The 144,179-nt window shown below is 33.7% G+C and overlaps 7 protein-coding genes and 2 long non-coding RNA genes across 10 annotated transcripts; 7 read left to right on the forward strand and 2 right to left on the reverse strand.

The window, feature by feature from the left end:
• The first annotated feature begins 52,282 nt into the window (after positions 1–52,282).
• LOC108465457 (cytochrome b561, DM13 and DOMON domain-containing protein At5g54830) lies at positions 52,283–55,777 on the forward strand. The gene has a single exon (XM_017765779.2). The coding sequence runs from the start codon at positions 52,631–52,633 to the stop codon at positions 55,298–55,300; it is 2,670 nt and encodes an 889-aa protein (XP_017621268.1). The 5' UTR covers positions 52,283–52,630; the 3' UTR covers positions 55,301–55,777.
• An 8,491-nt stretch (positions 55,778–64,268) lies between these two features.
• On the reverse strand, positions 64,269–65,381 carry LOC128293097 (uncharacterized). The gene is made up of 2 exons (XR_008283155.1): positions 65,343–65,381; positions 64,269–64,648 (listed from the first exon to the last, which is right to left on the reverse strand). It is a non-coding gene; the product is annotated as an uncharacterized LOC128293097 (long non-coding RNA).
• A 3,831-nt stretch (positions 65,382–69,212) lies between these two features.
• LOC108465456 (uncharacterized) lies at positions 69,213–72,651 on the forward strand. 2 transcript variants are annotated; one of them, XM_017765777.2, is made up of 7 exons: positions 69,213–69,479; positions 69,768–69,836; positions 69,922–70,089; positions 70,248–70,418; positions 70,618–70,827; positions 71,328–71,434; positions 71,652–72,651. In XM_017765777.2, the coding sequence occupies exons 1-7, from the start codon at positions 69,395–69,397 to the stop codon at positions 72,297–72,299; spliced, it is 1,458 nt and encodes a 485-aa protein (XP_017621266.1). In that variant the 5' UTR covers positions 69,213–69,394; the 3' UTR covers positions 72,300–72,651. The 2 variants fall into 2 exon arrangements, with proteins under 2 accessions (XP_017621266.1, XP_017621267.1); XM_017765778.2 differs by having other exon boundaries at positions 71,346–71,434.
• Positions 72,652–74,253: 1,602 nt separating this feature from the next.
• On the forward strand, positions 74,254–76,230 carry LOC108465461 (pentatricopeptide repeat-containing protein At1g62914, mitochondrial-like). The gene is made up of 2 exons (XM_053028482.1): positions 74,254–74,380; positions 74,760–76,230. The coding sequence occupies exons 1-2, from the start codon at positions 74,377–74,379 to the stop codon at positions 75,182–75,184; spliced, it is 429 nt and encodes a 142-aa protein (XP_052884442.1). The 5' UTR covers positions 74,254–74,376; the 3' UTR covers positions 75,185–76,230.
• On the forward strand, positions 75,081–76,317 carry LOC128293098 (pentatricopeptide repeat-containing protein At1g12300, mitochondrial-like). The gene is made up of 2 exons (XM_053028481.1): positions 75,081–75,466; positions 75,680–76,317. The coding sequence occupies exons 1-2, from the start codon at positions 75,190–75,192 to the stop codon at positions 75,889–75,891; spliced, it is 489 nt and encodes a 162-aa protein (XP_052884441.1). The 5' UTR covers positions 75,081–75,189; the 3' UTR covers positions 75,892–76,317.
• Positions 76,318–89,906: 13,589 nt separating this feature from the next.
• On the forward strand, positions 89,907–93,218 carry LOC128293099 (uncharacterized). The gene is made up of 3 exons (XR_008283156.1): positions 89,907–90,263; positions 90,695–90,779; positions 93,038–93,218. It is a non-coding gene; the product is annotated as an uncharacterized LOC128293099 (long non-coding RNA).
• Positions 93,219–94,542: 1,324 nt separating this feature from the next.
• On the forward strand, positions 94,543–97,159 carry LOC108465460 (uncharacterized). Its single transcript, XM_017765781.2, has 4 exons — positions 94,543–94,919; positions 95,651–95,773; positions 96,702–96,824; positions 96,935–97,159. The coding sequence occupies exons 1-4, from the start codon at positions 94,883–94,885 to the stop codon at positions 96,997–96,999; spliced, it is 348 nt and encodes a 115-aa protein (XP_017621270.1). The 5' UTR covers positions 94,543–94,882; the 3' UTR covers positions 97,000–97,159.
• Positions 97,160–97,494: 335 nt separating this feature from the next.
• LOC108465459 (uncharacterized) lies at positions 97,495–101,664 on the reverse strand. Its single transcript, XM_017765780.2, has 8 exons — positions 101,499–101,664; positions 100,775–100,830; positions 100,533–100,657; positions 100,130–100,289; positions 99,303–99,727; positions 98,589–99,083; positions 98,092–98,212; positions 97,495–97,776 (listed from the first exon to the last, which is right to left on the reverse strand). The coding sequence occupies exons 1-8, from the start codon at positions 101,565–101,567 to the stop codon at positions 97,638–97,640; spliced, it is 1,590 nt and encodes a 529-aa protein (XP_017621269.1). The 5' UTR covers positions 101,568–101,664; the 3' UTR covers positions 97,495–97,637.
• A 15,891-nt stretch (positions 101,665–117,555) lies between these two features.
• On the forward strand, positions 117,556–118,288 carry LOC108486003 (uncharacterized). Its single transcript, XM_017789833.2, has 2 exons — positions 117,556–117,722; positions 117,853–118,288. The coding sequence occupies exons 1-2, from the start codon at positions 117,649–117,651 to the stop codon at positions 118,085–118,087; spliced, it is 309 nt and encodes a 102-aa protein (XP_017645322.1). The 5' UTR covers positions 117,556–117,648; the 3' UTR covers positions 118,088–118,288.
• Positions 118,289–144,179: the final 25,891 nt, after the last annotated feature.

Raw genomic sequence — 144,179 nt, forward strand, 5'->3', positions numbered from 1 at the left:
GAGCTTCTGGATGATCCACAAGACACGTTTCACAAGTTAACAATCTACAAGGAAAGGGAAAAATAATGGGGTAAGCATTTTGAATGCTTAGTAAATCCATATGAAATTAACTCAACTTACCTTGACATTACAACTAGTTTAAGTAATTGAAATACAACTGTACAAAACATTGCATTCCTTTGGCATCCTTATGCATACATATACAGCTTCATAAAATAACCAATAGGTTAGTTCATTAATACAACAAGATCATAGTACTCACTTCATGTACAAGTACAACAATGCCATTTTGTATCATGTTATTCAACTTTGCTCATTTTCTAAAATATCAATTGAATTCATATTCAATCTTATCTTCCATTTCATTTTCGTTTAATTCACATTTTTTTATTTGAGCTACTCACACAAGCTTCAGATAAGGTTATTGTTGTAATACCCTCTACCCGTATTCATTGCTTGAATAGGTGCGAGGTATTCTTGAGTTCTGATTTTTTATATTCAATATAGCCCTTTATAAATATCTAACCTTCCTGCAATATTAAATCGAGACCAATCCACTTCAACCAAACCAATTCAACATATTTTCAAGATAAATTCATGCATATTTATAAGATAACATCATCACATACCCAAAACCAGGTTTGTTAACCATACTAATGGCTAACTTTATATTCATTTCACGTTAACATTTACTTTATTAGCTTATACATGCCATTGATTTCCAAAATAAAGTTTCTTTATATAACGAAATCCTGAGGTTGATAGTGTGATGTGTCTCCAACCAAATCCGACCTCCGAGCTCTTAACACTACAAAATAGGGAAAAAGCAAATGGGGTAAGCACTTCGTGCTTAGTAAGCTCATGTAACAAGAATTATACTTACCTAATATTTTCAATACAATACAATAAACATTCATATATCCATTCAATGCATTATTACCCTAATATGCACAAACTCAACGTTCAAGTTAGTATAATAATTTCCATGTACCAATAATATATACTATGATTGATGAGCTCATCAATACCATGGTTTCCATTTCCTTGTTATTTTTCCATATCTATCCCGTTGAATTTCTTGGAATTTCGATGGATTTTCAGAGGTACACTTTTAGTGTACAATTCCAGGTCCGTCAATTCATATTCATGTGCGCACATTTCCATTTCAGAGAGCACACTCATGAACCTCAACCTTGCAAATGGATTACCATCGAGCTAAATCACGCAATATAAACTCATAGAGTATTGTCGGGATTACCACCCAAAGCTAAATCCTACAACGACAATTACTCTAATGAGCTTGGATCTGAATTACCAGTCGAGCTAAATTCAAACCCGATTCGGATTACCCGTCCGGCTAAATCCATTTTACACATATTCTTCGAGAGGGCTATATCAAGAAAGGGTCACCCGTCCAGGCTAGATCCTTTTTACCGTAAATTCCTTTTCAGAGATCCATCAAAATTTCCTTTCATTCAACCGGGATTTCTTCCCATTTTATCAAATATATCAATGTTTCATCAATTTTCATACAATGAACATTCAAATCATATTCACATCAATAACATACAATCTCAAGCATTTAAGAATATAATTCAAGTTACGAACTTACCTTGATACTTGTTTGTAAAAAAATCTACTAATCACGAACTTTTCCTTTCCTCGATCTAGCTTCAGATTTGAATCTTCTGGATCTAAATAAATAAATTTAATTATCAATTTAATACATTTCATGTTCATATGCAACATTCTCTATAATTCAACTATTATTATTTATAGTTTATTCAAAGCTGTCTATTTGAGTCATAGTCACTTAATTATTTATAGCTCGAGCTATGAAACTCCAAATTAAGATCTGTTAATTTTCCCTGAGACTAGACTCATATATCTTCTTACCATAAAATTTTAAGAATTTTTTGTTTAGCCAATAAGTACAGTTTATTCTTTAAAGTTACCCCTGTTCTGCTGTCTGACAGTTCTGACCCTTCTTCACTAAAAATTAATTATCTCTTCATACAGGATTCAAATGACGTTCTTGTTTGTTTCTCTTAAAAATAGACTCATTTAGGATTCTATACATATAAATTTAAGCCCATAATTATTTTTATTAAATTTTTTATGATTTTTCAAAGTCAGAACAGGGGAACCCGAATTCATTCTGACATTGTCTCACAAAATTCATTATATCTCAAAATTTACAAATCCATTGCTTACACTATTTCTTCTATGAGAAACTAGACTCAATAAGATTTAATTCCATATTTTTTTCATCTTCTAATTCGATTTTTAAAATTTATGGTGATTTTTCAAAGTTAGTCTACTGCTGCTGTCCAAACTGTTTTTGTGCAAGCTGTTTATTACCATTTTTCCCTTAAGCTTTTAATAAATGATAATTTCGTCCCTACTCAATTAGCCTCTCAATTGAGCTGATTTTTCTCAATTAACATTTTATTCTATCACCTTAAACTAGTTTACGACCTTTAGGAATCAGAATTTCAGCAATAGACTTTAATTCCAAGCATTTTCACAATTAGGTCCTAAAAATCAATTTCTATTGAAATTACCTAATAAAATCATCTCATAAACAAATTAAAGCTTTAATTTCATTCTATTTCATCATAAACTTACAGCACTCAACCATGGTGACTTTCAATTTCATCCATGAAATCAAAAACTAATGAATTTAATAGTAGGACCTAGTTGTAAAAGTCTTAGAAACACAAAAATTACAGGAAAAAGGCAAGGATTAACTCACTTGGTGCAAAAATTATGAAATACCAGCTTAGAGAACCCTCCTATAGCATTTTATTTTGGGTCTAATTTCTTTTTAAATCCTTTCTCATTAGACTCTTAAGCTATTTAATCATTCTAGTAACTTTTACACCTATTACAATTTAGTCTTTTTCATTTAATTGACTACCCAAACATTAAAATTTCCTAACGAAATTTTAATACCACATTACTAACATTTCATAAATATTTATAAAATTATTTTCGACTCGGTTTTACGAGATAGAGGTCCCGATACCTTGTTTTTACCCAATTTCTTCAATAATTTCTTTTTCTAACTAACCACTAAATCGATAAAATTTTTCTATCAATATTTTCATACGATTTTCCTATCATATCAATTTTCATGCAAAAATATTGAAATAAATTTCTCTTTAAATTAGATTTGTGGTTACGAAACCACTGTTTCGATAACTTTGAATTTAATCCATTACAATTGTACAAGCTTTAGAGAATGCGCAACAAGTGTTGAATCTCAAACCATTGGTAATGTAACACCCCTAACCCATCTCCATCACCGAATTAGGGTTACGGAGCATTACTGTACAAATCAAAACAATTAATTTCAAAATAGATCAATAATGCCATTTAAACTTTATTACCAAAAATTCATTAAAGACCCAGCCAATATACACATTTGGGCCTTAAATCAAGCTTTCGAAAAACATTTCAGGAACAATCCGGGACTAATTTAAAACAAATCAAAAAAGTTGAATAAAGGTTAAAAATTTTGAAAACATGGGTCACACTATTGTGTGACATAACTCAAGTTGTATAGGTATTCAAAGTTTGGTCACACGGTCGTGTCGTCAGGCCGTGTAACTCACTATGACCATGTGATTCATCCTGCATCTAGAATTTGATAAACACACGGCCGTGTGGGTTGGCCGTGTGTGGCACATAGTCATGTGATAGCCAGTGTCCCAAGCCGTGTGCACCAAAATTAACCCTTAAAACAAACCATTTCAATACCATCCTTGTCCAACAAGATACATCATTTACACATGCATTCATTTGTCCAAAACACTCTTTAAACACTCATTCATTAAGCCTTATACATGCCAAAACGCACATCACAGATTCACCATTTAGTTACTTTATTCTCAAATTATACCACTTACTCACATTCCTTCACAAGACAAACATAAGAGACCAAACTCACCTATTAACACAAGCATATACCAACTAATTTCAAAACATATATATACACGCAAGTATGTTAAGCATAGGCTCAAAACATAACAAATTAACATACAATCTTATACATGTCATTTATAATCATTAGCCTAAATTATTCAAAAAATACCAAAATAGTCAATGGATAATGTGATTGTGCTCTGACGAAGATTCCAACCAATTAAGCTTTTCGATGATCTACAAAACAAATAAAACAACTATATAAGCAACTAATGCTTAGTAAGCTCGTATAAAGGAAACTTAAACTTACCAAACATATTAAATTAAACAACCAAACATACTTTCATCATGTCATATGCCAAACTTCCTTTCCTATACACATCACCTCATAAGGTTAATAAATATAACATTACATGTAAGTTCCAAGTAAATCATGACATATACATTATAAGCTTTTAGGCTTTATATATCATCCATCGCATATATATATATATATCCATTACACATTCTTCTCATTTGCATCCACATAGTTAGTAGATAATAAGTAAACTTAAAATCTATTAAACATAGCATATATTAATAAATGAATTCCATGCATATTTCATCCATCACTTGATAAATTCTCATCCTTTTATTTCATTTATGCCTATCTATCTTTTCATTTCATATGAACATTAGTAACATTAAATTTAATACATGTCTTTCCATTAATCTTTACTTACCAATTGAACCATATAGAATTACATAGGATACTTGAAATAATATTTTTTGTACAAATTACCTAATACGATACATTGACACGAAGTCTGCTAGGCTTAAGGCCTGATATAATACACCGACACGAAGCCTGCTAAACTCATGGCCTAATACAATATACCAGCATGAAGCCTGCTAGGCTCAAGGCCTGATACAATACACCAGCACGAAGCTTGCTAGGCTCAAGGCCTGTTATGGTACACCGGCTCGAAGCCTGCTAGGCTTAAGACCCGGTACAATATCTCTAATATAACTCAATTGCATTATTAATTTCCATCAACCAACATTATATAATTACAAACAACTTAACTAATAGAGTAAAACAAATCAAGGAATTTAATATAAAAATATATATAATACAAACTTACTTGTACCAAAACGATGTGCTAACATGATCCAACGACTAATCCGCTACTTTGATTTTTCTGCGATTTGTGTCCGTTCGGGTCATTTCTTAATCTAGATAATAAAGTTTATTCAATTAATCTCATTTCAGCATTTAAAATAATTAATTTAACTTAGAACCCTTAATAATGAAAATTTATAAAATTACCCTCAAAGTTTATCCTTTTTTCAATTTAGGCCCTAAACTCGAAACTTGCAATTTGACCACTTTTAATTAAAATTCATGATAGCCAATTATTACCTAGCCTTATAATAGCCCATATTTATCATCAATTTACAATATTTTCCTTAAATTTTACCAATTTCATAAATAAGTCCCTAAACCTTAAAATCATCAAAAATTACCTAACAAAATATGTTTATTTAACAGTCAAGCTTAACAATCTATCATAAAGCTTCAAAATATATCAAATTCATCCATGGCATAATCTATAACATTTAAAAAATTTACAAACTGACCCCCGAGTTAGCTAGATTAAGCTAATACAAACTCAAAAGCATAAAATTTACGAAAAACATGTGAAAATTAAACTCACATGCAAATAACCATGCTTGGTGAAGCTTATGAAGCCAACAATAGAGTTTTCCATTTTCCTATTCAGTGATGAAGATAGAAAAATGAAGAAGACACATGCTTTATTTTATTTTATTTTAGGTTTATTTATTAAATTACTAAATTAACCAAAATAAACAACTAAAATTCCATATTTAAAACCCATGAACCGTCTACTATGGTCTAAAAAGGTATAATTAACACATAAAGCCCTTAATTCATGCTTTTATATCCATTTAATACAAATAAAGCTATAGCGATTAATTTTTACATATTTTACAATTTAGCTCTTTTCAATTAATTAACTATCTAAACATTAAATTTTCTTAATCAAATTTTAATATGACCCTAATAACACTCCAAATATTTACGAGCTCAGTTTATAGAAACGAGATCCTGAAACCTTATTTTCTAAAACCACTTAACTTTAAGGACTTACCACTTGAACCTAATTATTCATTCAAATAACATAATTTATCAAATCAAGATTTATTATAATACTATATTGGAGTCATAATTATTAAATAGTCATATTTACGGATTCACTCGTCAGATTTGTAGCCCTGAAACCTCTATTTTTGACACCACTGAAAAACGGATTGTTACAAGTAAAGAATAATTTGATGTTGCTCACACAAGCTTTAGAGAATTTGCATCAAGTGTTGGATCTCAAGCTATTGATAATCAATGATTCGATGTTGCTCACACAAGCTTCAGAGAATCTGTAACACATGCTGGATCTCAAGCCATTGATCATGATACCCCTGATCAAACACCCAATTCTCTTTTAAACCTTAAAACATTTACTAAGCTTTCATGATTACCATTATTGTTTTCGTACCATTTCAAACTTTATAACATCAACACATATGTATCATTCAATCATACCACATTTTACATCCATATAGTTCCATATACTTATTTGTATTTGTCACACAACACTATTACCACATACAATTCATTCAAGTATATAAGCATTCATCCAATACATCATATCCATTCATAATAATAATAATTTTCGTACTTTACGTTTTAGTCCTTAAATGCCAAAATCATCAAATTATATTTAACTTATACTAAAAGACATTATAATTTAGGTCAAACATAACATAAATAATATAGATAGTTTCATATGAACTTACCCTACAAAAACAAAGAATAGACAATGTGTCATAGACTAATATGCAATTTTTCTTTTTTCCACGATTATCCTTTAATTGGTTTAAATCTCAATCTATATGATAATTCAACTCAATTTATCAATCTAAAATACCTTATAACATCTAATTATAATCATATGGCATTTTTGTTGAAACCATTTTTTAAAGGGATGTTTGAAAAATGGGGATCGACTTTTTGAAAAACAAAAACGGGAGTCTCCACCAACCTTTTTAAGTGTGATTGGATCACCTTATAAAATGTTTTGGTCTACGAAAATTAAGAAAATAGGTTCGGGAGTCGGCTACGTACAAGGAAGGATTAGCACCCTCGCAACGCCCAAAATTGGTACCAAATTGAATAGTTTTCTGTCTTAATGTCAAAAATTTGAAAGGATTTAAAAATAGGATCCTTTTTTAAAACCGGAATTATTTTAAGTTGAAAAATTGATATTCCTTAGCTCGAAAGAATACAAACATCACATCCAAAGATGATAGGACACGATATTCTTAAACTCTAAATGAATCGAAATCATCTCGTGATTTACAAAATCTATTTAGAATGATACTTTAGGCATTTAGACTAACGAAAATCGCAACTCCAAAGCATGTTAGGGCACTATTTCCTAATTCCTAAATATGAAAAACATTGCCTCATTTTAGAAAAACTTTTGGATAAAATATGACAATTAAATGAAATATATTTTTTTAAAAATAATGATTTGAATAAAATTTTAAAAAAAATAATTTACTAAGAGTAATACTAAAAAAAATTATTAAAAAATGAAAGAGTTTGATATGATACTAAAATTATTTTTAAAAAATTAAAATATATAAAAAAAATCAAGGAAACATGGATTAAATCAAAATAAAAAGGGTTGAAAAACGAAGATGAACAAAGAATAAAATAAGAACAAACCGTAGAAAATAAGAACGTAAGAGGGAGAGAAATTTGAGTGAAAGCTCTCAAAAATTTTTATTGTTTCCCAAAACTCCAGTGTGTTTACAATGAAGGGAGAGGCCTCTATTTATAGTTGAACCTCCTCAAATCTAATGGTACAGATCAATTACATCAACGGTTAAGATTAAAAGGTATCTACAAATTAAATCTCTAAGATTACAAAATCATATCTTCTAAGATTGCATATCGTATCTAAGATTGCAATCATATCTAAGATTATATCATATCTAAGATTGCATATCATTGAAGATTATATTTCCATATGAGTCAAGCTTGTAGATGGACCTTAAATCTTTTCAAGTAATGGGCCATTCCGATCGGGCCAAATTATATTTGTAGTTCTAGACTGAACTTGGACTTTGTTTTTTTTAGGGGTTTATTATTTTTGTTTTTGGACTTATTTGTAGGCCCGGGCAAAATTGAGTGTCTACAGCTGCCCCTCTTTGCTCATTGCTGTGTAACAGGAATAGAGCAAAGACTATAAAACGACCAATTTTGCTTGGGCTCGCCAAGTCTTGAGTTCTTGATCCTTGATCTTTTTTAAATGGCCTCTTGACGGCTTTAATCTGCTTCACTGCAACTCAGGAAGGCGATATCTGCTATTTTCGATCTGCTCCCCGTCTAATACAGAGACGCCAAATCTATTTCTTCAATCTGCTCCCCGTCTAATACAGAGATGCCAAATCTGTTATCTCCGATTTTGTAACACTCCTAACCTGTATCCGTTGCCGGAATAAGGTTATGAGGTATTACTTGACTGAACAAAACTTCTATAAGATCAACAATACTCACTATCAAAACATAACCGAATATCTAATAACAAATTAACTACTGTCAAGTTATAACTAAAGCATTTCACCATATTAGTTCAATTATAAGGCTTCTCTAAACAAAATGAGCAAGCCATCTTCGTATGGCTATAATGTATACAAAGTCGAAATATCATTCTACCTATAGTCTATCCTATACATGCCTTAAACCATGATGATATACAATCCTCTCAACTCACATAATGACTCGATAGTGTGATGATATCTCCGGCCCTTCCAATTCGAGCTAAAGTATAAACCTATAAGAAATGGAAAAGAGAACACGGAGTAAGCTTCAATGTTTAGTAAGTTTTAAGCAATGCAAACAATTAATTTACTTATAGATCGATTATTTCAAATTTTCAAGAAATCATTCCTAGATAATTGCCATTTTGGCCAAGTATCCATGAACATAATGCATATTTAGCAAATTCACCTCACTTGAATCTGAACTCAATTAAAACCAAATATTGAAATCACAAATAAGATCATAAGGACTCGAAAATCATCTCATTAACAAGTTTTAACCATGTTTGCAACAAAATCACAAATTCACTACAAGCTGTCTTCCTGAGCAACAGTCACTAAATTATTTATAACTGGAGATAAGAAACTCCAAATCAAGTGCCATTAATCTTCCCTGAAATTAGACTTATATATATTCCATCCATCAAATTTTCAGAATTTTTGGTTTGACCGATCAATACCAGATTTTTATTGAAGTTTCCCTTGTTTCACTATTTGACTATTCTGACCACTCTTCACTACGAATCAATTTTCTCATTATAAATAATTCAAAATATGTTATCGTTTATTTCATTTGAAACTATACTCATTAAGGAGTCTAAGGATATAAATTTTATCTTATAACCATTTTTGTACCATTTATAATGATTTTCTGAAAACAGAACAGGGGACCTCGAAGTCATTTTGACTCTATTCCATGCCACTTCAAATATCTCATTATTGGCAATTCTTTTGCTCACACGGTTTCTTTTATAAGAAACTAGACTCATTAAGATTTCATGACATGATTTATTCAGCTTCTAACTCAACTTACACAATTTATGGTGATTTTTCAAAATCACATTACTGCTGCTGTCCTAAGCAGATTTATTACCCATTCTTGCATTCATATTATTTAACATGTATATCACCAAATCAATCTCATATAACCTTTCACCATAACCGAATACACATATGAGATTTTCCCATATACTTCTCATTTCTCAATCACGATTCAATTCCGATCAATCTAACTGTAACGCCCCAATTTTCGGGAATCCTGTGAATGTTGGCATAGGTTTAATTATGTTAGTGGGCCTCTAGAAAGCCCAAGCTTAAGATAGAACCCGACAATTTTAGTTAATTTTTGTTCCATAAGAAAAAGGGGGTGAAATTATGAAATGGGACCTATGTGTAAATGTTTGAAAATGCTATAGGCTAAATTGAAGTGGCCAAATAAATAGGAGTGCAAAATAGGAGGATTTACGTGACAAACCTCCCATTTTACATGAAGTGGCCAGCCATCATGTTGTTGTAGACAAAATGTACACTTGATATCCATAATTTATGGTACAAATTGATACAATGATAATAGGTTAGGTAAATGTTCCATGATAATGGGTTAGGTAAATGTTTCATGATAATGGGTTAGGTAAATGTTTCATGATAAGAATTTCATGTCTTTTGTATTAAAGAATTAAATGGGTGAAATATGAAGTTTTATTAAAAGAAATAGGGGTGAAAAGAACAAAGTTTTGTCCATCTTTGTTCATCATAGCTGAAAGTTAGAGAAGAGAAAGGAGAGGAGAAAGCTCTTGAGTATTAGGTCATTAGGAGGAGGAAAATTGAAGGTAAGTTCTTGGTACCTTGCTTCTATTTTGAGGTTCATGAGTTCTTCTTGATTCTACCTTAACTCTTGAAGTATATTTTGATTTTTAGTTGTGTTGTGAGCATTTAGTCATGAATTAAAATGAAGGAAATGGTTGTTGTTTCATGTTCTTTTGATGAAAAATGGAAGATAGGTGAAGTTGAGCCAAACAAATGAGCATGCATGTGCCTTAGATGTTAAAGGAAAAATCAGCTAACATGTTGTGCTTTAAAATGATGAAATGGAGATTATACTTAAGTAAAATCATAGATATGTGATGATTGATTGGTGATATACATGTTTAAATAACAAGCATGCAAGTTAGGTGTGAAAGAGTGATTTGGTAATAAATCTGCTTGGGACAGCAGCAGTAATGTGACTTTGGAAAATCACCATAAATTGTGGGAGAAGAATTAGAAGCTGAATAAATTATGTAATTAAATCTTATTGAGTCTAGTTTCAAATGGAATAAACTAGAACATATTTTGAATTCTGTAGAATGAGAAATTTGATTCGTAATGAAGAGTGGTCAGATTAGTCAAACAGTGAAACATGAGAAACTTTGAGAAAAATATGGTATTGATTGGCTAAACCAAAAATTCTGAAAATTTTATGGATAGAATATATATGGGTCTATTTTCAAGGAAAATTAACGGAACTTGATTTGGAGTTTCGTAGCTCCAGTTATAAATGATTTAGTGACTGTTTCTTAGGAAGACAGCTTGCAGTGAAATTATGATTATGTGGTAAACATTGACAAAAATTTGTTAATGAGTTGCTTATTGATTTCTTATAAGCTTACTATGATCTGTAGGTGTGGTTGGCCGAATATTTTAAGGGGTTAATACGTAGTTTGTATTTGAATAGTTAGATTAACGTGTTAGTAATCCAATTGTAGGCGGTTCGTGTGAGGATCTCGTCAGCATATCGTCGCAAACAGGTGTGTAACTAACACCCTCTTTCTTAGTCTGGATTGGCAAAAGCCGAAAAGCCGAAATGCCGAAAAGTCGGTATTTTGGGAATTTGTGAGTGTGCGAATGCTCGTAAGATAGTTGGGTTTGTATATTTGGTAATCTAAAGTAATAAACTGTAGTACGCGCAATTTCATACATTTTGATAATTTGGGCTTAATGGGCCAAAGATCGGGTTCATGGGCCAACGGGCCCAATTCGGTAAGTATGCGTGGTAAGTGTTCTGATAGTACGTAAATAGTTAGGATATTAATGAAAACCCTGAAAGTAGCTAAATTACTATAATACCCTATGTATGGAAAATTATCATTATACCCCTAGGTGCAAAATTACCGTTATACCCGTAGGGTTAATTTTGACCGAAAAGCATAGCGATCGATTACGTATGATGTATGCCATGATTATATATCATTGCATGGGGACATGGGTTATATTATGGAGGAAGCGTTACGGTGGCTATGCCACAAATATCTGATCGGTGGCTCGCCACATATATCTGATACGGTGGCTCGCCACGATTATCAGATCTGGTGACTCTGTCACATTATCTGCTGCGACCATGCTACAAATTCGTGGTGTGTAGCGGTTGGGTGGGTCGAGTTGTCTCCCCACACGGTGTAAGGTTGGTACGGGGTGTATACGGTTGGATATGGTTGGGTTTCGCATAAACATGTAATATCTTACGTTACATTATGGGCCTATGGGCTTTATTCAGATGCATTACGGCTAAGGCGACTTATTCTATTTCGTGGTTTGAGCTGATATAGGCTATGGTTGGGTTAATTTACACACGAGTTTCCCCAAACTCACCCTTTTATTTTCATCCACGCAAGTAATCCCCAACCATAGTGGGCTTGGAGTCGTGAGGGAATTGGAGTGGCCACCCGCTCGAAAGTTTGATTTTCTTCCGGTGAACTGGACATCCTTTTATTTACGTTTGAAGTTTTGGGTTTTTAAATGTAATAAGGCCGCTTATTTATTTTTGATGGTTTTAATATGTATTACTAAGATAGGTAATACTTATTTTAACTGTTGAAATTGGATAGCTTTAGGGCGTGTTTTCAAAAACAACAGTTGATTTCAAAATAACACGACAACAAGCAAAGCTTCCGCAATAAAAGTATTTTCCAAAATTAATCACTTTTCCTAAAATGACTTAATCAAATCGGTTTCCTAGAAATATCCATGACGTTAAGGTGTGGCAATGGCGATGCATGTCTAGGATTGGATCCGAAGGAGCTTGGTATTAGCGGTCGATGGACTCACCACCTCTTTCCGGTTTCCTACCCGGTGCATGACTTCCATTCACTTTAACATTTAATGAATTAATCTTTTGAACATCAAGTACGATTTTCTGGACTTAGAATGGAAATTTTTTTTTAACGTTTTTGATGTAGCATGCTGGATCCGGCCATAACTTCTGAGCCGGGTTTGGGATGCTACATTCAGTGGTATCAGAGCCTAGGTTGCAACAACTCGGTTGTGGAATGGGTTTACAAAAACAAAGATTTTCAAAAGCGAAAATTTTATAAAGAATGCAAAAAACTCGATTTTCAAAATTTAGATATTTAGAAGGTGGCATTCCGAATCTCCGGCCCAAGCCTGTAAGTATTACTTTGAACTCTTCTGAATATTTTTCTGTCTTATCTGTCTGTACTGAAACCCTAGATAGGATGATACTGAAACCATAGGAAAATCTAATAAGAGACTGAAACTGTAGCTAGACTTCGATTATGCGAAAACAAACTCTGAACTACTGTCTGATTCATAAAACATCTGTAATAAACACTGGAATATTAATTGATGCATAAAAATTCATAATCAAGATAATACGATATGAGTACAAGAGGCCGTGGACGGAGCCGAGGAAGTGCTCGAGCGAGATCTTCGTCTTCGAGACATATGCCGGCAGTGGATGCACCGGTACCACCAGCACAAAAGGTAGAGTCTCATGACCGCGGTGCCGAGGATGATGCCCTGTCACAGGCAATGCTTCGTGTTCTGGAAAGGGTTATCGGGGCAAGTACGGGCAATGGAGTTCGGGGATCTATTTCTGAAAGACTTCGGGCTAACGGACCAGAGATCTTTAGGGGCGTGTCTGGTATAGCCCCGAATGTGGCGGAATATTGGTTGGAGGCCACAGAACGGATTATGGACCACTTGGACTGCTCTGAGGAGATTGTGAGTGGGGTATCTGTACTAAGTCCCTTAGGTCACTCGGTTAGGGTAGACAAACTGTATAGGAATGTACCCTTAGAAACTCAAGGCAAGGTTTTTCCTGGAGATCTGATGAAGTTACCGTTCGGAGAGTTTGACCTCATTCTAGGAATGGATTGGCTTGTTAAGCATAAGGCGACTCTGGATTGTGCTGCTAAATGAATGGTGTTAAGAACTACAAAGGATGAGGAGGTTATGGTGATAGGTGAGAGAAGGGATTATTTGTCCAATGTGGTGTCGGCATTAAGAGCCGAAAAGTGGATTCGGAAAAGTTGTGAGGCCTAATTGGTATTTGTAAGTCAGTCGAAAGAGGAGGGACTGACATGGATAAGGTTAGGACCGTAAAAGAGTTCCAAGATGATTTTCCAGATGAGCTTCCAAGATTGCCTCCGAATCGAGAAGTTGAGTTTGGAATAGACTTGTTGCCTAGAATGGCGCCTGTGTCTATCGCACCGTATAGGATGGCACCGAAGGATTTAGTAGAGTTAAATGCTGAAATTCAAGAGTTGTTGGATAGGGCTTCATTAGGCCAAGCATGTCTCCATGGGGAGCACCAGTACTATTCGTGAAAAAAAAGGATGGTACGATGCGGATGTGCATTGATTATCGCCAGTTGAACAAACTGACGATTAAAAATAAGTATCCGCTGCCAAGGATTGATGATTTATTTGACCAACTTAGAGGAGCTTGGTATTTTCCAAGATTGACCTTCGATCCGGATATCATCGATTAAGGGTCAAGGAGGCGATATCCAAAAGACGGCATTCAAGACTCGGTATGGTCATTACAAGTTTTTGGTTATGCCATTTGGACCATTTAACACTCTGCAGCATTTATGGATCTGATGAATCAGGTGTTTCAACCATTCTTGGATTGATTCGTAGTCGTCTTCATTGATGATATCCTGGTATATTCTAAAACTGAAGCGAAACATGATGAGCATCTCCGTATAGTGCTGCGAGTGTTAAGAGAGAAGGAACTCTTTGCGAAGTTCAGCAAGTGTGAATTTTGGTTGAGGGAGGTAACCTTCTTAGGACATGTGGTCTCTGCTGAGGGGATTAAGGTGCACCCTCGGAAAATTGAAGCGATTTTGGAGTGGAAGCCGCCTAGGTCAGTGTCAGAAATACGGAGTTTTCTAGGACTGGCATGATACTACAGAAGGTTTATGGAAGGTTTTTCTGTGATGGCAATGTGACAGCCCAAAATTGACCCTAGTCGGAAGGTGGTCTCGGGACCACAAAACCGAGGCATAAAAATAATTAAAAATTTATTTTGATGCCTATAATATGTGTGTGCTCATGTATGACATTTTATGATGATTGATTTAGTGTTATAAGGGTGAATTCCACAAGAAAGGACTTAGTAATGAACTTTGAAAGTATGATAGGGAAATGTGTGATGACTAATTAAAGCATGCATGCAAAATAATGGACTTGCATGTCAAATTCCCCTTTATAGGTGGTGGCCGGCCATGACAAGGAGGATGGGCTAAACATGTCATGAAACATGTTTTGTTGGTGCATTAGGGTGAAATAATAAACAAAGGTGTATGGGTGATAAAAAATGAAAAAAAATGTGTGTGAGTGTGGTAATCCCCCATTGCCGTGAGTTGTAGAGAAGGAAAGAAAAAATTTTGTTCATCCTTTCTTTGAGCCAAAACTAAGGAAGAAGGAGGATTTTTGCTTCATGCTTGGTTTGGAAGAGATCTAGAAGGAGATTTGGCTAAGTTTGCATCAAGATTAAGGTATGTATGAGGTTGTGTTAGGAGTTTCATGCATGTTTTGGTTACTAACTTGATGTGCATGTTAGCCATGGCTCAAATCTTTGTTAAGCCATGGAAATGGTATTTGGCCAAAGTTGTTATGGTGATAAAGCCATTGCATGCTAAGTGTGAAGCTTGATGATGATGCATGCAATGATGGATTGTCTACTCTTGAGTAAGATTTTGAGCTTTCTTTTGTTTTATCATGATTGAAGTTGAAAAGGAGCATGATTGTCATATTCGCCATGATGCATTCATGAGCATGGTTCATGCTTCTTGCATGTTAGTTAAAATTTGTGTTTTGGATGGCTATGGACACCTTGAAATTCGCCATGCTCATATATGTATATATATGTTTGCACATGATGTTTTGGTTATGAAGGAAGTGATGAATAAGTTTGTTTAAAGAAGAAGATGTTGAAGAATAATTGTGAAATTGTAAGCACATTCGGCCTAGCACACATATGAGTGCTTGATGTTTGTATTGTAAGTTTTGAGCTACAATATGCAAAGCATTAACTAGTGAAATGCATGCTGTTTTTGTGTGGTATTAAGTGCATAATTGGCCTCAACATGGACAAGTATATTCGGCCTTGGGTAGCCTATTGAAGGCCTTAGCTTTTCCTTGATGCTCGAATAAATTGTATTGAATTGCTTGATGTAGTATAAAATGTGCATGACCATTGTGTATTCAAGCTAAAGGGTGGCCATATGACCATTTAAATTCCTTGTCATATTCGCCATAAGCTAGCACAATGAGGTTTTGATAAATTGAATTTGTTTGAATTAGCTCAAGAGCTAAGAGGGCCACAATTGGACAAGGGGAAGGAAAAAGTAATCGAATAGCCGTAAAAGCCGTTCGACAACATCCGAGGTAAGTCCTCAAGAAGTGACCTTACTTGAATTATGTGAGATGAAATATGGATGTGTATGATTATTGATTATGTGTGTATGAGTATTTGAATTCCACCCGGCTAAGTCCCAAGGCGAATATGCTAATGATTATAATTGTGTTTGAGCCTTAGTAACGAAAATGAAATATGTATGTCCAATGATTATTGATGTATGTGTGCATGAGAAATTGAATGATATCCGGCTAAGCCCGAAGACAATTATGCTGGAAATTATAACCGGGTTAAGACCGAAGGCAATTGTGCTAGTGGCTACATCCGGCTAAGACCAAGGCATTCGTGCGAGTCATTCTATCCGGCTAAGACCAAGGCATTTGTGCAAATCGTGATATCCGGGTTAAGTCCGTGAGGCCTTGGTGCGGGTTACCATAACCGGCTATGTCCCAAGGCGATTGATCGAGTAGCGACATCCGGTTAAACTCCGAAGGTATGTGATTTGAAAATTATAAGCTTGCTGGAAAATTTCAGCTAATGCACTTGTAAAATTTCCCAATGACAAGGTAAGTGCGGTGTGTGCTTTGCGCTAGGAGTAAGAGCGTGTGAATATCCGCTCCTATGATGGAACGAGTTATCGGCCTTAATGAAGCCGTTAATTGTGTATGAACATAAGAGTTGGGATGGTGAAGTAAGTATGATTATGTGAATGCGCATTAATGAAATGATGCATTTAACTATGTGAATGTATTGCTGTAATTAGAGTTGATTATATTCCTTGAGACTTACTAAGCATAAAATGCTTACTCCGCCGCTTTGGCTCTCGCTTTTCTAGATTTCGCCGATAGCAATCGGATTCGGGATCGTTGAAGTCGAAGCCATCCACACTATCAAGCCCCCATTTTGGTATAAATTCTTGGTTGAACTTGAAATGGCATGTATAGGACTACCCTTGTTGGTTTAAATATGTTATGATGTATATGTGTACGGCCATGCGAAAATGGCTCGTAATAGTGAAGTATCAACTTAAACTATTTGCGGTTTGTATATATATATGGTGTCATGATGTGGCTATGGCTTGGAAATGGGAATGTTGGTCATATGATCAGCCATTGGCATGGTTAAAATGATCATATATGAACCTATGTATGGCAAGACTAGTTGAATCATGGAGACTACCAAATAGGTAAGTCCTACCTTAAAAACAGATGCTGCCAGCTGCAGTGGCGTGAATGTGAAAAATCACCAAAATTCATAGGAATGGAATTAAATAGTGAATAAGCTATGTAAATGAACCTTGATGAGTCTATTTTCATATGGAAGAAACGAAATGGTCATAGGAGTTACAGGTTAAGAGATATTAAAGCTATTGTGAGACAGGGCCAGAATGGTTTCTGGGTTCCCTGTCGCAACTTTAAAAATTCACTATAAATTATCCAAAAGAATTAGGAGACATACCTTATATGTACAGATTCAATTTTGAGTCTAGTTTCATTAGAAACAAACGACACCAGAATTAAAGCCCTGTACAGAGAGATATTTAAGTTATACCGCGCGAAGGTCAGAGCAGTCGATCCCTGTAACATGGGTGACTTTAACTAATAAACTGTACCAATTGGCCCGACCAAAATTCTAGAAATAAATCCATGGATGGATATATGAGTCTAAATTCAGGAAAATTTACGAAACCAGTTTCCGAGTTTTGAAACTCGAGATATGATTTTAAAGGCGACAGTGACGCAGTTTTTCCAGCCTGACTGGAAATGTCCAATGGATGGGCAAAACAAGTGAACTTGGCTTGCTAACCCTCGTGTCCGACACGGCGATGGTCTCGGGTTCGGGTGTTACAATTTTATTGGTATCGAGCCACGGTTTAGTCGATTCTAGGACTACCGTGAGGTGTTTGGGGTCTAGCTATACATGCCATTAAATGATGAATCGATAGTGTGGTGATTTCTGACAATTTGACTTTGAGTTTGTTTATAGCAATGGATCCCGATCCCAACCGAGCAATAGCTGATGATGTGGAGAGTGTGGCGCCTGCTCCCGCACAAGGGACAGCGCCGCGGACTCTCAACCTATGGCCAACAATCCGAATGATGAGGCTAGGCAAGCCTTTTATAGTGTGATGAACGAATGGTTTAATCAATACATTCGAACTAACACGGCTGTCCCACAACCTCCATTCCCGACAAATGCAACCCCCGCACCTACAATACCTCCGTGAATCGACCAAATAAGGTCAAGTAAGCCCCAGTCGATAGGATTCAAAACATGGGGCCACTGAATTTAAAGCTACGGATGATGATGATGCCGAACGAGCTGAATTTTGGTTGGACAACACTATCCGGTGCTCGATGAGCTATCTTGTACACCGATGAGTGCTTAAAGTGTACCATCTCCTTGCTACGTGATTCCACCTACTATTGGTGGAGTACTCGACTTCGTGGTACCTAGAGAGCAAGTGACTTGGGAATTCTTTCAAACCAAGTTTCAAAAAAAAAGTATATCGATCGAGATTCATCGACCAAAAGCGAAGGAATTTCTTGATCTTAAGCAAGGTTCTATGTGGGTTACCGACTATGAACGAAAATTTGTGAGGCTTAGCCGATACACGCGAGAATGCATTTCGTCCGGCTATTATGTGTAAACGCTTGAGGATGGGCTGAATGATGATATAAGGATGTTCGTTGGCATTCTCGAAATACGAGAGATCGTAGTACTTGTTGAGCGAGCTTGTAAAGTCGAAGAGCTTAGAAAGGAGAAACAAAAGCTGATATGGGAACCGGAGAATTCGAAGAGGTCCTCGGAAAGTCTCTTCAACAGCAATCAAGAGATTTCGAGATGATGTGAACCGGTCTAGAGGCGCTTTGGGCTTTTCTAGACGAGGATGCGATCGACCCCCTGTGACCACACGAGTCACTTCGATCGCCAGTGGTGGAAATGATCGCCGAGAGAGGCGGAGTGTCAACATTGTGGCAAATGGCATTCGGGAGCTGTTGGTTTCGTGATCGCTCTGCTATAAGTGTGGATCGGCCGACCACTTTAGGAAGGATTGCCCGAGGATGCTTGAATGTAATGTGAGTCGAGTGGAAACTCGGGTGCTACCATCGCCGAGGTAGGCCACCTAGAAATATGGGCAATGTCGATGGCGGTCGAGAGGATCTAGAGATACTACCATCGATTTGAGGCTCGTGCTCTGCGAGGACTTATGCCATCGCGACGCGAGGATGCTTTGCCTCTCCGGATGTCATTACGGTGCTTTCACTCTTTTCAATACTAATGTGATTGCTTTGATTGACCTGGTTCTACTCAATCTTATATATGTGAAACCTTAGCATCCAATAAGACTTTTCCTATTGAGTCTCATCGAGTTTGTAATTCGGTGTCAAACCCTTGGGTCATTACGTGCTTGTCAACAAAGTGTGCAAGAAAAGTCCCCTAGTGTTCCGAGGTTCTTGTTTCCGGTGGACTTGATGCTTTTGCCGTTCGATGAATTCGACGTTATTCTTGGTTTGGATGGGTTGACCATGCACGATGCGGTCGTAAATTGCAAAAGCAAGACTATCGATTTGAGGTGCGAATAACGAGATAATTCGGGTTAACTCTACGGACTTAAAGGGTTGCCACCGTAATATCGCAATGTTGGCCCGAAAATATGTAAGAAAAGAGTGCGCAAGCGTACCTTGCGTCGTGCTCGATGACAAGGAATCGTAAAAGAAACCCGAATCGTGCGCGTGGTTTGTGAATACCGGATGTTTTCCAAGAATTGCGGGTTTACCACCGCTCGGAAATAGAATTTGGCATCGAATTGGTACCGGTACCACTCCAATTTCGATAGCTCCGTATCGTATGGCACCAACGAATTAAAGGAGTTGGAAGCTCGGTTGCAAGAATTGGTGGATAGAGGTTTTGCTCACCCGAGTTTTTCGCCTTGGGGTGCGCCGGTGTTGTTCGTGAAAAGAAGGATGGAACCATGCGGTACATGCATCGATTATCGTCGACTTAATAAAGCGACAATAAAGAACAAATATCCGCTGCCACGTATCGATGACTTGTTCGATCAACTAAAGGAGCCTCGGTGTTCTCGAAAATAGATTTGAGATCGGGCTATTATCAATTGCGAATCCGAGATTCGGACGTACCCAAGACCGCCTTGAGCGAGATATGGTCACTATGAGTTCCTAGTGATGCCGTTTGGGCTCACTAATGCCCTCGCGGTATTTATGGATTTAATGAATCGGATCTTTAGACCATATTTGGATCGATTCGTAGTCGTGTTCATTGATGACATCTTGGTCTATTCAAGAAATGAGACCGAACATCTTGAACACCTGCGGTTAGTGCTTTGCAAATTTTACGGGATAAGCAATTATATGCTAAGTTCAAAAAGTTTGAGTTACGGTTAAGAGAGGTTAGCTTCTTGGGTCATGTCAGATCTGCATCGGGTATTCGAGTCGACCCGAATAAAATTTCAGCCATACTTAATTGGAAGCCTCGAGAAATATTATTGAGGTTCGAGCTTTTTGGGGCTTGCTTAGGTTATTACCGACGATTTGTAAAGGCTTCTCAACGATAGCCACGCCGATGACGGCTACTCCAAAAGGATGTTAAGTTCGAATGGATTTGAGAAATGCCAAAAAGTTTCGATCAATCAAAAACTTATTTGATGAAGCCCCAATTCTAGTGCAACCCGAGTCCCAAGCAAAGAGCTTGTCATCTATAGCGACGCCTCTCTACTTGGGTTAGGTTGCGTATTAATGCAAGAAGGTCGAGTTGTGGCCTATCGTCGAGGCAATTAAAGCCACATGAGAAAAATTATCCGACTCATGATCTCGAATTGGCGCCATCGTATTCGCTTTAAAGATTTGGCGACATTACTTATTTGGTGAAAGGTGCCATGTATACTCGGATCACAAAAGTCTCAAATATTTGATGATCCAAAGAGACTTAAATCTGCAACAAAGACGTTGGCTCGAGTTGTTAAAGGATTACGAGCTGGTCATTGACTATCACCCGGGAAAGGCGAATGTGGTTGCGGATGCCTTGAGTCGTAAATCATTATTCGCTTCTGAGCGATGAACATGCACTTGTCTGCTTCGATCCGATAGTGTGTTAGTAGTGAATTGAAAGCCAAACCACTATTGATACATCAAATTCGAGAAGCTCGAGAAAAGTCGACGACGAGTTGGTCGCAAAACGGGCCGAGTGTGTTCCAAACAAGGATTGAGTTTCAAATCGATGGTGACGATTGTTTGAGGTTCAAAAGTCGTCTGTGTGTTCCAAAGAATTGAACTCATTTCGATAATTCTGAATGAAGCCCATTGTAGCCGAATGGCAATCCACCCGGGAGTACGAAGATGTACAATGATTTGAAACGCGTCGGTTTTGGTGGCATGGTATGAAGCGAGACATCTCCGACTTTGTTTCGAGATGTTTAATATGTCAACAAGTGAAAGCGGAACATCGGTGCCTTCGAGATTACTTCACCAATCACGATACCCGAGTGGAAATGGGATCGAGTCACAATGGACTTTGTATCCGGACCGCCATTGTCGACAAGTAAGAAGGATGCGGTTTGGGTCGTGGTAGATCGATTGACTAAGTCGGCCCACTTTGTCCCCGACGTCTGGATTTTTCAATTGACAAATTAGTTGAATTGTACGTTTCTCAGTTGTGAGATTACACGGGTGCCTATTTCCATCGTGTCGGATAGAGATCCGAGATTTACCTCGCGATTTTGGAAAAAGTTGCAAGAAGCTTTGGGTACCAAGTTGCATTTCAAAGACCGCCTTTCACCCCCAAACCGATGGTCAATCCGAGCGGATAATTCGGATACTTGAGGATATGTTAAGATGTTGCGTCCTCGAGTTTAGTGGTTTATGGGAACGGTATTTGCCGTTGATTGAATTCGCTTACAACAACGACTTTCAATCAAGTATTAAGATGGCACCCTACGAGGCCTTGTACGGTCGTAAATGCCGTACACCATTGTTTTGGACCGAGCTCGGTGAAAGCAAGATTTTCGGTGGATTTGATTAGGGATGCTTTGAATGAAAGTGAAAGTAATCCGTGAAAGTCTCAAGATAGCCTCCGATCGTCGAAGTCGTGACGCGGACTGAAGCGTAAGGATATCGAGTATCGTGGGTGATAAAGTGTTTCTCAAGGTATCGCCTTGGAAAAAGATACTCGATTCTACCGTAAGGGCAAGTTGAGCCCGAGGTTCGTTGGGCCATATGAGATATCCGAAGCGAGTCGATCCAGTGGCATATCGTTTGATTTTGCCCCGAACTCGAAAAGGTTCACGATGTCTTTCACGCTTCGATGCTTCGACGCTATAGATCCGATCCATCGCACGTGATTAGTCCATCAGAAATTGAAATTCAAGCTAATATGAGTTATGAGGAAGAACCGATTCGTATCCTATCACGAGAAGTGAAAGAGTTGTGAAACAAGTGGGTTCCGCTAGTAAAAGTGTTATGGCTCAAGCACGGGATAGAAGAAGCTACTTGGGAGACCGAGAACTCTATGAAAGAGCGATATCCAAACCTATTTACCGGTAAGATTTTCGGGGACGAAAATTTCTTAAGTGGGGGAGAGTTGTGACAGCCCAAAATTGACCCTAGTCGGAAGGTGGTGTCGGCATTAAGAGCCGAAAAGTGGATTCGGAAAAGTTGTGAGGCATAATTGGTATTTGTAAGTCAGTCGAAAGAGGAGGGACTGACATGGATAAGGTTAGGACCGTAAAAGAGTTCCAAGATGATTTTCCAGATGAGCTTCCAAGATTGCCTCCGAATCGAGAAGTTGAGTTTGGAATAGACTTGTTGCCTAGAATGGCGCCTGTGTCTATCGCACCGTATAGGATGGCACCGAAGGATTTAGTAGAGTTAAATGCTGAAATTCAAGAGTTGTTGGATAGGGCTTCATTAGGCCAAGCATGTCTCCATGGGGAGCACCAGTACTATTCGTGAAAAAAAAGGATGGTACGATGCGGATGTGCATTGATTATCGCCAGTTGAACAAACTGACGATTAAAAATAAGTATCCGCTGCCAAGGATTGATGATTTATTTGACCAACTTAGAGGAGCTTCGGTATTTTCCAAGATTGACCTTCGATCTGGATATCATCAGTTAAGGGTCAAGGAGGCAGATATCCAAAAGACGGCATTCAAGACTCGGTATGGTCATTACAAGTTTTTGGTTATGCCATTTGGACTGACGAACACTCCTGCAGCATTTATGGATCTGATGAATCAGGTGTTTCAACCATTCTTGGATTGATTCGTAGTCGTCTTCATTGATGATATCCTGGTATATTCTAAAACTGAAGCGAAACATGATGAGCATCTCCGTATAGTGCTGCGAGTGTTAAGAGAGAAGGAACTCTTTGCGAAGTTCAAGAAGTGTGAATTTTGGTTGAGGAGGTAACCTTCTTAGGACATGTGGTCTCTGCTGAGGGATTAAGGTGCACCCTCGGAAAATTGAAGCGATTTTGGAGTGGAAGCCGCCTAGGTCGAAGGTCGTAAATACTGAGTTTTCTAGGACCGGCATGATACTCTGAAGGTTTATGGAAGGTTTTTCGTGATGGCAATGTGATGCCCAAAATTGACCCTAGTCGGAAGGTGGTCTCGGGACCACAAAACCGAGGCATAAAAATAATTAAAAATTTATTTTGATGCCTATAATATGTGTGTGCTCATGTATGACATTTTATGATGATTGATTTAGTGTTATAAGGGTGAATTCCACAAGAAAGGACTTAGTAATGAACTTTGAAAGTATGATAGGAAATGTGTGATGACTAATTAAAGCATGCATGCAAAATAATGGACTTGCATGTCAAATTCCCCTTTTATAGGTGGTGGCCGGCCATGACAAGGAGGATGGGCTAAACATGTCATGAAACATGTTTTGTTGGTGCATTAGGGTGAAATAATAAACAAAGGTGTATGGGTGATAAAAAATGAAAAAAAATGTGTGTGAGTGTGGTAATCCCCCATTGCCGTGAGTTGTAGAGAAGGAAAGAAAAAATTTTGTTCATCCTTTCTTTGAGCCAAAACTAAGGAAGAAGGAGGATTTTGCTTCATGCTTGGTTTGGAAGAGATCTAGAAGGAGATTTGGCTAAGTTTGCATCAAGATTAAGGTATGTATGAGGTTGTGTTAGGAGTTTCATGCATGTTTTGGTTACTAACTTGATGTGCATGTTAGCCATGGCTCAAATCTTTGTTAAGCCATGGAAATGGTATTTGGCCAAAGTTGTTATGGTGATAAAGCCATTGCATGCTAAGTGTGAAGCTTGATGATGATGCATGCAATGATGGATTGTCTACTCTTGAGTAAGATTTTGAGCTTTCTTTTTGTTTTATCATGATTGAAGTTGAAAAGGAGCATGATTGTCATATTCGCCATGATGCATTCATGAGCATGGTTCATGCTTCTTGCATGTTAGTTAAAATTTGTGTTTTGGATGGCTATGGACACCTTGAAATTGCCATGCTCATATATGTATATATATGTTTGCACATGATGTTTTGGTTATGAAGGAAGTGATGAATAAGTTTGTTTAAAGAAGAAGATGTTGAAGAATAATTGTGAAATTGTAAGCACATTCACCTAGCACACATATGAGTGCTTGATGTCTGTATTGTAAGTTTTGAGCTACAATATGCAAAGCATTAACTAGTGAAATGCATGCTGTTTTGTGTGGTATTAAGTGCATAATTGGCCTCAACATGGACAAGTATATTCGCCTTGGGTAGCCTATTGAAGGCCTTAGCTTTTCCTTGATGCTCGAATAAATTGTATTGAATTGCTTGATGTAGTATAAAATGTGCATGACCATTGTGTATTCAAGCTAAAGGGTGGCCATATGACCATTTAAATTCCTTGTCATATTCGCCATAAGCTAGCACAATGAGGTTTTGATAAATTGAATTTGTTTGAATTAGCTCAAGAGCTAAGAGGGCCACAATTGGACAAGGGAAGGAAAAAGTAATCGAATAGCCGTAAAAGCCGCTTCGACAACATCCGAGGTAAGTCCTCAAGAAGTGACCTTACTTGAATTATGTGAGATGAAATATGGATGTGTATGATTATTGATTATGTGTGTATGAGTATTTGAATTCCACCGGGCTAAGTCCCAAGGCGAATATGCTAATGATTATAATTGTGTTTGAGCCTTAGTAACGAAAATGAAATATGTATGTCCAATGATTATTGATGTATGTGTGCATGAGAAATTGAATGATATCCGGCTAAGCCCCAAGACAATTATGCTGGAAATTATAACCGGTTAAGACCAAGGCAATTGTGCTAGTGGCTACATCCGGCTAAGACCAAGGCATTCGTGCGAAGTCATTCTATCCGGCTAAGACCAAGGCATTTGTGCAAATCGTGATATCCGGGTTAAGTCCGTGAGGCCTTGGTGCGGGTTACCATAACCGGGCTATGTCCCAAGGCGATTGATCGAGTAGCGACATCCGGTTAAACTCGAAGGTATGTGATTTGAAAATTATAAGCTTGCTGGAAAATTTCAGCTAATGCACTTGTAAAATTTCCCAATGACAAGGTAAGTGCGGTGTGTGCTTTGCGCTAGGAGTAAGAGCGTGTGAATATCCGCTCCTATGATGGAACGAGTTATCGGCCTTAATGAAGCCGTTAATTGTGTATGAACATAAGAGTTGGGATGGTGAAGTAAGTATGATTATGTGAATGCGCATTAATGAAATGATGCATTTAACTATGTGAATGTATTGCTGTAATTAGAGTTGATTATATTCCTTGAGACTTACTAAGCATAAAATGCTTACTCCGCCGCTTTGGCTCTCGGTTTTCTAGATTTCGCCGATAGCAATCGGATTCGGGATCGTTGAAGTCGAAGCCATCCACACTATCAAGCCCCCATTTTGGTATAAATTCTTGGTTGAACTTGAAATGGCATGTATAGGACTACCCTTGTTGGTTTAAATATGTTATGATGTATATGTGTATGCGGCCATGCGAAAATGGCTCGTAATAGTGAAGTATCAACTTAAACTATTTGCGGTTTGTATATATATATGGTGTCATGATGTGGCTATGGCTTGGAAATGGGAATGTTGGTCATATGATCAGCCATTGGCATGGTTAAAATGATCATATATGAACCTATGTATGGCAAGACTAGTTGAATCATGGAGACTACCAAATAGGTAAGTCCTACCTTAAAACAGATGCTGCCAGCTGCAGTGGCGTGAATGTGAAAAATCACCAAAATTCATAGGAATGGAATTAAATAGTGAATAAGCTATGTAAATGAACCTTGATGAGTCTATTTTCATATGGAAGAAACGAAATGGTCATAGGAGTTACAGGTTAAGAGATATTAAAGCTATTGTGAGACAGGGCCAGAATGGTTTCTGGGTTCCCTGTCGCAACTTTAAAATTCACTATAAATTATCCAAAAAGAATTAGGAGACATACCTTATATTTACAGATTCAATTTTGAGTCTAGTTTCATTAGAAACAAACGACACCAGAATTAAAGCCCTGTACAGAGAGATATTTAAGTTATACCGCGCGAAGGTCAGAGCAGTCGATCCCTGTAACATGGGTGACTTTAACTAATAAACTGTACCAATTGGCCCGACCAAAATTCTAGAAATAAATCCATGGATGGATATATGAGTCTAAATTCAGGGAAAATTTACGAAACCAGTTTCCGAGTTTTGAAACTCGAGATATGATTTTTAAGGCGACAGTGACGCAGTTTTTCCAGCCTGACTGGAAATGTCCAATGGATGGGCAAAACAAGTGAACTTGGCTTGCTAACCCCTCGTGTCCGACACCGGCGATGGTCTCGGGTTCGGGGTGTTACAGGCAACACCTCTGACAAAACTCATAAGGAAAGGAGTACCGTTTGTATGGACTAAGAAGCAGCAGGAAGCTTTTGAGAAGTTGAAGAAAGTTCTGACTGAAGCACTTGTGTTAATTCAGCCGGAGTTTGGGAATGATTTTATTGTGTACAGTGACGCATCACACGTAGGTTTGGGCTGCGTGTTAATGCAAGAGGGTAAGGTTGTTGCATATGCATCACGATAGCTTAAGCCTCATGAGGGAAACTATTTGACTCATGATTTAGAGTTGGCAGCAGTGATATTTGCACTTAAGATTTGGAGACATTACTTGTACGGAGAAAGGTGTATTATATACACTGACCATAAGAGTCTTAAGTATTTGTTGACTCAGAAGGAGCTGAACCTTAGGCAAAGGAGATGGATTGAGTTGCTTAAGGATTATGACTGTTCGATCGAGTATCACCCAAGCAAGGCTAATGTGGTAGCCGATGCTCTAAGTCGTAGAGTTGTATCTGATCTGAGAGCAATGTTTGCTCGTCTGAGTCTGTATGATGATGGAAGTCTGTTGGCTGAGTTGCAAGTGAGGCCAACCTGGGTGGATCAGATTAAGGAAAAACAGTTGAACGATGAGTCTTTGGTCGCTCGTTTTCAACAAGTTAAGGAAGGGGAAACTTCTGAGTTTGGGAGCCAGAAGAGACGTTGCAACAGTAATACCCTCATCTGTTTGGATTAGGTAAATTTCGAGGACGAAATTTCTTTAAGGAGGGTAGAGTTGTAACGCCCCAATTTTTGGGAATCCTGTGAATGTTGGCATAGGTTTAATTATGTTAGTGGGCCTCTAGAAAGCCCAAGCTTAAGATAGAACCCGGCAATTTTAGTTAATTTTTGTTCCATAAGAAAAAGGGGGTGAAATTATGAAATAGGACCTATGTGTAAATGTTTGAAAATGCTATAGCCTAAATTGAAGTGGCCAAATAAATAGGAGTGCAAAATAGGAGGATTTGCATGACAAACCTCCCATTTTACATGAAGTGGCCAGCCATCATGTTGTTGTAGACAAAATGTACACTTGATATCCATAATTTATGGTACAAATTGATACAATGATAATAGGTTAGGTAAATGTTCCATGATAATGGGTTAGGTAAATGTTTCATGATAATGGGTTAGGTAAATGTTTCATGATAAGAATTTCATGTCTTTTGTATTAAAGAATTAAATGGATGAAATATGAAGTTTTATTAAAAGAAAAAGGGGTGAAAAGAACAAAGTTTTGTCCATCTTTGTTCATCATAGCTGAAAGTTAGAGAAGAGAAAGGAGAGGAGAAAGCTCTTGAGTATTCGGTCATTAGGAGGAGGAAAATTGAAGGTAAGTTCTTGGTACCTTGCTTCTATTTTGAGGTTCATGAGTTCTTCTTGATTCTACCTTAACTCTTGAAGTATATTTTGATTTTTAGTTGTGTTGTGAGCATTTAGTCATGAATTAAAATGAAGGAAATGGTTGTTGTTTCATGTTCTTTTGATGAAAAATGGAAGATAGGTGAAGTTGAGCCAAACAAATGAGCATGCATGTGCCTTAGATGTTAAAGGGAAAAATCAGCTAACATGTTGTGCTTTAAAATGATGAAATGGAGATTATACTTAAGTAAAATCATAGATATGTGATGATTGATTGGTGATATACATGTTTAAATAACAAGCATGCAAGTTAGGTGTGAAAGAGTGATTTGGTAATAAATCTGCTTGGGACAGCAGCAGTAATGTGACTTTGGAAAATCACCATAAATTGTGGGAGAAGAATTAGAAGCTGAATAACTTATGTAATTAAAGCTTATTGAGTCTAGTTTCAAATGGAATAAACTAGAACATATTTTTAATTCTGTAGAATGAGAAATTTGATTCGTAATGAAGAGTGGTCAGATTAGTCAAACAGTGAAACATGGGAAACTTTGAGAAAAATCTGGTATTGATTGGATAAACCAAAAATTCTGAAAATTTTATGGATAGAATATATATGAGTCTATTTTCAAGGAAAATTAACGGAACTTGATTTGGAGTTTCGTAGCTCCAGTTATAAATGATTTAGTGACTGTTGCTTAGGAAGACAGCTTGCAGTGAAATTATGATTATGTGGTAAACATTGACAAAAATTTGTTAATGAGTTGCTTATTGATTTCTTATAAGCTTACTATGATCTGTAGGTGTGGTTGGCCGAATATTTTAAGGGGTTAATACATAGTTTGTATTTGAATAGTTAGATTAACGTGTTAGTAATCCAATTGTAGGCGGTTCGTGTGAGGATCTCACAAGATATCGTCATAAAAAGTGTGTAATCGACACCCTCTCATAGACTAGATTGGCAAAAGCGAAAAGCCGAAATGTCGAAAAGTCGGTATTTTGGGAATTTTCGAGTGTGCGAATGCTCGTAAGATAGTTGGGTTTGTATATTTGGTAATCTAAAGTAATAAACCGCAGATGCAATTTCGCATTTTGATAATTTGGGCTTAATGGGCCAAAGATCGGGTTCATGGGCCAACGGCCCAATTCGTAAGTATGCGATAAGTGTTCGATAGTACGTAAATAGTTAGGATATGCATGAAAACCCGAAAGTAGCTAAATTACTATAATACCCTATGTATGGAAAATTATCATTATACCCCTAGGTGCAAAATTACCGTTATACCCGTAGGGTTAATTTTGACCGAAAAGCATAGCGATCGATTCGTATGATGTATGCCATGATTATATATCTATTGCATGGGGACATGGGTTATATTATGGAGGAAGCGTTACGGTGGCTATGCCACAAATATCTCGATCCGGTGGCTCGCCACATATATCGATTCCGGTGGCTCGCCACGATTATCTCAGATCTGTGAATCATCACATTATTCGCTTACGCAGCCATGCTGCAAATTCGTGGTGTGTAGCGGTTGGGTGGGTCGAGTTGTCTCCCCACACGTGTAAGGTTGGTACGGGGTGTATACGGTTGGATATGGTTGGGTTTCGCATAAACATGTAATATCTGCTCGTTACATTATGGGCCTATGGGCTTTATTCTCAATTGCTCGGCTAAGGCCAACTTATTCTATTTCGTGGTTTGAGCTGATATAGGCTATGGTTGGGTTAATTTACACATGAGTTTCCCCAAACTCACCCCTTTTATTTTCATCCACGCAGTAATCCCCAACCATAGTGGGCTTGGAGTCGTGAGGGAATTCGAGTGGCCACCGCTCAAAGTTTGATTTTCTTCGTGAACTGGACATCCTTTTATTTACGTTTGAAGTTTTGGGTTTTAAATGTAATAAGGCCGCTTAATTATTTTTGATGGTTTTAATATGTATTACTAAGATAGGTAATACTTATTTTAACTGTTGAAATTGGATAGCTTTAGGGCGCGTTTTCAAAAATAACAGTTGATTTCAAAATAACACGACAACAAGCAAAGCTTCCGCAATGAAAGTATTTTCCAAAATTAATCACTTTTCCTAAAATGACTTAATCAAATCGGTTTCCTAGAAATATCCATGACGTTAAGGTGTGGCAATGGCGTATGCATGTCTAGGATTGGATCCGAAGGAGCTTGGTACTTAAGCAATCGATGGACTCACCACCTCTTTCCGGTTTCCTACCTGGTGCACAGCTTCCATTCACTTTAACCTTTAATGAATTAATCTTTTGAACATCAAGTACGATTTTCTTGACTGAGAATGGAAATTTTTTTTAATGTTTTTGATGTAGCATGCCGGATCCGGCCATAACTTCTGGGCCGGGTTTGGGGTGCTACACTAACATATAAAAGTATATAATACATACCTGATCAACTTAATGTATTTGACATATTCAATGGTAGTTTACTACGAACATTCGAAATCATAATCTTACTCCAGTCATCGGTATTAAGTCTGCTAGGTTTAAAACCCAAATCCAATCACCACCACAAAGCATGCGGGACTTTAAGCCCGAATATAATACCAGCACAAATGCCTTCGGGGCTTAGCCCGGATATAACACCAGCACGAATGCCTTCGGGACTTAGCCCCTTCGGGGATTAGCCCGGATATAACACCAACACGAATGCCTTTGGGGCTTAGCCCGGATATAACACCAGCACGAATGCCTTCAGGGCTTAGCCCGGATATAACACCAAATCATATAATAAAATCAAATACCAACATCTAAGACTTTCTTTCTTTTTCACGATATACTATGTTATTAAATAAATACAACACTTAATAAATCACTTAAAACTTATAAAAGAATCAACCCCAAGTCCTAAAAAAAAAACTTACCTCAAAAGTGGTTGAACGATTATATACGGCTATTCGAGTACTTTCATTTTCCCCCTATCCGAATTTGGTGTCCTTGGTTCTCGAGCTAATAGAAGAAAACAAAGTTTACCATTCAATGATCTACTCCCAAAACTACAAGTTCATCATTTAACTAAATTTATTCACAACTGAATCTATATATAATTTATACATTAATATCATATGCATTTAGCCAAATATGTTTTCTTTTCATGTTCACATACAAATTTCGTTTTCAAAATCATGAACTTGTAAGTTATATTCGAACACACAACTACACATTAACTTAGCTATTAAATCAAACTTTGTAATCATTTAATTTCATTAGCCGATTATTTGGTATATTTAAAATTACACATATAAAACCATTTTGCCAACTCAACCTTATCTTTCTAATACTTCCAATTGCAACATCAAAAACACCAACTAATGCATTTCTCTCATGATCGAACATAAATATAAACTCATAACCAAATCTTTATATAAATCATTTATATACCAATTTACTGTATGCTCATAGCTTATATACTAATTCAATTGAATCATTTCTTGACTAAAATACCACATTGCCATAGTACATATAACCTAAATGGTTGAATCCACTTGGTTACTACTATCACATAGCACATTCGTCACTACCATAATAATCTACTTGGAACTTTCAACTAAATTTTTACTATACCAAGATTACATAGAAACAAAATAAATTCATTTCAACCATTTAGTACATTCGGTATTTGCTCACATGAATACAAAGATTTAGCATTAATTTTACTTAACTAAATTCTCCAATCTATATTCGGCAATTATGTTAAAATACTTAAGCACACTAGCTGATTCTAGCCTATCATCTACTTCACCTTCATTTGTCTTCTTTTACAACACATACACAATTTATTAACTAAAGAGGGTCATTCGGCATCTATCCAGTATATATTAATAATTTAAAACACAACATCACCAAGCTATTACTCACATTCACATTCAGCAAGGACCAATTAATAAACCTTAAATTCAAAATAACTTCCATCTTATGATTTTACAATTATCTTATACTTTCACATATAACTTATTTATGGCTGCATATATATATATATTATCAAAGTATCTTTCGGTTCCAAAACTCAATCATTAAAACACGTGCATGTACACACATAAACATATACTTATGAATTAAAATATAATTTCTTATGCATAAGCATAGCAATGACCATATAAACACTCATATATATATATATATATATATATACAATAGATGCATTAACAATTTATCATTCAATGACTAAGCCAAAACATCTTTATCATATCATTTACACTTTTGCTTACAAGTATATACTCTTAAATCAAGGTATAACAATCACACGTGTATATTTTTATAAGTATGTATAATCACGTTCATACAAGTATACACATAATTCACAATTTAGTTTCGTATGCATATATCACTTGAAGCATCAAACCCAATTCATTAATACCTAATTTAACAAGTTCAAAACTCATTTTGACAATGAGGTTCTTGATTTAGAACAAGGATAATCCCTCTATTCACTATCCATAATCAAATTCGGCAACCATATACACTGAAATTTAACATTTGTTCTTTCCCTTAAAATTCAAATTCATAATTCATTTCTTGCCAATTGTCGAACATCAATAGCCATTTAGGACAAATATACCTCATACAAGCATTATTTTAACCCACTATGTACTATTCATGCATTTTAACCCTTATAGCCAATTACTATCTATCTAACTAGCCACAACTAACCTTATTCATCAAGATATAAAATCAAACATACCTCAAATTGCCTTCACAATGGCCGAACACCATAGAGCCTAATTGTTTCTTTGTTCTTTAAGCTACGGCAATTGAAGGAAAGTAAAGCGTGAAAACTTTGTTTTCACCACCCACTTTCTTATTAATTCCCAATTTCCAACATTGTTTCACATTTTAAAGCATCAAACACAAGAATTCTTATCAAAGCATCCATGGCCGAAACATGCTTAACAATTATAAACAAGAATTGGACCATGAGTTAGCTAGACAACTTAACAATAACCTCAATAATCAAGTTTCCATCAAAATTTTCAAGAGAGCTTACCTAATAGAAGAAAACAAAGTGCCAAATGCCTTAGGAATTTTTCTCCTCCCCTTCTCACAAGTTCGGCTAGGTGAGAAGACGAACCCCCCCACGAAAACATTGTTTTTATCACTATTGTTATAATATTAATATTCCTTTAATATTATAATATTCATTTCATATTATAAAACAATTTAACTTATAAAATAAAAAATAATAAAATCATATTTTATTCATGATTCATCATCATTACGCCCATTACACTTAAAGATGGGCTATTTGACATGCAAGGACTCCTTTTTTGTAACTACAACTATTCAGCCACTTTTTAATTTTGCCTAGCAAGATTTCAATGTTTAACAACTAAGCCCTTTTTGAATAATTCACATCAAATGACAAAAATCAAAGCATTCAAGGATTCACACATGGATTTTCACATATTTTAGACATAGAATATAGTATTTAATTATTTTCGTGTCTCGATTTTGTGGTCCCGAAACCACTTTCCGACTAGGGTCAAATTAGGGCTATCACAGATTTTCTCCCCGTCTAGTACAGAGATGCCAAATCTGTCATCTTGGATCTGCTTCGATGTAAACACATGAAGGTCAGATCTACTATGTCTTCGATCTGCTCCCTATCTAATACAGAGATGCCAAATCATCTTGGATCTGCTTCAATGAAGGTCCAATCTGTTATGTCTTCGATCTGCTCCTCGTCTAATATAGAGATGCCAAATCATCTTGGATCTGCTTCAATGAAGGTCAGATCTGCTGTGTCTTCGATCTGCTCCCCGTCTAATACAGAGATGCCAAATCATCTTGGATATGCTTCAATGAAGGTCAGATCTGTTATGTCTTCTATCTGCTCCCCGTCAAATATGGATATGCGAAATCTGTTTCTTCGATTTGTTCTCTGACAGTACAGAGATGCCAAATCATCTTAGATCTGCTTCAGCGTAAACACGTGAAAGCTAAATCTGCTATATCTTCGATCTGCTCCTTGTCAACGTAAGGATGCCAAATAATCTTGGATCTACTTCGATGTGAAGACATCCGAAGGTTAGATCTGCTATGTCTTCGATCTGCTCTAGGTCAAATATGGAGATGCCAAATCTATTTCTTCGATTTGTTCTCTGACAGTACAGAGATGCCAAATCATCTTAGATCTGCTTCAGCGTAAACACGTGAAAGCCAAATCTGCTATGTCTTCGATCTGCTCCTTGTCAACGCAAGGATGCCAAATCATCTTGGATCTACTTCGATGTGAAGATATCCGAAGGTTAGATCTGCTATGCCTTCGATCTGCTCTCCATCGAATATGGAGATGCCAAATCTGTTTCTTCGATTTGTTCTCTGACAATACAGAGATGTTAAATCATCTTGGATCCGCTTCAACGTAAACACCTGAAGGTCAAATCTGCTATGCTTTAGCCTGTTACCCTACCGCTTAGGGGTTAAGGCGATCAATCTTCATTGTCCTTGAAGGACATAACTTGTATAATGTGTATGAGTTCATGCCTAATGATTAGGATGCTATGATCGAAGTGAGTCAAATGCTCCTAATTAAACACTCATTATAATGTAAAATGTTTATGAATATGACCCTATTCCGGATGTCACCACTCATTCTTTCGTCAAGTTTATCCTTATTTCTCTCAAGTATCATTCCTACTCACTGTGGGTTTGTACCATTCTTCAAATGCTATGACCTACCAAAAATGTCTATAAGATGATCCTCTGTTAGGATCGAATCGTTTGATTTGTCCAATCATCATTTTGGACTAAAGAAAGAATTTCCTCGAGTTCTTTCAAACCTCACTTACGTGAATTCTTGAACAATTGTTCTTTTAGTTCCTTGTATTATCTAGAAATTTCCGAGTAATGAGCAAAACTTCATTTGTGAAAATTATTTAGTTCATCTATCATTATTTTAATGCAACATACTTTAAGAATAATGGAAGATGAATTTAATCTTGAGAATAATTAGATTTGAATAAATTTGTCAAAAATACAAAGGAAATTAATCTGAAAGCCTATCTTTGAGAAGAAAAAGAATCTAAAGATAGCAAACAGGACAAAAGTTAGATGCCCTAGATATCACCGCTTGAGCGTTTATATGCCAGCTCCATGAAGACTTTCTTGAATTTAACATGTGTTTAAAAGATCCAAAGTACTTTGTTGATGCCCCAATATGCAACGTGCTACACTCTTTGTTGAATCAGATATAGCAAGATTACCGTGTGCTCTTCAAAATTTGAGCTGCCCTTTCGGGTTTTCAGCTCAAAACCCCTTTGGTCACAAGGCGCCCTTTGCGGGTTTTCACCTTGGCCTCTCTATTTTTTTTTTTTGAAAACTCAAGGCGCTCTTTGTGGTTTTTCACCCTGAATTCTTCTCTCCTTTAGACAAAGTACTTTTTGACTGAGTCTGAATTCACTGGATTGGGCAAACTCTTCCCATCCATTTTCGTTAAGATCAATGCACCCCTAGAGAAGGCCTTCTTTACGACATACGGCCCTTCCCAATTCGGCATCCATTTTCCCTAAAGTCCTTTTGAATGGGAAGGATCTTTTTCAGCACAAGATCCCCCTTTTGGAATTCTCTTGGTCGCACTTTCTTGTCGTAAGCTCTCATCATTTGCTTCTGATACATCTGACCATGACGAATGACCCTTAGCCTCTTTTCCTCAATCAAGTTCAATTGATCATATCGCGATTGTATCCATTCAGCCTCATCCAACTTTATCTCTGACAAGACTTGGAGAGATGGTATTTCTACTTCTATGGGTAACAGTGCTTCCATCCCATAAACCAACGAGAAAGGAGTTGCCCCAGTAGAGGTTCTGACGAACGTTCGGTAGGCTAAGAGTGCAAATGGTAATTTCTCATACCAATCTCTATAGGTTTCAGTCATTTTCCCCACTATCTTCTTGATGTTTTTGTTAGCAGCTTCTACTGCCCCATTCATCTTTGGGCGATATGGAGATGAATTATGATGCTTAATCCTGGACTGACTGCAAACTTCTACTATCGTTTTGTTGTTCAAGTTCAGTTCAGGGGGACACATTTCCCTATGGCCATACGGAGATGAAAATCTCATGAAGACATAGGTACAGTATCCCGGAAGCAATCCACTAGCTCATACGAAGGTGAAAACCTTGCGAAAGCGTAGCTTCTCACTCCCACTTAAGGGTGTGACCACAACGGTCATGCAAATACAATGTACAGCAATAAGGTAACAAACATATGCAGCAAGCACATGTAAAAAGGATCCAATTTTAAATTTTCCAAACTTCCGACATTAAGACAGAAAATACTCAATTTCTTGGCTTGACTCTCTTAAATCCCCAGTGGAGTCGCCAAGCTGTCGAAACCATTTTTTAAAGGGATGTTTGAAAAATGGGGATCGACTTTTTGAAAAACGAAAATGGGAGTCGCCACCAACCTTTTTAGGTGTGATTGGATCACATTATAAAACGTTTTGGTCAACGAAAATTAAGAAAACAAGTTCGGGAGTCGGTTACGCACAAGGAAGGATTAGCACCCTCGCAATGCCCAAAATTGGTACCAAATTGAATAGTTTTCTATCTTAATGTCAAAAATTTGAAAGGATTTAAAAATAGGATCCCTTTTTTAAAACTAAAATTATTTAAGTTGAAAAATTGAGATTCCTTAGCTCCGAAAGAATACAAACATCACATCCAGCATGATAGGACACGATATTCTTAAACTCTCATAACTGAAATCATCTCGTGATTTACAAAATCTATTTAGAAGGGTACTTTAGGCATTTAGACTAACGAGAAATCGCAACCCAGCATGTTAGGGCACTATTTCCTAAATTCCTAAATACGAAAAACATTGCCTCATTTTAGAAAAACTTTTGGATAAAACATGACAATTAAATGAAATATATTTTTTTTAAAATAATGATTTGAATAAAATTTAAAAAATAATTTACTAAGAGTAATACTAAAAAATTATTAAAAAATGAAAGAGTTTGATATGATACTAAAATTATTTAAAAAATTAAAATATATAAAAAATCAAGGAAACATGGATTAAATCAAAATAAAAGGGTTGAAAACGAAGATGAACAAAGAATAAAATAAGAACAAACCGTAGAAAATAAGAACGTAAGAGGAGAGAAATTTGAGTGAAAGCTCTCAAAAATTTTATTGTTTCCCAAAACTCCAGTGTGTTTATAATGAAGGGAGAGACCTCTATTTATAGTTGAACCTCCTCAAATCCAACGGTACAGATCAATTACATCAACGGTTAAGATTAAAAGGTATCTAAAAATTAAATCTCTAATATTACAAAATCATATCTTCTAATATTGCATATCATATCTAAGATTATATCATATCTAAGATTGCATATCATATCTAAGATTGCATATCATTGAAGATTATATTTCCATATGAGTCAAGCTTGTAGATGGACCGTAAATCTTTTCAAGTAATGAGCCATTCCGATCGGGCCAAATTATATTTGTAGTTCTGGACTGAACTTGGACTTCGTTTTTTTTTGGGGGTTTATTATTTTTTTTGGACTTATTTCTGGGCTCGGGCAAAATTGAATGTCTACATTTTAATTTTCATTTTACAAAAGTTTCTTAAATTTTCACATTTTATTCAATTTAGTCCCTAAACCAAAATTGTCATAGTTGAGCTTCGATTTCGAAATCAATCTCGACTTCATCATTCTACAACCCTCTAATATATATATATAATTACAAAATTTTCATACCAATTTTGAAATATTTACATTTTAGTCACTATGTTCAAAACTAACAGTTTTCACTTTACAAACTAACCAAATAACATCAATTTCATCAAGTATTCATCAATGACAAGTTTTGAAAACTTTAATAGTTTTGAAAAATAATACATGGGTTAACTAAACTGAGTTACCACAGTCTCAAAATTATGAAATTTACAAATATATATATATACTTCTAAATGCTTACCATGCAAATGTTCAAACCTTTGGAGGTTAGAAAAATGGCTTCTTGACTTTTTTTTGTTCTTACAAACGATGGGGAATAAGGAAATAAGAGTTGATAGTCTTGTTTTATTATTTTTAACATAAAATAATAATTTAATTAAAAACAAATCTTAATATTTTTAAAAAGAAACATCCATTAAACCGTCCACTATATAGCTTAATGGTCAAATTGTCATTTCAACCCTTAATTTAATTATTAATTTAGTCCTTGAGCATTTACAAATCTATAGTGACATAATTTTATCATTTTACAATTTAGTCATTATATCACAATTAACTAATCCAAATGTCAAAATTAAAGAACCAAACTTTAATTAAACTTTATAATAACCTTGTAAATATTAAATAATTATATTTATAGACTTGACCATTAAAAATAGGGTTCCAAATACATTGTTTTCGACACCATAGAAAAATGAATTGTTACATAGTCGTTAAATTTCAAATATTCTCATTAAACTCGAGACCGTAGCTCCTGAGGTGCTACGATCCTTTAGTGTCATTACCTTCATTCCAGGTGAGTGCTGAAAACTAAGCATTTATATTGAACTCGACACTCGTGGTTATCAAGATATTGCTAAAAAAAGTATTTTAGAAATTAACTTTCTTATTTACCCATTTCAATATACTAAAGAAATTAACTTTCTTATTTACCTATTTCAATATACTAACTTCTAATGTCACATGTGTTGCTTGTGATTTTATACATTTAATATCATATTCAACATACAACATAGTTTTACTTCATGTAATTAATGCAAAGTAATATTATTCACAACAATAGCTTATTAACATAATTAACTCTAATACATTAATTAGGTGATAATTAAGATGCTTAGAATTCTATTCAAGTAAAAACTCTATTTTAAAACTAGCACAACATTTTTTATCTAATAATTGTAAATTAAATTATAATGTTTTTAAATGTGTAATAATTATCACAAATTCTATCAAATTATAATTATTTTAAATATATAATTATCACAACTTTTATTTTACTTCAAATTTTTTATTTTAAAATATGAATTTAATAATATGATGAAAAATAAATGACATTTTTATAAATTAGACTCGTACTTTTATATATATTATTGATAAAATATAAAACTATAGTATCCTAGTAAAAGTATAAGAAAGGAAATTAATAAATTTCGATACAAAATAAATTATGTTTTTAATAATATCTATACCTTGTTATGGCATTGCAAAAGAAGAGGAAGGAATTGTTAAGAATAGGAGTAAAAGGGATGATGTGGAGTTATACGATTGGAACGGATTACAAGTAGTCCTGATCATGGGTCGGGCCACCCAGTCCGACCCGAAGGCTTACCCGAAATGTGGGAGGGTTTGAGTAAAAATATAGGCCCAAAAAATCGGCTTTGACAAAAAATAAGACCCGTTTAAAAAATGGGTCAGGCCTCGGGTAAGGCATTTTTGGCTCGGGCCTGGCCCGGCCCAACCCGAATTCACTAAAGGATAAAAAAATTAGTTTTTTTAATATTATTTTCTTACTGTTTCCTCTCTATTTTATTACTATTTTACTATTATGTTACTACTATTTTATTGTTATTGTTTAGATATTTATAAAGCTTATTTTATTGTTAATTTTGTTATTATTTTAAAGACATTTGTGAACTTTCTTATTATTTTAGAGATATTTGCTTGTTAAGTTGCATTTATCTTATTGTTATTTAAATATACATATTTTTTAAAATTTATTTTCAATTTTTTGGAAAATATTTAGTTTGATGTTTTTAGTATTTTGATGTATTATATATATTTTAAAATTATATAAAAATTAATATAAAAATTAATATGGTCGGGTTGAGTCGGACCCGGGTTTTAGCATTTTTATCTGGGTCAGGCTTGGACAAAATTTTAAGCCCATTTTTCGGGTTGGGCTGAGCCTAGTAAACGGGCCTAAAATTTTAGTTGAGTACGGGCCGGCATGACCATGCACACCTTTAATTACAAGTGATTTGAAAGAAACCAACAAAAAAGATGAGATCCAAGTATTCGACTTGTCATTTTATTGAATTTTGTTTGTTTTTCTTTTGGTTCCTACGAGGAAAAAGAGGTTGATGGATGACAATTACTACTTTTGTGATTTTATCATCTCTTTTATTTCAACATCTTTGTTAGGAATCGACCCGATTAAGCAATGAACAAGAAAATAGCGGAATAAATTGAGAAATTGAACACACAAATTTAACGTGGAAAAACCCCTCCAAAGAGGATAAAAAAGCACGGGCAAAGATAATTTTACTATAATGGGAAAAGAACGAAGAGTACAAAAGATGGAGATTAAGACTAAACCCCGAAATCCGAAAACAAAGAACCCTCAAAACGTAAACACAAAATTCTCTAAATGTGTTATGAGTTCTAATCTCTAATGGGTGTATTTTTCTAAGGTTGTAAAAGAGCCTATTTATAGGCTAAATTCGTAGGTCAAATAATAATAAAATAATCTAAAATAATCAATGTTTGATTGAAACAAGTAAACAGAGTTTAACTGGAAGATTATTTCTCAAATTTGACTGAAAATAGGAGTCATATTTAACAAATCTCCACCTTGACTCAAATTTTCACAACGCCATCTTTGCCAAAGCCCGCCATGAGCCTATCTTGAACTATCAGGGAATTAACTGAGTCAAATTTTTGCTTAGAAACTGAAAGACTTCTATCCTTCGACTTGTACACTGCCAAATCAAATCTAACCCGGGTTTGATTTTCACGAACACAGTGCTCTAACTTTTCAAAACTTGCATTCAAAAGAGAACCTCTTTTCAACGAAACGGTCATACATTTTTTCTCCTATGGCTAAGTTTCCTCCACTCCAAACAAGTTGACTTCAACTCCGTAACAAACGAGGGACGTCTGATTTCACCGGTCACTGTATAACCTTCCAAAATATAAAGACTGTCGGTTCTTTTACCTTTTAACAAAATGAGAGCTCCACGAGATACTTTAATGCCGCTCGACTCGATATTGATTTTGTATCCTTTCAAGTCTAAAATACTTAAGGAGATGAGATTCTTTCGTGAATCAGGTACATACCTGACATCTAAGAGTGTCCTAATCGTCCCATCGTGCATCTTAATTTTAACAGTACCAATACCAATTACCTTACTAGATGAATCATTTCCCATGCGCACAACTCCACCTTCAACTGAACTGTATGTGGAGAACCATTCTCTACTGGGACACATGTGGAAAGAACATCTTGAATCTAGGATCCACTCGGACATGAGCTTGGTGTTACCCCTTGTTGACACTAACAAGAAATCATCACCATTTTCATCGGCCAAATTAGCATCAGCTACATCTTTCTCGCTACTCTCAGCAGCTCTTTTATTTCGCAGTTTATAACAATCTGCTTTGACGTGACCTAACTTTTTACAATAGAGACACCTTTTATCTCGTTTCTTTGATGCTACCAAAACGGAAGCTTGCATATCTATCTTGCTATCCAAATGAAGCTCATTGTCGAGTTTGTCTCTACTCAACAAATGACCCTTCACATCTTCGAACGAGAGTTTGTCTCTGCCATAAATCAAGGTCTCCCTGAAAGACTTGTATGAAGGGGGTAAAGAGCACAATAATACCATAGCCTGATCTTCATCGTCAATATGAACCTAACATTCTTTAAATCATTTAAAAGAGTAATAAATTGACTGATGTGATCTCTAAGAGGCTCACCTTCGTTCATGTGAAACGTAAATAAGCGTTGTTTCAACACTAAACGATTAGCCAGAGACGTAGTCGCATAAAGAGTTTTTAACCTTTTCCACAAGGCGGATGAGGTCTTCTCCATTAATACCTCCTGCAATACCGTATTCGCGAGGCACAACTGGATTGCAGATAAAGCCTTTTCATCAAGCTCTTCCAATTCTGTTTTATTTAGATTCTCAGGCTTTTTCCCAGTAACAACCTTTTTCAAACCGGATTAAACTAAAATTGCCATCATCCGAACTTACCACAGATTGAAATTTGTCTCACCATCGAACTTTTCAATTTCAAATATTGTTGCTGCCATCTCTGAACGAGCTGATCTATGAAAATTGAACTAGCTCTGATACCACTTGTTAGGAATCGACCCGATTAAGCAACGAACAAAAAAATAGCGGAATAAATTGAGAAATTGAAAACACAAATTTAACGTGGAAAAACCCCTCCAAAGAGGATAAAAAAATCACGGGCAAAGATAATTTTACTATAATGGCAAAAGAACGAAGAGTGCAAAAGATGGAGATTAAGACTAAACCCCGAAAACCCAAAAACAAAGAACCCTCAAAACGTAAACACAAAATTCTCTAAATGTGTTATGAATTCCAACCTCTAATGGGTGTATTTTTGTAAGGTTGTAAAAGAGTCTATTTATAGGCTAAATTCATAGGTCAAATAATAATAAAATAATCTAAACTAATCAGTGTTTGATTGAAACAAGTAAACAGAGTTTAACTGAAAGACTATTTCTTAAATTTGACTGAAATTAAAAGTCATATTTAACAATCTTAATTTTTAAAATATATATTTAAAATGCTTTATATTACTTTATATCTTAAACTTCACTTGGTTGAGATTAAATTGTAAATTTTAAAGAGTTAAATTGTAATTTTATCATTTTATTACTAATAAGTCTATAATTTTTAAGCCGAAAGAATAATTTTATCAAATTAAGAGGGCCAAAACCTGTAAGTGTCCCTTAAGATGGACCTTAATTTATATCTAGTCAATACTTAAACATTTTTAGACTTATTTAATAGTTAAACCTAAAACCATTAACCATGATAGTTTTTGTTCGTACAGGGTTGATCACGGTAGATTTTGGGTTGCCACCCTCCCAAATTGCACCACATGTCTTCAGAAATTAAAAATAATAATAATAATAAGTAATATTAATTTTTAAAATAGTTTTTTTATTTTATTTTAAAATTTTAAATAAAATAAAAAGGCTAAAATTCCTTTCAAGCCCCTGAACTTTGCTAAAAAAAAATCAAATAAGCTCCTATACGTTTTACGCACTTAGCTGAGTCATTGAACGTTAAAATTTTCAATTAATTAAGTTATTTAGTTATTAAAGTTAACGTTCAACCATTAAAGAACAACGTCAATCACTTTGGGGATGTTTTCGTCACATGGCACACTAGAATATGCCACGTGATGAATTTAGTGTTTTATGCTTAAAATTGTTTAAAATCATAAAGAATTATAAAAATCATACAAAAACATAATATATATATATATAGAAAATTATATAAAACTATAATATTATAAATATAAAAATATTAAAATTTACAAAAATATATAAAGTGAAATGTTTTAATTATTATAAATGAAAAATATATAAATTGTAAAATTTATTAAAGCATTGCAAAAAACATTAAAAATTATTAAAATAAAATATATATATATATACATTATGAAATAATTAAACATAAAAGTGTTAAAAGAAATATCAAAATTTTAACAATGAAAAAAAAACTTGAATTAGTGACATTGCGCGGCGAATACATCTTTTCTTTCACTTAATCGAAGTACAGCAGTTTAAAGAACTGCAGCAAAACAAGGCAAAGCTATTAGAACAAAATAGTCCCAGCAAAAAACCAAAAACCAAACACAGACCACAAAAAACAAACACAGACAAAATCCAACAAACAAACCACAAAAACCCCACTGAACACCATTAGTAAAACAGACCACAAAGCATAAATAAATCAACACAATTCGACCCAGAAACCACCACACAACCTGCAAATATTACAGCAAGCACCTAACCACTAAACCCCTTAAGTCTCCACCATGCCTTAAACAAGTCCTGCCTTTTCACACCAGCAACCGCCAGCGCAAAAGCTAACTTATTCCCACTCTTGTCCGTTAACAAAAAGGTTACAATTCCTATTAACGACAACCTTAAATCGACTTCTTTAAAGAGAGAAAAAAATAAGCACGGTCTCACACCTTTATTCTCCAACCAATTTAGCACCTTCATTGAACCAACCTCAATAAATAAAGTGCATTTACCTTTCCATCCCAACTCTAAAAACATATCCAAGGCAATGTTAATCACCCCCACCTCTGCTGCAAGGGAGTCTTTCGCTTTAAATGGACCAGAAAATAAAACCCTTGCCACTCCATCCGAACATCTTAACACCCCACCACACCCGCCTTCATCCTCACACGCTACACCACAAACATAGAATTTAACCCCCAGCATAACACGGAGGACACCAAAACTTTCCACTCAAACCAACTTCTTTAAAATTACACAAACTTCGATATGGACAAACCCACCAAATTCTCTCATCTACTTACAATTCTTCTTACACAGACCTAATCCACATCAAAGCCCAAGTCTTTGAAAGAAAAACTAAGCTGGACAATTGGCCACTTTCAATCGAACACCAGCTCATTCCTTGCTAACCACACCGACCAACAAGTCGCTGACATCGATATCATCCATAAACTTTTAACCACACCATAGTCTTCGGTTCTTTATAGCACCAAGGACACCCATCCCCCAATTGGTCAAGCTTCACACCTCTTCAAATGAGAAATACATCTTATAACCTAATGGATGCTTATTCTGAGGTAGATTACGACACAACTGACCCTGGTTTTATGCATTATCACCCCCAACATCATTGGATTCAATTTCCATTCGAAATAAACCTAACTGCATGCATAGTTGCCATATTGAAAATAAATGATACAGGGAATTCAAGGGTAGTCAGGCCCGGTTCTAGGGTTGTCTGGAGGTGCGGCCGTCCAAAGCTGAAGAGATCCAAAATATTGTTTTTCAATTTTTAAGGGTTCAAAAAAAATTTTAACTTTTAAAAGTAAAAAAAATTACCAACTTTTAAAGGCCCAAAAAAATTTAGCTTTTAAGGGTCCAAAATTCTTTTAACTAACTTTTAACAGACCTAAAATTTTTTTCCCAACTTTTAAAGAACTTAAAACCCCATTTTATTATTTTGTCTAGAGTCCCAAAAATGTCAAGAACGGGTTTGAGGGTAGTATGAGCTTGGACTAATCTAATTAAAAAGTTGTGCAAACTTTTAATTCACCAAAGTCGTTTCCATTGTCAGCGTCATAATTGGTGATGAAGGGATGTATGCATGACTCGATCATTCGCTTACATGATGATATAATGATACAACAAGACGGTAGCTTGAAAAGGTAAAAGGGCCAAAATGTCGTATCAATGGCTCCTTGTCTAGTTTGACTAGTTGGGATGCACAGGAATGACATTGCTGATGTGATCATTGATGACTAGATGCCACGCATTGTTCTTGTACTATTGAATAATGTTCTAGTGGATACAACTTTCCATGGCCCATCTTATGGAACCATTGCATATAGGACTCCGAGTCTTGGAAAATTCCATCCAAGACAACTTTCCCACATATGCTCTGTGAAGCTCAGACTTCCCATAGTTTTACCCACTATGCATGCTTAGTCAGCCAAAATCAATCATGTCATCTCTTAGAGCTATACCCCATATACGGTTGATACATCATGTAACATCCCAAACCCGACTTAGAAGTTATGACCAGATATTGATAAAGTACATCAACTTGTTCAAAGCTTTTGTTTTAATCCAACTCGGTGCATGTTTCAAAACTATAAAATTTTGGCAAAACTCACATAGATGTTTAGAAAAAAAAAAACCAAAGTCCAAAAACATTTATTTAAAACCCAGAATTCTAATTCAGAGTCGCGTGTTTTGAAAGTACTAACGTTGGCAGATCATTTCCAGTACTAAAACAAACATTCGTTAAAACCATATATTTATTACAGAAAACACTTAAGTGATTACTTAATCTTTGCAACGGAAATTTATAGAGTTTTAATTTTGAAAATTGAACTTTTGGCTTGGTAAACCATACGATTTTGCAGTTATAAAATACCAAAATCCAACAAATAGCATAAAAACCAAATATCAAAGCCAAAAACAAATTTCAGTCCCAAAAGTCCAAAAAAATTACTAATGCAAATCACCATATTTAATTAGCTAAAAAACTAATCCGAGCTCCCACACACCGTCTGGTCCTAAGTTTGAAGACTGCCTAAAGTATTAAACAAACGAGTGAGCTAAAAGCCTAGTGTGTAACACATGCCAAGCAACAAATCAGTAACATATACATAAACAGATACATATTCAGATATAGATTCAAACATGTCCTCATATACAGAATCAGATGTATTTTCATAATCAAATATAGTTACGGACACAATTTTAGTTAGAGATGCAGACACAAATTCAGATATAGATGAAAACAAAGATCCTATCCCCATCCGCCACACACCAATTCCGTCCAACCAATCACACAAATTAGGACTACAAGAGTCCAACCATCCAATCACATAGGGTCATGGTGGTATGCCACTCATATAAGTCTAGTTGAGCTACCATACAAAAATGTTGAGGTAACCCGTCAGAATCAAATATATGGTTGAGCCACTGTAATTGCAGTCAAGCTGCCAGAACAAATATTGCAGATACACCGCCAGAAGGTGCAATAATATTTCTAGAATCACACTTCCTCCATCACATATCACATCCTACCCCAATGTACATGCAAATACTAATGGACATTAGATGCACATATGTCATACATGTTTTTCACATCTGATCATGCTAACAGAATTATCTGATCACAGGTCATATATGAATTTCACATTTAAGACATTCTTGTAGTTGATACACATACAACATCCCTATTACAAACAATAGCAAAACATCATATTCCATAACGAAGCATAACTTATAACATATCATATCACATTATTATACTTATCAGAACTTACTTAACACGCTTCCTACATATACCTACATGTCTACACTGAAACTTACAATTTTCTATGCCTACATAATGCTTACGGACCTAATTTTTTATTCCCCTAATCGACCCCTAATTGTCCTCAAAATTGGCCTAAAAGTCCTACACGGTTTACCAATCCAGGCCGTGTAATCACACACAGCTGTGTGCTACACACGGCCTACCACACGGCCGTGTATGTGTTGGGCAATTTTAAAAATAGCCCTGTTTCGCAATTTTCTCGAGTTCTGAGTGATGTTTGGAGTTAGTTTCACACACCTGATTACTGGTACAACAAACCATGCATCTGGAACTCACAAAACCTATATACGGCGTCAAAATGTATCGATTAACAAACACGAACTAACTCAGAATTTCACTTTAAATCCACTCCTTCTCCAAAAGAAAATAGTCCCTTAAATGATATACTAGCACTTACCCCAAAAATAGTGACTTAATAACACCCATTAGCCATGCCTAACACGCCAGAGAGACGTTGTACGCATCACCCTCTCCTCCTATAAAAAATCAAAATGATTAATAGTTGAATATTTACAAAACACCACCCACAGTTAACAAGCAGAAACTTACCATTGAAGAACAAAGTTGCAAGACTTATCCGTCACAAAATCAATGAAAAAGGAATGGTAAAATAGAAAATGAAGAACAACGTCAAAGAAAATTTTAACAAACCAAAATTTTCTAAAAAAGAAAGAAAAAGAGAATGAGAGAAATGTGACTGAGATATAGAGAGAGTGGAAGAGGTTTTTGGGTTAAACCAAAACTACCCACATCCCACTAAATCCACTAGCTAACTACCAATCAGATTCCCTCAGAGTTCAAAAACAATTTTCACTTTACATTCACAAGGATTCAAACACAAGACCAAAGACTAAGTTGAAGCCTTACTACTAAACCAACAAGCTTATTCTTGTCATAGTTGAGCAAAAATAATTTATAAATCAAATGTTCAAATATATGGGTTTAGGCAAAAATAACAAAAATTCAAGGGAAAATATTTGAACCCAGAACCTTCCACTCACAAGCGCAACACTTAACCACCAAACCAAATTATTTTACTTGATATAATTTTCACAACCTTAATTCAAAACAGGACATGACCTCTTTTGGTTTCTCCAACCCAATTTCTTCTAACCCAATTTTCTGGGTGTGACACATCGTATTTTGATACAACGAATGAAGCTCTTTTCGAATTTGAAGAGCTTATTTTCAAGTAATTGGTTTAGTCTTTTTATCTTTTTTCAATACTTATGTTAGACTTTATTATAATTTGAAAATTTTAGTTTGTTTATGTTTTCCTAAATAAAATGACAATTACATGTCTTTATAAACTTAATGGTGGCTAAAGATGTTTCAGGGACTTAATTTAGAAGAGGGATGAGGCAAGTAAATAGATAGCTGCAATGTTGCAACTTTGAGAAATAAATGTTGCAACTTAGTCTTTTGTGCCTAAAGTCGCAACATCATACATGAATGCCGTAACATTATCTATTTTTTACCACCCAATGAGCTACCCTCAATCTAGCATAAAGTTGAACATTCCAGCCTTCAAAGTTGCAATATGAAGCACCCTGTTGTTAAGTTCGCAACATTGACCTTGTAATGTCGTGACGTTGACCTTGAACTTGAACAGGAAAAAGCCAAGCAAAGTCACGACATCTACCTACCAAGGCCATGGCATGAGCCCGCTGAGTTGAATGTCACGACATTGGTCTTTCAATGTCGCAACATTGGGCCCAACACAACCACTTTTAAAAAGGCAACCGAAAGTGATTATGGATCAAAGTTGCCTAGTATGAGTTAATTGTTTGGGATATTTATGTAATTGAGGAATTAAAATAGCTTTTCTTATAAAATACTACATTATTTAGATTTTGTAAATGAGTAAAAAGTTAGGATTTTTTAGTTTTATTTTTAAGTTAGTTCATTTTGTTGTTGGTAATTTTAGGCTTAGATTAGAAAAGAGATTATTTCTAGGTTAGCTTAGTTCTACAACTTTCCTTGCAATTACTTTATTTTTATTGTTCAATTGAAGAATTTTCTATTTGGTCTTTCAATTATTTGCAAATTGAAGCATTCTCTTCATTGAATCAAGAAATTTCTTACAAATCTTAAGTACTTTGTAAGTTTTGCAATTTCATCCTTATGCTTTGTTGTTATTTCTTGAAATTGAATTATTTGATTAATTGCATAATGGGTTGGTGCTAAATTGCTTGGGTGATGGTTGATTAAAATGCTAGCATGTGAATTTTATGTTCAAAGACTAAATTGCAAATTTAGAATAAATTGAATAAATTGTAAAACTTAGAATTGACAAATCTAAGGGAAAATTTAGAAAGCTAAAACTGAGAGGAGAACCTATTAAGTAAGAATTAATTTTATTCAGTTTAACTGAGTAAAGCCGAGATGACAATTCAATCAAATTTCTTATTTAGATTAAATTGAGACCGAGAGGAGATTTTATTAAATGAGAAAATTGGCAATTGAGCTACTTTGAACATAAATTCACTGAAATGGACTGATCATTATTGTTTCCTAATTGTGATTTTCATTAATTGAATATTGGCATGTTTAATCTCCTTTTTTTTATTATCGTAATAATTGGTTGTTCCTGTAGCTTGGTAGTCTTCCCCTTGCATGTTATTTTATTCTTAGCATTTCCATTACTAGATCTCTCTAGAGTTTGATCATTGGAATACTTAATGTTCCATTATAACATAAATATTACAGCTAAACTTGTCACACTTGCATAAACACCGCACTTCATTTCATTTAGATCTATTTTCGCATGTCTCAATGCACGTACAATAAGGCGGCCAATGGTCGAGGTCTTGGGCCGGCTTTGAGATTTGTTGAACAAGCCTGAATTGTCGTGTCATTGGATTAGGTTGTTGGTGTTGGATCTGGTGCCCTAAGTCTAGTATATTTATTTGTACAATTGTAATTTTTTCGAACAAATTGGTTAAAAAATTATTCATGAATTACATTAATACCCTTTGTATATTGTCCTCGTGTGTTTTTAGCATGTAAAGCAAAATAGAAGCAAATATTAGCTCAATGTTTGTCTAATGTTTAGCTAATATTAAGCTGTATTACGTGGTCGGATTGTAATACAGAAAGACAACTTATATTAGTAAACGAACGTAAACATGTCCTTAGTCTAATCATGAATGAGCAAATCGATTGAAAGACCGACATACTATCTATCAAGTTCAATTGGGGAGATGCTTTGTCTTGGAAAAAAGATCCATTGACTTCATAGCCTGCCCATGACATCATCAGGAAAACGGGAGAAAGGGGAAAATGCACCGTGGGAAGGAAAAGATAAGCAAAGCATCAACCAAAAGACTTGGAAATGGTTAGGGAAAAAGCTTTGAGGAGGAAACAAGTCGCGTTAGGAAGCCCAACAAAGAACTAAGGTAAGAGAACAAAATGAGAGAAGAAACTCTTTGGGAAAACAAAGAAGAACACTAACAATAGTATAGATAGGTCTAATTCAAGTCTGTATTAGTTATAATGAGATCAATCTTGAAATTACAAATGAAATTTTGACTAACTATATAATATAAACTTCGATTTGATACATATATATTTTTGGTTGGATTGATTTGATACATATGGAATTTTATTTTGATTCAATTATATATATGAAATTTGATTTTGATCAAATTATACATATTCAAAAAATAAATAAATCTACTTTTTTTTTCTTAATGGGCAAATATAATTATTTTTATGTATAAAAAAGGGATAAACTACACTAGTAGTCACCCAACTATTAGTAAATTTCTTTGTTGGCCACTCAATAATGAAAAGTTACAAAACTGTTATCCAACTATTTGATTTTTTTTCCTTTTTTTGGTTATCGGTTGTTAAATGACTAACGAAAAAATGATGTATAAGCTTTTAAAATTAACATAATAGCAATTTTAACCCTTTAACATTCACACTTTATATTAATTTAGCCTTATCTTAAAAGAAAATAGCTCTCAATGTTTGCTCATTGCCTAATTTTGTACTATTTTTAACATGAAAATATAATGCAATAGACAATGTGTAAATTAGAAACAAAGAAAAAATAATTTTAAAAATCTTGTTTATTATTAAACTAAATAATCCCCAAATACATTGCTTTCCTTGTACTTCAAATGGTTGAAACTTATTATCTCTCAATAATAAATAACTCATTTTTTGTTTAGACATAAAATTGGGTTGAATTAATGAAGTGGCTATTTTTTTATTTTCAATTAATTAAATTGACTATTTTAAAAATTTTGGGTCATTTTGTTTCTTCTTATTGTTCTTCATTTTTCCATTGAGTTAGATGCAAGAATGACGTCTCAAAGGGACAAAATGGTAGTACTCTAATCGCTCCTATTTACCATCGAAATCCGTCATTTATTGTCAGCTCCAGTGTCCAATAATATAAGTTCATTCATGTCTCTTTTTGAACTCTTGAGTCCCAAGCCATTGATCTTATCCATTCTTCATGCTTGGCTAAGCGATGATTTTAAAGGCATTTTCATTTTTCTTTTAATAGTGGATTAATTAAACGAGTGGTGAGGCTCTCTATATTCACTGGAGAAAGTAATAATGACAACAACGACTATAATAAAATAGCTCAAACGAAGCAATGTTGAATAATTAAAGTGTAAATCTTATGAAACTGATGAACAGTGAACAACGAAAACTAGATCATCTCGATTGTCAGTGTTCAATTCACTAATGGAGAATTAGAGTAACAAAAGAAAATAATGAGAAAAAGGGAAAATTATGATTGAGTTTTTGGGCGTTTCTATTTTTATATTTTTCTTTTATTTATTTTAGTTGATATTTTTTTAACTTTTTAGGTGGAATAGCTATAAAGAAAAGTAAAATTAAAAAAAAATTAAACTATATATAAATGATAATTAATTTTTTAGAATAAAGACTAAATAAATAAATAAAGTTGGGGTAATTTTTGAGGTTTTAACAAGAAAAAAGAATCCAAGTATTGTTTAACGAATAATCTAAATTGAGCATAAGAATGTCAGCACTGACGTGATTCGGCGATTGTTTCAAATACGCCTAATAAAATCACGAAATTGCCATTTACCTCTCTTGGCCTTCCCCTCTTCCCCCAAAAGAAAAACCCCAGAGGACTTTTAAAAAACCACGAACAAACCAACAAAATTGACGAGTTGACCACTCACGTCTCCACCGAGCCACCACCGCCCCATTACTCGCTCCTCCTTTTTTCTTGCTTTCTTTTTAAACATCTATTTCTCTTTAAACATAAGTTTTGGGTTCTTTCTAATCACTTGCCATTCGATCCGAATGTACAATTCCAAATCATCCCTTTTACTCCTACTCTTTCTCATCAATTCCTTCATCTTCTTCTGCAATGCGGATTCCGGTACGAAATGCTCCAACACGAGCTCCCTAATCGGCTTCGAATCCAATTTCACCATGGTCCAACACCAACTGAGAGGCCATTTCAAAATCCTCGATGATTGTTCTTTCCAAGTATCCAGATTTGACATGTTATCCGGTTCTTCCGACGTCGTTTTCTGGGGGGCGGTCGCCGTCGATTTCTCTAACATCACCCGTGGGTTCCCGATTTCCGATCATCGCCTCAACCAAACAACTTACAAAAACGCGTCGTTTTCGATCCAATTACTCCCCAACGTCACCTGGGACCAGATCAAAGTTCTCTCCGTCTGGGACGTCACCACCTTATCGGACTTTGGCCACCTCACCCTCCCCACCAACGGGTCGGATTTGTATCCAGGCAGGGTACATACAATGTTCGATAACTGCAAGAACTTGTCGGGTAATTATAGGGTTCGGTGGAGCTTGAATGTGGAGGACAATTGGATCGAGATCGGGCTCGAAGCGGCGACCAAGACGATGAATTACATGGCGTTTGGGTGGGCGAATCCGAATAGAACCAAGGAGCTGATGTTAGGAGCAGACATCGCGGTGGCGGCTTTTACGGAGGAAGGTAGGCCCTTTGTTGATGATTTTTACATTACGAGTTATAGTGAGTGTATGTTGCATGGTAAAGATGGTTCAGCCGTAGGTGTTTGTCCTGATGTAGTTTATGAGAATACCACCAACGGCATGACGCTAAATAATACTAAGTTGGTTTATGGACATAGGAGAGATGGGGTTTCCTTTATTAGGTTTAGGAAACCATTGAATTCGTCGGATGGTAAATACGATTTGCCTGTGAATCCTACCGAGGAAATGACGGTTATTTGGGCATTAGGGTTGATGAAACCGCCTGATACTATCCGGCCATATTATTTGCCCCAAAATCACGGGGGTCCAATGATGGTTGCATATGGACATTTGAGGCTTAATGTTTCAGAGAATGTGGATGATTGTTTCGGGCCATTGGATGCTGATGATAAGCAGGACCAAGATTTGATTATTGCCAGTGCAAAAGTTCCGCTTGTTGTTACGACTGGGGAGGCGTTGCATTATCCAAATCCACCAAATCCATCAAAGGTTTTGTATATTAATAAGAAGGAGGCTCCAGTTTTGAGAGTGGAAAGAGGGGTTCCTGTGAAGTTTTCGGTGCAGACAGGTCATGATGTTGCTTTGTATATTACTTCTGATTATCTAGGTGGGAATGCAACATTGAGGAATGCGACTGAGACTATTTATTCTGGTGGGCCGGAAGCAGAAGGAGTCATGGCAAGCCCTTACGAATTGGTTTGGGCTCCCGATAGGAATACCCCTGATCAAGTGTTTTATCAGTCATTATACCAGCCGAAGATGGGGTGGAGAGTCGAAGTTGTTGATGGTGGTCTATCTGATATGTATAACAATAGCGTGTTTTTAGATGATCAGCAAGTTACTTTCTTTTGGACAGTATCTAAGGATTCAATATCTATTGCAGCCCGTGGTGAAAAGAAGAGTGGCTATCTAGCTATAGCTTTTGGTGGTGAGATGGTGAATAGCTATGCTTATGTGGGCTGGATTGACAATGCCGGAAAAGGGCGTCTAAATACATATTGGATTGATGGAAAGGATGCCTCAAATGTGCATCTGACGAATGAGAACTTGACGCATGTCAGGTGCAAGTCAGAAAATGGCATCATTACTTTTGAATTCACACGCCCCTTTAATCCATCATGCAGTAGTCATGATAAGAAGAAAGAGTGCAAGAACATTCTTGATCCAACAACTCCTCTTAGAGTAGTTTGGGCAATGGGTGCTAAGTGGTCTGAGCATCTTAGTGAGAGAAATATGCATTCTGTCACGAGTCAAAGGCCTGTGCGTGTGATGCTTCTGCACGGTTCTTCTGAGGCTGAGCAAGATTTACGACCGGTATTAGCTGTACATGGATTTATGATGTTCCTCGCTTGGGGTATTCTACTTCCTGGTGGAATATTGGCTGCTAGATACCTTAAACATGTAAAAGGTGATGGATGGTACCAAATTCATGTTTACTTACAGTATTCGGGATTAGCAATTATCCTACTTGCTGTTCTTTTTGCTGTTGCTGAACTTCATGGTTTCTTTGTTAGCTCATTACATGTTAAGTTTGGGATTGCTGCTATATTTTGTGCCTGTGTACAGCCAGTGAATGCGTACCTCAGGCCTAAGAAACCTGATCATGGTGTGGAGGCTTCCTCAAATAGGATTATTTGGGAATATTTCCATGTAATTGTTGGCAGAGGTGCCATTGTTGTAGGAATAGCAGCGCTTTTCACTGGAATGAAGCATTTAGGAGAAAGATATAAAGGAGAAAATGTCCATGGACTTAGCTGGGCATTAATAATTTGGTTCTTGATAGGTGCACTACTAGTCATTTATTTGGAGTATCGTGAAAGACAGCGGAGGAGGGACCGATTTTTAGGAAGGGGCAACTGGGTCCTAGGCAATGTTGAAGAAGACGATTCTGTTGACCTTTTAAACCCACACCATGCTTCCGCACGAACAGGTTCACAGAATTCTGGACTAATGGAAGTTCAGTTAGAGCCATTGAGCAGATGAATTTATTGATGCATATATATATATTTCTGTTTTTGGATATAAAAGCACAATTCTTCGCCAGTTTCGGGAGTTTCCTACAAACACTGAGTTTAGCAGAGCTGTTTCTTTTCTTTGACGGATTTCCCCGGGATGGGTTTACTGTATGAGAATTTTTTTTCTACCTCCGACACCTCCTGTGAAGATCAATTTGTGTACAGCATGTATTTTGTACACTTGATACTCCTCATAGCATAGTGGAAGGATTTATCAGTTTACCGGAACCTCATTTCTGAGTGAAAGGTACCTTACTTTGTTTTCAGATGAGATCAGTCATTAGATTGTCTAGTTTTCTTTCACAATACTTGCAAATGATACATGGATCTTCTAACAATACAATCTAGTCTCTTTTCCGGTAATAGTTCATGGTGCATGTGTTATTTCTGTTATCAATGATGTTTCTTTTATCTTCGGTCTTGCAATATAAAGGCTCTTGATAAATTGCATTTTGCTCCTTTTACTAAAATATAGTAAATTAATTTTTGTATGTTAGATGAAATTGGTCTTTTCTATTAAAAATTTTACTTTCTTGTAAAGCTAAAATTTTGCATGGCTGATAGAATAATCGGATAGTGATGTTTAGTTTGCTACGTGTACTTTGTATTAACATATAAAGATTAGTATTTAACCATAGAAATTGATTAAACTGAAATGTATAGTACTTTTTTATTAATGTTGTCACATTAGTTGAGGAAATCCTTAATTCTATTGCCAAAGTGAGTCCATAGCTTGTTCACCAGTTCTTCTGTCAGGGAATATAATAATGTCCCATCATGAATTGCAAATTTGAGATGATTGTAATAGATTAAATACATATAATATTATTCTTTTCTGTTTAGAAAAGAAAGCATTTTAACGTGCTGTCGTCTTTGTCAGAAAGATGGGCAGAATCTAATTTATCAGCCGAAATTGAGAGTTAAAGTTACACTGATATGTGACTTTTTTCTTGGTTAATGCTATGGAATTAGGACTTAGTTGATTGAAGATTCCACAAATATGTGGGGGATTTGGAATTTGATTTTTCATTGCATGTGTGTTAAGAACAAAAATGATAAGTTTTCAAGAAAAACCCAACCAAGATTGACATTTTCTTTAAGTTGGTCAAATCTTAAAGTTGTTTTAGGTTTACGATGTTCGAGTGATTGGTCAAATGAGAAGTAACTTTGCATGACAATGGTGAGATAGTTTCCCCTTCAAATCAGCATAAACTGAATTGAATGGAACTGATTTAGTTTAGTTTTTGATTTATTTGGTCAAGACATTGGGTTTCATTGGCTTAGTCAATTGGTTTTTAAATCAATATGAAACTCAGGATCAAATTCAAATAATTAAATATGTAAAGCCCAACGCAAAAGTTAGTTTTCAAGTTAAACTCAGTTGTGAATTCAATTTACATGTTTATATATAGAATTACTGTAAGACTTAAAAAGTAGAAACCTAAACCCAGAAGTTGAATAAATGTGTTTGAAGTAACAATCATTTTTCCTATAATCCATATTCAACCATTCAATGTATTTTTACATCACCCTTCACAATCACCAATCCCCCCAAAACCATTTCATATTTAGTGGCAGAGTCGATGAAAAAAAATTATATAATAAATATATTTATTAAAAATTATATAAAAATATTTGATGTTGAAAGGGTAAAGTTTATTATTTATTATATATTATTTTAGATATAAATCTTATTATGATAAAATTTTTATTAATTTATTATATAAGAAAGATAAATATTTTATAAAATATAACTTCATTTATATACGATAGAGTATTTTAATAATCTCTATAACCTCTTCTTTTTAAGATTTAAATTTTTTTAAAAAATGGAAGATAATTGCTTTCAGCCGAATAAAACTAGTTTTAAATCATAAAATAAATAAAACATCTATTATTAAAAAGGACTTATTGATACTTGAGTTTGACATTTTTTCTTATGTGGTACTTGTGTTATTTTTTATCCAATCGATACTTATATTTGACAAAAGTTATATATTTTGGTACTCAAAAATAATGACGTTAACTTTTTACTGTTTAGTTCTGGTTTTAAGGCTGAATTGATAAAAGTTAATTGCTAATGTTATTAGTTTGAATTTTTCATGATTTTGTTAATAAAATAAATGTTACACCCTAAAATGTGGGTTAAATTTGTAACTGTAAGAATTATTTTATTTTTTTTCTGAAAGTGTAGTTAGGCTTCCATTTGGGCTTGATCAGTTAAAATGTTGTAAACTTAATCGATACCTACACAAGTATCAATACCTTTTTATATAGGTACTGATACCTTTATATTTTCCAGTGTGAAAAACCCTAATATGCCGAAAACTGAAAGTGTATAAGCCTATTTTGCTAGGTCAACCCCTCTTTTTCATTTTCCTTTGCTTTGTGTCATCCAAACCCTAAATTATCTATTTCTTTCCCCTCTTCTCTCTTTCTTTTCCCTTGCATTGTCCCCTCTCTTTTCCCTTCTCTTCTCTTTCTCCCTTTTTTTCTCTTTTTTTTTTTTGTTCCTCTTCCTCTCTTTTCTCCCTTGTTGTCGCCACATCCTCCACCGTAAGTATAATTGTTCTTTGCTGCCAATTTTATGAATTGTAATGTTGATTATGTGCGTGACGTTAAATCTATGATAAATTTGCATAAATTACTGATGCATACTTATTAGTATTGCTTAACCATAAAATTGTTATTGTTTGCATGATAATAGCATATTAATTTTGTTACTGTTATTGTTATTGTTATTGCTTTCTGATATCGATAGCATGCCACATTGTTGCATTGGGATTTGAGTTTTGAAGGAGGAAGTGTAGGCATTTAATGTCAGACTAATTTATCAATCAAATTATTATTTTATTGGCGGTTTATCTACGACTTACTGATATAATGGCAATTCATCCGTAAAATATTGTTTGGTATGTAGGGTTAAACAAGTTCTTGGGAACTCTTACTATAGAGTGTAGTGGATAGTTGAGTAGGAAAATTGTACCGTTATTCATGCACACTGTATATTTATTAAGATCATTGTAGGATTGGTAATCTGATATGTATTGTATATTGCAAACCTGTGTGCTGTTAATTATTGTTTTATATTCACTTCTCATATGTTAAGATCACATTGAGCTTCATAGCTCACTTTAGTTTTTCCCAACTTTTCAGATAACTCGTGAGTTTAGGGCTCAAACTCAATACTCGGAGCACTGTTGACAGATGTTAATTAGAAAGATATTTTAAACTACTCTATAAATATTGTTTTGTTTTGTTTAGTTTAAGGAACTATGGCATGGACTCTATTACACTTAAGTTTTGGGGATTTTGCATTATTTATTTTTTATCATTAAACTTGAATTTGGTTATAAACTTCGAGACTATTAAACTATTTAAAGTAAATGTAAATGAGACTTTTCTAACAACTTTTGAACTAAAATAAACTAATGTTTTCCTAAAATGATTTAAATTGGTACATGTTTTGAAATTGAATCAAAACAGTTTTTTTTAATGATTTTTACCAAGCCTGACGAAAAGTCTTGATACCCAAGCATCTAGTACTGATTCTTGATCTTATGAATCGATTTTTAAAACAAACAGAATGCCAAATTAGTATTGATACTTCTAAAAGTATCGATACCGATTGATCACATTTTATAACTTTAAAAATTGGTAAAATGTTCAAATCGTATCGATACTTTTCTATTTTGTATCTGTCGAAACCATTTTTATTTTGAAAAAAGGAGGTCGACTTTAAAACGAAAATAGAGTCGCTACCAATCCTTTTTGTTTAGGTGTGATCGGGTCACCTTGTGATCGATCATTTTAATAAAGCATTTCGGTTTATTAAAACAACATTTTTGGTCTACGAAAAACTAGAAAACGGATTCGGGAGTCAGTTATGCGCGAGGAAGGATTAGCACCCTCGCAACGCCCAAAATTGGTACCGTATTGATCAATTAATGTCCTAATGTTGAAAATTTGAAAAAGATTTTAAAATACAATTCCTTTAAAACGTTTGAATAACTTGAATTGGATATTGAGATTCTCTCGCTTAGAAAGAATAAAATATCATATCCAGCACGATAGGACACAACATTTCAAACCCTCGATATAAGATCATCTTATAATTTCCAAAACTCATGCATTTGAAATTTCAAAAGGATATTTGGCTATCTGGTCAAACGGTAAGTCGAAACCCAGCACGATTGGGCACGATTTCTCGAATTTCCAAACACAAAATATTGTCTCGTTTTAATTTAAGAGAACATGGACGAAATTTCAAAAGGATATTCAGTTATTCGGTTGAACGAAAAATTGAAACCCAGCACGATTGGACACGATTTCTAGAATTTCTAAACACGAAATATTTTCTTATTTTTTAGAAATCCTTATATCGGGATACAAAATGTCATATCCAGTGAGTTAGGACACAACACCTCGAATTCCTGAGAATAAGCTTTTATTTGAAACTTATACGTTTTGATTGAAAAAGGGTACCCGGTTACTTAGATTCAACGAGAAAAATTGGAACCCAGTAAGTTAGGACACAATCTTCTCGAAGACGCTAATTTTCAAATAAAAGCTATTAAAACACGACCCTTTAAGCGAATAAAATGCGATGGAATAATTATGTACAATGCAAAGTAATAATTCATAAACAAAATGTTATAATAATAAATCACAAATAAAATGCGATGGAATAATTATGTACAATGCAAAGTAATAATTCATAAACAAAATGTTATAATAATAAATCACAAATAACAAATAAATACAAAGTAAGAAAATCTAAAATAAAATATAAAACAATTTTAAGCAAATAATACATAAAAAGGATTTAAAATGGATGTTATAAAAGCAATCTAAAGTATATAAAATAATTTAAAAGAAATTAGTATCCATTCAAGATAAAATAATGTATAAAACTCTTTAAAAATATTATATAAACAATTCAAAATATATAATGTGTAAAAATTTGAAATACATAATATAGGAAAATATTAAAGTAAATAATGTATAAAATTGAAATGAGCGTTATATAAATAGTTAAAATAGATAATAACAAAAAATGTAAAATAAATAAATAAATAGAATGTTAATAACAAGAGTAAAAAACATATATAAGGAAAAAGTAATAATGAAAATAATATTAGTATATAAATAGAAATAAAAATATAATAAATAGAAATATAATAATAATAGAAATATAAATAGATAAATAATAATAGTATTAGAATAACAAAATAAATATAAATAGAAACATAAAATAATAGGAATATTGTATTAAATTAGTTAATTTGATAATAAAATAGCGAAAATAAAAAAGGATTAAATCAAACCTTAAAGCAAAATTCTGGGGCAAATCAAAAATAAATAAAAGAAAATGGACCAATTTGAACGTGCGAATAACAATGAGGGACCAAAAGGGAAATAATCCCCACCCTCCAAAACACACAGCTTCAAGGAAGACCAAAATGTAGTCAAAACAAATTTTAGGGAAAAATTTAAGAATAATGAAAACTTAATTGCAAATCAAATAAAAATAGAAGGGCTAAAAGCAATCGGACGAATTTAGAAAAACAAAGAAATTGATATAAAATAGACAAAATTCCCACGTAATTGAAAGAGAAAAGAAATTAATTCAATTCTAACGGAAATAGGAAAATAGAGAATAATCAAATTCCAAATTGAAGTAAGAATACCAAAAGTCCTCCAAAAGTAATTCGTTCCCAAAAGTAATTCGTTCCCTTTCAAAGAACAAAATACCCCTATTTATATACATAGGGTTTACTAAAAATAGCCTAACTAATTTAATAATAAAATAAAATAAAATAAAAATAATATCTTTCTATTTTTAGCCTTTTACCAAGTCAACAAAATTTGATAATCCCTTGGCTTTCTCCATCTTTTTTATTTGGCCACAATTTAATAATTGTCTTTCAATTTGACCCTTTTTGGCTTGTTTTCGACCGATTGCATCATTTGGCTTCGGTTATTATTTTTTCGGGCCCAGGCCAAAATTGGCCTATTACAGTATCGATACCTTTCGTGGAGATTTGAAACTCAACAATACAAACCTATTTCATGCTTGAGTTGCTAAAAGTCGTTCTGTAAATGATTATATTAGATTACTTGAATTAAAATTAAGAATTGTATAATCTGAAATCATTATGAAATGGGCTTTCTGGTTTTATTTGAAAACTGATTGTTTTATTAGGTCATTTTGGTAGCTAGTGTAACCTTCATAATGTTTGGGTCGGGTTGGGAAGGTTACAATAATTTTAGTGCTAATTGTGAATTTATTTAATTTTGCATTTAATTGATCAAATATAGTCCAATAGATGCGATTTAATACAATTTTTTCGAGTTGCTTTGATGAAAGTTAATTGGTAATATTATTAGTTGTAACACCCTAATACCCAACTCGATCATCAGATCCTAGTTACTGTGTGTCACATTCGTTGCCAGAGTAACTACTATCAAAATATTGTAATTGATTCACTTATATATGTACAATCATACAACAAACATAAGTATATAATGAAATACGTTTAATTCCAAGCTTTACTCGATTTTTAAGATTCGATTATTGAATTAAGTATGAAATAGGACCAAGTTGCAACAAGTTCAAAAACTTTCGAAATAGGTATCGATACCTTAGTTAGGTATCGATACCCAAATGAGCTTCAACGTTTTAAAGTATCGATACTTAACACTAGGTATCAATAATTCATTATAGAGTATCGATACCCATGCTAGTATCGATACTGTTTTTCAATTTTGTTTTGTAAAAAGAATTTTAACAAAGGCCATAGGTATCGATACTTTTGTAAACTATCGGTACTTTTAAATAAGTATTGATACTTAAGCCCGGTATCGATATCGTTTTGAAATTTTATTTATTTGAAATACTATTTGAAATTTCTAAGTATCAATACTTTCTCATTGGTATCGATACTTCAAGATTTAAGTTCAAAAATATGCATTTGGCACCTATTTCATTCCCAACATCAACAAGCTTACCTAGCACATACCTTTTCCACATCATACCTATAACCAATCACATTAAAATATTCTCCCAACACATTTAAACAACATCAAGGTAAGTTCAAACGTACCTATACAATAATTTACAACTTTACAAATCAACTCAACCATTTCATCATACATTTACAATCATCAATTCATTTCCCCTAAGTACCACTCAAATGTCAAAGCAAATATAATTTCGAGTCATGTTTTATGCTCGCTTCTAACCTAGTAGCATATCTTTCAATATTAGTATCTTATTGACTTACTTTGATTATCCCATTCTATCAACTAAAACTTAACTTATAATGCCATATCCACCACCAATGTATCACATTCTTACACCAAACAGAATTTTAAGTATCAGACATGTAACAACTCAACATTAACATATATGCTCACATGCTTCATACCATCTTCATTATAACATTAACATCTATACAAAATTCATCCCCTTGCCATCTAAACCTTCAACTTAGTAAAATATATAAAGGACTCCCCTAGGTACATGCCATTAAATTAATAAGAATTTCACCAACCTTGCAAAGTTCGAGATTTTTGTTGAGATGCTAATTTTGAAGCTCAAAATCGTGAATTTAACCTAACCTATGCATGGAAAACAAAATTTTGTGCAAAATATAAACTCAATGGTATTTCTATAATCAAACATTTAAATATAATGTAAATAAATTAAAACATTAAAACAAAATATCGTGTATTGACATTACTAAATCACCTATCAAAATATACTATCTCACCAAAATATACTATCTCACCGTATAAATCATTTCATTTATGCCCAAATAGCTAGTATAAGAATATCATACTTTCATTCAACAAGTTCCGAATTGAATTGATTGGACTATCTCATATTTATACAATTTTTCGGGATTATAAATTCAATATAATCATTTACCATCTCAATATATTTTCATGTACCATTTTACATTTACATGTTTAATTCACTATTAACTTGACCCAGACTCAAACAAATACATAATCCAACCAATCACACCTATTTGGCACCCAGTGCCTCATCGGACAAATCCGAAGTAATAAGTTGCACCCAGCGTTCATCGGTATAATTGTAGTACCAATGTGCCTAACACTCATTGACTTGTAGTCGAAGTAACCCTATAATCTTCCTGTAACACCCCTTACCCGTATCTGACGCCGGAACAGGATTATGAAGTATTACTAGACTTATAGATCAAAACAATAAAATTTCATGTTCATAAATCATTCAATTAAAAAACCAATCAATTTCCATCATATAGTCCCTAATACGAGACCTCAAGGCCTAAATTAAATATTAGAAATGGTTCGGACTAAACCGGGTTCTCTACGATTTTTTAGGAAAACATGGAAAGTTTTTCAAAGTGAGGAGACACATGCCCATGTCTCAGGCCGAGTGGACATTCGAAATGGGATTACATGGCTGTGTCCCAGCCACTGTTTGACCCCGTGTAACTCACTGACTTAGGTCACACGACCAAATCACACGCCCCTGTGCTAGGTCGTATACCCTTCGAAATGGCCTCACACACCTGTGTGCCAGGCCGTATGTTAGGCCGTGTGAAAACTGGAGGGTATACTGGCTTGTGCCACACGGCCAAGCCACACACCCGTGTGCTAGGCCGTGTGAAGCAATTGACTTGGTTTCTAAAGAAGTATCAGGGGACACATGGTTGTGTCACCTGGCTGTGTGTCACACATGGCTGAGACACACGCACATGTCTCTGCCCGTGTGGACAAAAATAGGCTATTTTCCAAACCATATTTCTCACCCAATGTGGTACCAACCTAAGCTTAACAATGCACATACAACCATGGCATAAATAGGCACTCAAAACCAACCAATATCAAGTTTATATCATGTACAATTCACACATCCAATATGATATCCATAAGCACATTCATTTGGCCACTTTTAAACATACTGAATATACTTCCAAAGTCTACCTACATGGTCAATTACATATATGAAACATTGTGCCTAACTTAGCATGCATACGTATTCTCAATTTCAACCATTTGGTACTTTAAATACCAGTTCACAAAATAAAGCATTCACATAGCAAATATACAAAACATATCATAAGGCCATTTACACCTACATATCAAAATATATACCATTTTCAAGCCAAACCAATTAGCTAAATACATAACAAAACATATAGGCCACATTAGCCAAAATACCTATACATGTTATTTAACCCAAAATGTAAAGTCCAAAGTACCAAAATAAGAGTTTGATAGTGCGGCGCGATCTCCAAAAACTTCCAAATCGAGTGAGCTTCTGAATCATTATAAAACACGAAAATTATAACGGAGTAAGTAATTAAGCTTAGTAAGTTCGTATAACTAATAAATACAACTTACCAAATCATCCACAATTTAGATAAGCATAATTAAAACATAGGTAAATTTCAATTCAGCCCAAAGCCTAACACATAATCACAATTATGTTAGCTATGTATAAATACATCAACTATGAACTTCTTCCCAAACTTCACATTAATACCTGTACTAGTTCGTATCAACTTGTATAACTTTGTATCATCATCTGTGCCCGTTGAACCATTTGGAATACTATCAGATACTCGGGTATCTCACACACTAAGTGCCAATATGTGGTCAAAACCACTTCTATCTCATATCTCATATCGATGCTCACTCTCGAGCCATAACTAAGTCTGCTCACACAAGTTGTAAGTCAAGATGTAGCTACACAGTGCTGATCACACAAGCTATAAGATAACCGCAATACATTCCGAAAACTCAGCCACCGATAGGACGTACGAGACCAACATCCAAAACACAATAACCCCTAATGACATGTCATTTGTATCCTATCTATTCCTAAGGTTTAATCGGGATCCATACATTGCTGATACTTTGTCGAGAATTTTCATGGTGTCGTATCATCATAATTATATCAATTGAGCATTTAAACACATATAATTTAATGCTTATTAAACATACGAACTTACCTCGAATTATACGGAGAAAATTAATCGATCAATCCACTAATTTATCTTTCCCCCGATCTAAATCCGAACATGGCTTTTCTTGATCTATATCATCAAATTTAACTAATTTAATATTTATTCAATTCAATTCAATCCAATTTCATGTTATGGCAAAATTACAATTTTACCTTATACTTTTGACCTTTTTACAATTTAGTTTCTAGGCTCGTAAAATGAAATTCATGCAATTTTCTCTACTCCCAAGCCTAGCCAAATTTTATAGGTGCTCATAGCAGCCCATATAATTCCCAATTTCACATATTTAACACACAATTTTCACTTTTATCAATTTAGCCCCTAATTGACAATTTAAACAAAACTCACTTAACAAAAGCTGTTTATTTAACAACCAAGATTCATTTTCTTCCATTAAACTTCAAAAACAATTAAAAATATCTCATGGAAAAACCCTAGAATTTCAATCATATTGCAAATTAGTCCCCTATTTAGCTAGCTTAAGCTACAACAATCCCAAAAACATAAAAATCAACAAAAACGGGATAGAGAATTACTTACATGCAAGGGAATTAAGTGGCTAAAATTTTAAGCTTGAAAAACCCTTATTTGGCTGAAAATTTCGGTGGAGAAGATGAAGCAAATCGGTTGGTAATTTTGTTTTATTTATTTTATCATTAAAAGCCTTTTTACCATTTTACCATTACCTAACTTTAAAAATTACACAATTACCAAGCCATGCATATCCACTATCTCAATTAGTGGTTAATTACCAAATAAGGACCTCCACTTTAAAGTTCTATAGCTATTTAACACCTTTTGCTAATAGAACCCAACTTTCACACTTTACACAATTTAGTCCTTTTTCACAAACTAAGCATACAAATGGTAAAATTTCTTAACGAAATTTTTATACCAATATACTATCATGCTGTACACCAAAAAATAATATAAATAAATTTTACGACCTCGAATTTATGGTCCCAAAACCACTGTTCTGGTTTCACTTCCTATCCTACGGCGTGCCAATTATATCCGACTCTACCTAAACAATTAATAGGGCAGCAATTGCTCAAATTCATTTGTAAGCTAATTTCTCAATTTAGTTCCTTAACTAATTTATCAATTTGTATGCATATCATCATAATTCATCTATAACACAAATTCAATTTTACAACTAAAAAAATATACAATATTTCAAATCTATTCAATTTAGTCATTATCATAGATAACTAGTCAAATAAAATTGATTCAGCTCGATTTATGATTTCCAACTCACCTCATGATCTTATCATGCAAAACAATTCATAAATGTAGAAATTGAAGTGATTCGAATTATAAAAATACAAACCATAAACTCTAAACTATTCGATAATAATTTATATTTTCTCGTCCTTTTCGAGGTTTCAAACTTTAAAACCCTATAACCAAAACTTTCTTCTCCTCAACAATGGAGAATTTGACTACATATAATGTAGAGAAATCCTTTTCTCTTTCTCTTCACTAATATAATTTGTTTTATTTTTATTATATATATTATAATTAATTAAATTTTATAACATAATTAGTATACACCGCTAAGTCACCTCCACCAACATTCCTAAAGTGGTAAAATTTTCCACTTTATGCCCTAGATTATTTTCTAATTAAAATTTTATAGCAATTAAACTTTTACTATTTTTACAATTTAGTCTCTATATCTTAATTAATTTTAATTTGAAAAATTGCCTATCCAAAATTCAAGTCACTAATACAATAATCCATAAATATTTAATAATATTTATGGACTCAATTATGAAAATAAGATCCCGAACCCGAATTTCTGACACCACTGAATTCGATTTGCTATATTAGTTAACTATGAATTTTCATAAAATCAACTCTAAAACCCAAATTAAACATTAAAAATTTAATATTATTATCTTCAAGTATCAAAATGTATAATTTTTTTCAAACATAAGTACCACATTGGAAAAAAAATAACACGGGTGCATAAAAGTAAAAAAATCTTAACTTATTCTCTTCTTTTCATAGACGCTAACTTTTTCAAACTAAATATTTATTTCATCCGTGGTGGCACCAACCTTCAGGCTAGTTTTTGGTTGCGGTTTCTCCAAAAATTTGATTTCGTAGTTTTATTTTATTTTTAATGTTAGCCTACAGTTTCTTAATTTTTGTTTTGTCCACTCTATGCTTTTTGAAAGCAGATTTCAATTTTTATATTTTGGTGTATATATATAAGATTTGTTAATATAAAGGTGTTGTAAAATCTATTAGCAACCGTTCTCAAATGACTTTTTCACGATAAATCATAGTGATGGAGTTATATTTGAGATGATGACAGGAATAATATGTTATCTGAGACTTAGCCTTTCATGCATCACTGATACAGTGGGTCTCTCAAGGCATTTGGCAATTTTTTTCTTGATGGATTGGTATTTATAGTCCGGTTGATTTGGTGATGGTGGGACTAGAATGCAAATTTCAACAATTTGACCAAATTTATACATCTCTTATTTGTTTTTAAATTACTCCAACGTTGTATCTATTATCAATTTGTCCTTTGTTTAAAAAAATTTACTTTCCAAACATAATATTTATGCATTAATTTATAGCTATTTAAAAAAAATGAAAAACCTTCAACTTTGGCGGAACTGATTTGATCAGATTTGTGAATTTATATAAATATTCAAATAAATAATAAAAGTTGGAATCAAACTTTGAAAAAGAGAAAAAAGTAGGAATAAAATGGAGTTGAAAATTGTCCAAAACTTTAATTGGTATGGATTGAAGCTTTTCATCCCAATCTCCTTTTATTAATTGCCTGCCAACTTAACCCTTTATTTTATTTTTAAACCATGTGATTTTATTAAGGAAATCATTTTTTCGTAATTAATTTCTTAAAAAATTAATCTATTATAATACCTATATTAGTATTTCCACATAACATTAAGTATAGTGTATGACTGTGTAATTTTAAAAATAATATTTAATTTATATTTTAAAAATAATCAAATAAAATTATAAAAATAATCATAAAATATTTATGGAATATCACATTAAAAGAGTTTTCCAAAATAAAAGAATAAAATATAATAAATGTAATTGTCAAAATTTAAATAATATTATCTTAATGTTAGACAAATCAGTAATTAATTTTATAATTCAAAATTAATATCAAAATATAATTGAGATTTCAATTCTTTTTGGTAGATAAAACAATATAAAGTGGCAATTAAAGATTACATTAATTTCTCAAAAATTAAGATAATTTATCATGATTAAGCCACTTATTAATTCCATCATATTGCTACCAGCAGCTCTACTAACTAAAATCATCTCTATTAACATACCATTATCACGTTCTACTTCCAATTGATGATATCCCTTCTCCCATAATAGGATTAGACTCTCTAGTCTTGCCTCAATTTTAAAAATTATGTCCTTACCTAAAAACATCGAAAATCCACCTTACCACCTTCCGTCAACACCCATAGAGAATCCAATTTTATTAAGTAAAATAGATATTCAACCTCATATATATATATATAATAAATCAAGATTTTCTTGTATTTTGAAAATATTGAATTTTGGAGCAAGTAATATAATATATTCACTGTATTAAAATATAATACTTAAATAATACATATTTTATATAGTATTATTTGTTAAAAGTATTAATTTTTTAAAAATATTAAATTTAATTAATACATAGAATCAGAAACAAACTTACAAATATGATATTATGTTACAATTCTGTGACAGAATCTGTTTAATATTAAAATCCAAAAAGCACAGAATTCTTATCTCATTCCAAAAACAGCTCCAACTTGAGACAGTCAAGAATATATAAATAAACACTGCAAAGTGCAAACTGAAAAGAGTACAAGAAAAAATAGTTTTTTTTTTTTTTTTTTACTTTGCCATTTTACTTTATATATCATTCTTTACACACCCAAATCTCTCCTTTTTTTCCCCTTTTTTTCTCACTTTCTCTCTGTTAGTAGAAAAATAAAATTTGTTGGCTGTTTGCTAAGCTTTGTTAGAGAAAAAAAAAAATGAGGGAATCCTATCTCCTTTTCACACTGCTACTTGTTTTACTTCCTTCCACCCTGCATTTCCAAGCTCATGCTGCCCCTGCTGGTACCCTTTTCTTTATGATCTTAGATTCTATTCATTGTTTTGGGTAATGGGTATTTTTCAAATTTAGATTTGAATGTTTCTGCTTTCAGTTTGAATGCTACCTTTCTTTTCTTTGCTTTGCTTTTCTTGTTGTTCTTGTTGGTTTAAGAGCTGTTAGCTTTTAGTGATATACTTTTGATCTATACTTTGCTCAAAATGGGTTTTCCTTTTGGTTTTTGGTAGTAGACCCTTTTTTGGGGGTTTGAATAATAGGTTCTTTTTTAATTAAATGTGATATGATTTCATTAGGACCATTGGTGAAGCACTTGTCTTCTTTACTTAAATGGACCAGGTCTACCACTAAAGCACCCCAATCAGGTAAAAACTATAATTCTCATCTTATGTTTTGCTTCTGTAATTTGTAGTTTTCTTTTCAATTTTGAATGGGTTTTTGTTTTTACAGATGGCAATGTTCTTCAATTTGAGAATGGGTACTTAGTTGAGACTGTAGTTGAAGGCAATGAGATAGGAGTTGTTCCTTACAAAATTCGGGTCTCAGAGGATGGAGAATTATTTGCTGTTGATGAAGTTAATAGTAACATTGTTAAGATTACTCCACCATTGTCTCAATGTATGTGTTTAATCTTTTGGAATGACTCACTCTAGTTTGCTTAAGCTGTTATGGAAAACATTTTACGCTATGGATTTGTTGAATTTGTCCGTTTTCATTTTTATTAATTTGGTGACATATGGTGCTTTTTCTTGTTTTGGGATTACTGGTTATTGCAGATAGCCGTGGAAGATTGGTTGCCGGGTCATTTCAAGGTTACACGGGGCATGTGGATGGAAAGCCAAGTGATGCTCGTTTCAATCATCCCAAAGGTGTAACCATGGATGATAAAGGGAATGTATATGTTGCTGATACCATGAATCTTGCCATTCGAAAGATAGGAGATGCAGGTATACACGGATATATTAGGTTGAATTGTCTTCATAAAATTTGTTACTCTAAAATTTCTCATTAAGCATTGTTGATTGAAAGCCTTGATTGTCAATTTATGATAAGGGGAAAATATAATAGGCTTCATCAAAGATGAGAGGACCCTTTGTAGATTAATTTCTAAGGAAAAAAAAAAAGTTGACTCGGGACTATTTGCAGGTGTCACAACGATTGCTGGAGGCAAATCAAATGTTGCAGGATATAGGGATGGGCCTAGCGAGGATGCAAAGTTCTCGAATGATTTTGATGTGATATATGTTCGACCGACCTGTTCGCTGTTAGTTATTGATAGAGGAAATGCTGCTCTTCGACAAATCTCACTTAACCAAGACGATTGTGATTATCAGTATAGTTCAGTTTCTCCCACAGGTTGTACTCCTATTTATTTTCTTTTGCAATGGTTTTCGAAATGGAATATTGGTATAATGACAAGGAAAGAAGTGTCAGATTAGTTAAGCTTAAATATTTGAGAAATTAGTTTACCACTTGTTAGATATTTGTTATATTTCTCGGGCAAAAGGGATGACCGGATAATAAGCCTACCTCTGAGAATGAAAGAATCAAACTTCCTGGATGGTTTCTAGCGAAACTTAAAAATTGTCAAAAAGGGAAACTTTAGGAACATGGTCGCCCATAATGTAGGCTGTTGACAATTGTGTTACTCACAATGTCAATTCGGACTTTTTTCATCATTAGCCTTGTGGTGATCACATCAGTTTTCGTGATGTTAAGTCTCGCTTTATTATTTTAGAATCACAGGTTTTCAGGATGATAAGAAAACCTTTTAAACGATATGCTATCTCATTAAATTTTAACATAATGGTAGTACGTCTGTAGTCTTATTAAGTCAAATTACTTGCTGATTGTAGGCACTGGCCTTTTAGCAGATATCCTAATGGTTCTTGGTGCTATCTTGGCCGGCTATGCCACATGCTTACTTCAGCAAGGATTCGGACCTTCTTTCTTCCCAAGAATGGTACAGTTCTTCCTTTTTCGTTTCAACCATGTAACATAAAATGTTTGAAGGCTAACAGTTGTAGCAATCTCGACAATCCTATCAGCATCATTGGTTCTCTTTTTCATCTTTTTTGCAAGCAAATAGTTTTGGCCAAATAATTTTTGCTTTCATGGCGTTTGACATTGTTTTCATGTGTTTTTGCTGTATACATCTGATGCATAAACTGTTGCTGCAGCAACCTTCCGATAGAGAATTCAAAGAACAACCAAGCAAGGAGAAGTTGACTCCTATTGTCGATAGCACGAAAGAAGTACCTGGGTGGCCATCTTTTGGCCAACTTGTCGCAGATCTTTCTAAGCTTGCACTTGAAGCAATGGGAAGCATATTCCTCTACTTTGTCCCCTCTCGTTTTCAACCAAATAGCTCAAAGAAAGGTCTTACACCAATGAAGGATTCTCTTCTAATGCCTGAAGATGAAGTCCCCCCTCCGTTAGTTCAAAGGCAGGCCACTCCAGCACCCATTTCTGAAACCCGGCAGACGCATACGACTAATACAGCTGATAAGTATTCGGAAATGAAGCCTCCGAAGATAAAGTCAAGCAGTTTTAGGGATCCTTCTTTGTCTAGCAAGCACCGTTCCTCCAAAAGACAAGAATATGCCGAGTTCTACGGGCCTGGCGAGGTTCCACCTTACACTAGGTCTAAGACCCAGAAAGAAAGAACAAGACATCGCCAACGAGATAAAACAGCCGAGGTGGTTTACGGAACAGGTGGGGCAGATCAAAAACCTGTTGAGACAAAGCCAGTAGATTACGATAACTCAAAGTTCGATCATTACAACATGAGGAGCAAATATGGATCCAGTGATTCATTCCGGTTCTGAACTAAACCGAACAATGTATTCATCTTGCGTATGCATCAACCGTATTTTACTTACGCCAGTCTGTAACTGAATCATATATGTATTAGCAGTACTTTGTACCTTAGAGGTCTACTCAGATGAGAATTGCAATTTAGCACTGGTTTTTTTGGTCGCCGACTGCTGTAACGTACAGAAGGTTCGATATCACCTGCATGTGGCTGACTAGAATGAAGCATTGCGTCGAGTAGATATGGATTTTGGAAGGGAACTGATCATTTGTTTAAAGCTAGTGGTTAAGAAACTTCATTATTGCAGAGAACTTGATTTAGTGTAAACTAGTTTCTATGTTGTTAATGCAGAAGCAAATTGATCATCTCTCTCTCTCTCTCTCTTTGTTTGAATCGATTCCGATCATATAAGCAATCAGTCTTTATTGGCCTCTATAGATTCATATCAACTGAGCGTGACAAGGATATTATTATTATGGTAAATTATACAATGGTAACTCAATTATGCTCGTGTTTTTGTTGTCGTCACTTAACTTCAAAAATTTTCAATTTAGGGTGGGTTTATATGGGTGGTGCGTTTAGCTTACTTTTCATCTCACGTTATAGTATCGCTATAGTATCTAATCTCATTGTCACCGTTATTTTTATATTAATCGTAGGTAAACACACAACTATCCAAACCTACCCTTAGGCACCAACGTTTGTATCTGTTCTTGTTTTATTCACTCATCGTTAAATTGATAACCGAAATAATGGCCTAACATTTTTCTAACTGGTATAATAACATATTTAGTCCTCAATACTTGTATATTCTATCAATTTGATCTTAATTTTAAAAAATTTAATAAATTTAACCCTTTACATTTATAAATTTTATCAATTTGATTCTCAAACTTCCTAACCAAGGTAACAACAATAGAAGAAACCAAAAATATCATCATTCTCAAATTGGATGAAATGATAGGTTGTTGAACTAAATCTTGAAAGAAGGAAGACAATAAAAATTGAGACCTAAAAGGAACATTGTCTTCAATGTTCAACTTCTTGTTCAAATAGGAAAGCAAACTGAGGAAACTATTGATGAAATCAAGAAGAAATTAGCTTTGCTTACAAAGAGCATGGAAAGATCTTCTAAGAAGGGAACAAAATCATATTCTAATGGGATAATGAAGACTCGTATGAAGAGGGAGAATTCTCAGACAAAGAAAAAGGTTATATGATATTTTGAATGCAAAGGGAATGATCATATTCGATCAGAATGTACCAGTAAGAAACAAAAGTCATTAGATGTTATCGAGATCGATGATGATGATGAAAGTGAGGTTTCTAACTCTAATAAGGATTCAAGTAATTGTGTAGCATTTACTATGATTGTCCAGACATCTGTTAAGATAGGTGTTTAGACGACGGATTAAAATCCTAATGAATCAGATTGTGATATTGACACCCTCGAAAACTCCTACTTCCAAATGACCAAGAAGTTGGAAATTGTATATTAAATGAATGATGATTTGAGGGAAGAGGTGGACATTTTGAAGGAAGAAAATGAGAAACTCAAAATGAAAGTGTAAGAGAAAGATGATATGATTGTTGATCTAAAAAGAAGACAATGAGATGCTTGACCAAACTATTATGTGTATAGTAATTTTACTAAATTTAAAAGGAAGATTTATAAGTATATAGTAATACTAAATTAAAAATAGAGTTTAATTTTTTATTAAATATTATTCACATTAAAAGAAAGATTGCATAAAAAAATAGAAAGAAAGAAAGGTTACTTTAATTTATTAATCAAAATAAAAGGACCATTTTAAAAGAGTATTGTATAGTAAGAGGACCTATTGGTATTTAATGCTTCTTTATAAATAAAGAGGATTATAATTGTAAATTTAAAAAGCGGAAATCTTTTTGCTGGAAAGCTAAAACATGGAGGGGTTTAATGGCCAATTAACCCAAATTACGCTCCCAACCCTTTCCCTAAACATCACTTCTCAAGCCAAAGTTTACAGTTCCTGGGTTAGTGCCGGCGCCATTTGTGGTTTCATTTTCAAGCTCACCTCTTGTTTTTCCATTTTGCTTAGTTTCAAGATATGGGTAAGCTTCCTTCTTCTTTTATTCTTCTTTCAGTTGTCAATGGTGGAAACCATCTTTCTAATTTCCACTATTTTTCTTCTTCTTGAAACACCATTCCTTCCCACATCAAAGCTTTAAGTAAGAAACCCATGCCTGTTATAGGGAAGGGAAAAAAAAGATGCCCGCTTCGATAATGTTGATGATGCTTTGATTTTGTTCAATAAGATGATAGTCAAGTACCCAAAACCTTCAATTGTGGAATTTAATAAATTATTAGGAGCCATTGTTAGGATGAAACATTATGCCGTTGTTGTTTCTATGTATAGACTGATCGATTTATTGGGCGTTTCCTATAATTTTTATTCTTTCAACATCTTGATTAATTGCTTTTGTCAATTAGGAAGGATTGATTTTGGGTTTTCTGTTTTGGGGAAAATGCTGAAGTTAGGTGTTGAACCTAGTGCTGTAACTTTTTCAACTTTGATTAATGGGCTTTGTAATCAAAGTAAGATTTCTGAGGCCGTTAGTATCTTCGATGAAATGACTGAAAGAGGATATCAACCTGATTTGATTGTTTACAGTACAATACTTAAGGGGTTGTGTAAGAGCGGCAATATTGATAGAGCTGTTAGGTTTCTAAGGCTGATGGAAGGCAGAAGTTTTGAACCCAATGTTGTAGCATATAGTACCATCCTTGACTGTCTTTGTAAGAATGGGTTATTAAAGGAGGCTCTTGATTTCTTATCTGAAATGAAGGTTAAAGGCATGAGACCAAATATCATTACTTACAGTTGCTTAAACAGGAGGAGGCAACAAGGCTTTTGAATGAAATGGTGGATAACAATATTTCACTTAATATTGTCACATATACTATATTGATTGATGCACTTTGCAAGGAAGGAATGATTTCTAAAGCTGTAGAGACCCTTGACATGATGAGAAAGCAAGGCATTGAGCCTAATGTTGTTACCTATGATGCATTAGTTAATGGTCATTGCTTGCAGAATGAAATGGATAAAGCTAGAAGAGTTTTACAGTTGATGATTGAGAAGGGTTGTGCACCTAATATAGTTACTTACAGCACCATGATCAATGGATATTGCAAAGGTAAAAGGTTAGATGAAGCAATGGAACTCTTTCATGAAATATCTCAAAAGGGACCAATCCCGAATATTGTCACATACAACAATCTCATGCAAAGTATGTTTCAATTAGGGAAAGTTTCAAAAGCATGTGAACTGTTTAGAAAGATGCTTGCTTCTGGACAAGTTCCAAATCCAGTGACCTGTTTGATTTTGTTGGATGGCTTATTTAAAACAGGTAATCTCAAAGAGGCATTGAAATTTTTTCAAGCAATGCAAAACAGTGGGTTGGAACTTGATATTGGCCCATATACTATCCTAACTGATGGCTTGTGCAAAGCTGGGCATATTGAAGTTGCCAAGGAATTATTTCATCAACTCTCAGACAATGGTTTAAAACCGAATGTTTACAAATATGGTGTAACGATTAATGGACTGTATAAAGAGTAATTGCCACATGAAGCATACAGGTTGTTTGGGAGCATGGGAGATAATGACTGTCCGCCTAATAGTTGCTGTTATACTGTAATGATTCGGGGGTTCCTTTGAAACAGCTATACCTCAAAGGCAACGCAACTTCTTACGAAAATGGTTGGTTAGGGCTTTTCTGCAGATATATTCATTACCAACTTATTTATGGATCTCATCATACATTCTAATAAATCAATCTTGTTGTGAAATGTTTCATAAATTGTGTAAAGATCATCACTTGTAAATTTGAATCAATTTTTACATAACCATTGTACAGTGATAAAAGATTATGGAAACTAGAATGAGTTTTAGTGTCTATTTTCAATATTGTTGATTTTGTTGTGACTTGTGTAGTGAGAATGGTAATGTTAAGAAATTAGGGGAATACCAATATTGCTTGTGGAATTTTCTTTTTTGCAGTATAAAGTTCAAAATTTGAAAGCAGGGACATTTGTATGAAGAACTAAAGGACATTTGTATGAAGAACTAAACATTGAGAATAAAAGGAATTGGAATAAATATTAAGGTGATTTAATGAGAAATAAAGGGTCGAATGGTTATATTTTTGGTTAGAATAATGAAGGGGAAAACTACAGAAAGTTAACACTCATGCAGCCTATCCCCAACTGTTCCTGTACCGTCCTTCCAAAGAATGCTCAGTGCAGCCGGTGGACTCAGCAGCCTGCTTAGGCCAAACGCATTGGCTTTCCGGACAATGTGACGTATCTTCCATTGCCTATCCTAAAGAACTCGAATTGTGCGTACTAGCGATATACTCTGCTTAGCAGCAGACTCATCCAATATGATAGGGACAGCAGCAGCACTGTCGCTCTCAATCTCCACACACCTAAAGCCTTGCATCCAAAGAAGATTCAAACCGTCCAAAATGGGGCACAATTCAGCTTCAAGAAGCGAGCAACATCCCAGATTTCTAGTATACTCCCACAATCACGATCCATTCCTGTCACGCACCACTCCACCGGCCGATACAGCATGCGTATTTGACTTTCAAGCCCCATTCGTATTAAGCTTCATAAAGTTATTTGTAAGGGCTCCCAAGCAGAGTAGTAATGTAAAGAGCTTGTGGTTTAAAAAAAAAAAGAAGGAAGAAAGGAATTTGGCTTTTTTCTTATTATAAAAATTTACATAATTGAAATCCACGTGGCAGTGCATTATAGTGCAAATGTTAAAACTTGAACTTATATAAAATAAAATTTATTTTCTGAAAAAAAAGCAAGCATTCTTATGAATAAATTAAAATATATTAAAGTATTTTTAAATTGAAGTGGTAAATGATTTTATGTTGGAAAATATGAACGTCACGTATGTAATAAAGGTAATTACATGTTATTATTTACTATCATAATAGGTTAGCCCAAATTAAAAGTGATCTAATTTGGTTAAAATTTTATTTAAGTATAGGTCAAATATGTGTAGATACTCTAGTGATTAAATTCTGATCAAATTCTGATTAATGATGAACTAATTAGAATTTGATTAGAACAAATATGCTATTGTTATAAATATTAGGGTTATGGTCCCCAAATTATACACAAGATATCTTTTCTAATATCCCATCATTAGGAAAGAAAGAGTAGATATTCTCTGAATTTCTTGTGTGCTAATTTGGAAGGTCAAATCCCCAAGATTCGGTAAAACTTCAATAAATTCATGGATTCAGGTAGGTTTTTGCCTCTAGTTTTGTTCTTGATTTGTTCTTAATTTATTCTTGATGATTTGACATAATAGATCCTGATTTATTAAGTTTTATTTCATATTTATTTTACAAATCTAATATTTTAAAAATAAAATATAAATTAGTATTCTCATAAAAAAATTAAAAATATTATTGCAACATGAAATAGATAAAATTTATAATTTAAATAAACTAAGGTAATCTTTATTCCATAAATTCGTAAATTTAATTGATTGAATTAAAAAAATTAAAAGAGAATAAATTAAATTGATTTAACTAAAATAAATGTAAAAAGGGATATTAAATGTGTATCAATTAATTTATTTTTGTTTTCAACTCGGCCTAACTTAGATTTCAATTAAATATTTTTAAAATAATTTTATTTAAATTTAATTATAAAATAAATAGATAATAATATAAAATTATATATTTTAATATTTTAGTATTATAATTTATTAAAATGAAATAAAAATGCAACAAATTCTATTTTTATCAAAGATTACACCATGATTTTTTTCCTAACCAAAATGAGATAAAATAATATATTTGCTTGTTCTAAAAATGCCATGGTAAGGTACATTACACTCCAAGGAGAGATGTAAGTTCGAACTTTGGAGATAACATTATTAAGAAGCACAACTAAAAACTCCAAATATAGATTGTAAAACGGACATGAATAATACTAAAAAACTAATATTTACTTTATTCCAAACATTAATCAATATAATTTATTATTAAAATTAATTTCTCAAACAGTGCAACACTGCAACTCAAATTTATGGGAAAGAAGTCTTGCAAGAGACATCTGAAGCTATTGCTAAAATTGAGGTTGGTTCATTGACATAAATTTTATAATTGTTTTGATTTGATAAAAGTTGTTAGTTTTAATGTTCAAAGCTTTTGAAATAACAATATTTAAGATAAATTTTATTTATATTTTTAAATTAATTGGTGAAAATAATTATTATAAAATTTTACTTTACTAATTTTATCTATCAAAATAAAATAAACATACATCACTTCTTTTCTTTAATCTTCTATTTTTGGGAGATTCGAACCTGGTCATGATGAATTAGGTAAGAAACTTATATTTCTTATGAGTTTTGTTAAATCTAAAAAGCTAATTGCTCTTCTTCTTTTGAGATATGTGAAAAGAAGAATAGAGAATATGCTTGTTTCTATTGTGGAAAGGCCAAACATATTAGTTTTATTTATTACACGCTGATGAAAGATGAAAAGTAGAGAAACATAATGTTTGTTCAATCTAATGTTGCAACACTGAACAGAACATCACTCAGACAACATGTTTGTAACAACACTCAGACAACATGTTTGTAACAAGACGAAAGGGAAGAATATAACAAGGAGAATGACTTGTCATTACTGTAAGAAGGTGGTCATATTAGGCGTTATTGTTTCGAGTTGCAAAATGTCTTGTGGGAAGTTAAATCTGGTACAACAATTGTTCAAACAACTGATCAAAACAATTGTTCAGACAGATAGAAGAACAAGACAATTTGGTGTGAAGCAATCTTGGTCAGAAAGGAATGACCACATTTGAACTCCAAAGATAAGCAAGATATTCATGCTTATGTGAAGCATGAGGTTCCAACTCATGTTGATGAGATTGAAGATATTCCAAAGATCAAACATACTCCATTTTGTGGAAAGAGTACTTAATGTTTCACAAGCTACAGCCCTTGTTATTGAAAAGGTAGCATCTCATCCCCTTGAATAAACTTGAGACAAACTAACAAGAAGAGCATAGAGTAAGGGGAAGTAAGTTTGCTGATTTTGGTATGGTATAGTTCATGTTTATGTTGACTATGGCTTATGAATTTGAGATTTATTTCAACTTTCTCTTTGGTATCTCTTGTGTACTGATGACATGATGATAGAGGGAGCATATACCATTTGCTTATGTTTTGTCAAAAAGTTAAGGGGGAATTTGTTAGGACTACGGTTTTCCAACACTAAAGACTCCATGTCTGATTAGTAACCTGATCAGTCAAGATATTGGGACAACCTGAGTGTTGGCTTATTTGACTTGAACTTTTTCATGTGATATTTCCATAAGTAATTGGACTTCTAAGAAGTGATCTATATATGAGGTTTGCTGTGCATCATAGTCATGGTCAATTTTGGAGTTTTAAAGAAGTTGAGATTGACTTAACTTTGTTGATAAGGCTGGTACTTATCACTTGCACTTATCTTGGCAGATTTATTGGCTGATTTTAAGGAGATTAATTCTATTTTATTATGGTTAATTATTGGAGATAATTCAAGAAAATACATTTAGATTAAAATTGAGAGTTTTACTTTATCAAGATTACTTGGAGAAGATGACGAATTTAGCCTATAAATAGGTTGTAATGCCACACATTTGAAGGTGTCTTTTTTTGGAGTGCTTTTGGTTTGTTATTTGTGTATATTTTGCATATTTTTGCACTATTGTGTTAGGCTTTTATTGGAGAGTTTATACTTGATGTAAGTGAGGTTTTTGGGCGAGTGATTTGTAACATTTGTGGTCAATGTTGGGGTTGCAATTACTTCTTTGTGAAAAGGTAGATCGGGCTTAAACCAATAGGTAAACTGAAAGATTGTTGAATAAGAATCATCACTGAGCGAGGCTTTATAAAGTAAGATTTTTTTTTAACTACGTTGACAAATCCCTCGTGTTTATTTCTTTTTCTTGTTTTGCTTATTACTTGTGTTCTATTCAAGCTTCTGTTCAAATATTTGTTTGGGCAGTCATTGTTTGAACACTTGACTAAACATTTGTCTTAACAATCAAACTTAACAAAGAGAAAATCGAGGTTTTTACAACTTCACATCTTGTTTCTAATGATTTTGAGTCTACTATGCAAGTATAAGGTCCTTCATATTTTTGAATCACACAAAGATGTGACCCCTTAATAAAGCCCTCACCCTTCTCTTGCACCCTTCCTTTTGTGTCCTCAGTACAATGATTTTGTCATCTTAATTGTAATTTTTCAAATAGATTGGTTAAATAAAATTCTATAGTTAATTTATTATATCTTTGTATGTTTTTCCTCAAAAGTTTTTTCATGAAAAAACAAAATGAATAAACAAATATTAGATCATTGATTGCCTAAGGCTTAACTAAAATCAAGTTGCACCATATGGAAAAGATTAGGATGTAGTGAAACATGAACGAATGGGGTGACATTTATTAAATTCCATTCATTGAAGCTATCAATTTTCAAGTTTGGAAAATCAATCGACTTACGATAACTTTTTGGATGAGATCAATGCATTTTTGGGTTTAAATATATTTATAGCATTCAAATATCTATCTCTTAATCACTCAATTGTGAGTTCGGGAGCTCAAATTATGACTGTTTTAGTGAAGACTGCGCAAGCAGAACTATTTTAGTGAAGACTGCGCAAGCAGAATTTTTGGACTGGATTATTACGAAAATTATAAGTTTTGGGCTTTTAATTCGAGTTTAATTCATATTGGGTTCAATTTTTAGGCTTAATTTTTATTATATATGATCTCAATATTGTATTTATTAGAATCTATTATTTTATTATTTATTTATTCTGAATTTTGGATATTATTTAAGTATTTTAAATTGTTTAGGAATTTTATGTTTCTTAGTTAAACACGAAAGTTTAGTTTAAAACTACTTATTATTTAGATTAATTAGAGTTTCAGTATACTTTAGAGTTTTATTTGGACGTACTTAGTTAGCCTATATAAAGATTTCTTCATTTTTCAGTAGGGACACAATTGTTTTCGTTAATAAAGTTTTCAATTCTATGAGTTTTTTCTTTTTGTGAAAGATTTCTTTCTTTTAATTTTTGGAAGTAGTTTTCCTCTTAATTTTCTTGAAAGAGTTGTGTTAATTCATTCTTTACCCTTCAATTTTCCAAAAATTATTTATTGGAGGGTTAATTAAAGCCATTTATTGGGGTTGTTGGAATTTATATCCCAAAAGATTCAATTGGACACTTATCATTCTATTCATCATATTCATCAATTTACTCTTTTCATCTTCCACTTTGTTTTAATCTATCTTTTCTTTATTTAGTTACTATTTTGAATATGTATTCTTTATTTTTAAAATTTCTTAATTCTATTATTATTTTTTTTTCTAAATCTTTTTAGTTTCTTCCTTTCAGGTCACATCTAAATCTTTGTTTCTCTAGTTGAACAACTTGAATACGATTCTTGATCCACTTCCTCCACTCAATTATTATCATTTGGCATTACATTTGGGCTTTTTAGGTTTTTTTGTGTTCTTATAAACTGATTTTTAGCGAACAACCTCAAAACAAATTTTTTTGTTCTTACCCAAAAAAATTTTTGGAAAAAAATATTTTTTAGTCAGTAAACGTTTCCTAAATGATAAAAAAATTTACATACTGATTCTTGGCACTCTCTTAGAATATAAAAAATATTTCTCACAAAAAAAAAGTGATCAAAAAAGTGCAAAAATAGAAAAATACGAAAAAAATAAAAAAAATTGTGGGTTGAATTTCATGTCGAAAATTTTTCAGATTAGATCTACATTACTTAAGGAGACTCCAATTTTAATTTCGTGATTTGTGAAAATCGAAAACACCTTGAACGAAAATTTTATGTTATTTTCCATTGTTTTGGGTTTTCGGTTGGGTAGTTTATTTTATTTGATTCTAGCATTATTTATTTTTTTTTTAGCTTTCCTTATTCTATTACGCATTCTAACACATTTTCATTTCTTGTGTTAATAGGTATGGAAACAGTTGCCTCTCCTTTTTCTATGCAACTTACTTCCTTTGGAGTTGTGTTTTTCTTTTGCTTCTTGGAGCCTTAGGTCAACTTTGATAGAAAGTGATCCCATATCTTTTCAAATATTATTAAGTTTGATTACTTTTTAAAAGTTACAAGTGAGAAAATTTTAACTTTTTAAAATTTTCTCTTAGAGTTGTTTGTTTTTATTGCTAGTGTATAACGATGATGTTTAATTTTCTTTGATCAATTTTCTTTTCTTTTTATTGTTTTTATTTCAGCTTCTAATAATGGTATGCACATTTAGTAAGGACGAGGAGCATGATCCATCCATGGTTACCACGTACTAAATTACAACACTGTTCGATGAACTTCGGAAAGATTTCAAAGAGGCGCAAGAGCATCTGAAAAATAAGTTGGACACATTACAAGCTCAAGTCCTTCATCAAAAGGCGGTTCAACAAAATTTCAGCCAAACTTTGGCTCAAATGGAAACTAACAATGTAAACCTTGGGCAAAGCATAGATGCCATATTTGTAAAAAAACTCACACGAACATGTTTCCAATGTTGTTCAACCTTCTATTTTTCATGGAATTGTCAAGAAAGACATTGGTACAAAAAGCATAGCATCTTCTACGAGCTTAGACAACTTATGGCAGAACAAAGAAAATGAGCTAGCAAGTGCATGTGGTGTAATACGAAGGATCACCAAGCTCTAAATGTCCAACATATTCATTAAAGAAAACATCCTTGCAAACCGAGGAACGTAAGTATGACAGAGAGCCTGTTGAGGAGTTTTCATCTATTGCTATCATTGATGATGATGATATAAATTAGCAAGAAAGTTTGGGCAACACCTTTTGTGAAGATAGTAAGTGTGATTTTGTGCCTATTGTTGAGTCTAGATCTAACATTGCACCTTATTTCAAAGTTTATATTGAAGAATTTGATAGTAATAGTGCGAGCTATGATGATAGTAATAGTGCAAACTATGATGATAGTGATAGTAAACATTGTGAACCGAAAAAAGTTGATAGTGAGAATTGTTTCCTAGAGTGTACGAATTTGGACAGGTTAGACATCTATTATCCTCATGAAAAGTTATATTCTAATGAATTTAATGTTCAAAATTTTTCTAAGGGGTTAAATGGAAATGAGGATGATTCATGGAAAAAGACTGAGAAAAAAGAGACCTTGAGCGATAAAAGTCAATTTGATGCTTCAACTTTGGTGAGTGAAAATTCCTATAAAGTAAAATTAGAGAGTTTGATTCGCATTGAAAAAGAGAATGGAAACAAATAGAGAACCTATCTGAAAGAGAGGAATGATTATGTTTTTACTAACATTAACTTAAATTTGTCCAGTGGACTTGTTTCACTCTTTCAGGAATTTGTTGATCCTTTGTGAATAGCTCTATGAAACCATGCCACCTATTGATAAAGATTCTTTCTTATTCTACCAAAGACAAGATTCGAGGACAAAGCTTTTCAAAAATGAAAGAGGGAATGATACATGCACAAATGAGGTGAAATTTATTAAATTCCATTAACTAAAGCTGCTAATTTTCAAGTTTGGAAAATCAATCGACTTGCAATGACTTTTTGGATGGGATCCAAGTATTTTTGGGTTTAGAAATCTCATAGCATTTGAATATCTATCTCTTAGCTTCGAAATGTACTTTGAATCACTTAATTTTGAGTTTGGGAGCTCAAGTTATGACCGTTTTAGTGAAGACTATGCGAGTAGAATTTCTGAACGAGGTTATTACGAAAATGATAAGTTTTAGGGCTTTTAATTCGAGTTTAATTCTTATTGGGTTTGATTTTTAGGCTTAATTTTTATTACATATGATCCCAATATTGTATTTATTAGAATTTTTTATTTTATTATTTATTTATTCCGAATTTTGGATATTGTTTAAGTATTTTAAGTTGTTTAGGAGTTTTATATTTTTTAGTCAAATAAAAAAGTTTAGTTTAAAACTACTTATTGTTTAGATTAACTAGAGTTTCAATATACTTTAGAGTTTTATTTGGATGTATTTAGCTAGCCTATATAAATGCTTCTTCATTTTTCATTAGGGACACAATTGTTTTCGTTAATAAAGTTTTCGACTCTAGGAGTTTATTTTTCTTGTGAAAGATTTCTTTCTTGTGATTTTTAGAAGTAGTTTTCTACTCGATTTTCTTCAAGGAGTTGTGGGAATTCATTCTTCACCCTTCAATTTTCCAAAAATTATTTATTGGAGAGTTTATTAGATTCATTTATTGAGGTTGTTGGGATTTATATATCAAAGGATTTGATGATCGTTTTATGATTCACTAAACTAGACTACGATCATGACTAAGGCAAGCGTACCTATCGAATGGTAGTATAGTTACGGTGAGTTTAGAATATCATATCCAAAAGGACTAAAAGTACTAGTATTAACTATCTTTCTATTATTTAGCCTAAAATAAAAAGGGATTTGTTTTAATCTAAATTTAACTAACTAATTAACTAATGAACGCGATAGAGAGTGAAGAAAATAATCGAATAAACCAATGATAAAGATAATACCCAAGGAAGAATCCACCTAGACTTCACTTATTATTCTGACTCTGAATCAGATGATTTATTCACTTGTCTTAATCCGTAGAAATCCCTAAACTATGTTAATATCTCTTTCGAGACTAAGAACAACTAACTCTAGGTTGATTAATTGAAATCTCTTTCTAATTAAAAACCCCTATTGTCGCATTAAATCGATCTATGGATTCCCTTATTAGATTTGACTCTAATCCAGCAGATATATGTCGTCCTATTTCTAGGATTACAATCAACTCTGCTTAATTATGCTAGATCTACTCTTAAACAGGGACTTTTGCTCCACTGAATAAGCACATCAAACTTGAATTAATATTCTGAAAATATTAAGGCAAGAATTAATAACACATAATTAAGAATAAGAACAAGTATTTATTGTGTAATTCGGATAATTAAATAACAAGATCTATCGTAGATTTCTTCCTCCCTAGGTATTTAGGGAGTTTAGTTCATAATGTAAAAGGAAAACATCTCAAATTTAGAAAAACAAAAAGACATAAAAAAAAACCCAAATAAACTTCGAGAGAAATTTGAATGGAGATCTTAAATCTTGAGGTGGATCTTCTTCTAAGACGATTCTAATGGCTTCTTTCGAGTAATTTCTGCTTTCTGCTCTGTGTGCCCTCTTAGGTCTTCTTCTAGTATGTATTTATAAACTTTTGAATGCTCAGAAACCCTAAAAATTGGCTTTTTTCGCATGTTTGGGAAACAGGGAGCGATATCAACACGGGCTGGCACATGAGCGTGTGGCCTGCCTGTGTGGATCACATGGGCGTGTGGCCTACCCATGTGGATCCTGAAAACTCCGGTTTTGGCCCCTTTTTCGCTCTTTTTGCTCCTAAATACTCTCCTAAGTATAGAAACATGAATTTAAGGGATTAGGAGCATCAAATTCAATAATTTACATCATTAATAATCCATAAATACATTAAGAATGGGATTAAAATATGTTTCATTTATGGTTTATCAGGATTCAATTGGACACTTATCCTTCTATCTATCATATCCATTAATTTACTTGTTCCATCTTCCACTTTGTTGTAATCTATCTTTTCTTTATTTAGTTATTATTTAAAATATTTATTCTTTATTTTTTAAAATTTCTTATTTTTTATTTCTTATTTTCTAAATTTGATTGGTTTCTTCCTTTTAGGTCACATCTAAATCTTTATTTCTTGAGTCAGACAACTTAAATATGATCCTTGATTTGCTTCCATGCGAGGAAGATAATTTATATTAGTAGGTAATCTAAATGATTGTATTCTAAGGAATCAAAATGAGAAATTAATTCATGAGACTATTATGATGTCTCTTAAGTCTAATTTGGGAGATACATTGTCTTTGGTATCGAAGTAGTTCATTCCCAGATAAGAGAAACATATGTGTGATTATTTGGACTGACAATTCACCGGATAGGTCTTAACTAGAATTTATCATGGATTCATTTATGGATTTATTCAATAGTGATGTTAATAGTGTGACTTACATTAATCTTTAACAAGTGTCTAGCCATGTGTACTTAACTTATATGCTTTGATATATTGAAAGTTTGTGTTTCATTGGAATTTGAGCCTAAAGTTTGCATATTAGGTATATGACTTATGTATGACATGACCTCACTTAATCATAGCTCGGTTAAAGAGTAAACGGTATCCTTACTTTGGTCCTGCATGATTTATGAAAAAGGAACATAGTCACAAGTCATTCGACCATATTATTACTATTTGTTAGTAATAATTTTTTTCGTCATGGAAGATGCAATGGTGACCATGAAATAAAATAGGATTGAATTGATTGGAAAGATTAAACCCAAAAAGATCAAAGATATTCTATTAGGGTAACACATTAATGACAATGTCATTGGACAAAAACACAACATCTAAGTTGCTTTTGTAATGATATATAATGGGGAGATCAATATGGTACTTCTAGTAGATTAAATCCATGACTAGATCATTTGTGATTAATAGATGAAGAGTTTGAATTTAATTACAAGTTATATAAAGCCCTAATTATATATGTCTAAAAGGTCTCTCCATTATTTCAACACAACTCTATATAGATGAAAACAATGCATGAGAAATTAATTGCATAAATTATTATCTGCAATAAATAAAGGAACAAGAGTTAACTTAGAAATTAATTTAATTTATTTAGATTATTATTTAATTGAATGTAATTAAATAAAGTAGTCCAATTAGTTATCATAGCTTTAGTTATGTGCATGCACTGCATTTGAGTTGAGGCTAAGCATAGGGTGAAGGTTTATTTCGATCATAATGCCATCAATAGCCTAAGGAAGTCATCAAAATCATTAACTTGTCCTGTCATCGACACCATCGAAAACCTCATTAGCATTAGGGTTACTAAATTCCTCAACCTCCACATCAAAGACCTCATCATCATCGAGAGCTTCACTACCCTCTTGAATCCCTAATCTAGTTTCAAAACTAGCTGCCAATGACTATATCTTGCAAGACATACTTAGCTTAGTGTTACTATACATACCCTGTGCATTGTATAGGTTGCCTTCCGGTGTCGAAATTGGACAATATTCTTACAGATGGACAATATTATATATGTCCATTAGATAATTTTTAATTTTTTTACAAGACCAGCCATTATTTGTCTTTACTGTCGAGCCCAAAGCTGTTTTGGAGTATGTGATAACTTAGGCATTTTCGTTGCGTGAAATATATTCAAAATTACTATCAACATTTCTTCTACGTATATCTTTTAATTAATTTTACGTGAATGTTAAATACTTCAAAAGATTTACTTTATTAGTTTCCATTAAATTACACATTAAGACGTATTTTCTGTTGGAAAAATTGCTTTTATGGAAACTTTGAGGTATATTCTCAATAGGTAAAGGTGTAAAGTTGAATCATAAAATTATGGTTTCATAGACAGTATATCATATGCTCAAAATGGTTGGTTGATGAATGAGAAATTGATGCTCAAAGTAATCTACTTGGAAATATTGTTGATAAAAAAGTAAAAGCTTAAATCCCACATTGGTTAAATACTAAGTGTGAGATATGTTTATATATGTGAATTTTCTTAAAAATTATTTGAATAACTAAGCTTGTAATCTTGCCTTACGCGTAGGGGGTGCAGGTCCAAACTCGACGGCATTAGGGCTCGCCTATACAACATGGGAGACATAAAAATCAAATTGATTTTTGTCTCCTTAATGACAGATTTTATGTTTATTTCCAAAATTTTCACTATCCTAAATGCCTATAAAAAGCTGTGTATTCTGGAGGATCAAACACACATCTAAATAATTTCTTATACCGAAATTCAGTTCATTTCAAAACTCTTCATTTTTCTCTCCGTTTTTCAAACATTACTGTGATAGAAAAAGGCAAAGTTTGTTCTTTGATCACTTTTGTTGTCGTATCCTAGGAGACTTCCTACCAACGTTTCTCCAAGTACCATACGAGCGGCCAAATCTGTCTTAAGGAAACTGGTTTCACAGGCCTCAATGTTTCATAAAATCTTGGTTCTTCTTTATTTCAAATTTTTCTTCTTTTATTTGATTTTTGTATTTAATAAATTAATTATAAATCATTTTATTTATATTTTATTTCATATGTGTTTATTTATAATTAATTTATTTTGTTCGCTAACGTGTTTTATTCAACATTTTCTACACCAAAATAATTTATCATCAACCAACAATAAAAAATGACCATTTAAATTAGCAATAAAATTATTAAATTTCATATCCATGTCAATTCAAATATAATCTGCAACATTTTAATATATCAATACCTAACATAAGCACAAATATGAATTCATGCAAATATATACACTAACTTATATAACATACTTATGTAAATATCTATTTATCAAACTTAAATCAAATAAAAGTATGTGTTGATAGACCTGTTCATGGTTTGGCTTGATATGAAGGTCTACCTAAAAAGTGGAGAAGTTTGTATAATAATATAAGCTTGAAAAATGAGTTTAGGTAAAAAAATAAAGATCGTTTTTTAAACGGGCCTAACCCAAATTTGCAAAAAAAAAAATGTATTATTTTCACTGTTTTGCTGTTGTTTTCATTGTTTTGTTGCTATGTTTTGTTGTCATTTCCTATTATATTGTTACTATTTTGTTATTGTTGTTTGAATCTTGTATAATTATTAATTTATTGTTAATTTTGCTATTATTTTAGAAGCATTTGTTTGTTAAGTTACACCTATTTTAGTGTTTGTTAAGTTACACCTATTTTAGTGTTTTTAAGTATAAATACTTTTTTAAATTTTATTTTCAAATTGTTGGGAAACATTTATTTTAATGTTTTTAGTGTATTTGATGTATTATATTTTTAACTTTGTTTTTTATAAAAATAATATTATAAAAAATTAATACGGGTAGGCCGGGTCGAACTTAGATTTTAACATTTTTATCCAGGTTAGGCTTGTACAAAATTTTAAACTCATTTTTCGAGTTGAACCGAATCCAAACACAAAAAACGGGTCTAAAATTCTATTGAATCCCGAGTTAACCCATAATCACCTCTACGTGTTGATTTTGTTTACATAGTTCTGATAGACTTCCATCTTTGGTCTTTCAAACTCATTTCTGTTAAATAATAATACTCCATTAAAACTATATATTAAACTAATTATAACTAATAGGAAGATAATATCATAAACTACTATAACCAATTTCTAAACTACAAAAAAAAAACGTAATAATTAAAAGTGTTAAATTCTAATTAGCCCATGTGCTTTGCAAAAGTGGTAGGTTTAGTCCCTAGACTTTAATTTGATCAACTTTAGTCATTGTGGTTTTTTAATTGTTCAATTTTAATCCCTTTATTTTTTTGAATTTTGGAAATTTATTCTTGACCCAAACACTAGTTAAATCTATAATGCCCCGAATTTTGGGCCTAGAACTATTAGGTCTTGAGCATGGGAACCATTAGGAGGCTGCACATAAATGTTTAGTTGTGCAAGAAAATGACACAAATAATTGACTGCTTGAGTGGTTATGTATCCTAAGAAGTGTAGGAGGTCTTGAGTTCAAACCTAGGCTTTAGCAAAAAATGTCTGAGGTTTGAGGTTCAAATTCTACTTTGAGCAATGGAGTGTTTTATTTTGCTGCACTGGCCGTGTGGGTAGTAGAGGATCACTGAAACACTGCTGAGTGGAGTGGAGTGGAGTGGAGTTTGAATTGGTCATGGAGGGAGTTGAGGAGGGATTTTAGGAGAAAATCTCAATTCGGCTTTTGTGATTTGGAGGACTCCATTTCGATTTTGTAGGCATTTTGGGGTTCTTTTCTTTTTGTTCTCCGAAGGCCGAATAGTGTGAAGAGAGGTAGGTAATACCTTTATTTTTTCTTTTGTTGTTGTCAGTTTTGCACTCCTCTCACTAGCCGAATGTTTTACTTCTTCACCTCTCATTCTTCTTGAGACCATCAAGCCTTCTCTTTTGCATCTCGTTGTTGGCCGAACTCTCACTCCCTTTTCATCTTAGCTTTTTCGGTTTGGACAAATGCTCTCTCAATTTTCTTGTTCGTGTGGTGACTTTTTTTTGACCGTCTACCCCATCTTCTCCTTCCCCCATTTGGTTGAGGTTCTTTGACTAGATAGTTTCCCCTTCCCTTCTTTCATTTCTTCTTCCATTTATCTCTCAATTTCTTTCCAGGCCAAATACCTCATACTTCTTTCTCCCTTCAATTTTCACCTTTTGGGCACCATCTCCTCTCTTCTCATATTCCTTATTGTTACCCGTGTTTACTGTTTCAGATCAATCTGTCCTCACCTACCAATTTTCTTTTCTCAAGCTGTTGGTTCTGCCCAACGCGAATTGCTTCAAGGTGGTAAGCTTTTGGTAAGAGTGGAATTTGTTTTTGCCTCAAACGTTTGAAGTATTGTTGTCTATTAACTTTCTAAGTTTCTAACATTCGGTTCTATCAAATGGTTGATTGGCAGTTCCTAATCATAACGTACGGGGACTTTTTTTTGGATAGTAAGTTTTTAAATTATTGTGGGTAAAACATGACACAATGAGCATGCTGGTAAAGGGGGTAAGTGGCATGTTACTAATGTCTGAGGTCTGAAGTTCGAGTCCTCGTTTGCGCAATAAGGGGGTCAATTTTTGATACTTTGGACGGCTAGTATTGGTGTTGCATTAAAAGTCTGATAGGTGAGAAGTTGGAGTGATTTGAGGAGTAGATCAATGGGGTCGGAGTGTTAGCCAAATATTGGGAGGATATTGTAGAGAGTCTTAAGGCTTGTTTAGAGTTTGAACTAAAATTGGAACTATCTTGGACTCAAATTTCGGTAGGGGTGTGTTAGCTCCTCATTTTCATTTTTTTCCTCTCCACGTTGGTTTTGTCAACATTCTTTATTGCCTTTTTGCTACTGTACCAAATACTGCTAGGGACTTTGGGTTTTCGGTTTTTTTTGCCTTCAGTTTTACTTTTTCCTCTAATCCCCTGTCTATCATTTTTCCTTTCTTCTCTTTTCTGCTCTCTCTCCATTTACTCAAATTTTCTCCCCTTTTCATGTTGCTCTTTTAGGCCAAATACTACTATCTCTTATTGCCGAATCTTCGCTAGCCTTCTCTATCTATTTTGAGCCCTCACTATTTCTTTTTGGTGCATTGGCCGAATACTCTTGTTTCTTCCCCTCTCTATTTTTTCGGCTTTCGTCGAGTTGTCCTTGCCGGATTCTCTTGTAGCCGAACCTCTTTCTGCATTTAATTGAGGTAAGCCACCATGTCTATTTGGGTTCACGGTTGTTTTCTTCTCCTTCATTTCTTCAGTCGATATAATCTCCCTGTTAACATTTTCTTTTCTCTGCCGGCACTACTAGGAGTGGTTGTACCACTTCTTGGTTCGGGTTTAGGGGGTGCCTTTGTAGGCCAATTACTGTTATCCATCATTCTCAGCGCTTTGTTTCGGTAAGTGGTTAATCGCTTGGTTCAGGTTATTTTACGCTTTTGGTAATGGTTAACGAGAGTGGGTTGTAGTACAAATTTTTGCCAAGGATCGTGAGTTAATCTTGGTGGTAGTTTAGGGGGGCTAAATCACTCTCGTTCAAGTAAGGCAAGTATCAATATTATTTTAAGATTAAGTGTTAAAAGAGGGTGATTAACCCTATTGATTAAAGGACTGACAGAGTGATTGATTCAATATAGGTTGGTGTTCGTTGGCTTCTGCGCCTTTTGGCAATCAAGTGTGTAATCATTGTCTTAACCGTAAATTAGCAAAAGCCGAAAAATAGGACCGTTGATGCCACATGAGCGTGCAATTGCTCGTGTGGTAACCCCAAATGCATAAACGTAGGTACTGGATTACGAGAGGCCACCATGGGCGATCTCATGGGCTTAGGCCGTTTTGGGTCATGTTGGGCCGAAATGGTGACCAAAATACCCCCATAGTATAAAATGACCGAAATACCCCTATAGGGTAAAATGATCGAAATACTCCCATAGGGTAAAATGACTGAAATACCCTTATAAGGTAAAATGACTGTAATACCCCTGTAGGGTAAAATGACTGTAATACCCCTATAAGGTAAAATGACTGATTTGCCCTACGATGTGTATGACTGTATTTGAGCATGCCACGTTATATGTATGTTGCATCCACGTAAGATATTATGATACGATGCATGACATGTTGCATGGGGTTGGAATTGTTATTTTGGAGGAAGTATACCGCACTGATATGGTCACACAAGTCGCCCAACATGACTGTGGACTTAAAGTTGCACGGGTCGCCCAAGACGACTGTGGACATACTGATGGCTTTAAACCGTTCATATCACTGGTAGCTTTGTTGCAATATTATTTAGTGCCGCAACTGGTGCTAATCTTGGTGTGTTTGACTGGGTGGGTCGATTTTATCCCTGCATGGTGTGTTTGGCGGGATGGAGTGGTGTGTAGAGGTTGGATTGGGTAGGATTTCTAATTGCATTACTGCACTGATACTATTACTGTAATGGGCTAAGGCTCACATTGATACTGATATTGTAACGAGCTCAGGCCCAAACTGCATCTATCTATTGAATGATTGACTGCTTGTTTGTTAGGGGATTACACACTGAGTTTTCGTAAACTCACCCCTCTGTTTATCTGTACAGGAAATCCTCAGCCTTAGATGGATCGGTGCTGCGAGGGATTCGGAGGTGGCCACACTACTGCTCCTGCTTTATATTTGACTTTTATTTACTATTAAATTTCGAATTGGGTATTTATTTATGTAATAAGACCTCTCTAAGGTTTTAACTTTTAATTTGAGATTTTTACTTGCTTTGATATAAACTGCTAGTTGTAGGAAGAAGACGTGTTTTCAAAAGATAACTGTTTTTCAGAAACACCACGTCTTCTTAATATAATTTTAAAGCTTCCATAACAAACATAGTTTTAAAGTGTAATAACAATCTAATATGATTTACAAATTTTCATTAATGATATAATAAGGTTTTAATATATAACGGGCTTTCCAATGAAATTATGGTTTCGAAAAATACTTCAATTTGACACCGTCAAATTTGGCCATAACGTCTAGGCCGGGTTTGGGGTATTACAAAATTTGTTCGGTTAAATTTAATTACTAGCCATATACCATGCATACAGTTGTAGATTTAGTTAATATTCTCCAATTGGATCATTATAAAGTCCTATAATTTTCGAATTTTGAAATTTCAGTCTTGATGCAAATGATAATCGCTAATCCATTAACTGAATTTTTAGTCAATAATATGTGGACATAACAAACCGATATGACATTACACATATGATAATGTATTTTCACATCAGATTTTGAAAATAGTAGAACTTAACATTATAAATTTAGTAGTTAACGTTTGGTGAAGACTAAAATTTTATAATTCAAAATGTATAGGGATTAAAATGACCAAATTAAAGTATAATGACTAAATCTATAACTTTTATAAAAGAAAGGGATTAAAAACATAATTTAACTTTAAAAATAACTTATCTTAATAAATCCACGTAACAATACTAAAATTAATAATAATAATTTCAAATTAAGATAAATAATTTAAATATTATATTATGTGGATAAATAATTTAATTTTCATATTATTTTAATAAAAGGAAAATTATCCAAAATTATTATGGAACAACAGGTTGTTTTTTTTTTTAATCCTTATTTGGAAAGAAATTGTCAAGGAAAATAGCATCACATCACATTCTCCAAGACCCTTAGATTTTTCCAAAGCCGCCAATGTAGGGCCCAATTATCTTAAAGGGAAAATTACAATGTGGACCCAACACAAATCCAAATCATCATCCAATAATGACTTGGCAATTTCTCTTCCACCAAACACTTAATTTTTTATAATTTGATCTGAATTTCTATTTTAAAGTATTCACATTAAAAATATAATTTATTTTTAATTAAAATATGTAAACCCCATCATAAAGATTCTATAGACAATACTTTTAGGTATTTCATCTTTATTCCTTTTAAGGTTTGTGCATTCCTATAATTTAAAACATTATTAAAGAATAAATTTAGAGTTGGAAGGACCTAATTGTAAATCCATCAAACTTAAAAGGGTTTAAATTGTAAAAATTGATAGAACACAAGATAAAATTAATTATTGGAAGTCCAAGAAAAGGCTGGAAAGATTAAATAATAAAATAATAAAAACAGAGGAGCATGATGACAGCCAACCCAACCACCACTGTCTCAATCGATTCACGATTTTCCTTTTCTTTTTTCTTTTAATTATCACATTATTATTTACACAATCATCAGTTTGTTTTTCCTTTTAAATTTTAATTTAACTCGCCGGAAAACTCGTCGCCTTTTTCACCGGGATAATTTCATCTCCTTATCTATCTTTTTTACTTCAGACATAGTTTGACTGAAATTGCAATGAACAAGAATTTGCTCTGAATTTCATTTTTCGAGCTTTGAAGATTGGTGAGTTTTTGTGCTTTAGAAGAATAGCAGAATGGGGTGTGTTGGATCGACGCCGGCCAAAGGAGACGGTGATGGTTTTTCATTTTACTTGCTCTTTTTTTTTCTTTTCCTTGTTTTTCCTGTTTGGTTTCTGAGAAAATCGTGGGAAAATTGGAAGCTTAAAGGGACAATGACAGCATCGTTGAATTGATTGAGCCCAAGAAAACTTTGAGCTATTCAGTTAAAGTTTCTGATATTTTCTAACCAGCTGAAAGGCTGCACTTTTTTTTTCCATTTTTGTTTCAATTTTTTTCATTTTTTTTTCATTTTTTTTTTAAAGTTTGAAGAGATTAACAACATTTTGGCTATCGAGTTCTACCATAATTATAGTTTTTTTTCCTGGAAATATTAAAAAACAAAAAACTTTAAAAAAAACTTAAATCTCCTTTTAATTGTATAAATAATGTTGTTATTAACTTAATTTGAATACTTAGATATTAATTTGAAATTTTTCTTGGAGTTGCAACTGCATTATTTGTTAATCATTATCCTCTAATTTTGCAAAAAGATTGAATACACATGGAACATTATGCTATCTTTTGTAGTATTTTAGGATTTCAGTATTTCAATTCATTAACTCTTTCCGATTAACATGCTGTATGAACTCATACTTCTCCATTTGCATTTCTTTTTTGTAGTATTTTAGTATTTCAATTCATTAACTCTCTCTGATGAGCATGCTGTATGAACTCATACTTCTCGATTTGCATTTGAAGTATATACGGAGTTAATCATATCGTGGACGATTTGGTTCTGATAGGGAATGCGAAAAAGATTCGAAAGCCAAAACCATGGAAACATCCTCAGCCGATAACAAAGTCTGAACTCGAGCAGATGCGTGATGAGTTTTGGGACACTGCGCCTCATTACGGTGGCCAAAAAGGTGGTTTTTCTCTATAACTTATTGCCATTTAGGTTAACATGCCTAAGATTATGAACATCTTCGCATGTAGATAAACATGCCTAAGATTATGAACATCTTCGCATGTAGATATTCTCGATTTCCGCAAGTGTGAAGGAATGTTGTTGATCTTGAGTTGACCAAGTATAGAAAATCTTCTTTTCTGTATGAGCTGAAAAACTTAGTGGTTAATCTGATAATGGCAACTAAACCACCAATATGCAGACCTAGTTATATGGTGGATCCGCTTTTTAGCAAACTGAATCAAACTAAACTGATATATTCGTTTCGAGTTGGCTTGGATGTTAGGCCAGGAACTATAAATATAGAATGATTGTACTTGGTCCCTAGAATTCATGCTGCAAGGTGTTTCCTTGTTCATTGTTCAAGTTCTGAATCCCCAATGCAATATAACATAAGATCTTTAATTATCTGTACTATTACTTAAAGCATTCATGGGAATCAATTGAAACTGATATGTATGAACTAACTAGGTAGGCCAACTCTTTAGCTGACCGACAGGAAAGCATGAATGTTGAACTGGCTTATCGATACGTTGAAGATAACTCAGGTTTGGTGTTTGATTGACCAGATAAGAGTTACTAATGGAAACTAAAAGGTCTCCTTAGAAGCCTTTCCATAGGTATGATTGTGATACTAAACATTGATATTTAGGAGTCTTCAGTTTCTGGTATCAACAAGAAGTCCGGTTATTTTGCTAATATGCAATTCAGTTTTTACTGTAGAATAGAAAATTCCAAGTAAATGATTGAATTTATATTGAACAGGTTGGCTTTCTTACCCTTTTTACTTGCAGTAGGGCATTTTTATTTTTTAATCTGCTTAAATGTGAATAATCTGGTGATTTTCTCATGAACTTAAATGTAAATGCCAACTTTTTGGACTCTAGAAATCTGGGATGCACTTCGGGCTGCTGCTGCTGAACCCGATTTAAGCCAGGCTCAAGTTATTGTGGACTGTGCAGGGGTCATAGTCCAAAATACTGATCTAACTATCTGCTATGATGAAAGAGGTAAGCAGACCTTGCTGCATCAGATTTCGATAACCATTCTAGCCCCAAAATATGCCTTTTTCTGGCTTGAAATTTCTTCTGACATGTCTTGCACCAACTCTTCTTTGTAGGTGCCAAGTATGAACTACCGAAGTATGTTTTGAGCGAGCCAACGAACATGATCCGAGATAATTGAAAATAGAGAGAATATCAAGGGCAAACGTGTGCAAATTTGAATATAAATCATGTATATTACTCTCTTCTTTGAAACCCTTTATGAACTCAGGGCCAATTGTGTGCCCTTTTCTAACTTGTGTTTACTTTCGATATTCATTAGGTTACTGTAAGTTTCTATATATGAAGATCTAATATATATATATATATATATATATATTCTACAGCAAGCAAAACGAATATAGTTGTCCAAGTAAAACTAGAATAACTGAGTTGAATCAATAGAGCATGCATCTGTGCGATCTCTGATATCAGAGCATTGCCAGAGCCTGGAGGTGCAGATTCCAAACTTCGCTATCTGCACCTCGTCTTGTCATTTTTCTTGTCATGAGAATTTTCTCAGCCAAGACTTAAACAAGATAGAATATCTGATCATCTGGCTTGGTGATCGGGTTTTTTTCTTTTTCTGAATTTCAAAATTTTCTTCGATGAAAAAGGAAAAGAACAAGATTACCACTTCTGAAGCTATCGTAGAATTCATTCATAATAATCTGGGAAAATGTACATGAACATCTATTGATGTCTGTTAAAGCAACTTTTCACTACCGCAAGTTCATATAGAAAGGGAAGGAAAAAGCAAAAAGCGCTTGATATCACTGATCAGACCTTTTTGAAGAAAGATAGAATGTTTCCTTGCTTAGGATCCTTTGCATTTCCAGCTTTCTTGTTTCCCGTTTTACCTCCCGGATTAGATGGTGCAGCGGTTCCAACTGCAGGGGACCTTTTGGCTACAGCAGGCCTGCATCAATGATTCAAACAGTTAGATCAGACCGACGATCACATATCTAAGTCAACAGGAACAAAGATTGGCCTAAGTAAAGGCAAGCATCCTCATTGTCAGCATAGCTTAAAGACCTACCAATATTTCGATTTCTTGAACTAGCAAAATCAGACAAGATGCAGTACAAGCACCAGAAAGAGTTTACACGCATATTCGATTCCATCTTTTTTCTCTGTTTTCTTCCCTCCTTACAGTAGGTGCAGACAAGTTTATGCTAAAGGCAAAATATGAACTACCGACATGTAAGAAAAAATGAAGAGAAAATAGCATTACCGGCTATTAGTATTTGTGACAGTATTGGTGGTAGCATTGGTTGCTCCACTAGCTTTCTTCGGCACGTCACTTTCAACCTTCTTCACCTCTGTCTCCTCGCCTTCCCAAACTACCTCAGTAACTAATATTAACATATATGGAAAAAAATGATGTGAGAAAATATTAATTTGGCAATAACACTGTTTGTTCCAATTTAGTGCACTTAAGGGGGAAAAAAGAGGATAAATAATTCGTATTTCTCATAGAAAGAAAGATATACGTAAGTAAAAATTTCCAGTGATTAAATTTAAGTTTGGCATAGTCATGAGAAAATTTAATTGCATTAGCAAAGCCATTGGCATTGAAGGAACTTCAAAAGAGTATACCTTCAATGAGGAAATGTAGCACAATGATAGCTATGCTAAAATAAATAAACAAAAGTCAAAGATAAACCCCTTTTTTTTTCAATATTTGAAACCCTAATTGACCTAAGAAGAAGGCTAGGCATTGGATTTTACCTTCTCTTCCACGGTCATCAATACGTGTCTTCAACACTTTCCTCCTTTTAGGTGAATTTGATGAGGCATCAGTCACTTTATCCTTCTTTAAATCAGTTTCAGGAAGCTGGCTTTCAAGCTTGACCGAAGAGGAATTCTTACCATTTTTGCTTTTGCTGCCAAGTGAAGTTTCTTCCCCCAGTGATCTATTGGGTTCTCTATTAGCAGTTCTCTCTTCCTTAACTGTTACTTCATCTTTGTCTGGTTTGTCTACATCGGGCCTCTCTGGAACTGAAGTTTTAGAATTTTGTTTTGAATCTAAAAATGATTTCCTTTTAGGGGGATCAGGTGAAGCTAGATTGACAGCATCTTCATACTCATCTTCATCTGATAAATCGAAAACTACCCTCCGTTTCCTATTCCCTTCACTATTAGAAGCTCTCCCAAAATTAACTTCTTGAGCATCAATGTCACTGTTCTCATGTTCTACTGCTTCACAAGATGAAACTTGTGCATCTGCAGTAAATAAATAATGTAGAAAGGAAATTATATAAATGAGAAAAGAAGTAACTATGAATATAAAATGTGTTTTAGAAAAGCAAAAATTTAAATAGCAGAACAACTAAAGTAATACAAGCTCTAAATTGTTGAAACAAATCGCAGTATAATTTGTAGAATGCACTTAAAACATCATATAAGAAAGAAACTCTAGTAATAGGACAAATGGCAACAAACCATTAAAATTTTGTATGGAATCACTATTATCTGCGGGCGCTGAACAGGTTTTTGGTTTTGCAGATGCACGATCCCAGAAATTTGCTAATGAACCTCCATTTCCAGTGGAGCCTTTATCATTCTGGCCTTTCTTTTTATTAGAAGGAAAGGAAATATTTTTTTCTTTATCAGCAGAAGGCTTGGTGACCAAATCATGGACTTCACCACTGATACTGTCGCTTTTGATACCTTTTATCACAATGGGAGGCTTCTGAGCAACTTTTGAGCTTGATTGCTGAACCTTATTTTGTTGAGGAGCATTGGATTGAGCAGAATTATGCATGGACAGTCCTGAGATTCCCACACTATTTGGCTGTGCAGTTGCAACCTTCGCAGGAGTACCATCGACATTGCGCTTGACAAATGAATTTGAAATCCCACAGAATCTGAAGAAAACATTTAAGGACAAGAGATATAAATTACAGATAGAGTTTTCTTAATGTTTATCTGATCAAGGAACTATCATGTGAAAATCCATCAACACCTTGGGATTAAAATGAGCTAACTTACATATATCTTGAACTCACAATGACTCCTATCTCCCTGAACCAGGACATTGCATTTATTTCTTACCAATACCCTTCTATGAATTGCTATTGACAAAAAAGTATAACTGGAAAGCAACATGCTAGTTAAATCCCCTTCATTAAATGCATAGATAAGTAACTAGAATATCTCAACGGGAAGTACAAGGACTGAAAAAAGTAATTAACATGAAGGAACCACCAATGCAACATGAAATCTTCTCGCTCCCATTGCTGTAATGATTAGTTACGGAAGTAGGGTACCTGTTATCTCTCAAGCAATTATCCACTGAGGTGGGCTGCTTGAAGAGCTCTTCAGCTTGTATAAATTCAGTATTCCAAAGTGCAGCCAGGTCCTTTGGGATGCAAGCTTGCACACTATACACATGAACTCTGCAATTGCCATCATATACTTGCTTGGCCTCTGCAAGAAATTAAGGAAAAAAGAATTGCCATTAATCCCTTTTATCTAATTTTACTAGCCAAACAACATAAATATTATTATGGAGACCATAATTGAATGAACTGTTGACTACTTTGCCAATTAGGTCATCTATTCCAAGAATGGTCATGAGCTTGTACGCAAGCATGGATATAAACCATGCACACCCTTAACGGCATACATACTAGAATAAGTGGAACAAAATTAAATTATTGTGGAAAGTACCCGAAAGTTTAGGCCCTGTCACGAGCTGAATATGATAATTTGATGGAGAGTTCTTCAACCAGCCAGACAAACTATATACAACTTCTAAGCCACTTCCATGTTTCTCAACAAACTCTGCAAGCAATCTAAGTATACGTACGACTGTTTATTAGTCTGTCAACATTATGATTATGAGTCTATGATGTACATTGCTCTATCTGTGCATGTAAACTCTAACTACATTCTTGGCGGGGAAAAATTACCTCTTTGCAACATTGGATGAGACTAAAAAATTACGACTCAACCACTTGTAGGATACCTGAAAGGAAATTTCATTTTAAACCAAAAGAAAAGAAATTTTATATGAACTCCCATACTGTAATGAAGTTTCTAGCCTACAAAGAAAGAAATGTCACAGGGACCAATATTATAAAATTACTCAAAGACAATTTTCTTTGATCATAAAAAATCAGGAAGATAAAACAAGGAGAAGCCAGTTGTAGTCCTAATCCTGTATCATCTATATCAAAATCTTCATTCAACTTGCGAACAAAAAATCATTTCAATCAAACCCTTATATTCTACAATTCCACCTTGGGCCAGAATTACTATCTTACAAATTAAGTTTATTTCAGTTAAAATTAACAGGCTTTTTCAAGTCCCAAAATCTAACCTATAAGAGAACACAAAATAATAACACGAAAAACGGAAGAGGAACTAATTTCCTGCAAGTTCCCAGAGTAATCAAAGGATGCTTCATTTTTAACCAAACCTAGAAATCAATTTATGCAATAAAATTAGTAAAAAGTAATAAAAGGGAGAAAACCCATGAATTTAAGACCACGAGAGGGAAAGATCAAAATTTGCAAAAGAAAAAAGACATATTATCAAAAACCCGGAAAAAAATTCGAAGAATCAAGTCGATATGAAGGCGAATTCAGAAAAAAAAAAAAAAAAAGAAGAAAAATTTAACATAATAGAACTTACTACTTGAAGTTTATCGGAGACAAGTGCTTGGATCTCCTCGAGAATACCTAGGGTTTCAATTTGGGACATTTCTTGGGGGTTCTTAACAAGGTTTTGGAGTCAGAATTGGGAGATTTAAGGGACAGATTTTCCCGCCATTCCTTTTGAGTAGTGGGGAAACCACTCTACTAATATAGGGATAGGAAGGATTTATTGAGGTTCTCATCACGTGACTGTTAGAGTTTGCACGTGACTTTGTAGCCTGTAATATGACTGGATCAATGGCCCAATGGATGCGAGAGTCCAGAGTTTAGAAAGTTGGGCTAACCATACGAAAATTATTATCTTGGTATAAAATTGATTAAAATATGTTATAAGTCCTTATGTTATTTGTAAATTTAAAATTCAGTCTCTTACTATTATTTTTAAGAATTTAGTCCCTCTATTTTTCGGATTTCAAAATTTTAGATCGAACTGCTAGCACTACTATTTTTTTTTGTTGAATTCAAGTTTATTGCAACCTCATTTTTTTTATTTTCATGGCTACCAAATAGACTTGTTCATAGGTTGGGGTACCCGTCCAGGCTTGAAAGTCCGCTTGAAATATGGTAGGGTTTGGGCAAAAATATTAGGCTCGGGAAATGATTTTGGGCAAAAAAAGTAGGCTTGTTTAAAATTTGGGTCGGGCTCGGGCTTGAACATTTAAGGCCCGAGCCTAGCCCGATCTGTTTTTTAAGTTTCTAATACTTTATATTATGTTATTTTTATATATTATGTAACTTAGAACACTTTAAAGAAAATAAACTTATACTAAATATGTAATACTACTCTAATATATACATTAAAATAATGGACGGGTTTGGGCAAAATTTTAGGCCCATATTTCGAGCCGAACTGAACTTAGGTAAGCATAAAGTATATTAATATTATGCTTAAGCCCGACATGAACCATGAGCATATTTACCACATACAGAAACTTGTGACATATTTTAAGCTATAAAATCATGCAATTACATCGCCATAAATTACAAGGTGTTATGATATTGGAAAACTTATAAATAGAGGTATGTATAAAGTTTGTATGTGATTGAAATAAAAAAAAAATACTCTTTTGTTCTTACTATAATTTCCTTTTGTTTTATATTACATAACATGATTTTCAATCTTTTTCCTTTGGTTTTAACCTACACACACTTACCATTAAATTTGAAATTTGCCTCCTTAACCATTAACACATATCAAACATTAGAAAGTTTCCAAACATTAAACTGTAGGAAAGGAATAAAGATAACCAAACTTCTAACTAATTATGACCATTAGGCTTTTGTTTTTATATGTTAAAGTTTTATAATCATGGTATATTTTTCTGTTTAAGTTCTTTTGTTTACTATTATTCATAAAAATAATAGTTATTCATGAAGTTTATGTTGGGATTTAGTACTTTTAGTGTAATGATTTTGTCTCTATGTACTTTTAATTTTTCGAACAAAGTTGATTTAATAAAATATTCATTAGAATCATTAATATCTTCATATATTGTCTTTAATGGTTTTTGCATGTAAAACAAAATGAAAGCAAATATTAACTCATTGATTATCTAATGTTTAACTAATACTAAGTGCTATTACATTGTCGAATTGTAATACAGAAAGTCAATTCATATTAGTAGATAACCTAAACATGTCCTTAATCTAATCCAAATTGAGCAAATTAATTGAAAGACTAATATGTCATCTATCAAGTTCAATTAGGGAGATACATTATCTTGGGTATCGAAACAAATGACTCCCAGAAGATAGAGACATAGATGTGATTGATTGGAGTAACAGTACATCGAAGATGACCCAAGTAATATAGATCCTAGATTCGTTTATGGATTTATTCACTTATGACATTCATAGTGTAACATAGTTTAATCTTAAGTGGATGATGGACTATGTATACTTGACTCTAATACTTTGATGTAAATGAAAGCCTGAGTTCAAATAGATAAGAAACCGAAAGCTAGTACATTGGGTATATGACTTTTATATGATGTAGCATCATTCCACAATAGTGGAATTCATAACCCAATAAAGGGTAAATATGTCATCTTATTGGCATTACATGATAGATGAAAAGTAACGTGGCCACGAGTCATTTGTCTTAGTGATAAATGATTTAATTACTATTTGATAGTAATTGACTTTTCATGAAGGAAAGGAAGATGTAATAGTTATTATGAGATAAAATATAATCATTTTGGGGAACTAATTTATCTCAAAGAGATTAAGATATCCTATAAGAGTAACACACTTATAATAAGGTCATTGGATGAGCAGTTATTGAGTAGCTTTCGTAATGAGATATAATAATGGAGAGCTCAATCATGATACTTTAGTAAAATGACTTCATGACTAAATGATAATATTCTAAAATGACATACTTTTATGTTTTGTGTGTTAATTACATATATATTTTGAGTACAATCCTACTAATTTGTGTTGTTTACGGTTTTTTTATCTTGTAGGGACTAAATTGAAGGCAAAAAGAAATTTAAGGGAAAAGGGTGAATTTAAAGACAAAATGGGTCAACATGCGAAATAGGGAAAAAATGGTGCCGAAAATACAAAATGTAGAAGATTTGGGGCAAAATTTCAAAGAAGAGATTTATGAACATAAAACTTTGTTTAAATTTGAATTTTGTTTTTTGGATTATTGTTAGGATTATTATATTGTTTAGATATAATTTCAAATTATATCTCTCAAACATTATCATCTAGTGTTTAAATATGAACAAACTAGGTTCTTTCATGTACTATAGATAGGGGATGGAGTGACATGAATATCCACTCTTCACTTCTACAAAAAACTCCTTCCCCCTAAAGCTCTTAGCATTTTTGTTTCTTTTTCAATAAAATTCCATTTCATTAAAACTTGTGTTTTTTCCCAAAAAATATGAGTAACTAAATTCATCTAGCCAAAGGTTATCAAGACTCCTCCAAAAGAGTTCATTAGGCTTAGAACTCGTACTTAGCCCTTCTCAATGAGTATTCATCATTTCTCTGCATTACGGGACTGACGCTTCTGTCCATGTCCTTCCAAAAGTAATCTTTTCATCTTGTGCAAAGACGACCACTTTGTATGTTTTGGAAAGGTTGCACAGTCAGTTCACTAACTTACTGCATCAAAGGTTGTCGAGCCCAAGAGATGAAATAGCGTGGCATTCGCCATTGAGAAACGATGATCTAGTGTAAGACGGTCCTACAAAAGTTACGGTTGGCTAGAGTCAGGTTCCTCTAGATCGTAAGGCTATAACCTAAGTAGATTTGGTGGTAGTAGGCATCCTCTTCCACTATAACTAGCTTCTTCAGTCATGAGAAGGATCACCTAAAAGCATATTATTGAACCAAAGGAGGATCGAGATAACCAGAGGCCGGAATCTCTTGATTGAAAAACCCATTTTTCTCAATTCTACTTCTTATCACAATTACGATTTCAATCTATTTAATTTCAACTCAATCATATTTTTGATTTTGTTTTATTTTATTTTTTCCAAGTCAACTATTTTTCTTGGGCACGACTGTCCCCGGGATTTCGAGAAACAAGGAGCTGTGGCGATCCAGCCCCTAAGGATTTAACCCTACTCCCCTTATACTATTTCTTTTCATTATTTAAGGATAAGATATATTTGGTGCTTTCAACGACACACCACTAAATAATGTTATGATTAATAGACGAATAGGCGGAACTTAATTACAAATTATTTTGAGCCCTAATTATATATATCCAATTGATTTCTCTGCTAGCTCAAGATAACTAGAAACGAATTGCATATAAAACCAATAATATGAAATGAATGAAAATGATGAACTAGGAGAAATAGATCGCATGTATCACTAGTCATAGTGAATGTGTTTTTTTGTTAAGTGCAAAAGATGACTTAGAAATAAATTTAAGTTCTTCAAAATATTATGAATTTTGAAGAAAAATTAAATTAATTAGTCATCATGAATTTGTTGGATAAGACAATTAAATATATTTTCCTCAGAGATTCTAATATAGTAAAGTTGCTATAACTTTAAGAAAACTAGATTGGATTGAGAAAATAATGTAATTAAGAAAATAGTTTAGTTAATTTAATTAATTAGATAAATAATATTTTAGGAAATAAAAATAAATATTGGGCTGGATAAATTGAATAAAGTCTAAATAACACATATAATTGAACCCAATGCATGAAATGCCCAACTAGACCTTATAGAACATAATGGATGGAAACCTAGTGTTATTAATGGTATGATGTTGCTCCCTATACTTCTACTTAGATTAGAAGTTGCAGTTTCTATTTAAATTTATTATTTGATCAGACCTTATTCAAACATAACTCTTGTATTAATTCTGTATAAATAAGAACTACGTGCTGAGCTATTGACAAACACAAATTATTCTATATCGTTATTTTGTTAGAAAATAGTGAAAATTTATTTTACAGAATAAATTTTATTTCTTAAGGAAAATGCACAATTCTGGTTATAAAGAGAATTAACTTTCGAAGAAGGTCATGGTTAGAGAATAATGGAGAAGATCGTTTAGTAGAAAGTTAGGATTGACTTAACCATATCATATAAAGCATAGGTATCATTTCAATTAAAGTTTATTGTTATAAATATCACAATGGTCGATTTTAAAAAATTAAACTTTTTTGTGCTTAAGAAATTATTTTCTAAACCAATATATATTATGAAATATGTAATTTGATGTTTTAAATTCAAGAACCAAAAATATATTTACTTATTACTTTTAATATTGCATAGTTTATGTTATTGAATATCTATAATGTGCATGCTATTATATTAATTATGTGATACCTTGTTCCTAATGTGACCTTCGATATATTGAGCAAGAACTAGTTTTTCATTGGTGCTAGATGTTGAAGTTCACCTGAATGTTAAAAGTTTTGGGAATACAATTGTAACAGCCCTATTTTAGTGGTATCGAAAGTGATGGTTTCGGAACCCTGTTCTCCAATGATCAAGTTTGTTAATATTATTATTGAATACTAACGAGTCTATATTAGAGTTAAATTGAGTTTTGGTGCGACATTTTTGGTGATTGAATGATTAATTAGGATGCAAAGACTAAATCGTAAAAATCGTAAAATTTAATCGCTATTGATAATGAAACTATATGGACTAATATGGCAATTAAGCCAACTTTTGATATGGTGGGCAGTTTAGTAACTTTGAAAGATTAAAATAAATTATAAAAAAAGATTTTATAAGTTGAAATAAAATAAAATAAAACATATAGCTTAAAGTGGAAGGAGAGAGAAATCACATTTTCATCTTCAACCTTCCACCCATTTTTGGAAGCTGTCTTAGGGATCAAAGCTTTCGGTTTTTATTTGGTGAGTAAATTCTTTTCTATTTCTTGTAATTTTTATATTTTTTAGATTTTGGGAATTTGATTTAATTAGCCCAGGAACTATTTTGCAAAATTGCTAAAGATTTGAAAAACTACCATTGAAGGATTAGCATGACTAAAATAACTGTTAAAGTTTTTAGTGTTAATGGCTAACATGTTAAGTTTAATCATTAGTAGGACTAGATTGCAAGTGAAATTTTGATAGCTTTGTCATTAATGACTAAAATGTGGAATTTTGTAAAATAGATGTTTTGCGTGATTACGTGCAAGTGTACACGGTCGTACAAGTAATAAGTAGTAAGTAAAGAGTATCGTCTCGACACGGACTGTTGTGTAAATTATTTGCAAAGTTAACTATAAACAATTTGAAAGAAAACAAATAAAGGAAATATTGTTGAAGAGAGTCAAAATTTGTAAGGAATGTAATCAGAACTCAAATGCCCACAAAACAAAACAACACAACTTGTAGAAAAATAATCACAACAGGGAGATAAAAATAAGATTTAATATAACACAACATGAATAGACTAAAATAAATATTTCACTTAACAAGAGCTTATTGGCATTATAGAAAGCATATCATGAAAGGATCGTGGCAATATGAAAATTTATTAAACCCCTAAGTTAATCACCCTTTCAGACATTTACACAGTTTATGCATACAACAATCATCTTTCAATATCAACATGATATGCACCATTTAGGTATTTTGTCAATTAACCATTACCTCTTCTCAGATTAAACAATTAATTCATTAACCTACAAATGTTGGCCATACATTTACAAGTATAATCATGGATTAAACCTAAATGAATGAAATAATCATTTGCACAAAATATTCAAAAACCAATTAACTAAAATCAATATTCATATTCATTCTGAATAAACAAAATTAAGTTCTATTATATTAAATTGAAAACATAAAGATGAAATGCAATATTGTTTTTCAACACAGAAAACAATAATTAATAGTAAGGAGAAAAGAAAGAAAAAGTAGTCGAGAGGGGGTTATTCACAACCATTTCACAATAAGAAGAGGAAATAATTGACTGTAGGAGGTTATCTATGACTGCTCCTTGTGGCTCTTTCCCTTGCCTTTATGATAAATCATCTAAATGCCTCTAAGTCATCCTTTCTAGATGCTCTCATTTCGGGAAGTGTTTGCATTATTTTGTAGAAATCAAGTGTTTAACAAGCCATGAGAAAAGTAAGAACACCTAGTAGAAAAATCACGTTGAATGTTGTGTGTTCAATGGTATTTTAATGAATGTAAATGAAGCCTCCTTTTGTAGCCTCTAACCCTCAACGTCCCTTGCTATTTTTAGCAAAGGGATTCCTTGATTTTTCTCCCATATTATCGTCCCTTGAATGGTGGAAGTGGTGATATTTTGCTTGATTTCCTCCCCTTTTTGATGTCATCTCTTGAATGGTGGAAGAATAGGTATTTCCTTGCTAATTTTAGCAAGGAAGTTAGCTTGATTTCCTCCATGTGTGGCCGATCATTGAGTGGTAAAAGGGTGGTAGTTTTTTACTACTATTTTTAGCAATAGGAGGATGGTTGAAGCTTGTTTCTAGGGAGATAAGGTGCTGATTTTTATTTGGTTAAATAAACTATATTTAGGAGATAGATGGGCGATTATGGATGGCTAAATTTAGCAGTGGATGTTGTCATTCTTTTTTCATAGTAAAGTGGGTAAGTGGATTGGTTATGAACCTCCAATTAAGACAATATTGTTCTCCATGCAATTAAATCTAGAATAACATCATTTTGAAGCGCATGTGATTGCATTGTCAACTTATATATGTCTAAGACCCAAATATAATAAAAAAATTCTGTCATCTTTTCCCTTAGCCTAATTATTCCCAAAAATAACAAGTAACACGCATTTAACATCAATTTCACAAACTTAACACATTCCCATGGTAAATATAAAATATCATGAAATTAAGTATAGAAATCATAAAAAGTGCTATTTATTTACTCGAAATTAGCATAATTTGTAAATAAAATAGTGCTGAAATATCTATATATCTTGGAGTTTACAATAGTAGTATGAAAATTTTATGTTCTATGTAGGGGCGAAGGCAGAACAATTTTTTAGGGGGGTCAAATGAAATTTTAATTTTTTATAGTCTATATCTTTATAATTTTTAACATATTAAATTAAATTTTTATAATTTTAAGGGGGCCAAAGTGCAATTTTACCTTTACTGATTTAAATTTTTTAAAAAAAAATTAGAGGACCTAAATGGCAATTTTTCATTTTAGGGGGGCCAGGGCCCATGCTAGCCCCCTAGAATTACCTTTGGTTTTGTGCTGATGGTATGTTAATTAAGGATGTGTTTGAGATCGGTTTTGAAATCGAAGTTTAAATTTAAAAATTATGATATTTTCAGTGTTAGGGACTAAACTAAAATATATGTAAAATTTGAAGGATTGTTGTATAGATGAAATTGAGCTGTTATTTAACTTAAATATACTCTTAAAAGACATTTAGAATAAATGATTAAGTTGTATATATAAACTTTGTGGGCCCCTCCAGGAATGGGTCCTTCACGTTGGCCAGTGCATATGATCTTACAAGTGGATTCCTTGAGAAATCTCACAATTTTAACAAGGACCTCTAACAAACAATTTGGAAGTTAAAACTTCCCCTAAAACTAAAACTGTTTCTATGGAAATGTTGTTAAAAGGTGGCCACAAACAACAGTATGCAAGAAATCCGGATGAAATGCAGCAGCATGCAAATGTCTATGATGTTATCCGAATGAAGTACCTTTTTGTAACAGGTGACCTGTATTTGATTTGAAAGCAACTTTTTGACTGGATAAAGTTAGTCAAGTACTAAGCAGTTTTAGACAGGTCCTAGGTTATCATTAAGCTAATTTTATAGCTTGTTCACTTGCCCAAACAAAATTTATTGTTCTTCCAATATAATAGAACCATATATGTACAAGTTATTTTTGCTGAATGAAGTATGAGAAATAAGTCAATTTCTTTTCTCCTTCAACATCCGATTCTTGCTTCTGTTTTTCATCTTTCAACACAAATTTTATTTGTTTTTTTATCCTTGTTTGTGATTTAAAACCCAACAAATGGTATCAAAGCCTGTCATCTTTGAGGGCTTTTACTGTGTGGTAATTTATTGTGTTAATTCTTTGAGTGAAACATGCTTAAAAGAAAAGAAATAGAAGCTATTTTTGTTGGTTTGTTTAGTTGTTGCAAAAGGATGAGTTTTTCACCACCACCACCTGTCTTTGTTGGTGAGAACTACAACATTTGGGTTGTGAAAATGAAGACATATCTGCAAGCTCACGATCTGTAGAATGTTGTTCTTGCTGACACAGAGCAACCACCTTTGAGAGCTAATCTGACCATAGCTCAAATCAAGCAGCATAATGAGGATACTACCAAAAAGTATAAGGCTATGTCATACCTTCAAAATAGAGTTTCAGATGTTATATTCACAAGGATAATAACTTGTAACTCTCCAAAGCAGGCCTGGGACAGACTCAAGGAAGAGTTTCAAGAGTTAGACAAGACCAGGCAGCAGCAGTTGATAAATTTAAGAAGGGACTTCGAGAATCTAAAGATGAAGGAGTCTAGAACTATCAAGCAGTATGTTGATAAAATTATGGCTACAGTCAACAACATAAGACTTCTTGGAGATGAGTTCAGTGACAAGAGGATACTTGAAAAAGTCATAACTCTACTAGAAAAGTATGAATCAAAAATCTCTTCTCTAGAAGACTCGAGGGACCTATCAGCTATACCCTTGACAGAGTTGATAAATGCTCTCTATGCATAAGAGCAAAGAAGAGAAAATAGAATGGAGAAGCATCCTAAGGAAACCTTTTAGGCCAAGAGTAGAGAGAGATCAAGCTGAAGCTCAAGCATAAGTTACAAGGGCAAGAAGCCTTGGCTAGAAAAGAAAGAAAAAGGGAAAAAGAATGCTGCCAAAAAGAAGTTTCCACTATGTACTCACTGCAAGAAGTCCACTCACTTGGAAAAATATTGCTGGTACAGGCCTGACATTCAATGTAGAAGCTGTAAACAATTTGGTCACACTGAGAAAGTTTGCAAGAACAAGGCTTAAGCACAATCGCAGTAGCAAAATCAGGCTCAAGCTACTGAGGATGTCTAAGCTTAGGAAGAGCAAGTCTTTACTACCTCTTGTTTTGCAAGCTCGAGCAAAGTCAGGAAGAATTGGCTGATAGACAGTGGCAACACTCATCACATGGCTTTAGACAAAAGCATGTTCAGGGAGCTAGACACCAGTTTTGTGTCCAAATTCAAAATCGGCAATGGTGTGATCATAGAGGCAAAAAACAAGGGCAAGGCTATGATTTGCACTTGGTCAGGTAACAAAACTATCTCTGAAGTTCTCATTGTACCTGAAATTGACCAGAATCTACTAAGTGTTGGTGAAGGGTTACTCTCTTATTTTTTAAGGAAAGACTTGTGTGATCAATGATTTTTTTTATCAAGTGCTTGGTGACAGTAACCACGCATGACAGATCCTTCATTTTGGATGTGAATCAGTTAGAAGCACAGGCACATACAGCTCTGACTGATGAATCATGTTTGTGGCACAAAAGGCTCGGGCATGTGATTTGTAAGTCACTTAGTTTGCTATACAAGATGAATTTAGTTAAAGACATGTCTAAGATCGAGCCTAAAAATGATGTGTGTGAAGTTTGTCAGCTTGGCAAGCAAACCAGATTACCTTTTCCTATCAACAAAGCTTAGAGAGCTCAAGAGAGGCTCCAACTGGTCCATACAGACATTTGTGGACCTATGAAGACCTCCTCTTTGAATGGCAGTAGGTACTTTGCACTATTCATTAATGATTGCACTAGATTCTGTTAGGTGAGCTTTCTAAAGCATAAGTCAGATGTGGCTGACTTCTTTTGCAAGTACAAGGCATTAGCTGAGAATCAAGCCAGCTGCAAGTTGAAGATGTTGAGGCTTGACAATGGGATTGAGCATGTGTCTCAAAAGTTTCAGAAGATTTGTGATGAAGCTGGAATTCAGCATCAATTGACCACCATCTACACACCACAACAGAATGGTGTTTGTGAGAGGAAGAACAAAACTATTCTTGATATGGTTAGGTGCATTTTGTTTGAAGGCAGTAAATACCTTTGTATATTTGTGAGAGGAAGAACAAGACTGTTCTTGATATGGCCACAAACAGCAGTATGCAAGAAATCCAGATGAAATGTAGCAGCATGCAAATGCCTATGATGTTATCCGGATGAAGTACTTTTTTGTAGTAGGTGACCTGTATTTGATTTGACAGTAACTTTTTGATTGGATAAAGTTAATCAAGTACTAAGCAGTTTTAGACAGGTCCTACGTTATCATTAAGCTGAGTTTACAGCTTGTTCACTTGCACAAGCAAAATTTATTGTTCTTCTAATATATGTAATAGAACCATATATGTACAAGTTATTTTTGCTGAATGAAGTATGAGAGATAATTTAATTTCTTTTCTCCTTCAACACCCGATTCTTGCTTTTGTTTTTCATTTTTCAACACAAATTTTATTTTATTTTTATCCTTGTTTGTGATTTAAAACCCAACAAATGTGGGCATATAATCATCCACACGAGAGCTATGTTGTCCAGCCGAGTGTGCTCGCCTAATAAACTTTGCAAAGCTTGTTAGGATTCGGATGAAGACTTTGAACAATTTTTCATCCACTGTCAAAAAGCCAATGAGGCTTGGCTCGATATTAAGTAACGTTGCCGTCAGTTTCTCTCCACTAAGTTGTACAAATTAGAATGAATACTTGCTCTTAAATCTATTGTCCAAACAATGGATAAATAGACCAAAACTGCCTTTTTATTTGGTTTTTACCTAGTGTTTTTGGGAATTATGGCTGTAGCGAAACGAAATCATTTTTAACTCTAGGACCTTTCCCATAAATTTATCCATGCGAACCATAAGGAGTGCTACCGAGTTCTTTGTATCAGCTAGAAAGTTGAAAAAACTCTCAGTTCTCGATTGCATCCCAATCTTTTGGAAACCACCAGTAATGAGGGCCTTCAAGTTGAACACCGATGGCTCCTTTATAGGAAATCCCGACTTACTGGGAGCGGGGACTGTTATCCTAGATCATATGGGTTCTTGGAGTTGATTCTTATAGACACATTCCTCTCTCAACAAGTGTCGAGGTGGAACTTTGGGTAAGAGACGAACTAAGCTTAGGAAAGAGTTAGAATATTAGGCAATTAGAAATTGAAGTTGATGTTATCTTATTATTTATTTCATGTCTACTGGTAACTTTTCAAATACTAACCCTATCTCCGTTGATTGATGAGTAGAGGACGTTTTTCCGTTCTTTAATAGCTACTAGCATCTCACATATGTTTCGAGAAGTGAATAAGTGCGTGGGCATTTAGGTTCAAATTGGGAGTAATTTTAAATCCACTTCTTACTTCAATTGTAGTTTCATTAAGGGCTGTTCACCCTCCTATTATTGTCAGGTCCATTTTAGAGGCGAAGGCTAAAGGAATCTTTACTTTTCGAACTCTTTTGTAATCTTTTGTTTCTTTACATTTTATGAATGAATGAAATTACTTTCTCGAGAAAAAAGAAATCAACATAAATATATATAAATAAGTATAATGCAAAAAGGGAGCACAACAATACAACTTCTTATGCCTTGTAGACACGTCATTAGATTTTGAAATGGTCTGGTCTAATCCAAATGGTGGGAATGCCTTTAAAAATTTAGTTTGAAAGGATCTCATTCAGATTTAGTTCAAGACTTTATATTAAAAAAAATTAGCTTAAGGTTTTGATAGTGTAACGGACTGATTTATTAATTCTGCTTTTATGAATTCTATTATAATTAAGTATTTGTATTAGTAGTTTAGTGTCTTAATTTTGTGTTTAGGTCTTGGGTATAAGTTGCATTTACTTTGGAATTCAATTATTTTTTGGTTCCTAGCCTTATCCTTAATTGTTTGGCTTATATTATATATTCAGTTAACTCATATTAGAAAGAGCCTGCTGGTTCAATTGGTAAGTGTTAGTTTGCCCTAAAGTCTTGTGTTTAAATCCTCGTGAGAGTTTATAACAATAATTTTTGCTTCTGTGTGTGCGTGCCAGTTGTGTAGTAGAGGTTTGGTGGAATTGAAATTCTGAGGTAATTAAATGAGGATCAATGTATCGGTTTTGGTGGGATTTGGTTGTTAGTGAGGAGTTTAGATTATTTTCTTAATTTTAATTTTATTTTGTTTCCCAAAATTTCCTCTTTTTCCTACTTTTTTCTTTTCTCTGCAAATTCCTTTTGTTTCTTTCCTTGATTCTATTCACAAATTGTTCGTTTGAATTGCTCCGATTTGGATTTCTTAGATTTCTTCATTCGACTTGGTAAGTAGGGCTTTGCTTCTTTCTTCTTCTTTTTTAATTCCTAGATTTTGTAAGTCTGTTTGGTTTAGGGTCTTTCTTTTTGGAGTGGCAAAGTTGTGGTGTATTTTGAGAATTTAATTTTTGTGGATGTATTGTTTAGGAGAAGATTGAGAATTGTTGGGTTTTCCTCCGACGACCTAATTCGTGTATGCGATTGCTGTTCATTGTCGATAAGTATGCGTTATGCTGTTAGATTTTGAGAGGCTAAATTCATTGTCAATTTTTGTTGAATTCGTAAATTGAGCACTAAATTAATCGTTGGGATACTGTTTTTAAGTACTGGAAGTCACGTGGTTGTTTTGGCATCAAAATCGAGCTAGGTGAGTAATGAGAAACCTAAAAAATAGCAATGGAAAAAAACAAAAATTGGGGCCTGCCGGTGCCACACGACCGTGTGGTGGGCTATGTGTGAGGCCATGTGTGACACCGGTCTAGGCCTTTTTAGGCCGTGTGAGCCTAAATTTTAGAAAATTTCCCTAGGGTCGTACATGTCGTCCCGATCGACTATGGGCCTTCTGTGGGGTCGGTATGTGTTATAAAGTCTTAAAGCATGGAATTCGCTAATCTGTTGGTATGGAATCTGACGTAAACAAACGCCTAAATGTATGTAATGTGATGTGGTATGCTTGATCTGTTATGTATAAGCATGTTCAATATATGTTATACGAGCATGCATGATATAAATTCTGGTATCTATTAGTTCTGTTATATTTGTATTCTGTTTGTATCTGGCTATGGGGCAAGTTACGTATTATGTGGAGGAAGTGTTCTGTGTGAGGTGTTAACTAGCCATTATACTGGTAGCACTGCTACGATTTTTCTAAAAAGTGTCGTAAGGACACTAAGTGGTATGTAAGGCTGAGTGGGTGTTTTATGCGTTGTGTTGGGATGGTCGGAGATAGTTTGTAGCTGATGGGGGTAAGATTGTAATTTGCATATGACTTTGATTCTGCAAGAGACATTCATCAGTGTCTGTTTTGTTATGTATTAACTTTGTGATCCTGTTTCTGTTAAGTTACACACTGAGTTATAAAACTCACTCTCTATTTGTCTGTTACTTTCAGGTAACCCTCAGACTTAGTTGGGTCGGTGTGACGGGAGCTCGAATGCGTCTATTATTCCGTAAACTACTTTTACTAAAATTAAACTTATTTAAAATTATGGGTTAAGAGTTTTGTAAATTTTGGACTCTCTGGACTTTTGGATTTTAATTTGGGATTTCTATGCAATCAACCGTTTTCGAGAAAATAAACTCAGTTTTCCAAAATATAACGTTTTAAGAACTTCCTCTGCAAATTATTCAATTTATTTTGAAAATATAAACAAATGAAAATTTTAACTAATAAATATAACAACATGTTCTTAAATAAAGTGAATTATTTTAGTAACAAAAATATACAATGTTTTCAAAAAGAAAAAAGTCCGATTTATAACTTTTCTTTGTAACACTTCCAGATTCGGCCATAACGTCTAGGTCAGGTTTGGGGTATTACAGATAGCAAACTTACTATAATTAGGGGCTTGCAGAGGCTCATCCTCTAAAATGAAAAAAATTCATTAAAATTTTTTAATTTTTTTAAATTTTAAATTAGTAAAATTAAAATGACACTTTGGTCCTCTTAAAATAATAAAAATTTAATTTAATTCTTTAAAAATTATAAAGATATAAATTATTCAAATAATAAAATTATATTTTTACAATCATAAAATTTAAAATTTAATTTCTATCCCTAAATAAAATTTCTACCTTCGCACACTATAACCATGGTTTTACTTACATTATCATAAAAGGTAGAATATGGTACTCTTCAATTAAAACCAAATTGTTCATGGTTTGGATTAACATTGTTATCAATATCATTTGTTTCATCATAAATTAATAAATTAAATAAAATAAAAGATGAACATAAATCAATAATATTTGGATTATTTGCATTGCATAAATCAATGGAATAATTTTTTTAATTTATTCACCGTTAGGTCAAACGAAAAAAAACGATATATTCTTAATTTTGAATATTTAGAAACATCATCAAGTCACATCAATTTTGATGTGCAAAAGAAAATTAATTATATATATTTTAATTTTAAAATTAAAATTTAAACTTTAATGTCCTTAAAAATTATTATTTACTTTTTGTTCCTTGAGAATTTTTAGGCTTCACTCAATGATGACGACGACAATACTTGTAAAACAAAAGAAGAATATAATATATTTATTTGGAATTGACTCAGGCTTGAGCTCATGGCTCACACTTGTATATTCTATGTTTTAAAATGATGACCAATTAACCATTTCAATGGATTCATAATTTCTTAACATTTCTTTATAGTGCCACTAGTAGCTTATTTTTAATTAGTGGAATAGTAAATCGGCAAAGCTATTAATGTCACCATAAAAAAGTGTATATGTTGACGAATTATATATATATATATATATATAGATATATATTCATGCATACACTAATATGTAAATTTTAGGTATTAAAGAAATTAATACGTAAATATTAATATTAAAATAATATTTTTAAGTAATTTAATTTTTATTAATTTTAAAAGGGTATAAATAAATGTAATTACTTGTATAATGATTTTTGTCCAATTTATTTTATGTGACAATATTTTTCTTTTAATTGGAGCAAATATATTTTATTTATCCGATTGGACATTCCTTTGTCATTAAAGACACCTTAAAGAAAAATGGAAAAAATGCAACTAAATTCGGTAAAAGTATCATGAAGGTTCATGTAATAATAGTTAGATTGCATTTTGTTCTCAATACTCAAAAAATAGGTAAATTAGTCCCTGTATGTTAGATCAAATAGTAAATTGACCTTTTTTGTTAAAAGTTTCATATATTGTATTCTTAAAAATTGACGTGACTGACAAGATAACCAAATAGTGAAATTATGAAATTTTAAATAGAATGATCGGTTTGTTCTTTTATCTAATGTGCATAGATAAATTTATCCAAATTTTTAGTAAAATGGACAAAATGCAATTCGACTCCTAGTATAGGGACCTCTATGATACTTTTCCCACCAAATCCACATAATTTAAGCAAATTAACAGAAAAAAAAATAAAAGTAACCATGAGATGCATGATGGTAAATCAAAATGCTAAAATCCATATGAGAAACAAAAAAAAAAAAAAGCGGGGGAGGGGTAGGTACATTATTGGTGCCATCCTAGATTGAATATTCAAAGGAACTATATAACATTTACATTGACTTTTTACAAGGGAAGTCTGCTATAAAAGTCTACCCTTTGGGATTCACTTGGAAACCCCAAAATCTTTAGAGCTTCAAAGTATAGCCAAATTTCTCCTTCACTTGTTTGCTCATGGCTCTTCCTTCTAACTTTACCATGCTCCCAATCCACATCTCTAATCCTCCAAAACCCAAATCTTTTATCATGTAAGTTCAATCCTATCTTTTCTTTTTTTTCTTTTCTTTTTCTATATATGTTATATTTTATTTTGAAAATGATTGTAAAAGTATTTTATGATAATTTTTGTATGATTGATCTTCGTTTGCTGTGGATTAGATGTGCTACACCGAAGCGGCGGAAGACCAGCACCGGAAGCGGCGGAAAAATCAACAGCGTCCTCAAGATTTCAACGAGGAGCATAGTAGGAGTGAAGGATGTTAACGACCCTAACACTACTACCGTGAAGAAGATTAATGGAGAATATGACCACAAGAGTCAAGCAAATGTTTATGACGATAATCATGATAATGATGATGGTTCTGTTAAAGGAACTGAATTACCAACTGATTAATAGCTTTTAAGTTTGTAGTTAAGATGATGTGATCATGGATAGCTTTCATTATATAAAAAAATTATGAAAGAATGATGATTAGATTTCGTAGTATAAATAAGCTTAGTTTCCTTTCATTTTGCTTGTAAAAAATATTAATCTCTAGGCATGTAGTTTGTTGTATCCCAAACTTAATTTAGTTGATGAAATCTTTATAAATAATTGTCTTTCATTTTTCCCCTTGTTTGGTGAAAAAGGAAAAGCATTAAGCTAAGATTACATCACGACTAGACACCCAGCAAAGGATGTGAAGCGTAATGTTTATTGTTGTTTAATAAGCTCTACGCCCGGTGGTGGTTCCTCGTGAATAATCAACTGTTTCATTTCACCTCTGACTTCTTTTACGAGACATCTGCCACCCTATTACTCTCTTTCAGTATCTGTCGAAACTTCACTTCCCAATTCTTAAGGCACCAGTTTTGAATGAGTTTAACTTTATATAGTTATTATTTGTTGCAAGACCAGTTTTGTAACTCCCCTAACCCGAATCCGTCATCGGAATAGAGTTACGGAGCATTACCGGAGTTACTGATTTATTTATCAGATATTTTATTTCATCTAATGTTCTTATTTGGAACCAATTAAAATTAAACATATTGTCCCTTAACGTACTTATTTTTCTCGATATATTTTACTTGAATTTATTACTCGTCTCAATTTACTTAATTTCCTTGTATTAACTTATCAAAGATAATCATCTATTTACATATCATGATAAATATCATTGTCTTGCCATTTCTTCATAAACATAAATCAGACAATTCATTATATCGATATTTCATGCATTTAAAAATACAATTCAAGTTACACTAACTTACCTTGTTGCTTGTTCATGTTTATAATTTCATTAATCCGATATCTTTTCTTTTCCACGTTCAAGTCTCGTATTCTAGTCATCCGGATCTTTATAAAGAAATTTGATCGTCATTTTCATTTATTTCATGTACTAATACATTCAATTAATGCTCTAAACAAAATTACCATTTTACCCCTAAACTTTTAATTAATGACGATTACATCCTTAGGCTAAAAAAAAAAATTCTTGCAATTTAATCTTTATTTCTAGCCATTATTCTCAAACAAATTGATAACAACCCATGACTTCTATAAATTATCAGAATTTTCCATGATTTCAACACTTTTCAATTTAATCCTTAAAACATGTTTTTCCCCGATCTTGAGCTAAATTAATAATTTCATTCAATTTTGTAATTTTAAATAATAAAATAATTCATTTCATGCAAATTGGTCATTTCTAACATTTTTACAAAATTACCCATAAAGTTTTACTTTTATTCAATTTAGTCCCTGAGCCTAAAACATGCAAATTAGCCATGCTAGATGAATATTCATACATATTTTCCTCCTCCTCCTCTCCATTCCACATCCTTAATTTATTTAACATGGTACAAGTAACAATATCAAATAATTTCAATATTTACTTATATGTATATTCAAAACTGTCCATTTGCGTCATAGTCACTAAATTATTTATATCTTGAGCTAAAGAACTCGAAATTAATATCTGAAAATTTTCCATGAAACTAGACTTATGTATTTTATTACCATAAAATTTTCATAATTTTTGGTTTAGCCAATAAGTACAGTTTATTCTTTAAATTCACCCTTATTCTGCTGTCTGACAATTTTGAACCTTCTTTACTAAAAATTAATTATCTCATTGTACAGGATTCAAATGATGTTCCCATTTATTTCAATTGAAAATAGACCCATTCAGAATTTTAAGAATATAAATTTAAGCCCCTAATTATTTTTCTCCAATTTTTTATGATTTTCCAAAGTCAGAACAGGGGAACCCAAAATCATTCTGACTTTGTCTAACTAAATTTGTTATATCTCACAATTTACAATTTCATTGCCTACACTGTTTCTTCCATGAAAAACTAGACTCAATAAAATTTAATTTCATATTTTATTCAGCTCCTAATTCAATTTCCAAAATTTTTGGTGATTTTTCAAAGTTAGACTACTGCTGCTGCCCGAAACTGTTGTAGTGCAAAATGTTAATTATTAAGTTTATAGCACCCTTATTTCCTTTCTCTACAATATTTCCCACCACTTTCTCTTATTTCTCTTCACTAATATATCAAGAACATAGAACCATATATAAGAAAACTCTACTTTAGCTTCATTTCCATGCTTTTTCAATAATATCAAACTTAAAAATACATGGAAATCTTGATGTTCTTACCTTGTCTTATTGTTTCCAATCTTTAACTTGATATTCTCTCTCCTCCAGCTTCTATTTCTTGAATCTAACTTGATATTATAACTCCCCATAGTCTTCTTGTCATCTTTCTCTCTTGATGGCTATGGAAATTCTTTTGATTTCTAAGTGAAAATGGTAGATTTTTGATAAAAGGACCAAATTGTAAAGAAAAGAAAGTTTCTTTCTTTCTTTTCTCTTCATACGTTGGGTGCATGGGAAAAAGATGAAGATTCTATATATACTAAATAAAATAATAATAAAATAATAAAATATTATTTAAAAATCAATTTAAAGTATTAATAAACTAATATTTATTTATTTAATTTATCTAAAATATCTCCAACATCATCATTGTCTCTAGATTTCTCTCTCTTCCAATTGACTATTTTGCCCTTAGTGATCTTTTAAAATTCCGTTCTTGACTCATCACTTAATTTGGTAAAATTACAATTTAGTCCCTCATAATTATTCACCTCTTCAATTTGATCCTAATTCATCAATTTTTCTTGGTTTCTAGATCATTCCACCCTTAAAATATTTTCACTATTAGTCTTTCAAATTTTCATATTTACACTTTAATCCCTCAAATTTTGAGTGTTTACTCTTAGACCACAAAACTTTTCTCACTTTTACAATTTAGTCCTTTCTTGAATCAATATGTCATAATATACTTCCTAGTGACGTAACTCAATTTTCCCTCTTCTTGTCACTTTATTTCCTTATTTTACTATATTAAGGATAATATCTTACTATAAAAAATTTTAGGGTGTTACAAGTTTGAATAATGGTTACCAACACTGAGTTATCACTCTCAATCTCCACTCTACAATACCCCTTTACCTAAACAAATTTTAAGCCTTCAAGCAATGCTCGAGCTTCAATCTGAAAGATATCTAATAAATAATTGTCTTTGCTAGTCCAGATTTGCAACTTTGTATTGTTTTAGTTATCAAAAAATGTAACAAATATAATTATTAAAGATTTAGGTAAGAATTAAATGGTACATTAGTTAAAATGATAAAGTTACAAGGTTAAAATTCATAGTATTTTTGTTTAAATATTATTATTTGTAAACTATTATGAATTTATAAGAAGATAAAAACACTTTTATAATAATATAATTTATTTTGTGACACTTAGAGGCGAAGCCAGAAAATTACTTTAGAAGGGTTAGAAATGAATAATAATTTTTTTGGAGGGCCAAAGTATAATTTTACCGTTATACTATGTAACACCCCAAACCTGGCCTAGACGTTATGGCCGAACCTGGCGTGTCACATTGAAGTGTTTTTCGAAAACGTTGTTTTCATTGAAAACCCTTCTTTAAAATAAAAACCTTGAGTAAAATCCTAGCTTGTATTTGTTGCTTTCAAAGCGAGGTGTATTTGAAAAAACTATTCCTTCTTGTATGATAATAATTACTTTGTAAAATCTCTTTTCAGTTGCGGAAGCTTTATTTAAAACAGATGATCTATGAAAACTTGTCATTTAAAAATTAAGTTGCGGAAACGTGATATTTTGAAAACCAGTTGTTGTTTTAGAAAACCGTGCCCTACTTCTAACAGATATTAAACATACTAAATAAATTTCCCAAGTAAAAAGTTAAGAAAATAAAGAGGCCTTAATATAACCCAAATCAAAAACCAAAGTGCTTAACTAAATAAACGAAATAAAAAAACATGTGCAGTTGTGTGGTCGTCTCCGAGTCCCTCTGCGACACCGATCCACTGAACGCTGGGGATTACCTTCACAGTTAATAAACGGGGTGAGTTTACGAAAACTCAATGTGTAATCCCCTTACTAGAGTAACAATCAGTAAACAGACAAAATTCAGAATCAGTCTGGGCCGGAGCCCATTACAGTAATAGTACATATAGTAACGGTCTGGGCCTGAGCCCTATTTAATAATAGTACAGTCTGGGCCTAAGCCCTATGCAGTGACAGTGTGGGCCTATGCCCAAAACAGAATAATCTCAATACAGGCATGCAACCCAACCCAATAATCCAACCACTACACACTAACTCCGTCCCCTGGTACACATCATGTGGGGATATAAATATCGACCTACCCATCCGATACACATCAATGGTAGCCCGGTTGTGGTACTACCTTCATTGCAGCAAGCTACTAATCAAATATTAGGCTTAATAGCCATCGGTAGATCCACGGTCGTCAAGTAACCAGGCGATCCTCATATAATTCCTCCATTCCATAATTCTCAACCCATGCAATATGTCATGTATGTCATACTCAATCATCACATGTGTATGCAGAATGGCCAAACTTAGTAACTGTCTTTTAAACATATATTAAGAGCATATCAATCATATAACCATAATCAAGTCAATTTAAATGCAGTCATACATTCATAGTCAAATCAGTCAAATTTGTAACCTAAGTCGGTCATACCCACAAGGGCAAAACAGTTATTTTGCCCTTCAGGGGTATGTCGGTCATTTTACACTACAAGGGTATTTCGATTATTTTACGCTACAAAGATATTTCGGTAATTCTACAAATTAGGGGTATTTCAGTAATTTTACAAATAGAGGTATTTCAATAATTTTACATTACAACGGTATTTCAGTAATTTTATAAATTAGGGTATTTCGGTAATTTTGCAGACCGGGGTCTTAGCGACCCAACAGAAGGTCCACCATCGCCTCGAACGACTTAAGTAACCTAAACAGATATAACAGTGCAGATGGGCCTAAGGCCTATTACTCGGCCCAAGTGGGCTCACAAGCTCGTGTGACCCATTTAGCCCAAATTTAGGTACGGCTATGTGACCTACATAGCCCAGTCCAATAATTATCACAAGTTGCAGATTCAATCTGTGTGGGGCTCACGGGCCCATAGGGCCCACACGGCCCATTTAGGCTCAACGTGGCCTAGAACTACCTAAGTCGTGTGCGCGACATGACAAGTCTATCTACATCCCACTTATCAGTAAAGTTAACACAAGCGGGCCCACGAGCTCATCGGGCCTATCGAGGCCCAGAACAACCCCAGCACACGAGAACCCTCGTGGCGGCCTCTACAGTCTATCGCCCGTAATTTGTGGGCTTGGTTCGCCCCACGTGCGTTCGCACGCTTGTGAGGCCCCAAATGCTGAGGTTTTGGCTTTTCAGCTTTTGCCGACTTCCAACAAAGAAGGGCGTGAATACACACCTACTTATGAGAACGCGTCGAAGTTCACGATCACCAACTTCCTTCACCAACTCATCTGGTTCTTGAACCTTAGACCTCACAGTTACACAACACGCCACCTTGCCACTCCACCAAAAGCTCTTTCTGTGTCATATTTTATCCTCAATTAATTATAAAGCCTATAGGCCAAAGTCCAGGTTCTTTTAAAAGAAAAACCAAAATAAATTGCAAGAGCCAAGACTTGAACCCAGGCTCCCTTGCCACCTTAATGACGCCACAACCACTAGACCACATGCTTTCTTGTGACATTTATTTACCACAATAATTTAAAAGGCCTTCATCCAAACACCCAGGGTTTTATTCACTTAAAACCAAAATATTTGCTAAAACCCAAGTTTGAACCCAAGATTTCTCTAACACTTCTCAAGGCCATTAACCATTAAAGCAGACATTTAATTATATCATTTCCTTACACAATTAAATACTTTTATACAACCTTTTTACGGACCCATACTCAAGGCCTAATACTTCTAGGCCTAAATTCGGGGCGTTACATACTAACTATGATTTGATAAAATTTAAAAGGGCTTTACAAATTTACCATTTTGCGGGTCAAGGCCATTGCTTGCTTATCTTCGCCTATGGTGACACCAACTTTATAAAAACTTTATTATAGTATAGACATAAATAAATTTGGTTAACCAAAATTCAATTTTTGTGGTCCTCAACATTATTTTAAGCCATATCTTAAAATGAAAAGAATTGTTTCCAAGTGGGAGGACTAAATGAACCCTAGAGGTGATAGGCCTTTTCAAGTGTTCAAGTAGATCAATGACAATGCATTATCAAATCGATCTGCAAGGTGAGTACAATTTAAGTTCTACTTTTAAATCTTTCTCACTTTGATGTTCCAGATTCGAGGACAAATCTTTTTAAGGAATGGGGGAATGATGTAAGCATCAAAACTTGGAAAAAAGATCATGGACAAGATAGGCTTTCTCTACCTCAAGGCTTAATAAGAAGGTTGAAGGCGAAACAAACCAAGGCAAGACTGAATGAAACTATCCAATACTTCATCACAAAGGCCTTACATACACATATAAGGTAAAAAGAAAATTGAGATTTGCTTTTTTATTTTCAAGAAAATTAAGAAACTGAATCTTGGTCCAATCCCACTATTTTTGATGCTTTCAAGAATAAAGAAAATTAAGATTTCAAATATTGGAATTCTTGGTCCAAGAAGCTAAATCTTGGAGTGGGCATGCAATGGATCACACATTAAAGTTTGAAAGAGCCCAATCTTGCACTAATCACAAGTTCATGTTCTTGAAAATTAGCCCATTGGGACATCCACAAGCCCATGATGATGTATTATGAAGGACTTAATTGTAGATTTATCTAAACATGTGAAAGCAACCCATTTGTAACTTAGTTTAATTTTTCAGTCCAATTTGAATTCAATAAGGGAATCACCATGTAAATTCGGCCCAAGCAGCCCATTAACATGCCTTGGTCAAATTCTCTTTAATCTACACTTACAAATATTTTTCATGTTTTTATTAGGTTAGTTAGTTAGTTAGTTAGAATACTTAGTTGTGACAATAATAGGGTAAAGTCTCAAATATCATTCATCAACATAAGGGAATATATATACATGTCATATCACACGTAGAATCAAGATAGGAAAACTACTCATGTTTGCCCTCAACTTCCTATAATATAGAAAACTATTCCTAAAATAAATTATCTCATATTATTGCATACTAATATTTCTATAATACCCCCTCTAGTTAGAGTATGCAAAATTGTAAATGCCTAGCTTGCTCAGAAAATAATCAAATTGTTTCTTTCCCAAAGCCTTTGTAAATATATCTACTAGTTGATCTTTAGTATAAACATATGAAGAAGAAATAAGACCCTCCTGAATTGCATCTTGAATAAAATGACAATCCACCTCAATATTCGTCGTACATTCATGATTAATAGGATTACAAGCAATATGCAGAGCAGATTAACTATCACAAAAAAAAGGAAAAACTTTAGGATGATACACCCCGAGACTGAGTAGAAGAGCCTTTAACTATTTCAATTCACAAGTAACAAAGGCCATAGAATAATACTCTGCTTTAGTTGAAGATCAAGAGACAGTGTGTTGCTTTTTAGTTTTCCAGGAGATAGACGACTTCCTAAAAAGCACGAACCAACTAGTTAAAGACTGTCGAGTGATAGGACACGCAACCCAATTTGAGTCACACCAACCTTGTGAAGACAACTCACTATTTGCATGGAGGAAGAAACCCTGGCCTGGAGCACCTTTTAAATAATGAACTACTGGAATTATTGTGCCCCAATGCTCTTATTTAGGATGTTGCATAAATTGAGATAAAACATGCACAAAGTATGCTAAATCTAAATGCGTAACTACCAAATATATAATAAGACCCATCAATCGCCGAAAGGATTCAAGATCTACAATCAATTCTCCTATAGCATGTGCAAGCCTGTGGTTTTGTTCAATCGGAGAGTTAGCTGGTTTAACTCCCAATAATCCTACCTTAGAAATAATATTAAGTGCATACTTACGTTGACATAAGAACAAACCTTGAGCACTACGAGAAACCTCAATACCCAAAAAATACTTCAGTACTCCGAGATCCTTTATATGAAAACAATTACTGAGATAAGCCTTAAAAAACTTCAATGTAGCGGAATTGTAACCAGAAATGATCAAATCATCAACATACACAATCACATTAATCTGTGCAGCACCCCTAGTATATGTAAAAAGGGAATAATAAGAGTAAGATAGTAGGAATCTATACCCTTTTAGAGTCATAACAAGCTTGGCAAACCAACATTGAGGTGCTTGCTTTAAACCATACAAAGATTTTCAAAGCCTACACATCATACTCGGATCCAAAGTGTCAAACCCAAGTGGAAGTTTCATATATACCTCCTCATCAAGATCACTATGCAGAAAGGCATTGTGAACAACCATTTGATGAAACTCCCAATTCTTTGATCCAGCAATGGCCAAGAAGGTTTAAAGCATGTTGCACGTTCCTTTCTTATGCAACAAGATTCATTGTTGTTTACCCGTTCTTGGACTCCTAGTGTCACTAGGTTTGCTTTACTAGTTTCAATTTTAAAAGTTTCTGATTAATTGTTATAGAAACACTTTAAAATTTACAAGATAAATTCTTTCCTCATTTGATTGTTTATTTTTCTATGTGAGTGAGTAACAATGAGGTTTGCATAATATTTTCTTTCTTGTGAACGTTGTGATTTTAGCTTGTCACGATGACTCATGAACTTCACAATCTCAAAGGTTATAGTAGCATTGGAAAACCTCCAATTACGGTGGAAAACAGTGCTGGTTTTGCAACAAAATTGCAACAAGACCTTTTTGAGGTTAATGATAAATTTGAGAACATGTTCGCAAAGATGCAAAAGGAGTAAAAGGCTAAAAATGCTTGAGAGGCTCAAAGGAACACTATTTTGCGAACAATGAGCAACACTATTTTGCATTAATTATATAAAGTAAAAATAAATTGTTTGTTGAGTATGTTAATAATATTTTAATTATAATTTAAAATTTTCTATTATAATATTTGAACCGATAAGTTAATATGTTTTAATTTTATTCAATAATTCATATAATAAATATTATTTAATGTTAATTACTACAGTTAAAAGTATAATATTTAAAAATTAATTAAATATCAAACACATAAAATCACATGCAACACATGTGGCATTAAACATTTGTCTGAAAGTTCGATTGATTTTATGGGTTTTTCTAGATTTGTAAATGTTAAAAATAGTAATTTTGTTGCATTAGATAGGTTTATTAAAACATTTTATACATTTTCTCTTGCAAAAAAAAAATCTATCTTGACCTTTAACGATGAATTTTTACATAATAATTTTAATCTTCTTGATTTTTATTGTAATGTAAAATTCTTGATTCATTGTTGGAAATTCTTATGGGTGACCATGTATATTCAAAGAAAGTTATAAGTTATTTTTTACTTGAACACTCATGTGCCTAACATTTCTTTGTTTAGTGTTGATGGTTTGTTTTTGAAGGAGAGGTACTTGATTCATATTGATTTGGGGGATCAAAATCATATCATTGATCCTGGAGATAGTTTTGGTACATAGGAAAACTTATAAGTATTTTTTTTCTTTTATTGTTATTAATTCTAATCTCTTTTCTTTTTCTACAACTAAAGATTCAATGACGAATATTCTTGAGGAATGGGGGAATGATGCGAGTTTCAAGGCCTAATTTTAGGCCCATGGATGTGATGAGCTTACACTACCCCAAGGCCCAATCACAATGTCAAAGGACAAACAAATCAAACCAATATTCGATCAAAAACAATATGCGAGGATAGATCTTTTCAAGGAAAGGGGGAATGATACATGCACGAAATGGGTGAAGTTTATTAAAGCCAATTCAACCAAACTACCAATTTTCAAGCTAAAAAGATTAGTCAACTTGCGACGAATTTTTGGATGAGATCCAGACATTTATGGGCTTAGATGTCTGCATAGCATTTGAAGATATATCTCTTAACTTCAAAACACACTTTGAATAACTCAATTTCGAGTTTGAGAGCTCAAGTTATTACTGTTTTAGTGAAGACTATGCGAGTAAAATTTCTGGAGGGATTATTGCGGAAATTACAAGTTTCGGGCTTTTTTTTCGAGTTTAAATCATATTGATTTCGAGTTTTAGGCTTAATTTTTATTATATATGAGCCCAATTATTTATTTAATCCAAAATTTAGATAAATTTTAAGTATTTTAATTTATTTAGGAGTTATGCCAATAAGAAAGTTTAGTTTAAAACTACATAAATAATTATAAATTCAAATTAAGATTGTTTTTGAATATTGATAGGTAAGAATATTTAATTTGGATTTGAATAATAATATTCAATTATTTATGGAAAATTAAGTGGATTCAATTTTAAGTAATTTTATGAATTGATTTGGATAACTCAAAAGATGTACATATTTAATTTTATATTGTTCTTATTTTAAAACTCTTTTATCACTACACCAATAATTTATTATCATTAAAATATATATTTAAAAATAATAAAATGAATTTTAAAGTTCATTACAAGTCATTGTACCATATCAAAAGCTTCAATTTAGTCCCTTTACTATTTGAAGGAACATTTTAGTCTCTATATGTTTAAAAAGCTGACATTTTAGTCCTTGCACGTTAACTCCTGCTGTTAATGAAATGGGTTGGCTTCAGGCTATCTTGACATTAAATCAAATATTAAATGAAATTAAAAAAATTACTCATTTAGGGAAAAATAGAATAGTATGACTTAATGATGACTCTCGTGAACCTAACTACAAATAATTTAAACACAATAATTAAGTACGAAAAAAAACTCAAATAGAATCGAAAAAATAAGGTAAAAGTAAAATCAATTTCTTAACGTCACATCAATCACTATTAAGATGTATTATTTTATTAACAATAAAGTTAACATACAATGACTAAAATATTGACTTTCAAACGTATAAAAATTAATATATTCTCTTAATAATAGAGAAATTAAATTAAACTTTATGATATGATAGACAACTTATACTAAATTTCTTTAAAATAAACACTTTAATAAATTTTAACCTAAAATAATTTTCAGCCCAAATCGTACTCCATCCCATGAAAACTTTTTACTTTTTAGAAAAAGACCCTTTTGACTCTCAAATAAAAACAACATAAATATACATAAAAATATATATAATGTAAAAAAGGGAACACAGCAATCCAACTTGTGATGTATTGTGGTGTGGTCCAAATGGTGGGAATGCCTTTATAAAATGTATGTGAAAGAGTCTTATTCTAATCTAGTTGATGACTTTGATAGCCATGGTCAAACTATATGTTCTTAATTTTAATTTTAAAAACATCAAGTCACGTCAATTTTGATGTGAAAAAAAATCTAGTCAACTATATTTCATTTGATAAATTAATTAATTTATTTTTAAATTAAAATTAAAAATTTACTTAAATAAAATAATAAATACGACTATATATAGCTCCTCCCAAACTTACAATATTAATAATAATATTAATATTAATCAATTAAAACTCAATTCATAATAATATAAAATATTTATTTGCAATTGACAGAGACTTAAGCTCATGATTCACACTTCAATTAATGCATGAAACCATTTAAAGGGTTTGTAGTTTGTCAATATATACACCTTTTAATAGTGCCACTTTTAGCTTACCCACAGCTCCAAATACTATGTCACTGCAAAAAATATATATTTTTTATTTAGTGAAATAGTAATTTCGCGTAGCTACTATATATGGATGGAAAAAGTTTCATGCATCAATTAATATTTCTAAGTAATTGAATATTTATTCATTTTAGAAGTGCTATAATGTAGATTTTTTTCCGCTCTAAACCTGATCCAACTCGATTCTTAAAGAAAAAAATCGCTTTGACCCCAAAATTTATTAAGAGACTTGATTTTGCTCTGCCCGACTTGTTTTGAATTTAATTTAATTGTTTTATTTTATTTTGAAGCAAATAATATTAAAATTTTTAAATTTAGACTTAAAATTTACTATATTAATTTTTAATTTATATATTTATTTATTGAAAGCAATATATAAATGTATTTATATTAGGAAGCATTTTGTAAATATCCCAGGGCAGGATAGATTTACCTCAAACCCGATCCTAACCTAATTTGATTATTTTTCTAATTTCAATCGACCCTACCTTGCCCTAAATACAATTTCTCCAAAAAAAAAATCTGACCCCAATGGATCGGGTTGGGTAGTAATCCATCGGTTCAAATTTTTTTGTTATCCCTAATTATTACTTAGGTCAATAATGATTTCTCCAATTTATCTTATCTGGCCGTAAATAATTCTTTAGGTAAATTATATTATTAGTAATTAAATTATAAGTAAATTTTCATTTTGGTCACTGAACTATTTAAAGGTTTTCATTTAAATCAATGTATTATTCACAAGCTTTTATTCAATTCACTGAGTTGTGAAGTTTTTTTTTAAAGTTCGGCCAACAAGATTCAAATAATAATTCGATAATTGATACGATGGATCAATTTTCATCGACAAGTAGAAGATATCTTAGATCCAAAAAAATATATAACGTTATTGGTGTCATCCTTGAATATTCAAAGGAACTATATCTAATAATTTACATTGATTTTGAACAGGTGAAGTCTGCTATAAAAATCTACCCTTTGTGATTCACTTGTATACCACAAAATCTTAAGAGCTTCAAAATATAACCAAATTTCTCCTTCACTTGTTTCCTCATGGCTCTTCCTTTTAACTTTACCATGCTCCCAATCCACATCTCTAGTCCCCCAAAACCCAAACCTTTCATCATGTAAGTTCAATCCCATCTTTTCTCTTCTTCTTCTTCTTCTTTTTTTCTGTTTATGTTTATATTTAGTTTTGAAAGAGCTTGTAAAAGCATTTTATGATAATTTTTGTACAATAATTGATCTTCGTTTTGTGTGGATTAGATGTGCTACACCGGGACGGCAGAAGACCAGCACCGGGAGCGGTGGAAAAATCAACAGCGTAGTCGGGATTTCACAGAGCAAAGTAGGGGTGAAGGAAGTTAACCACCCTAACACTACCACTGTGAATGATATTAATGAAGAATATAAGCACAAGAGTCAAGCAAATGTTAATGGCGATAATGATGACGGTGCTGTTAAGGGGACTGAATTACCAACTGATTAATGGCTTTTAAGTTAGTAGTTAAGATGATTTGATCATGGGATAATTTTCATCATAAATTATGAAAGAATGATGATGAGTTTTTGTAACATAAATAAACTTAGTTTCCTTCTTTTCCTCTAAATTTGGTTGTAAAGAAAATGATAATCTCTAGGTATGCAGTTGCTTGCCTCATATCAGGTTGGTAAGCTCAATAATTGTGAGGGTCCAGTTTTTAGCACTCAGAATTTGTCCTTCTTTCCTGGAAAATTATATATTGGTTTTAGTTTTTACTGGAGCAGACTTGTGTGCCTGTGCCCAAGACCATTACAATATTCTTCAACTCATTATGAGGACACGTGGATTTGTGCCAATATCTATTCTTCACGATAATTTCGAAAAGATTAAAAATAACAGTAAGAATGATATTAATAATTATAACGATGAAATGAAATATTATAATAATAAAATTAAATTTAATAGTAAAATGCAATGATAATGATATGATGAAATATGATGAGAAAAGAAAATAATCATTAAAGACATTAAATTTAAATATTAAAATATTAGACTAAGAATCGATCAATAAATTAATTTAAAATAAGAGAAAAAATCATTTGAATCAGAAACTGAATTGAACCGCCCTGAAACCGCAAACTACTCCGTTTAATAATGTTTACTTGCTTTATTTCATTTTAAGGATTCAACTAATATTTTTATTCCTAAAATAATATTTGGCTTTAAAAAATTAATATTTTATTATATTTATTATTTAATCGGTTGAACCAGAAATCAATGGTTTTACTGATCGATTTGATTTAAATTCATCTATTTGATTTCAATTCCCAAATGTATAGTCCTAAATTCATTGATTGAATTTAATCAATGAATTTAACTGGTGATTTGACCGACTGAACAAATTCTATCCTTTACATAGGGTTAGTATGGTAAAAAAAAAAACTTCAACTAAGAATTTTTTTTATTCGTAGAGTCACAAGCTTTTGTTGTATTGTAAAACTCCTCACCCAGTCCAGTCGCCGGACCCAAGCAATAAGATGTTATGGCAAGTAACAGAATAGTTACATGTAATTCATAAATAAAAATTTTAATTATATAATGAATAATTGCATACATTCACATAAATCATGATTTGCAAACAAAATCGAGTTTAAATTGAGCTTATGAAAGCTCCAAAAACAATCAAGGATTAAATTGTAACATTTTCAAAAGATAAAGGCAATTGTGTGAAATAGGGGTCACACACCCGTGTGGCAATCTATAATCGTGTAGAACTGGAGTCACATGACCATGTATCTAGACCATCTAACACAATGAGGCCATGTGGGTCAAATTACAAATATTCAACAAAAGTCACACGACTGTATGGTTGGGTCGTGTAACACATTGAGGCTGTGTGAAAAGTAAATGACCAAATCTACAATATTGACACAGGCGTCTGCCAACCCGTGTGACAATCGAGAACCTTGTGCTTCTTATACATCTTATATTTTAACGGCACATAGCCGTGTCACTAATCCGTGTATGTCACACGACTATGTGACTAGACCGTGTGACACAAAATATGACATTTAGGGCCTATTTCATGCCAACCATGTCCAAGGCCAAATCTATTTTCATTAGCACAAATATACCAACTCAAAAACTTGCATAAAGTCAATAAGACATCTATCAATTTACCAATATACCTCAAATGACACCCCAGAACAATCAACATGTCATGAATCAATTTTACCATTCAAGCATCACAACTAATTTTTTTACCAAATTCATTTCGTAGCAATCACTTATCCACTATTTAACCTATTAACCATATATGCCTAATCCACTCGACAAGAACACCATTAGCAAAGATCATTGCCAACATATATATATATACACATGATATTCATGTGATACAATGAACAAACAAACCAAAAATTCAAATGCAAGTTAATATGTCAATCTACAAGTCCTTATACATTACTTGATTATATAATTCCTTTTCTTATCTTAAATCGAGCTATCATAGTTGCCACATATACATTTTTCCATATACCAATCAGATCAATTAACTCGTGCAATATAAAATTCACATTTTCGAACTTATAATCTTATATCCACTATCTACCCTTATTTCAATTTAATTCGCATTGTCCATATACGAATTTCACAATTTTTGACATGCTAGCAAATGATACACTTAATTAACCATTTCACATACAATAGCAGAATATCAGATTTCATGTTTAAAAGTCTTATTTACACAGCACAAATCCTACAGAGAGGCTAAATTTGAATTGCACATCAAATACGACCTTAGGGAAAATTTTTAAGAATTGGGCCCATACACTCGTGTGAACCATACAGCCTAATTGGCCTAGCCCATGTGGTGTGGTCCATATGGCCTAACACACGCTCGTGTGGCCCATACGCTCATGTGAACCACATAGCCTAATTAGCCTAGCCCATGTTGTATGGTCCATATGGCCTAACACACGCTCGTGCGGCCCATACGCTCGTGTGAACCACACAGCCTAATTGGCCTAGCCCATGTTGTGTGGTCCATACGTCCTAACACACGGTCGTGCGACCCATACACTTGTGTGAACCACACAGCCTAATTGCCCTAGCTTATGTGGTGTGGTCCATACAGCCTAACACACGCTCGTGTGGCCTATACGCCCGTGTGAACCACACAACCTAATAGCTAATTGACCCAGCCTGTGTCACCCATATGGCCGTGTGATGTAGACAATGGACTTTTCAGCATCGCGTCATTCGCTGTTTTTTAGTTTTCCTTTACACATCTGATCGTTTTCTAATGCAAATCCAATAGCGAGAATTCCAATACCTAAACCGACACATAACTTAATTAATTAGCAACTAAATCTGAGATACGGCCCTTGCCTTTCTAAAATTTAAGCCTAAACAAATAGACACTCGACCTTAAACACCAAAATATCCCCAAATAGCATTTGTTGTAACACCCCAAACTCGGCTTAGACGTAATGGCTGAATCTGGTGATGTCACAAGGAATGGGTTTTGAAAATGGAATCAACTTAAACAAAAAAGCATTAACATATCCTAATTCGTATGCATTTTTAAATTATTGAAAACACCACTTAATTAGTTCATTTCCTAAAAGCTTATTAAAGCAAAAGCCTTTAGATCATTATAATTAAAAATGCAATCGTGTTTTTAGAAAAACTTTTGTTATGTAGGCCTCATTTTTAAGGAAAAACGCTTTGTCGAAGCATGCGATTAATTGAATAAACAACCTAAACCAACAGTTAAAAATCCAAACAATCAGAGAGTCCTAAAAATTACAAACTCTCAATAAAACCAATTTTTAATATAAAACTAGAAATTGAAGACTTTAAATAGTTTACGAGTGAGTGGTCATCGCTGAGTCTCTGCAGCACCGATCCGCCTAAGTCTGTGGATTACTTGACAGAATAGACAAGCAGATGCAAGTTTACGTAAACTCAGTGTGTAACCCAACAGAAGTAGACAAGCAAGCATACAGAAATATCTCACACAATTGGACACGGAATCGGGCTTACGCCTATCTCAGATACAGTAATCAGAATCAAACATACAAATCAGAATAAACAGAAATCCTGCCCCCAACCTCTACACACCAACTTCGACCATTCCATCACACCATGTGGGGTTAAAAACACCCACTCAACCCTACACACCATATCGTGCCATTATGACACATACTAGATAATATGCAGCAAAGCTGCCAGAATATAGGCGATAGACGTCGTACAAAACACTTCCTCCATATATACAAATCCTATCCCAGACAAAGATACAGAATTATCAAGCTAGTCATGCTCGCATATAGATATCAGATATATATAATAGCAAAATAATCAGACATGCATAATAATATCATGCTCAGAATAGAATATCAAACTATCAGATCCACAGTTTTAGGGTTTGGTTAGCCCTTACCGACCCTCCGGTGTGCGATCCTCGGAAAAATTTTAGATTATTGGGCCTACATACCCGTATAGCCTACACGCCCAGATTGGCCTTGCCTGTGTGGCCCACAGGGATCCACACGCCCGTGTGACCCATACACTCAACTTGGCTATGCCCCTGTGGCTTACACGGCTATATTCGAGCCACTATACGGTCATGTGTTGCATACGGCCATGCCTTTGACAACCACACGAGTAACCACACGCCCTTGTAACGTCGACAGAACAGTTTTGTTGAAACTCAACTTTTTGCAATTCGGGTACACAGCTGTTACGGTTTAGATGCCAAATCACTTCTGAAGCCTTGAAATCTAAGAAAAGAGCACCCAACAACCGTTTTTTTAGCACTCAATTTTACGAATCGCTACAAAACCTGAAGTAATGCTCAAAACTTACCGACGACGAAAACCACCACTTAAATCGTTCAAGCAACCGGTGCGAAAACTCACAATTCATAGCTTTCTCCCACACCCAAAGTAATTGCAGAAAAACAAACCCCACATTTATACTAATAGAACTAACGCAAAAACCAAAATTATCTCAAAAACAATTCGAAACCTTTACCTATTTAACAGCACGGAAAAAAAAAGAAAATTTTAATGGAAATTAAAAATAGAAAGTCAAAAATTGGAAGGGAAAAATAGAGAGAATAACGCAAGAGGGAGAAGAAAAATTTTGGAAAAAAAACTGCTAGCATATCTCTAATTTCTCTCCACTAACTCACTAACAAACAGCTACTCAAAATCCCAACTCCATCGAAATTCTATCAGTTAATAGAGTAAAAAATATGACCCCCTTGCTAACGCAGAGATTCAAACACAGAACCCCCAACACACCACTTCCTTTACCACTAGAACCAGCATGCTCATTCTAATATGGATATACAGATAATTTAATATAAGCCTACTGAGCAATGATAGAGCTTGATTCCAAAAATAACAAATATTGATAGAAGTGAGACTTGAACCCAAGACCTCACACATACACCTAAAATACTTAACCACTAAAGTAAACATATATTTGTGTCAGATATTTACAGAAGCAGAAATAAATTATTTGGGACATTACAACTTTACCCCCTAAAAGAAATTTCGACCTCAAAATTTTCCTAATCAGAACAAATGAGGACACTGCTGACGCATCGAGCCCTCAGGTTCCCACGTGGCGTCTTCGGTACCATGATTCCTCTATAGAACCTTCACTAAAGGGATGGAATTCCTCCTTAAAACCTTAAAGTCTCGATCTAAAATCTGAATTGGCTTTTCCTTAAAAGTCAAATTCGGTCTAACCTCGATCTCTTCAACAAAAACTACGTGAGATAGATCAGACTGATACCGCCTCAACATTGAAACATGAAAGACGTCGTGGATACGGTCAAACTCCAGAGGTAGCTCCAACTGATAAGCAAATGGTTCCACACACTTCAGAATCTGATATGGCTCTATAAACCTAGGGCTTAACTTCCCTTTACGACTGAATCTCAGAACTTTCTTCCATGGAAAAACCTTAAGAAAAACGAAGTCTCCCACAGAGTACTCAATATCACGCCTCTTCAGATCTTCATAAGATTTCTGTCTATTCGAAAATGCTTTCAGACGATCCTGAATTAATCTAATATTATCCTCGGTCTCTGAAACCAACTCAGGACTCAAAACTCATCGTTCACCCAACTTAGTCCAACAAAGCAGTGTACGACACTTATGACCATATAAAGCCTTGTAAGGTGCCATCTGGATGCTAGACTGGAAACTGTTATTGTAGGCAAACTCAGCTAGCGGTAGATAATCCTCCCAACTACCTCAAAAATCTATCACACAACTCAAAAACATGTCCTGTATTATCTGAATTACCCTCTCAGATTGACCATTGGTCTGAGGATGGAACGCAATATTGAAGTCCAATCTCGACCCTAAAGCCTCGTGCAATTTTTCCAAAACTGAAAAATAAACTAAGGATCTCTATAAAAAATAATTAAAATAGGAATCCCATGCAATCTTGGCAGATATATGTGGCAGAGCCACCAGATCAGATAATTGTGGCATAACCACCAGGACGCCTCCTCCACAGTATAACCCAAGTCCCCATGCAACAGATATATAATCATGGCATACATCATACAGAATCAGATCGTCATGCTTTTCAGTCCAAAGTAACCCTAGGGGTATAATGGTAATTTTGCATACATAGGGGTATTCAAGTAATTTAACTATTCTTAAGGTTTTCATACATAACATAGCCATTTACGTACGATCAGAAACACTTACTGTGTTTTCTTACCAATTTGGGGCCGTTGGCCCATTATCCCGTTTTTGGCCCATTAAGCCCAAAATATCGAAATGCATGTAATCGCGACTCTGCGGTCTTATCACTTTAATTTACCATATACATCAAACTATTAATCTCATGAGCATTCACACACTCACAAGATCTCAAAATACCGACTTTTTGGCATTTCGGCTTTTCGGCTTGTGCCGATCTAGTCTATAAGAGGGTGTTAGTTACACACCTGTTTGTGACGATATGCTGACGAGATCCACACACGAACTGCCTACAATTGGATTACTAACACGTTAATCTAACTATTCAAATACGAACTACGTATTAACCCCTTACAATATTCGGCTAACCACACCTACAGATCATAGTAAGCTTATAAGAAATCAATAAGCAACTCATTAACAAATTTTTTTCAATGTTTACCACATAATCATAATTTCACTGCAAGCTGTCTTCCTGAGCAACAGTCACTAAATCATTTATAACTAGAGCTACTAAACTCCAAATCAAGTGCTGTTAATTTTCACTGAAAATAGACTCATATATCTTCTATCCATAAAATTTTCAGAATTTTTTGTTTGGCCAATCAATACCATATTTTTCTTAAAGTTTCCTATGTTTCACTGTTTGACTAATCTGACCACTCTTCATTACGAATCAAATTTCTCATTGTACAGAATTCAAAATATGTTCTCGTTTATTTCATTTGAAACTAGACTCATTAAGCTTTAATTACATAATTTATTCAGCTTCTAATTCATCTCCCACAATTTATGGTGATTTTCCAAAGTCACATTACTGCTGCTGTCCCAAGCAGATTTATTACCAAATCACTCTTTCACACATACCTTGCATGCATGTTATTTAAACATGTATATCACCAATCAATCATCACATATCTATGATTTTATTTAAGTATAATCTCCATTTCATCATTTTAAAGCACAACATGTTAGCCGATTTTTCCCTTTAGCATCTAAGGCATATGCATGCTCATTTGTTTGGCTCAACTTCACCTATCTTTAATTTTTCATCAAAAGAACATGAAACAACAACCATTTCCTTCATTTTAATTCATGACTAAATGCTCACAACACAACTAAAAACCAAAATATGCTTCAAGAGTTAAGGTAGAATCAAGAAGAACTCACGAACCTCAAAATAAAAGCAAACTACCATGAACTTACCTTCAATTTTCTTCCCTAAGTGACCGAACATTCAAGAGTTTTCTCCTCTCCTTTCTCTTCTCTAACTTTAGGCTATGATGAACAAAGATGGACAAAACTTTGTTCTTTTCACCCCTTTTTTTTTTAATCAAATTTCATATTTCATCCATTTAATTTTTTAATACAAAAGACATGAAATTCCCATCATGGAACATTTACCTAACCCATTATCAATTTGTATCAATTTGTACCAGAAATATAGAGCTTCGCTAACTTCTGGAAAGAATAGTCCATCCAAACCAGAAAAAAGTGAGCAGACTTGGTCAATCGATCTACAATGACCCAAAAATCTACAATGACCCAAACTGAATCCTTCTTAGTAGGTGTCAAGGACAACCCACTAACTAAGTCCATCATCATACGTTCCTATTTCTATAAAGGAATCTTAACTGGCTGCAACAAACCTGAAGGAACTAGTACTTAGCCTTAACTTGCTGGCACATCAAACATCAGGCCACAAAATTCATAACTTCACGCTTCAACCGAGCCACCAGTACAACTCACGAAGGTTACGATACATCTTATTACCATCAGGATGCATAGCATAAGGGCTGCTATGCGCCTCCCTCAGAATAGATTGCCTCAAATTAGTATCATTTGGTACATAGATCCATCCTCGAAAACATAGAACTCCATCATTATTTAGCCCAAAATCTGAAGTATTGCCACTCTCAACTTGACAAAATCGTAAACCTAGAGACTCATCCCCCAACTGCTTATCTAGAATCTGCTCAACCCAAGTCGGCTTAACTTACAACTCAGCTAATAGACCCTCATCATCATACTGACTGAGCCGAGCGAACATCGCTCTCAAATCTGACATCGCCCTACGACTTAGGGTATCAGCCACCATATTGGCCTTACCAAGATAATACTCTATCGTACAATCATAATTCTTAAGTAACTCAATCCATCGGTGTTGTCTAAGATTCAACTCTTTCTGAGTAAGAAGGTACTTGAGACTCTTATGATCGGTGTAGATGATACACCTTTCACTATACAGATAGTGCCTCCAGATTTTTAACGCAAAGACCACGGCAGCTAACTCGAGATCATGCTCGGATAGTTCCCTTCGTGTGTCTTAAGCTGACGGGATGTATAAGCCACAACCTTTCTATCTTACATCAATACACATCCCAACCTGACATGCGATGCATCACTATAGACCATAAACTCTTTACCAGATTCAAGCTGTATCAGAACAGGAACTTGAGTCAGAACAGACTTGAGCTTAACGAAGCTCGATTATTGCACATCAGTCCAAATAAACGGAACACCCTTATGCAGAAGTTTAGTTAAGGGTGCTGCAATCAAAGAGAATCCCTTAAAAAACCAATGATAATAACCCGCCAAACCCAAAAAACTGCGGATCTCAAACACATTCTTAGGCTGTTTCCAATCCAGCAAAGCCTTAATCTTCCTCGAATCTACACAAATCCCCTCAGCAGACACCACATACCCCAAGAAAGTTACCTCTCGTAATCAGAACTCACACTTACTTAACTTACCGTAGAGTTACTTTTCACGAAGAATCTGAAGTACCACTCTGAGATGCTTATCGTGCTCATCCTCACTCTTGGAGTAAAGCAGAATATCATCGATAAAGACCATAACGAATTGATCCAGATAAGGCTAGAAGACTCGATTCATCAAATCCATGAATGACACTGGAGCATCCGTCAGACCAAAAGGCATCACTAGGAACTCGAAATGTTCATAACGAGTTTTAAATACAGTCTTATGAATATGAGCTTCCTTAACCCTCAACTGATGCTACCCAGAATGAAGATTTATCTTAGAGAATACTAAAGCCCTTTGGAACTAATCGAACAAGTCATTGATCCTTGGAAATGGATACTTATTCTTCACAGTCAACTTGCTCAACTGTCAATAATCGATACACATCCTCATGGTCTTATCCTTCTTCTTAACAAATAGAACTGGTGCTCCCCATGAAGACACACTAGGACGGATGAAACCAAAATCCAGAAGCTCTTACAATTTAGCCTTAAGCTCTATAAGCTCCTTCGGTGCCATACAATATGGAGCGATAGATACCAGAGCTGTACCCGATAGAAGCTCAATTCTAAACTCGACTTTTTGATTAGAAGGTAAACCCAGTAACTCCACAGAAAAAATATCTAGAAAATCCCTCACTATTCTGATATCCGCAATAGAAGAATCCCAAGATTTAGAAACACTAGCGTAAGCCAAGTACGCTTCACACTTTTTCTGAACTAGTTTCTCAACCACAAGAGTGAAGATCACATTGGACAAATAATCTCGACACTAACTAATCACAACTACCTCTAAAATATCATTGGTCCTCAAAACGACCCTCTTAGACGCGCAGTCCAAACTGACCTAATGCTCAACCAACCAGCTCATACCTAGAATTAGATCGAACTCCCCTAACAGAAGCTCCATCAGATTTACCAGAAAAACAAACCCTTGCACCACTAAAGGAACATCCTTATAAAGTTTACCAACCCAAACAGACTGCCCCAACAGACTCAGTACAGTAACCTCACTTCAAGTGCTCTCAACAGAAATCTTCAGAGTGAGTAGGAGTGAGTAGAACCTATGTTTATCAGAGCAGTATAAGATACATCAAATATAAGGAACGTACCGGTGATAACATCAAGAGTATTTATATTCTCTCGGTGTTGTGTAGTATAAACTAGTACAGGTTGCCTCACCTCAGTTTGACCAGCCCTACTGTTCGGTGCTCTCTGCCCATAACCCATACCATTACCACCTCTAGCTTGTCCATGGTCCTAAGTGGTTGTTGAACTACCTTCTAAGGCTGCGTAGAACCCAGTGCCGAAGCTTGCATCTGATCAGCCCTCTATAGACACTCCCCAGTACGGTGCTCCAGAGACCTACAACTCAGGCAAGCTCCTATCCTCCTCTAACACTTGCCTAGATGGCGCCTACCACAATCATTGCATGGCTGTAACCCAGTAGGAGTAATAGGAGCCCCCGCTCTAATAAGCCCATCATATCTGGCTTTTTTCTCAGGCCTCTGAATAGAACTAAAGGGCTCCGAATCTCTCTTATTCTTATCCCTCTCTCGATCCCTGTTCTGGTGCTCCAAGCACTTAATATCCTCGGCAATTTTTGCCTTCTCCACCAGAACGCAAACTCTCACTCCCTCTGTAGAGCTATCAACACCCTCAAGTTATCCTTTAAACCATCCTTAAATTAGGCGCATCTCTCATACTCAGTCGCCACCATGCCTCGAGCGTAGCGGTTCAGCCTAAAAAATTCGGCCTCATACTCGGCCATAGATCTATCGCCTTACTTGAGATTCATGAACTCACGCCTACGAGCATTCACATAACTAGCTTCTACATACTTACTCTGGAAGGTAGTCTTAAAGAAATCTTAACTCAGACGATTAGGCTAGGTACCCTCATCAACTGTCAACTACCACTGATAAGCCTCATTGCGAAGCAAAAAGACTACACCTTTCAGTTTTTGCTCAGGAATACAGTCTAGAACAGTCATGACCCTCTCGGTGGCCTTTAACCAATAATTGGCCACATTAGAGGCAACTCTAATGACGCCCCTAAACAACTTGGCACCATTAGATCAGGTCGTTCAGTTACCGAACCTCGGCCCCCAGTTCCAGAATGGGGTCCAGCGACCCTCTCCAAGATTCTCAGTGTGGCTTAAGACAGTGTCTCATCCCTAGTCGAACGACTTTGAGACCTAATCTCAGTAGCAGGCGAAATTGGTGTCTCACTCGTATCCAAGTTCAGTATACTACCCAGAAAGGAAGACTCAGCTCGAGCCCCTTATGGCCTCTACCATGGCCTCTAATACCTCGTCCGCGAGTTCTACGAATGCTCATCGTAAATTTTTGAGTTTTATCTACATTATAAAATTTTAAGCATCAGTTTCAATAGTTATTAGCAGATGTTTTATGCATAAATTATCAGAAATTCAGAATTTTTTTCAATAGTTTTAGTTTCTAACTATTTTAAAACAGTTCTCAGTAAGTGCTACCTACGGTGTTTTTAGAACAATTCTAACTAAGTTTCAGAAGTACTTTCAGGATTGGCACCAGAGACTCGATGTACCACACATTTTTTTAAACTATTCCGGATATTAGAAAACCAATTCTTTTTTAAAAAAAATTTGGAACCAAAAGTCATAACCAAGTTTTGCAAATTGACTCTGATACCACTAAATGTAACACCCCAAATTCGGCCTAGACGTTATGGCCGAATCTGATGGTGTCACAAGGAAGGGGTTTTGAAAACAGAATCAACTTAAAAAAATATTAACACATCCTAATTCGCATGCATTTTTTAAATTATTGAAAACACCACTTAATTAGTTCATTTTCCAAATGCTTATTAAAGCGGAAGTCTTTAAACCGTTATAATAAAAAATATAGTCGTATTTTTATAAAAACTTTTGTTATGTAAATCGTCATTTTTAAGGAAAAATGCTTTGTCGAAGCATGGAATTAATCAAATAAACAACCTAAACCAAAAGTTAAAAATCCAAACAGTTAGAGAGTCCCAGAAACTACAAACTTTCAATAAAACCAAAATTTAATATAAAACCAGAAATTGAAGACTTTAAATAGTTTACGGGCGAGTGGTCACTGCTGAGCCTCTATCGCACCGATCTGCCTAAGTCTGTGGATTACCTGACAGAACAAACAAACAGATGTGAGCTTATGTAAACTAAGTGTGTAACCCAACAGAAGTATACAATCAAGCATATAGAAATATCTCACACAATCGGACACGGAATAGGGCTTACGCCTCTCAGATACAGTCATCAGAATCAGACATACAGATTAGACTGAACAGGAATCTTGCCCTCAACCTCTACACACCAACTCCGACCATCCTATCACATCATGTGGGGTAAAAAATACCCACCCAACCCTGCACACCATATCATGCCATTATGACACATCAGATAATATGCAGCCAAACTGCCAGAATGTAGGTGATATATGTTGTGCAGAACACTTTCTCCACATATACATATCCCACACCAGTCACAGATACAAAATTATCAAGCTAGTCATGCTTACATACAGATATCCGATGTATATAATAGCAAAATAATCAGACATGCATAATAATATCATGCTCATAACAAAATATCAAACTATTAGATCCACAATTTTACGGTTTAGTTAGCCCTTACCAACCCTACGGCAGACTCACAATCGATCAGAATAACTCGTGTGACCCTAGTTAAAATTTTAGATTACTAGGCCCACATGCCCGTGTAGTCCACACATCCAGATTGACCTTGCCCATGTGGCCCACACGGCCTGGCCCAAAATTCACACGCCTGTGTGACATGCTCATGTGGCCTACACAGCCACACTCGAGTAACTACACGACCATGTGTTGCGCACGACCATGCATTTCACGACCACACGGCCGTGTCTCGCAC

This window comes from Gossypium arboreum, chromosome 5 (assembly GCF_025698485.1).
Source record: "Gossypium arboreum isolate Shixiya-1 chromosome 5, ASM2569848v2, whole genome shotgun sequence".
Lineage (NCBI taxonomy): Eukaryota > Viridiplantae > Streptophyta > Magnoliopsida > Malvales > Malvaceae > Gossypium > Gossypium arboreum.

Bases quoted from the DNA above. Each gene is read 5' to 3' on its own strand.
- LOC108465457 (XM_017765779.2), top strand. From the start codon at position 52,631: ATGTACAATTCCAAATCATCCCTTTTACTCCTACTCTTTCTCATCAAT.
- LOC108465456 (XM_017765777.2), top strand. From the start codon at position 69,395: ATGAGGGAATCCTATCTCCTTTTCACACTGCTACTTGTTTTACTTCCT. The intron at 69,480-69,767 runs GTACCCTTTTCT...TGATTTCATTAG, and splicing joins AGCTCATGCTGCCCCTGCTG to GACCATTGGTGAAGCACTTG. The intron at 69,837-69,921 runs GTAAAAACTATA...TTGTTTTTACAG, and splicing joins CACTAAAGCACCCCAATCAG to ATGGCAATGTTCTTCAATTT.
- LOC128293098 (XM_053028481.1), top strand. From the start codon at position 75,190: ATGGTGGATAACAATATTTCACTTAATATTGTCACATATACTATATTG. The intron at 75,467-75,679 runs GTAAAAGGTTAG...TATTTAAAACAG, and splicing joins GATCAATGGATATTGCAAAG to GTAATCTCAAAGAGGCATTG.
- LOC108465460 (XM_017765781.2), top strand. From the start codon at position 94,883: ATGGGGTGTGTTGGATCGACGCCGGCCAAAGGAGACG. The intron at 95,774-96,701 runs GTGGTTTTTCTC...TTTGGACTCTAG, and splicing joins TCATTACGGTGGCCAAAAAG to AAATCTGGGATGCACTTCGG. The intron at 96,825-96,934 runs GTAAGCAGACCT...TCTTCTTTGTAG, and splicing joins TATCTGCTATGATGAAAGAG to GTGCCAAGTATGAACTACCG.
- LOC108465459 (XM_017765780.2), bottom strand. From the start codon at position 101,567: ATGTCCCAAATTGAAACCCTAGGTATTCTCGAGGAGATCCAAGCACTT. The intron at 100,290-100,532 runs GTACTTTCCACA...AATTTCTTGCAG, and splicing joins GACAGGGCCTAAACTTTCGG to AGGCCAAGCAAGTATATGAT. The intron at 98,213-98,588 runs GTAAAATCCAAT...TGTTAATATTAG, and splicing joins TGATGACCGTGGAAGAGAAG to TTACTGAGGTAGTTTGGGAA.
- LOC108486003 (XM_017789833.2), top strand. From the start codon at position 117,649: ATGGCTCTTCCTTCTAACTTTACCATGCTCCCAATCCACATCTCTAAT. The intron at 117,723-117,852 runs GTAAGTTCAATC...GCTGTGGATTAG, and splicing joins AAACCCAAATCTTTTATCAT to ATGTGCTACACCGAAGCGGC.